This window comes from Phyllobates terribilis, unplaced genomic scaffold (genome assembly GCF_046119375.1).
Source record: "Phyllobates terribilis strain yellow unplaced genomic scaffold, ASM4611937v1 Scaffold_3__8_contigs__length_932513732, whole genome shotgun sequence".
Lineage (NCBI taxonomy): Eukaryota > Metazoa > Chordata > Amphibia > Anura > Dendrobatidae > Phyllobates > Phyllobates terribilis.
This window is the reverse complement of record NW_027362763.1, coordinates 315,118,880-315,263,058: the sequence shown is the minus strand read 5'-3', so window position 1 is coordinate 315,263,058 and position 144,179 is coordinate 315,118,880. Positions and strand designations below refer to the sequence as shown.

Sequence of the window (144,179 nt, the reverse complement as noted above, 5' to 3'; positions counted from 1 at the left end):
GAGAAAAAAAAATGGAGATCTTCATTATTCCTGCAGAGATCCATCCCCTGCCCCTCCCCCCACCCCGCTGTACACTCAAACTGCGTATTAACATTAATTTTCATCATTACTGAGAAAAAATCCAGTTATGATTTTGGTGCACGAACAGTTATCGAACATAACCTCGAACAGCCGAATTTTTATCAAATCGTTCGTGTTCGCCGAACGGCTCGAACACCGCCCAAAACAGCTCGAATTTGAGATTGGCGAACAGTTCGAGTAGAACAACGCTCATCTCTACTCCTTATTAGCTATAACTGCCACCTTGTCCACTCTCAATAGCTATAACCGCAACACTGTATGCCCTTATTAGTTATAACTACCACTGTCTGCCCTTATTAGCTATAGCCATCACATTGTCTGCCCTTATTAGCTATAGCTTCCATGCTGTCCACCCTTATTATCTATAACCACCACTGTCCACCCTAACTGCCACAATGTCTGCCTTTATTAGCTATAACTGCCACACAATCCGACCCTTATTAGCTATAACTGTCACACTGTCTGCCCTTATTAGCTATAACCGCCACAATATCTGCCTCTATTAGCTATCACTGCCACCAGTGGCGTAACTAGAGTCCAACGGACCCCGATGCAAGATTTGGACCGCCCACCCCTTCCTGATATATATGTCTTCCATCCTGGTATATATGTCCCTGATCCTGGCCTAATCCTGCTATTTATATATGCCCTCCATCCTGGTATATATGTTCCTTTTCCTGGCCCCATCCTGTATATATATTCCCTGTCCTGGTACATATGTCCCTTATCCTGGGTACAATCCTGGTATATATATCCCCCATCCTGTTATATATGTCCGTTATCCTGGGTCCTATCCTGGTCTATATATTCCCTATCATGGTATATATGTCCCTTATCCTGGGCCCCATTGTGGTATATATGTCCCTTATCCTGGGCCCCATCCTTGTATATATACTGGCATATGTCCCCCATTCTGCTTCTATTCTTTAATGCATTGAAATAAAGAAACAATTATACTCACCTCCCATCTGCTCCCCCGCCGTGCAGCATCCTCTTCTGAAGCTGGCAGCTGACTTCAGCATGCAAGCGGCCGGAGCGCATGATGTAACTGCCATGCGCCCTCAGTCATGTGCACGCCGACATCAGCTGCTGGCCTTTGATTGGCCGGCAGCGTGTATTGCCGCACACGGACGGGTCTCTGCGCCGTAGTGCACTTCAGCTGAATGTGCATCTGAGGACGCACGTCCAATTGAGGTTTGTGATGGTGTCGGCAAGCTCCTCACCTGCATGTGCCCGATTGCGATCGTGACCTCTGCGACCGCAGTCGTTATGCCCCTAATTGCCACACTGTCTGACCTTATTAGTTTATAATCACCACACTCTCCCTATCTTCTGAGTCCCTCTTATGCTGCCCCTTTCCATACTGGGCCCCATCTTTCTACTCTCCTTTCCATACTTCACAATCTCTATGTTGTGCTTCCTCCTTAATTTTCCCCCTTCTGCATACTTTCCTAGATGCTGTGCCCTGACACTTACTGCAGGTTGCTCTCTCTTTATACTGCCTTCCATGGGGTCACTTCACAGGGTGTCCCTCCTGCCCAGGCTCTACACAGTGCCTCCACCTCACATTTTACTCCCATACTATCCCCTCACACTATTTCCCCCAATAAAACTCCCCTGTATCTTCAAGTCCATTGGAGCATTTATCTTTCCCCCATTTTCTCCTCCTGCTGAAGCCGTGACTTCAGCATCATGATCTAGTGACTTCATCACACTGGTGCACATTGCTTTGACACAAAGAGATTCCATCAAATACTTGAGAAATGTCTTGAATAGGATAATTTATTCTTCTTACTTAAATGCATGTAATTGGGGCTAAAAATCATTTTTGCAATTCGGTGCCATTAAAAATTTTGCAGTTTGTCTTCTATGGCTGCTGTATTACACTGTCTATTGATAGCTCTACAATGATAGTAACGGGGCTGGCCACATTATCTTTATATTATCAGATTTGTTGGGGACATGATTTTATGGCACTTATTATTATACTAGATGGTGGCCCGATTCAAACGCATCGGGTATTCTAGAATATGTATGCGGTACACCGGGCGCAATCAGCAGAGCGGTGTTTAAATTTGGCGTCAATATCGCTGATTGGTCGTGGCCGGCGGCCGCGAGCAATCAGCACAGCGGTTTTTACATTTGGCGCCAATATCGCTGATTGGTCGTGGCCGGCGGGCGCGAGCAATCAGCACAGCGGTTTTTAAATTTGGCACCAATATCACTGATTGGCCGCCGCCGGCGGGCATGACCAATCAGCACAGCGGTTTTTAAATTTGGCGCCAATATCGCTGATTGGTCGTGGCGCCGCAGGTCGGGGTACTTAGGTCGGGGTACTTATGCTGCTAGCAGCCGGGAGATGAGCGGCTAGCGCCGCTCATCTCCCGGCTGCATCACCGCTGACCTCTGTGAGGAGCGGTGTTTAAACTTGGCGCCAATCCCGCTGCGACCAATCAGCAGAGCGGTGTTTAAATTTGCCGCCGGCCGCGACCAATCAGTGAATCGTATTTCTGAGGACCGGGCAGCGGCATCGCCTGTGCGGGTACTTCCGCTGCGAAGAGCCGGGAGATGGTCGGCTGCTCGCAGCTGAAGATTCCCAACCGGCGGCGCCGCTCACCGGTCCTCCCTTCACACTTGCAGTCGGGAGATCAGCGGGCCAAGCCGCTGATCTCCCGACAGTAGCCGCATGGAGGTCAGCGGCGCCGCCCGTCAGGGTACTTGTGCTGCCAGCAGCTGGGAGATGAGCGGCTAGCGCCGCTCATCTCCCGGCTGCATCGCTGCTGACCTCCGTCCGGCAGAAGAGCCGCTAACGGCCGCCATCTTTTTCTGAAATCCCACGTCGCTGATTGGCCGCAGCCGGACCAATCAGCGACGCGGGATTTCCTGGACAGACGGACAGACAGACAGACAGACAGACATACGGGATAGGACGATTATATATATTAGATAGTTATGAAGGGTTCTCCTCCTGCTTTTGTTAGTGCAGCTCTCCCCACAGACTGCACAGCTCTCCAGTCTATAAAATGGCTCCTGGTGGAGACGCATGTAACCAGACCTGTCCAGGTTTTATATTTTTATTTCCCCCAAAATGATCCCCCGTCAAAATGATTTCAATTTGTTTCTCAATTGATTTCTACAGATTATAGGTGAATTATAGATTGAAATAATTTTTCTTGGCATGATTTTTTTTACATGACAAAATCCTGGCATTTTAATAGGGGTGTGTTGACTGTTTACTTCCACTATATATGAATTTATGTATGACTTCCATAATCCTATTGTAGTGCATGCTTGTTTTGACTGAGCCTTCATATTATTTTAATGGAGGAAAGAATTTTTGTTGATTTCTATATATTGTGCACATCTGTATCACTTAAAAGGAATCTGCCAGCAGGTTTTTGCTACCTCATCTGAGAGAAGCTGAATCCAATGATGTATCACTTAGATTACTGGGTGCAGCCATTCTCACACAATCAGAGTTCTTAGATTTAGCAATGAAGCACCAGGCTCTTCATGTACAAAGTCCATAGACAGTGGGGTGCCTATCTCAGGAGGGGGTGTGTTGGACAAAGGCTGACACAACAAGCTAGTCACAGCAATGATAAGCTACTGGTGCTAAAACAATCATTGTAAGCAAACAAAACCTCAGAGCTTGATAAGAGAGGCATTGCTAAAATCTGTATTTTAACCCCTAACTCATGCTGTCTTCAGATTACATAGCAAAAGCCTGCTGACATATTCTCCTTAATTCCAGGAAGAATAAAAGAGAATTAGGTATAAATATCCAATATGGCTCATACTGCAAAGTATCTAATATATGAGTTATACAGTGGGGAAAATAAGTATTTGAAGTATTTGATTCACTGCCGATTATGTAAGTTTTCCCACCTACAAAGAATGAGAGTTCTGTAATTTTTATTGTAGGGGCACTTCAACTGTGAGAGACAGAGTCTAAAAATAAAAAACAGAAAATACATTGCTTGATTATTAAATAACTAATTTGCATTTTATTGCATTTAATGAGTATTTGATCAATCTACCAACCAGAAAGAATTCTGGCTCTCTATTAGTTTTTCTTTAAGAAGCCCTCCTACTCTGCACTCATTAACTATATTAATTGCACCTGTTTGAACTCGTTACCTGTATAAAAGACATCTGTCCACACACTCAATCAATCAAACTCCAACCTCTCCACCATGGCCAAGACCAAAGAGCTGTCTAAGGACACCAGGGACAAAATTGTAGCCATGCACAAGGATGGGCAACAGGACAATAGGCAAGCAGCTTGCTGAGAAGGCAACAACTGTTGGCACAATTATTAAAAAAGGAAGAAACACAAGATGACTGTCAATTTTCCTTGGTCTGGGGCTCCATGCAAGAGATTGCCTCTTAGGCTACGACCACACTAGTAGTACTTGGTCAGTGTTCGGTCAATATTTTTCCTCAGGAGTGGGAGCCAAAACCAGGAGTGGGTGATAAATGCAGGATTGGTGACTTGTTTCTATTATACCTTTTCTCTGATTGTTCCTCACCTGATTTTGGCTCCCACTCCTGTGAAAAAATACTGACCGAATACTGACCAAATACTGATAGTGGGGCTGTTGCCTTAAGGTAAGGATGATTATGAGAAAGATCAGGAATCAGACCAGAACTACACAGGAGGACCTGGTCAATGACCTGAAGAGAGCTGAGATCACAGTCTCAAACATTACCGTTAGTAATGAGCAAATGAGAGATGAGCGAATATTTCAATATTCGGTTCAGATTACGATCGTCAAATTTGCAATATTTATTTATTTGTCGAATATTCGCTGAATATTGCTAAACGCCATAGGATTCAATGGGGGGCAAAAACAAACGCATACACAACACCTTCAAACGGGCCCAAAATCTGCCAAAACACATCAAATTAAGGGCAAACACCAGGAAAGTGCCATCAATTGACCCAGAGTACAAGTACTATAATTATTATTATAATGACATTTATTCAGTGGGGCTTTACATGTGAAAAGGGGTCACCGACTGGTACAAGAGGAGAGAGGACCCTGCATGCGAGGGTGCACAAACAATCTACAAGGAATGGGTGAGGATACAGTAGGTCAGGGTACAGCTGGTCTTGCAGCGGTATGCTGGAGCGAGGGTTACCGCAGATTGTACGCTTGTCAGAAGAAGTGGGTCTTCAGCTTCCTTTTCAAGGTTTCCACGATAGGCGAGAAACTGGTGTGTTGGGGTACGGAGTTACACAGTAGGGGAGGTGCACGGGACAAATCTGCTGAGAGCCTAAATGAAGTTAAGCTTCCAGGAGCTCACAACTGAGCAGATTAACCCCTGCACCGATTAATATGAAGGCAAAAGGCTTCTAATGAGTGCAGGAGTGGGAGGAATGAGACGCTGGGGTCTTCTGGCTACTCTCTGTCACGGTAAACCCGTGACACCTTGCAAGCTTCAACACAATGTTCACAAGGTAGACAGCAGCAGTGGTTGGTCTCCTAGACAACGAGCTAGCTCCTTTATGATGATAGAGGCCACCATCTCCTTAGCTTGCTGGTGTTACTTTTCTGTGGCAATGAGCTAGTCTCCAACCAGCCAGGAATATTTCCAGTGAATTATGGCACACCATGGTATTAGCAGTGCACCCAGTACCAGAAGCAAAGTAGTAGACTGAGTGGGCCCTGGCTTCTCCTTCCGGAGAGTTCATAGCGCAAACCTTGAAGCTGCTTTGGGGCTCTTGAGCAGGGGAGAAAGGTGGGTCCTTAGAATCAAATCCCCTGTTGGGCCCAATGTTCTTCAGTCTGACACTGCTTCTCGGTGACAGTTGTATTTCACCTTAGCCATATTCTTTAGGTCAGTGAAAGGACTGGCATAGAGTGAAACCGTATTTACTCTGGCTGTCATTTCTCTCAGGAAGTCCTCTACTGCAGCTTGTTCCATAAGCAATGGCAGTCCATCCAACATTAGCTCACACTTCTCGGTAGTGCTTTGACACACAAAGATCATTATGCTTTGAATTTCATGACTACAGAGTTGGGCAATGGCCTGATCTGCAATGCGTTTTGAGAATTAACGTGCAAAAGTAAAGCCACGGTTTAGGCTACTTAAGGTCATCATTAAGTGAAATTCATATAGCTTTCCCACAGACTGAAAGAGGGGTATCAAGACTTTCAAGACAGCAAAGAATTCCCTGTCCTCACCAAGAGGACCACTGTCCATGTTCTCCTCCTCCTCCTGTGTAGCCCTGTATAGTTCCTTGCTCCGCCTGCAATGCCTCCACTTTAACTGTGAGCAGCGAGCGTTTCAGTAGACAGAGAAGGGGGATGGTGACGATAATTATGGCGTCATCGCCACTCACCATCTTAGTGGAGACCTCAAAGTTTTGGAGGATGGCACAGATGTCAGACATCCTTGACCACTCATCAGCTGTTATGTGCGGAGGCTGACCTGAATTCCAACGGGCGTGTTGAAGCTGGTACTCAACAACTGTCCTCTGCTGCTCACAAATCCTTCCCAACATCTGCAACGTTCATTTCCAATGTGTGGTCACATCACACAAAGTCTGTGAGCTGAAAGCTGCAAATGCTGTTGAAGCACTTCCAGGGTGGCAGAAGCTGTAGCTGGCTTTCGGAAATGGGCACACACGCAGCATACTTTCACAAGCAGCTCTGTCAGATCTGGGTAGGTTCTGAGAAACCTAGCTCATCACTAATGTGTACCCCTGTGTGGAGAGCAATATCTGCTGCAAAGAATTTTAAGCGGAGATGTAGTCTGCTTTATATACCAATTTTGACTTTATCATGTCTGTGTAGCCCTGTATGGAGAACAATATTTGCCCCAAAGAATTTGAAGCTGAGATGTAGTCTGCTTTATATACACATTTTGAGTTTATCATGTCTGTGTACCCCTGTGTGGAGAACAATATCTGCACCAAAAAATTAAGTTCACTAGAGTATAACAATTGTAAAGGAGACCAAAACCTCTTCCACTACATCCAACCCAGTAGATGGAGAGCCAATCAGGGCTCTCCACATTTCCAAAAATTAGTGGCAAACATCAGCAAAGTGGCATCAGTTTCACTACAGTAGAAATAGTATAATTAGGAATGACACCTCTTCCACTACAGCCAACCCAGTAGATGGAGACACAATCAGGAGTGTTCACATTTAAAAAAATTAGGGCCTAAAACCACCAAAGTGACATCAATTTCACTAGAGTATAAGTGGAATAATGGGGACCGACACCTCTTCCACTACAGCCAACCCAACAGATGGAGACACGGTCAGGAGTGTTCACATTTTAAAGAATTAGGGCCTAAAACCTGCAGCAGCAAGAGCAGGCACAGAAGCCATATCATAGACTGAAATTCCGCGAGATCAATGCAGCACACTAAAAACTACAATATCGCCTAGTCTGTACAGTCTGTGATTGGGGGTGCAAAAGTCCTTGGAGATCCATGACTTATTCATGTTGATGAAAATAAGGCAGTCTACACTTTCAGGGGACAGTCGGCTGCTACACCACCAGCAGCGCTGAAAACACGTTCTGAGAGAACGTTGGCTGCTGGGCATGACAAAACTTCCAAGGCGTGACAGGTGAGCTGTTGTAAAAAATGTGCGAAAGGACTCACAGAAATTGCTTCTGCCACTTACGCTGCTGCTAATATTTTGGCGTTGACGAACTGACGAGTTGAAAAACTACAGCTACGATGCACACTGTGTGCCTCACTGCTATCTTGGGGAAAACCTCTCTTAAGGTTGCTTAAAAACTTGTTTCGATACTCCAGCAATAGCGGGTCCCTTTCCAGGGCGGGAAGCATCTGGCAAAATTTACTCTTATAATGTAGCTCTAACAGAGTGGCAACCCAGTAGTCAGCATTATTTCGAATCATAACTATATGGGGATCATGTTGCAGATAGTGCATCAAGAAGGCACTCAAATGTTGGGCTCTTCCAAGAGGTCCAAAGACAGGCTGTATTGATGGCTGTGTAACACTGATGCTTGTTTCCTCCGTCCCCTCCTGCCAACCACGATCAACAGAGAGGGGATGATAATCCTCTTCATTTTCTGTTTTTTTAATTGTAGCTCGCCCATCACCTCTTCCTCCTTCATTTGTTCCTCGGCTCTTGTACCTTCGCTAACAGTTTTTCTGGTATCACCAACCTCCCTCGATCGCAGTAATTCACCGTCACTTGGCATCCGCCTGTGTGACGACAGTTTGGAACTTTGAGACACTCTTATCCCTTCCGCATTCTCCTCTTCTCCTGGGACCACCACCTCCTGCCGCAGGCTATTCAAAGTCTGCTCCAGCATGTAGATGACCGGAATAGTGATTCTGATGATGGCATCGTCAGCATTAACCATTTTAGTAGCTATTTCAAAACTGTGCAGAAGGGTGCATAGGTCTTTAATCTGTGCCCACTCCATAAACGTGATATGCCCCACTTCCGTACTGCATTGGCCCAGGCTATACAACATGACATACTGCATGGGGCTGGTTGCTGCTGCCATAGTCAATGCAACATGTGCACAGTGGAATTCCACCGTGTCGCCACATCGCATATCAACCTGTTAACTGGCATGGACAAAGACCTCTGTATCGATGCAAGTAGATGACATGAGGGGGGCGAACGGCAGAATGAGCACACAGCTTCCATGGCGGAGAATTCGCTGTACCACCAGGTTGAGGACGTGAGCCATGCAAGGCAAGTGTGTGAGCTCGCCTCGGCGTAGGGCCACCATCAAGTTCGCACCTTTATCGCACAAGGTCTTCCCTGACTCCAGGTTCAGCAGAGACAGCCGTTGCTCAAACTGAGCCTGGAGAGCTGTCCACAACTCTTCAGCTGTATGACTGCGATCTCCAAGGCATATTAATTTTAAAACTGCCTGATTGTGGTGAGCCCTGGCTGAGCAGTACGGAGGTGGTGTGGATTCTCCCTGCACCATTGGAACACGCGTCTCGTTAAGGCAGAGGTTGAGTGCGCAGGTGGAGGCCCTAGAGGAGGTGGAGGAGGCAGAAGCAGTGGAGGAATTGTGAAATGCAGAGGTTTGTTCTGCAAGCCTTGGGGATTCCAAGATGTATGGAGCAGCCCCATCCCCGCCTGCCCCCACAGCCACCACAGTCACCCAGTGCCCAGTCAGCAAGATGTAACATCCTTGGCCATGCTTACTCATCCAGGTGCCTGTGGTGAAATGCACCCTACCAGACATAGATTTAGTCAAGGAACGGGTGATGTTGTCTCCGACATACTGGTGTAGCGCAGGCACAGATTTCTTAGAGAAGTAATGGCGTCTGGGCAACTGGTACAGGGGGACTGAGATGACCATCAGCTTTCCATGGCCAACAGATTGGAGATGTTGGAGCTCAACCTCTTAGTTTTCTCATGTGTAGGATGAAACAATCTTTTACGTGACCACAACTATGAGACCGAGGGCTAGCTGCAGTGCTGAGAGAGGGCTGAGTACAGTGAACTGGACAAACTGCTGAACCATGAGTGAGGTGCAGGCGCAGATGTTACGGTGGATTGAGAAACATGTGGTATGCTCGGTGGAACAAACATAGCAGGCATGTCCCCTTCCGTTATAGCTGACGGGTTCTCACTCAGCCTGACTGGAGCAGGTAGAGAACCAGAGGTTCTGCGGTGGGAGACCAGCGTGACAATACTTGGCATGGTAATAGAAGAGGAGGAAGAAGCAGCGGATGCGGTTGATGGGGCAGCTGATGGTTGTCGAGGTCCTCTGGTCCGCATTTCAGTGCAGTAAGATTGCCAGCGTAAGGTATGTTGATTGCGCATGTGAAGTCAAATTATTGAACTTCTTCCCTCTACTGAGTTTTTTCTGGCAAAGTTTGCAGATAACATGAGTTGGCTCATCCTTTGCGGTGACAAAAAAGGCCTAGGCTAGGCAACCCTTGCCGTCCCTGCGAGCTGCAGACCCGCGAGCGCTGCTGGCCACAGCCACAGTTGTGGCTAAGGATGCAGTGCTCCTCGTGCTTGCATCACTCTGTGTCTGCTCTGTAGGGCGAAATGTAACCTCCTCATGTTCCTCCTCCATCTCCTCAGATGAGCTACTCGGCTGCATGACTCTGGGTTCACGCCAAGTAGGATCTTCAACCTCGTCATCATCCAATGTGTTATCCCATTTCTCACCCTCAGAGTGACCCGTCTCCTCTTGTTGCCCTGGCAGCACAGTATAGTCCACATGAGCCTCAGGTATCTGAGTCTCATCAGAATCACCTCCCTCCCCAGTGGTTAACGTCTGGTGACGAGGGTCAGGAACCTGCTCGGACCCTACTTTGTCCTTCCTCAAATCCATACTATAAAAAGTTTGGGCATCAGTGCAGATTAGTGATGAGCGAACGTGTTCTGTTAACTCTTTCGGCGAGCATGCTCGGGTGCTTGCCGAGTATCTTCAGCGTGCTCGAGTGTTATGTTTTAGACGCTCCGTGTGCATGATTTGCAACTGTTTGACAGCTTTAATACATGTGAGAAATGCCTAAGCAGGCATTCATCACATGTATTAAAGCCATCAAACAGTCGCAAATCATGCACACGAAGCGAATCAAACATAACACCCGATCACGCCGAAGATACTCGAAAAACACCCGAGCATGATCGTAAATCTCGAGTAACGAGCATGCTCGCTCATCACTAGTGCAGATGCTTTCCTCCTTTTGACTCTGTGAATGTTTGGAGTACACTTCTGATGCCCATCCTATAGAATGGGTGAACAGTTCTACAGACTCGCCCATCTGTGGTTCACTACAGTCACTTGGGCAGTTGGACAGTTGTGACACGGAGGGAAGCAAGGGTAATTGGGGTGCCACCTCTATGGACTATACTGTGTGTGATGTTGAGGTGGAGGAAGAAGAGGAGAGGCCACTTGAAGCGGCGGTTGCCATCCACTGGAGCACCTGCTCTTTCCGGCCCTTATCAACAAGGTGTATCACTGTGCGGCTGCCAAAGAAAGAGAGTGGAGTAGCCCGTCCAGTAACAGAAGTTGTCAGTTGTCTTCGGATAGGACATGACGGTGCTGGTTCACTAGTGCTTTCACTAACATTACCACCTACCCCAAGTATACATTGAACACTAAGCCTATTCCCCCTTCCACCACGACCTCTTTTTCCCACTCATGTTGCTCAGATACTGTGGTAGGAGCACGCTATTAGCAAAACAAAATTAGATTTTTTCCTCTGCAACTGCTCTGTACACACCGGAATTTCAGCAGCACTAAATGACAAGGTAAGAGATAGCTTGCTGTATAACGTTACTAACAGAAGAAAGTATTTTTTTAGTGTGGATGAGGCCTGAATAACTTAGTTGCTATGGCATGAACTATTTCAAACTGAGGTGTCCCTGCTGTATAACGTTAGGAACAGAAGAAAGTATTTTTTTAGCATGGATACGGCCTGTATTACACAGGAGATATGCTACGAACAATTTCAAACTGAGATGTCCCCTGCTGTATAACTTTAGGGACAGATGAAAGTATTTTTTTAGCGTGGATGAGGCCTGTATAACATACGAGATATTCTCCAAACTATTTCAAACTGAGATGTCCCCTTCTGTATAACGTTAGGAACAGAAGAAAGTATTTTTTTTACTGTGGATGAGGCCTGTATAACATAGAATATATGTTCCAAGATATTTCAAACTGAGATCTAGCCTGCTGTATCATGTTAGTCACAGTAAAAACTAGATTTTTTTACTCTGCATACAGCTGAATTTCACTACCACAAAAGTATTAGGTGGCTTATAGCATTATAGCAGACTCTATCACGTTTGTCACAGAAAAAAATATTTTTTGGACTCTTAAAGTTACAGGCAAAAAAAAAAAATTACAAGTGCGCCGCTCCTCTGAGCTCTCCCCAGCCCCCCACTCATCAAACACATCCCCCCGCTCACCAGACACAAGCAGTATGCTAGCCAAGCTGTGAAAAACACTGTAGTTGCACCGCAATAATTTTTCCGCAATTTAAGTAAAAATGCTCGCGTTTCCAATCACGAATCCGAATGTGCCATATTCATGTTGAATTTAACTTTTGAGATTGGATTTTGAACATATTCGCTCATAACTAGTTAGTAACACATTATGCTGCAGGATGCATTACAATCCTGCAGGGCACACAAGAGCCCCCTGCTCATCCCAGCACATGTCCAGGCCCATTTGAAGTTTGCCAATGACCATCTGGATGATCCAGCGGAGGCATGGGAGAAAGTTATGTGGTCAGATGAGACCAAAATAGAACTTTTTGGTATCAACTCCACTTGACATGTTTTTGGGAAGAAGAAAGTTGAGTACAACCCCAAGAACACCATCCCAACCGTGAAGCATGGTGGGGGGAAACATCATACTTTGGAATGCTTTTCTATAAAGGTGACAGGACAACTGCACCGTATTAAAGAGAGGATGGATGGGATCATGTATCGTGAGATTTTTACCAACAACCTCCTTCCCTCAGTTAGAGCATTAAAGATAGGTCGTGTCTGGGTCTTCCAGCATGACAATGACCCGAAACACACAGCCAGGGCAACTAAAGAGTGTCTCCATAAGAAGCATTTCAAGGTCCTGGAATGGCCTAGCCAATCTCCAGACCTGACCCCAATATAAAATCTTTAGAGGGAGCTGAAACTCAATATTGCCCACCAACAGCCCCAAAACCTTGAAAGATCTGGAGAAGATCTGTATGGAGGAGTAGGCCAAAATCCCTGCTTCAGTGTGTGCAAACTTGATAAAGAACTATAGGAAATGTCTGACCTCTGTAACTGCAGTCAAAGGTTTCTGTACCAAATATTAAGTGCTGTTTTTATATTGTATCAAATACTTATTTCATGCATTCAAATACAAATTAATTATGTAAAAATCATACAATGTGATTTTCTCTTTTTTATTTTTAGATTCTGTCTCTCACAGTGTACCTATGATAAAAATGTACAGACCTCTCCATTGCAAAATCGTCAGTGTATCAAATGCTTATTTTCCCCACTGTATGTATATATATATATATATATATATATATATGTATATATATATATATATATACACTACCGTTAAAAAGTTTGGGGTCATTTAGAAATTTCATTATTTTTGAAAGAAAAGCACATTTTTTTTCAATGAAGCTAACATTGAATGAATTAGAAATACACCCTATGTAACGGGTCTGGGAGGCGGAACCTCTGAGCTACTATACAAGGGGGCGGTCCTTGTAAGGGAGCGGGTGGCGACCAGGGAAGACGGGCAGGCAGTCACAGCAGGTGACCGGGACAGTCTCTGGATGAACGGGCAGGAGGTCACGGCAAGTGACCGGGGCAGTCTCTGGGTAAAGGGTTGGTATGACCTGTGACGGCTGAGCCTCTAGGCTAGCAGGCAGATGGTAGACGTGAGCTCCCAGGTGAGCAGGCGAGAGTCTCTGGATAAGCGGGTGGTCACAACATGTGACGGCGGAGCCTCCAGGTAGACCAACAGACAGGCAGCAGATGAGCGCTCCCAGGTGAGCGGGCAGGAGTCTCTGGACAGGCGGGTGGTCACAGCACGTGACGGCGGAGCCTCCAGGTAGGCTAGCAGACAGGCAGCAGATGAGCGCTCCCAGGTGAGCGGGCAAGCTGGTCCATAGACAGACTGACAGGAGTTGGAGGGCAGACCGTCGGACCTCAGGCTAGCAGGCAGGTAGCAGAAGTGCGCTCCCAGGTGAGCGGGCAAGCTGGTCCTTAGACAGACTGACAGGAGTCGGTAGGCAGACCGTCGGACCTCAGGCTAGCAGGCAGGTAAGCGGAATATCAGGCAGGAATCAGACAGCAAACTGGCAGGAATCTGGCAGGTAACTGGCAACGGGACCTGAGGGCTGAAGCAGAGTAGTGAACAGTGCAACAACATTGCTCGGGCACCTCCATTTTGGAGGAGGTGCCTTATATATGGTGAAGTCCTCCGGCCATTGGCCGGGGACTCCTTAGGACGGCGCGCGTGGCCCCTTTAAGAGGGAGGGAGCGCTCGCCCTAAGCACAGTGGCCGGGAAGGAGCGCGCGCTGCCAGCAGAGCGGGAGGAGGACGCCGAGCTCGGAGCAGAGGGGTGAGGGGAACAGCGTCCCTGCCTAGCAGAGGGCAGGGACGCCGGCGCTACAGTACCCCCCCCTTTAGGCCCCCCCTTTTTTAGGCCAGAGAGAAATTTAGCTAGGATGAGAGGGGCATGAATGTTCTCCCGGGGCTCCCACGTTCTCTCTTCAGGACCAAACCCCTTCCAATCTACAAGAAAAAAGGTCTTCCCTCTTACCCTTTTGGTGGCCAGAATGTTCTCTACCTCAAATTCGTTTTCAGCGGAAACCGGAGCAGGAGGCGTACCTGTAGACTTGGAAAAAGAGTTACGTACCACAGGTTTGAGGAGAGATACATGGAAGGAGTTAGGGATCCGCAAGTTGGCCGGGAGTTTCAATTTATAGGCCACCGGGTTGATCTGACTGATGACCTCCAGAGGACCGATGAACCGAGGCCCTAACTTATAGGAAGGAATCTTGAGCCGGACATACTTGGACGAGAGCCAGACCTTATCCCCTGGACGGAATTGAGGAGGATCCAGACGTTTTTTGTCAGCATGTCTTTTCATACGCTCGCATGACAGAAGGAGTGCGGACCGGGTACTCTCCCATATGGAGGAAAATTTGTTAACAAGAGATTCCGCAGCCGGATTGTCCACCGAGGTGGAGACGGGAAATGGGATCCGAGGATGCTGACCGAAGACAACAAAAAACGGGGATTTGGAGGAAGATTCGCTCTCGTGATTGTTGTAAGAAAATTCGGCCCATGGCAGGAAATCCACCCAGTCTGAATGGTGGGCATTAGCGAACTGCCGGAGGTAACTGGTCAGGTTCTGATTGATCCGCTCCACTTGACCATTAGACTGTGGGTGGTAAGCGGAGGAGAAGTCCAAGGTGACGTCTAGCAGTTTACAAGTGGCTCTCCAGAAGCGTGAGGTGAACTGTACCCCACGATCCGACACTATGTGGAGGGGCAGTCCATGAAGACGGAAGATGTGGCGGATAAAGTCTTTAGCCAGCTCGGGTGCAGACGGGAGGCCTGGCAGGGGAACGAAATGAGCCATCTTGGAAAAGCGGTCAGCGACCACCCAAATGACCGTACAACCGGCAGAGACGGGGAGATCAGTTATAAAGTCCATTGCTATATGCTGCCAGGGGGCAGCAGGTACTGGGAGCGGAAGGAGGCGACCGGCTGGCAGATGTCTCGGAACCTTGTTGCGGGCACAGGACACACAGGCAGAAACAAAGTCTATTATGTCCTTGTGCAGGGTAGGCCACCAGTAGTGCTGGGTAATAAGCTGGAGGGTCTTTTTCTGACCGGCGTGGCCAGCTAGTTTAGACGAGTGACCCCAGTGTAGGATCTTCTCCCGATCAGGTACTGATACGAACGTCTTACCGGGAGGGAGACGATTTAGACTCACGGGAACCACCTGCATTACTCTGGCGGGATCGATGATGTGTTTCGGTTCTTCCTCGAGATCAGACACCAGAAAGGATCGGGACAAGGCGTCCGCCTTGATGTTTTTGTCAGCCGGGCGAAAATGAAGAATAAAATCAAAGCGAGCAAAAAACAAGGACCACCGAGCTTGGCGCGGGTTAAGTCTCTGGGCATGCTGGAGGTAAGCCAAGTTCTTGTGGTCAGTGTAAATTATTACCGGGTGAAGAGCCCCTTCGAGCAGGTAACGCCACTCCTCCAATGCCAGCTTGATGGCCAATAACTCTCGATCTCCTATGGAATAGTTGCGCTCAGAAGAGGAGAAGAGTTTGGAGAAGAAGCCACAAGTTACCATTCTCCCGGAAGATGATTTTTGGGTAAGTACCGCTCCGGCTCCAGAGGAGGAGGCGTCAACCTCCAGGAAGAACTGCTTGTTGCCATCTGGGCGATGCAGCACCGGGGCGGAAGAGAAGGCCTGTTTTAAGGAAAGAAAGGCCTCCTCTGCTTCGGGCGGCCAAACTCTGGGATTAGTGCCCTTACGGGTGAGCGCGGAAATTGGGGCAGTCCGGGAAGAGAAGTGCGGTATGAAGAGGCGGTAGTAGTTGGCGAAGCCCAGGAACCGCTGAATGGCCTTCAACCCCTCCGGTCGGGGCCATTTCTCGATGGCAGACAGTTTCTCTGGATCCATTCGTAGGCCGGTCTGAGAAATAATGTAGCCCAAAAACGGAAGCGAGGTCTGCTCAAAGAGGCACTTCTCATATTTAGCGAAGAGGTGATTCTGCCTGAGCCTGAGCAGGACCTGACGAACGTCTCTCCGGTGAGTCTGGAGATCCGGAGAGAAGACCAAGATGTTGTCCAGGTACACCACTACGCAGGAGTAGAGAAGGTCCCGGAAGATGTCATTGACCAACTCTTGAAAGACGGCAGGAGCGTTACAGAGACCAAAGGGCATTACCAGATATTCATAGTGGCCGTCCCGGGTGTTGAATGCAGTCTTCCATTCATCCCCTTGACGGATACGGACCAGGTTGTACGCCCCACGGAGGTCCAGTTTGGTGAAGATTCTAGCCCCCCTCAGACGATCAAATAATTCTGGAATGAGCGGAAGGGGGTACTTATTCTTGACCGTGATCTGGTTAAGGCCTCTATAGTCTATACAGGGACGGAGAGAGCCGTCCTTCTTTTTTACGAAAAAGAAGCCTGCTCCCGCCGGGGAGGTAGATTTCCGGATGAATCCCTGGCCAAATTCTCTTCAATATATTCGGACATCGACCGGGTCTCAGCAGCGGACAATGGGTAAATACGCCCACGGGGAGGCGTAGTACCGGGTAACAGGTCGATAGGACAGTCGTATGGTGTATGAGGGGGTAATGTCTCTGCCTCCTTTTTATTAAAGACATAAGCAAATGACCAATAGGGAATCGGAAGTCCAGGTAGATTGGTTGGGGTAGGAGAAGGACGGGCGGGATGAACAGGAACCAAACAAGTCTTATGACAGTCCTGTCCCCAGCGAAGGACTTCTCCGGTCTGCCAGTCAAGCACGGGTGCATGTCTCTGGAGCCAAGGTAGACCTAGTAAGAGGGCGTGAGAGAGTCCAGGCAGAACGTGAAAAGAGATGCTCTCAGAATGCAGCATTCCCACCTGCAGAGTTATGGATTCGGTGATGAGTTGGATGGGACGTGGTAAGAGGCCCCCATCCACAGCAGCGACAGATAATGGTATAGCCAGAGGTTTGGTGGGAATGCGGTATTTTTCTACCAGGGCCTGTGAAATAAGATTCCCGGCCGCTCCAGAGTCAAGTTGGGCTAGTTCGAAATAACGATTCTCCCCGCAGATAATTGAGACTGACAGCAGCAGAGATGGAGAGGATTTATTCTTGTCTAGGTCGACCTCTCTGAGCGAACCTAGACACAGGCGTTTCCCGACCTCTCCGGGCAGGTACGGATCCGGTGCTCCTTACTGCCACAGTAGAAGCAGCTCCCCTCGGCACGGCGTAAGTCCTGACGGGTTTTGACCATCTTGGTCTGGTCGACCTGCATAGGCTCAGGAGAGTGTACCTGGGGAGAAACGGAGGGAGTGACGGGTTTCTGAAAAGTAGGAGCTAGACGTGGAAACCTCCTCTCACGGGTGACTTCTTTGGCACGCTCCTGGAACCGTAAGTCAATCCGGGTGGCAAGAGTTATTAGGTCATCGAGAGTGGTAGGAATGTCTCGACCGGCGAGTTCATCTTTAATACGGCCGGACAGACCCTCCCAGAAGACAGATACCAAAGCGTCGTTATCCCAGGCCAGCTCCGAGGCAAGGGTATGGAACCGTATGGCATATTGGCCCACGGTGAGACTTCCCTGACGGAGGCGTAGCAGAGATGATGCGGATGAGGTCTTCCGTCCGGGTTCGTCGAAGACTTTCCGGAAAGCCGTGAGAAAGGCAGGCAAGTCGGACACCAGGGGGTCTCCTCTCTCTCATAGAGGATTTAGCCAGGCCAGGGCCTCCCCGGTGAGATGGGACATGATGAAGGCAATTTTGGCCCGGTCGGAGTTAAACTGGTGGGACAGGAGTTCAAAGTGCAGGGTGCACTGATTTATAAAGCCCCGAGCCTGAGCGGAGTCGCCTCCGAAGCGAGGAGGTGCAGAAAGCCGGGGTCCGGGGTAGGATACCATAGTATTGGTGGGCAGCGGAGCTGCCGGATTGCGAGTCATGGCACTGGCGGTGGTTGCTGGTGGAGCAGTCAGAGTGTCCAGGCGAGAATTGACATTCCGCAGGTGACCCAGGATGGACTCCTGTTGGGACCTCTGACGGGACAGTTCATGACACAGGTCCGAGAGTGAGGGAGCTTGGGTGCCACCGGGTTCCATGGCCCGAGCAAACTGTAACGGGTATGGGAGGCGGAACCTCTGAGCTACTATACAAGGGGGCGGTCCTTGTAAGGGAGCGGGTGGCGACCAGGGAAGACGGGCAGGCAGTCACAGCAGGTGACCGGGACAGTCTCTGGATGAACGGGCAGGAGGTCACGGCAAGTGACCGGGGCAGTCTCTGGGTAAAGGGTTGGTACGACCTGTGACGGCTGAGCCTCCAGGTAGGCTAGCAGGCAGATGGTAGAGGTGAGCTCCCAGGTGAGCAGGCGAGAGTCTCTGGATAAGCGGGTGGTCACAGCATGTGACGGCAGAGCCTCCAGGTAGACCAACAGACAGGCAGCAGATGAGCGCTCCCAGGTGAGCGGGCAGGAGTCTCTGGACAGGCGGGTGGTCACAGCACGTGACGGCGGAGCCTCCAGGTAGGCTAGCAGACAGGCAGCAGATGAGCGCTCCCAGGTGAGCGGGCAAGCTGGTCCATAGACAGACTGACAGGAGTTGGAGGGCAGACCGTCGGACCTCAGGCTAGCAGGCAGGTAGCAGAAGTGCGCTCCCAGGTGAGCGGGCAAGCTGGTCCTTAGACAGACTGACAGGAGTCGGTAGGCAGACCGTCGGACCTCAGGCTAGCAGGCAGGTAAGCGGAATATCAGGCAGGAATCAGACAGCAAACTGGCAGGAATCTGGCAGGTAACTGGCAACGGGACCTGAGGGCTGAAGCAGAGTAGTGAACAGTGCAACAACATTGCTCGGGCACCTCCATTTTGGAGGAGGTGCCTTATATATGGTGAAGTCCTCTGGCCATTGGCCGGGGACTCCTTAGGACGGCGCGTGTGGCCACTTTAAGAGGGAGGGAGCGCGCGCGCGCCCTAAGCACAGTGGCCGGGAAGGAGCGCGCGCTGCCAGCAGAGAAGGGAGGAGGACGCCGAGCTCGGAGCAGAGGGGTGAGGGGAACAGCGTCCCTGCCTAGCAGAGGGCAGGGACGCCGGCGCTACACCCTATACATTGTTAATGTGATAAATGACTATTCTAGCTGCAATCGTCTTGTTTTTATTGCAATATCTACATAGGTGTATAGAGGCCCATTTCCAACAACCACCACTCCAGTGTTTTAATGGTACATTGTGTTTGCTAACTGTGTAAGAAGGCTAATGGATGTTTAGTAAACCCTTGCACAAGTATGTTAGCCCAGCTGAAAATGGTTTGGCTGATTTGAGAGGCTATAAAATTGACCTTCCTTTGAGCTAGTTGAGAATCTGGAGCATTACATTTGTTTGTTCTATGAAACTCTCAAAATGGCCAGAAAAAGAGAACTTTCATGTGAAACTCGACAGTCTATTCTTGTTCTTAGAAATGAAGGTTATTCCATGCGAGAAATTGATAAGAAACTGAAGATTTCCTACAATGCTGTGTACTACTCCTTCAGAGGAGAGCACAAACAGGCTCTAACCAGAGTAGAAAGAGAAGTGGGAGGCACCGCTGCACAACTGAGCAGCAAGACAAGTACATTAGAGTCTCTAGTTTGAGAAATCGACGCCTCACAGCTCCTCAACTGGTAGCTTCATTAAATAGTACACGCAAAACGCCAGTGTTAACGTCTACAGTGAAGAGGCGACTCTGGGATGTTGTCCTTCAGGGTAAAGTGGCAAAGAAAAAGCCATATCTGAGACTGGCTAATAAAAGGAAAAGATTAATATGGGCAAAAGAACACAGACATTGGACAGAGGAAGATTGGAAAAAAGTTTTATGGACAGACAAATCAAAGTTTGAGGTGTTTGGATCACACAGAAGAACATTTGTGAGATGCAGAACAACTGAAAAGAAGCTGGAAAAGTGCATGATGCCATCTGTCAAGCATGGTGGAAGTAATGTGATGGTCTGGGGTTGCTTTGGTGCTGGTAAAGTGGGAGATTTGTACAAGGTAAATGGGATTTTGAATAAGGAAGGCTATCACTCCATTTTCCAATGCCATGCCATACCCTGTGGACAGCGCTTTATTGGAGCCAATTTCATCTTACAACAGGACAATGACTCAAAGCACACCTTCAAATTATGCATGAACTATTTAGGGAAGAAGCAGGCAGCTGGTATTCTATCTGTAATGGAGTGGCCAGCGCAGTCACCAGATCTCAACCCTATTGAGCTGTTGTGGGAGCAGCTTGACTGTATGGTACGCAAAAACTGCCCATCAAGCCAATCCAACTTGTGGGATCAGCTTCAGGAAGCATGGAGTGAAATTTCTCAAGATTACCTCAGCAAATTAACAGCTAGAATGCCAAAGGTCAGCAATGCTCTAATTGCTGCAAAGGGAGCATTCTTTGACGAAAGCAAAGTTTGAAGGAGAAAATTATTCTTTCTAATAAAAATCATTATTTCTAACCGTGTCAATGTCTGGACTATATTTTCTAATCATTTTGCAACTCATTTGATAAATAAAAGTATGAGTCTTCATGGAAAACACAAAATTGTCTGGATGACCCCAAACTTTTGAACGGTAGTGTATATACTGTATATACACAGTACAGACCAAAAGTTTGGACACACCTTCTCATTTAAAGATTTTTCTGTATTTTCATGACTATGAAAATTGTACATTCACACTGAAGGCATCAAAACTATGAATTAACACATGTTGAATTATATACTTAACAAAAAAGTGTGAAACAACTGAAAATATGTCTTATATTCTAGGTTCTTCAAAGTAGCCACCTTTTGCTTTGATGATTGCTTTGTACACTCTTGGGGCTGGGTTACAGGTAGCTTGAGAGATAGGCGGGTCTTGCTACCCACATACCTCACTCTGGGTGTGGTTAAGGTATAAAATGGAGGCCGTTGTTTGGCACATGGTCTGTGTGTTTGGAGGGAGAAGGTCTCCTGTGTGTTGTGGTCTCCTGACTGAGCCAGTGGACTGGATGCTACCCAGCCTGTGTGCCCACAGGACTGGTTAACCAGAGACTTTGCCTTAAGGACTCTTTACCTTGCTTTTGCCTGAACCAAAGGCTGTTTGTATTCCTTTTGCTTTTGCCTGGTTTATGACGTAATAAAACGAAATGGACATTTAAAGGAACATGCTTCCTGTTTGCCTACCAACGCACCTGAGTGGGTAGAATCCCCACAATTGGTGTTAGCAGAGCGGGCAGTGTTCCCAGCAGATACGTGTGACTGCTACAGGAAGGACTGCATGTCCTTGGTGAAGTCTGCTACAAGCCAGCAAGTGAAACCAGACAAAATGGAGGACCTGCAGAAACATTTGGTGCAGGAGCAGCAGGCACAACACCAGCAGCACCAGCAATTATAGCAGCAGCAAAAAATGGCACAACAAGAGACCACTAAGCTGCTGATGTAGCAGATACAGCTCCAGAAGCAGCAGCAACAGGATCAGCATCGTCAACTGCAGCAGTAGATTGAGTTGCAAGCAGAGGCGGTCCATGGCACGTCGACAGCTCCGACAAAGTCAGCTGACGAGTTTTCCATCCGAAAGGCGGTAAGGAGAGCCCTGCAGAAAATGACCCCGAGGAATGACATAGAGGCCTTCCTGACTGTGTTTGAAAGGGTCGCCGAGAGGGAGAAACTTCCGCCAGAGCAGTGGGCAGAGGTGCTGGCACCATACTCGATGGGGAAGCCCCAGAAAGCTTACTATGATTTAGCTTTGCAGGACGCCAAAGAGTATGGCAAGCTAAAAACTGAAATTCTGGCGCTCTTGGGGTGACAATGTCTGTCGGGGCACACAGTATCCACCGTTGGGCGAATCATCGGATCAAACCCCCTCGTTCCCAAATGTTTGACCTTTTGCAACAGGTCCAGAAGTGGCTGCAGCCAGAGTCCTCTATGCCTGCGCAGATGGTAGAGCGAGAGGTGATGGACCAGTTTGTGCATTCTCTGCCAAGGCCAATACAGACTTGGTGTTACAGGTCCGGGTGGTGGAACCTCTGTGCTGCGGTGCAAGGAGGGACCAGAGGGGCGCGACTAAGTACCTACTCGGCCTGACCAAGGTCGCACGGCGGCACAGTCGACTCCGTGAACCAGGGAGGGACCGAGCAGGGGGACCAGGTGCCACTCTGGGACCGACCTTGTATGACAGCAGGTGACTCCCACGGGTCAGATGGCAGGAACAGACCGGTACAGCAGATAAGCAGGATGATTCGGCAAATAGCCAGACGGGAGCTCCGGGTAGGTAGGCTGGCAGGCACAACAGGTAGGCAGGCGGGCACGGCAGGTAACCGGCAGGTGCTTCCAGGTAAGCAGGCAGGCGGGCACGGCAGGTAACTGGCCGGTGCTTCCAGGTAAGCAAGCTGACGGATACAGCAGGTAACAGACAGGTGCTTCCACGTAAGCAGGCAGGCGGGCACGGCAGGTAACTGGCAGGTGCTTCCAGGTAAGCAGGCTGGCGGAAACGGCTGGTAACTGGCAGGTGCTTCCAGGTAAGCAGGTGGGCAGAGCCCATAGACAGACTGGCGGACTGGACTGTAGACAGACTGTCGGGCTGGATTGTAGTCAGACTGGCGGGCTGGACTGAAGAACAGACTGGCGGACAGGACTGACTTACAGAGGGACCTGAGGGCGGAAGCAAAAGTAAGAACACAGAGCAACAACCTTGCACGGGCACCTCCATATTGGAGGAGGTGCTTTAAATAGGGAAAGTCCTCCGGCCATTGGCCGGGGGCTTTTAGGATGGCGCGCGCGGCCCCTCTAAGAGGGAGGGAGCGCGCGCCCTAAGCACAGTGCCAGGGAAGCTGCGTGCACCAGCAGCAGCAGGGAGGCTGGAAAACGCCAGACCAGGACCGCGGCGGTAAGGGGGGTAGCGTCTCTGCCTGGCAGGGGGCAGAGACGTCGATGCTACATTACCCCCCCCCCTTTATGCCCCCTCTTTTTTAGGCTTGCAAGAAATTCTTTAAGAAGAAGAGGGGAATGGATGTTCTCCCTGGGTTCCCAAGACCTCTCCTCTGGGCCAAACCCCTTCCAATCAACCAGAAAAAAGGTTTTTCCTCTTACCCTTTTGGTGGCCAAAATGTTCTCTACCTCATAGACGTCCTCAGCGGAGACCGGAGCTGGGGTGTTACCTGGATCGTCAGAAAAAGAATTAAGAACAACTGGTTTGAGGAGAGATACGTGGAAGGAGTTGGGAATCCGTAAGGTGGCCGGGAGTTTTAGCGTGTAAGCCACGGGATTGATTTGGTTCAGAACCTTGAACGGCCGATGAACCGCGGACCCAACTTATACGATGGTATTTTGAGACGAACATATTTGGAGGAGAGCCAGACCTTGTCTCCCGGACGGAATAGAGGCGGATCCAGACATCTCTTATCAGCATGTTTCTTCATCCACTCGGAGGACTGAAGAAGTGCGGATCTAGTGTCTTCCCAAATAGCAAAAAATTCGCTGACCAAAGACTCCGCGGCAGGATTGCTGAAGAAGAGACGGGAAACGGAATCCGGGGGTGTTGACCGAAGACCACAAAGAACGGGGATTTGGAAAAAGACTCGCTCTCATGGTTGTTATAGGAGAACTCGGCCCAGGGCAGGAGCTCAACCCAATCGTTATGGTGAGCGTTGACGAAGTGCCGAAGGAAGCTCGTAAGGACCTGTTTGATACGTTCCACTTGACCATTGGACTGAGGATGATAAGCAGAGGAGAAATCGAAGGAGACATCCAGCAGCTTGCACGTAGCTCTCCAGAAGTGCGAAGTGAACTGGACCCCGCGATCAGACACAATGTGGAGGGGTAGGCCGTGGAGACAAAAGATGTGACGGATGAAGTCCTTAGCCAGCACATATGCAGACAGGAGACTAGGCAGCGGGATGAAGTGGGCCATTTTAGAAAAGCGGTCAGCGACCACCCAGATGACAGTACAACCGGCAGAAACAGGGAGATCCGTAATAAAGTCCATAGCAATGTGTTGCCACGGAGCGGAAGGTACGGGAAGAGGAAGGAGACGGCCGACTGGAAGATGCCTGGGCACCTTGTTACGGGCACAGGAGGAACAAGCCGTGACGAAACCTGCAACATCCTTGCGTAGGGAAGGCCACCAGTAATGCCGGGCGATGAGCAGGAAGGTCCTCTGGCCAGCGAGGCCGACTAGTTTGGAAGAATGGCCACAGAGAAGAACTTTCTTACGATCCGGAACCGCTACAAAGGTCTTACTGGGTGGAAGATGAGACAGGTCAAGCGGAGCCACAGTCATTACTTTGGAGGGGTCGATGATATGCAGAGGCTCCTCCTCTTGGTCGGAAGACAGGAATGAGCGGGATAGAGCGTCGGCTTTAAAGTTCTTGTCCGCAGGGCGGTAGTGTAGAATAAAGCAGAATCGGGCAAAGAACAGAGACCACCGGGCCTGACGCGGATTGAATCTTTGGGCGTTTTGTAAATAGGCCAGGTTTTTGTGGTCAGTGTAGATGACCACCGGGTGTAGAGCCCCCTCCAGAAGGTAGTGCCACTCCTCCAGCGCCAATTTGATGGCTAGCAGCTCACGATCTCCTATAGAGTAGTTGTGCTTGGACGAGGAGAAGAGCTTGGAAAAGAAGCCGCAGGTTACCATTCTCCTGGACGGAGATTTCTGGGTGAGCACCGCTCTGACTCCGGAGGAGGAAGCATCAACCTCCAGGAAGAACTGCTTGTTGCAATCCGGACGGTGCAGCACAGGGGCAGAGGAGAAAGCTTGTTTAAGGGAGACTAAGGCCTCCTCTGCTTCGGAAGTCCATTCCCTGGGATTTGCTCCCTTACGGTGAGCGCGGAGATGGGAGCGGTCCGGGAGGAGAAATGAGGGATTAAGAGGCGGTAATAATTTGCGAAGCCCAGGAATCGCTGAATCGCCTTCAACCCCTCCGGTGGGGGCCACTTTAAGACGGCAGCAACCTTCTCGGGATCCATCCGTAGACCAGTCTCGGAGACAATATATCCCAGGAACGGAAGGTAAGTCTGCTCGAAGAGGCATTTCTCAAATTTTGCATATAGGCGATTCTGCCGGAGCCTTAGCAGAACCTGACGAACATCCCTCCGATGTGTGGGCAGGTCTGGAGAGAAGACCAAGATATCGTCCAGGTACACCACCACGCAAGAATACAGGAGATCACGGAAGATGTCGTTAACCAGCTCCTGGAAGACGGCTGGGGCATTACAGAGACCAAAGGGCATCACGCGATATTCATAGTGAACATAGGGTGTTGAATGCCGTCTTCCACTCATCTCCCTGGCGGATCCGGACCAAATTGTACGCCCCACGAAGATCGAGCTTGGTGAAGATCTTCGCGCCTTTTAGGCGATCGAACAGCTCCGAGATGAGAGGCAGGGGGTACTTATCCTTGATGGTAATCTGGTTAAGACCCCTGTAATCGATACAGGGACGTAGTGAGCCGTCTTTCTTCTTAACAAAGAAGAATCCTGCTCCAGCTGGGGAAGTAGATTTCTGGATGAATCCCCTAGCAAGATTCTCTTCTATGTACTCAGACATGGCCTGGGTCTCAGCCTGTGACAAGGGGTAGATACACCCGCGGGGAGGAGAAGCACCGGGTACCAGGTCGATTGGGCAATCATACGGCCTATGAGGTGGTAGTGTATCAGCCTCCATCTTGTCGAAGACGTCCGCATAGGACCAGAAGGGTGCCGGCAGGCCAGGTAGATTAGCCGGAGTAGACTGGGGTGGAGCTGGACGAACCGGAACCAGACAGGACTCATGGCAACCCTGCCCCCAACGGAGCACCTCACCAGATTGCCAATTCAGGACGGGTTCATGTCTCTGTAACCAGGGTAGACCAAGCAAGAGGAAGTGAGAGAGACCGGCCAGCACATGAAAGGAGATCCTCATCCGAGTGCAGCACTCCAATCTGAAGGGTTAAAGGCTCAGTGACGAGCAAGATGGTCTCCGGAAGAAGTCTCCCATCCACGGAAGCGACTGCCAATGGTTCAGCCAGACGTATGGTAAGAATCTGATACCGATCCACTACAGCCTGTGAAATGAGATTCCCAGCTGCTCCGGAATCCAGGTGGGCAGTCTCGAAGAAACGGGTATCACCACTGGAAATGGAAACAGATAGGGTCAAGGATGGAGAGTATTTACTCTTGCCTAGGACGACCTCTCCAAGCGGTCCTAGACATTGGAGTTTCCCGGCCTCACCGGGCAGGATTGGATCAGATGCTCTTTACTGCCACAGTAGAAGCAACTCCCCTCAGCTCGGCGCGCCTCCTGGCGAGACTCGACCATCTTGGTTTGATCAATTTGCATGGGCTCAGGCGAACATGCCCGGGTAATTGCTGGTTGAGAGGCAGGCATTTGGAATACAGGAGCGAGATGCGGAAATCTTCTCTCCCAGGTAGTCTCCTTGGCACGTTCCTGAAAACGGATGTCAATCCAAGTAGCTAATGACACCAGGTCGTCCAGGGTGGTAGGTATGTCACGACCGGCTAGCTCATCCTAGCCCTCCCAGAAGGTGGACACCAGGGCCTTGTTGTTCCAGGCAAGCTCAGATGTGAGGGTTCGAAAATGTATGGCGTACTGGCCCACGATGAGACTCCCTTGGCGGAGACGGAGAAGTGACGAGGCAGTAGAAGATTTTCGTCCGGGCTCATCGAAGACCTTCCGGAAGGCAGTGAGGAAAGCCGGAAGATCGAACACCAGGGGATCCCCTCTCTCCCACAGAGGGTTTAGCCATGCCAATGCCTCTCTGGTGAGGTGAGACATGATGAACGGTCGGAAGGAACTGATGTGCCAGGAGCTCAAAGTGCAGTGTGCACTGATTTAGGAAGCCCCGACATAAGATGGGGTCACCACCAAAACGTGGAGGCGCAGAGAGCCAGGGTCCAGAGCCGGGTGCCATAGCGCCAGTAGGTTGAGGTGCCGCCGGAGCGGGTGCCGCTCGGCTAGAGACGGACACAGACGGGGTGGACAGCGTGTCCGGGCGGGAATTGACATTCCGCAGATAGGTCAGGATAGTCTTCTGTTGGGATCTCTGACGTGAGACCACCTGGCACAGGTCAGAGAACGAAGGAGCCTGGGGGCCACCGAGTTCCATGGCCCGTGCAAACTGCTACGGGTCCGGGTGGTGGAACCTCTGTGCTGCGGTGCAAGGAGGGACCAGAGGGGCGTGACTAAGTACCTACTCAGCCTGACCAAGGTCGCATGGTGGCTCAGTCGACTCCGTGAACCAGGGAGGGACCGAGCAGGGGGACTAGGTGCCACTCTGGGACCGACCTTGTATGAGAGCTGGTAACTCCCATGGGTCAGATGGCAGGAACAGACCGGTACAGCGGATAAGCAGGCTGATTCGCAAATAGCCAATCAGGTGCTCCGGGTAGGCAGGCTGGCGAGCACAACAGGTAACTGACAGGTGCTACCAGGTAAGCAGGCTGGCGGGCACGGCAGGTAACAGACAGGTGCTTACAGGTAAGCAGGTAGGCGGGCACGGCAGTTAACCGGCAGGTGCTTCCAGGTAAGCAGGTAGGCGGGCACGGCAGTTAACCGGCAGGTGCTTCCAGGTAAGCAGGCGGGCACGGCAGGTAACTGGCAGGTGCTTCCAGGTAAGCAGACGGGCAGAGCCCATAGACAGACTGGCGGACTGGACTGTAGACAGACTGTCGGGCTGGATTATTATTATTATCATTTATTATTATAGCGCCATTTATTCCATGGCACTTTACATGTGAAAAAGGGGTATACATACAAGAATAATTACAATAATCTTGAACACAATGTGACAGCGACTGGTACAGGAGGAGCGAGGACCCTGCCCGCGAGGGCTCACAATCTACAAGGTCGTGCAGAGGTGGTTACTGCAGGTTGTAGGCTTGTCGGAAGAGGTGGGTTTTCAGGCTCCTTTTGAAGGTTTCCACGGTCGATGAGAGTCTGATGTGTTGGGGTAGAGAGTTCCAGAGTAGGGGGGAAGCACGGGAGGAATCTTGTATGCGATTGTGGGAGGAGGAGATAAGAGGGGAGTAGAGAAGGAGATCTTGTGAGGATCGGAGGTTGCGTGTGGGTATGTAATGGGAGACTAGGTCAGAGATATATTGAGGAGACAGATTGTGAATGGCTTTGTATGCCATGGTTAGGGTTTTGAACTGGAGTCTCTGAACAATGGGGAGCCAGTGAAGAGATTGACAGAGAGGAGAGGCCGGGGAATAGCGGGGGGACAGGTGGATTAGTCGGGCAGCAGAGTTTAGGATGGATTGGAGGGGTGCGAGAGTGTTGGAAGGGAGGCCACAGAGCAGGAAGTTGCAGTAGTCAAGGCGGGAGATGATGAGGGCGTGCACTAGTGTTTTTTCAGATTCATAGTTGAGGAATGTGCGGATCTGGGAGATATTTTTGAGTTGGAGTCGGAAGGAAGTGGAAAGGGCTTGGATATGTGGTTTGAAGGAGAGTTCAGAGTCCAGGGTTACTCAAAGGCAGCAAGCTTGAGGGACTGGGGAGAGAGGACAGCCATTGACGTTGATAGATAGATCAGTTGGGGGGTGGTGAATGAGATGGCGGAAAGATGATGAATTCAGTTTTGTCCATGTTAAGTTTTAGAAATCTAGCAGAGAAAGAAGGATGAAATAGCAGACAGACATTGTGGGATTTTGGTTAATAAGGAGGTGATATCAGGTCCAGAGAGGTAGATCTGTGTGTTATCAGCATAGAGGTGATAATGAAAGCCATGAGACTCTATAAGCTGTTCCAGGGCTAAGGTGTAGATGGAGAAGAGCAGGGGTCCTAGAAGTGAGCCTTGGGGGACACCGACAGATAGGGGGTGAGATGAGGAGGTGGTGTGTGAGTGGGAGACACTGAATGTCCTGTCTGTTAGGTATGAGGAGATCCAGGATAGGGCCAAGTCTGTGATGCCGAGAGATGAGAGAGTTTGTAGTAAGAGGGAATGGTCCACTGTGTTGAAGGCAGATGACAGGTCTAAGAGGAGGAGGACAGAGTAGTGTCGCTTAGATTTGGTGGTTAGTAGGTCATTGGTGACTTTGGTCAGTGCAGTTTCAGTAGAATGGTGCGGTCGGAAACCAGATTGTAGTCAAACTGGCGGGCTGGACTGAAGAACAGACTGGCGGACAGGACTGACTTACAGAGGGACCTGAGGGCTGAAGCAACAGTAAGAACACAGAGCAACAACCTTGCACGGGCACCTCCATATTGGAGGAGGTGCTTTAAATGGGGAAAGTCTTCTGGCCGTTGGCCGGGGACTTTTAGGACGGTGCGTGCAGCCCCTTTAGGAGGGAGCGAGCGCGCGCGCGCCCTAAGCACAGTGCCAGGGAAGCTGTGTGCACCAGCAGAAGCAGTGAGGCCGGAAGACGCCGGACCAGGACCGCGGCGGTGAGGGGGACAGCGTCTCTGCCTGGCAGGGGGCAGAGACGCCGATGCTACACTTGGGTTGCCCAGGGTGATCCCCAGAATGCTGATGAACTGATTGGATACCAGGGGATTGAAAGTTCCTTGAGAAGGCAGCCCACTCCATACTGTGGGTCCCAACAGGGTACGGAGGCGCAAAAGGAGGTGGAGCGTCCAAGGTCCAAGGGAAGGTAATGCCCAAGGTCCCTACGGGTGATGTTATTTGCTGGACGTGCCACGGCCCAGGCCATATAGCCACCCGCTGTCCCCTGACCCCCAAGCTGATGGACTGCATCATAGGACGCCGCTGTTCATACTATGCCTATCCGGCCTGCAGTGTGAACTGTCCACCCAATGAGGGGCCACAAGCAGGTCCTGTGAAGGTGAAAAGTTCGCAGGTAATGGGATTGCTAGACTCCGGGAGTCTGGTGACCCTTGTGAGGGCCACACTTTCTCTCCAACTGATCCCAGGAAAAAAGGTTGGCGACACAAGATTTCCCTATTTTATGTTGAGTGGGGAGTTGTTATACCATGTTACGAAAGTGAGAGAGAAGCTTTTGGAACAGTTATTGGCGCCGGGGCCCTATAGACAGAGGGTGTTGGACATGGCCCATTCATATGTCTTGGGGTTGGAAAAAGCACAGGAACGGATCGTGCAGAGGTTCTATTAGCCCAGATGTCACCGGGAAATATTAAAGTATTGCAGGTCCTGCCCTACGTGTCAGTTAACGCCCTCACTTCTCACTTTCAAAGTCCCCTTGTGCCATTGCCCATCATTGAAGTGCCATTCGAGAGATTTGCTATGGACCTGGTCGGTCCCCTGGTTAAATCTGCTCGTGGGCATCAATATTTGGGCACGTAAGCACTAAGAGGGCTTGGTGCACCTGGGACCATGTTGCGAGTAGTTTGAGAGATGGATGGGTCTTGCTACCCACATACCAAACCTTTGGGTGTGGTTAAGGTATAAATGGAGGTCGTTGTTTGGCACATTGTCTGTGTATTTGGATGGAGAAGGCCTACTGTGTGTTGTGGTCTCCCGACTAAGCCAGTGGACTGAATGCTCCCCAGCCGGTGTGCCCACAGGACTGGCTGGCCAGAGACTTTGTCTTAAGGACTCTTTACTTTGCTTTTGCCTGAAGCAAAGGCTGTTTGTATTCCTTTTGCTTTTGCCTAGTTTATGACGAAGTAAACCGACATGGACATTTAAAGGAACATGCTTCCTGTTTGCCTCCTAACGCACCAGAATGAGTAGAACCCTCAATATATATATATATATATATATATATATATATATATATATATACAGCTCTGTCAAAAATTAAGAGACCACTGAACAGTTTTCTATTGGAAAGCATGGAAAGACTGGTGGAAAGCATGCCAAGACAAATGAAAGCTGTGATTAAAAATCATGGTTAGTCTACCAAATATTGATTTCACAGTTAAAATATGAGTAATTTGAGGTCTGAAAGCACTGTTTCTTTTTTAGTATTTTGATGCTTTATCATTTGCTGCAAATAAATACCAAATTTTTAGCTTTGAGTTTCGGATACATGTTGTCAGTAGTTTATAGACAAAAACAACAATGTACATTTTACTCAAAAATATACCTATAAAGAGAAAAATCAGAGAAACTGAAAATTTTATATATATATATATATATATATATATATATATACACACAGTACAGACCAAAAGTTTGGACACACCTTGTCATTTAAAGATTTTTCTGTTTTTTCCTGACTGTGAAAATTGTACATTCACACTGAAGGCATCAAAACTATGAATTAACACATGTGGAATTATATACTTAACAAAAAAGTGTGAAACAACTGAAAATATTTATAAGGCAAGAAATCCCACTTAAACCTGACTAGGCACACCTGTGAAGTAAAAACCATTTCCGGTGACTACCTCTTGAAGCTCATCAAGAGAATGCTAAGAGTGTGCAAAGCAGTCATCAAAGCAAAAGGTGGCTACTTTGAAGAACCTAGAATATAAGACATATTTTCAGTTGTTTCACACTTTTTTGTTAAGTATATAATTCCACATGTGTAAGGCTATGTGCCCACGATGCAGAAATGCTGCATATTTTTTCTGCTTCTCCCTGGCAGGAGAAACTCATGCGGTTTTTAGATGCATTTTTCCCGCCAGGTAGAAGCGTTTGTCAAGCGTTTATGCATGCATTTCTGCATGCGGGTTATCAAGCACTTTTCCAAGAGATTTTAACATCACTTGGAAAAGTGCTTGACAACTTGTTCACACTATATAAATCCATGCAACCGGCATGGATTTATAGTAGTGTGACCAAGTTAGTTAAAAAAAAAAAAAGATTATACTCACCTTCCAATGTCCTACCGGTGTTTTCTCTACTGCGCCCGGTGTGTTGGGTGGCTCGCGGTGGTGTGAAGGACCTGCAGGGACGTCATTGAGTCATGTGACAGGTCACATGACTCAATGACGTCATGGCAGGTCCTTCACAACAACGCGACCCATATAGCAGACCAGACAGAGGGGAGAAAACACCGGGAGGTCATCGGAAGGTAAGTATAATCTTTATTTTTTATTTTAAATTATTTTTTTTACAGTTTCTATGGTACCCAGGTCTGTGATGCGGATGTCACGCGGTCAATGCAGGCGATTACGCTGCGTGTCCGCAAAATTAATGGACATGCTGCATATTTTTCCGCAATGATAATCCACAGCGGAGATTTCCGCAGCATGTGCACAACACATGCGGATTATCATTGGGGACCATGGGGCACGTATTACCAAGCGTTTAAGCGTTTTTGCTGCGGAAATTCCACGGCAAAAACGCTTGAAGAACGTATAGTGGGCGGGCAGCCTTAATTCATAGTTTTGATACCTTCAGTGTGAATGTACAATTTTCATAGTCATGAAAATACAAAAAAATATTTAAATGAGAAGGTGTGTCCAAACTTTTGGTCTGTTCTGTATATATATATATATATATATATATATATATATTTCCTTTATTTTATTTTTTTTCTTTAGGTTGGGGGTACAATTAGAACTTGTGCTATGGGGCCCCATGAATTTTATGTACGCCCCTGATTATTGTACTTATCTAACTGAATACAGTCCGAAGCTCGTCATGCTGACTGACTGCAGAATTGAGAATGGGTATAGTAGGAATAATATTGTACTTCAGCTTTTTTTCCTGTGTGTAATGTAAAAGACATTTAGCAGCTAATTGTGCAAGTAAAAAAAGCAATTTAGTGGGTAATACAGATAGTATTAATAGGAGATTACATTTAACAATTATATAGGTGCATTCCCATCCCAACCTATTTTATATCATATTTCCTGTCCAGTTTCTCTCTGCATCATGACACATCACACTATTACATCTATATATTCTATTTTAGGGAATCTGTCAAAAACACCTTCCCACAAAACCATTAATATAATTTTGTCAAAACCATTAATATAATTTTGTAGCCCTTTAAAAGACAAGTCTGTTTAACCCTTTATGCTCCAACGCAAGGAATCATCTTTTGAAGTTATGTCTGGAAGTGCATTGGGATGAGATGATGCACTTACTAACTTCTCAGCCTCACGCTGTATTTCCTACCTAGCAGCAACCCCCTGGTTGATTGACAAGTCAGTGGTTTATCTTCGCAAGGGTTACACAATCATATTATTGGTTTGGGGGGATAAAAAATTGACAGGTTCCCTTTAAATAGTTGAAATATTTTTTTCAGAAAACAATTAACTGAATAGCATCTTTAAAGGGAATCTGTCAACACATTTAACCTATCTAAACTATTAATATGGTCATATAGGTTATAGGCTGCTGAAAAAAAGTCATTCCTGTATGCCTCATATCAGATGTCTTGCTGTTGATAAATCATCTTTTATCACTTTATGCAAATTACCTCTTCCAGGCTATGGGGAGGATGTTACCTGGAAAATAACTCCCCCTTCATGTAAAATAATCTCTGGAGGCAGAGTTACCAGTGTGATGTGTGATGGCCGCTCTCTGCTCTCCCGATATCACTGCAGAGCTGTGTGTGATTATACCTCACACATCTGCAGGTTCTTCTTAGCTTTACCTTGCATCTCACAGGCAGACAGGGCTGCAATATTGTTGTATTACAGCATAACTCAGAGAGAAGCAAAAAAATGTGTTTGCAATAAAGAAAATAATAATTTCTACTGTTCTGTTAGTTACTTGTCTCACACTGGTAACTCCCCGTTTAATTTAAAATCAACTCTGGATGCAGAGTTATCTTCCAGGCAACACCCTCTACATAACCACAATAATCACAGGTATAAATAAGCTTAGGATACTTCAGAGTATATTAAACCACAAATTAATCTTTATTAAATATTTCAATAAAAACAGTAACAAAAGAGATCAGAGTGCTGCTGATAAAGTGCAGGGATATACAGCATACCAATACCAACCAAAACCAAACTATTACAAGTAGTATTAAATCAAAGAAGATATAGAGTGTGACTCTGTTCTATACAGCCAACCTATTCTTACCTACTCCAGAATATTTGTAATATAATGCTGCAGTGCATGTTGTACATATTGTTGTATGAAAATAACTGTGCAGGAAAGTTGTATCAATTAGATATTGATCATATCAGGCACTTACATGTAGACACTGGTAAGATGACTTCCCCGCCCCCCCCCCCACCAAATTTAATTTCTCCTGTTCTGTGTTAGTTACTTGTCTCACACAAACACTGCAGGGAGGTGGCTTGTATGATTCGTAATAGTAAGATCACAGACGTCCATGCAAGCACCATGCGACGCACGTTACACAAGTCTGGAATGGTGGCCCTAAAGAAGGTGAAGAAGCCTCGACTTCAATATTGTCATAAGAGTTTGGAAAAAAGTACGAAAAGTGGACAGTAGATCATTGGAAACGGGTGATTTGGAGCGTTGAGACAAAAGTCAATAGACTAGGCTCTGATGGGTGTAAATGGGTCTGGAAGAAACAATGGAAAAAGGGGCTTACGGATTGAGAAATTGAAGCAATTGTCAAGTTTGGTGAAGGAAATCTGGATACTTGACCAGGATCGATAGTGGTCTCAATGCTGAGCTATATGTGAGTATCCTACAAGACAAGTTACTTCGTTCACTCTAGTACTATGGGTATGAAAAGGACGACATAGCAGGACAACGACCAGAAGCATACGTCGAGATTGGCAAAGAAATGGTTCAATGACAATGAAGTATAAGTGCAAGATTGGCCCCCACAGTCCCAAGACCTCAATCCAATCGAACACTTGTGGATAGAGTTGAAGAAAAAGCTGAATACATACCCAATCGAGTCAACCAGTATGCACCAACTTTGGGAACGTGTAGAAGAGACCTGGGAACAGATTTTGTTCAAGTCAAGTTTCAATCTGACGACAGCATGCCAAGGAGGATTCAGGCAGTGTTAAAAGCCAAAGGCGGATTTACAAAATACTAACAAAATAATAAAAATTAAAATTGAGATTTTTTAGGAGCAAAATAGTAACAATGCACTGACATGACAAGAATTTGCATAAATAATCGTATGCTAAATAGTTGCAAGTCAAATTTTTGTATGAGATAGCCAAGATGATTTTCTAAAAAATAATGGTAGTCTCATGTTCAAAGAAGTAGTGGATGGTGAGATATAGTTCAAAACATTGTTACCCTTTTATTCGGCAGTGTAGATGGCTTAGGAGGGTTAATCCTACTGACAGATTCCCCTTAAAACCACAGTATTCATAATAAATTATATATAATGTGTTGCACACCTTTCCCTGGTTTGGGCTCTGCTCCTTTCACCCCGATCCGCTAAACTTTCTTGTGCTCCACATCAAGCTTTGCAAGTAGCCCGCCATGCTCCCATGTGATTATCTACCTATATAAGGCCTACCAAGCCAAACATCTGTGTCTTGGTATTAAATCTCTTAGTTTGTTGATGCAATATGACCTGTTTACGGTTACAAGTACCTCTGCTGCCTGTCTGAGATCTCCAGGAAGTTACTTTTCTGCAGTCTCCCGGATGTTTCTAGTCTGCCTGCAGCTTCCAGTATCTCTTCAACTTTCTGCGGTCTTCTGGACATCTCCGCTCTGCCTGCAGCTTTCAGTTCCTTTGCTGCTTGTTTACGGTTTCCGCTACCTCTGCTGCCTGTCTGTCATCTCCAGGATGTCTTCTGTCTGCCTACATTTTCCAGCATGACTGCTATCTGTGTGTGGTCTCCAGGACATCTTCTGTCTGCCTGTAGCTTCTAGTACCTCTGTTACCTGTCTGCGGCCTCCTGGATGTCTCCAGTCTTCCTGCAGCTTCCAGTACCTCTGCAAACTGTGCAAACTGTAGTTTCCAGTAGACCTCTAGGACATCTCCGGTCTGTCTGCGTCTTCCAGTGCCTCTGCTACCTGTTTATGGTTTCCAGTACCTCTGCTGCTGTCTGCAGTCTCCAGGATATCTCCTGTCTGCCTGTGGCTTCTAGTACCTCTGATACCTGTCTTCGGACTGCAAGACATCTCCTGTGTACTGTTGGCTTTCAGTACCTCTGTTACCTGTCATGCGGTATTCCGGACATCTCTTGTCTGCCTGCAGCTACCAGTGCCTCTGCTGTTTGTGGTTTCCAGTACCTCTGCTGCCTTTTTGCTATCTGCAAGACATCTCATGTCTGCTTGTGGTTTCCAGTACCTCTACTACCTGTCTGCGGTCTCCCGGATATCTCCAATCTACCTGCGGCTTTCAGTGCATCTGCTGCCTGTTTGCAGTTTCTAAGCAACTAAACAAAAGGAAATCAAAAGGCACTCCACAATAATATATAAATCCTACAATAAATACTGGAGCAACAAGCCATAATATAGAAAGAATTTTTATTTCAACAAATGGACATACACATATACATATATTAAAAACTGAATAAAAGGTGAATATGTAAGTAACATTCGTGCACTAACAGATCAGTTGGGGGAGGTAAATTATATATCAGCTGAGTAGCTACCTCGTCTCTCCCATAGGAGTCCATAGAAATTACTCAAAAAATATTTACAAAGTCTTCCCCCTGAAAATCAAAGTCTAACATAAAGTGAATGACATCCTGTTCACACAGTGGACATAATCAATCAGAATAAAGCATGCAATAAGGGTTCAAACATGGATCAAAAAATACACCAGATGCTTAGGGTTAGTGATGAGCGAGCATGCTCGCTACTGCTTGGTGCTCGCCCGAGCATCTCACTGCTCGAGAGGCTCAGCGCTCGCTGAGTATTTCCAGGGTTACTCGGCGGGAGCTCGAGTCCCCTCCCTGCATGTTTGGCACTCTTTAAGCATGCAGGGATTGCCTGCCACACACTGTAATGCCGCAGCCATGTTGGTTGTGGCGTTACAGTGATTGGCTGGCCGCACAGCATCATCAGGTCTGTATCATTCTCGTCACAGTCAACTCCGGAATCAGGCAGTGTAGGGAGAGGTGCTGCCGAACTAGGGAGAGATTTGCTTGTTTCTTAGTTAGTGTAGGTATACCAGCATATATTATTCACATATCCATCTCAACTGACAGTCCTTCTGAGGACTAATCCAGCTTCATAGATATCAGTGCTAGGCAGGCAGTCAATGTATGTGGCAGACTGCTGTGCACATAGCAAGAGGGTCCATTCCAGTTCTGTCTGTTGCTGGTGCTTTTACACATATTTCTAGAAATAGCCCCAGGTATCAGGAATAATTTTTTTTTTGGATCTTAATCCATATTATTTGCTTAAAAAGCAATCCAGAGAACACCGTTTTTCTGCTCCATTTGCTTGTTGGCACTGCAGATTACAGCCAGATCCTTTCCATATTACAGCTCTAAAAATCCATCTATTTAAAACTGTGGTTTGTCCGTCACATGGATCACATAAAGGTGCGCTGAAAATTGTGCCATTTCTGGCCTCCATTGAAATTTTGTTGCAGTGTGTTAGTGAAGTTATTGACACCAGTTCGCTGTTAAAAATAGTTACCTACAGGCCAGCTATTTAAAACTGTGGTTTGTCCATCACACGGATCACGTATAAGTGCACTGAAAATTCTGCCATTTCTGGCCTCCATTGAAATTTTGTTGCAGTGTGTTAGCGAAGTTATTGATACGAGGTCGCTGTTAAAAATAGTTACCTACAGGCCAGCTATTAAAAACTGTGGTTTGTCCATCACACACATCACATATAAGTGCACTTAAAATTCTACCATTTCTGGCCTCCATTGAAATTTTGTTGCAGTGTGTCAGTGAAGTTATTGACACGAGGTTCCTGTTAAAAATAGTTACCTATAGGCCAGCTATTTAAAACTGTGGTTTTCCGTCACACGTATTACATATCACTGCGGTTCAAATCCAGCCATTTGTAGTGAACGTGGAAAATATTGTCCTCCATTTAAAATGGGCAAGGCACAAGGGAAGGGGCGGGGAACTGGACCTGATGGTGATGATGGTGCATGCAGAGGACAAGGCCGAGGCCATGGGCTAGCTGAAATTGTGGCACAACAAAAAACCCACATCTACTCGCTCGACCTTCCTGTCCCAATTAATAGGGGACCGCAGAACACCACTATTGAACACAGAGCAGTGTGAAATGGTTATTGGTTGGATAGCAGATAATGCTTCACTTAACCACCACCACCACCGTCTTCCACACGGTCAAGTCTCAGTAGCCGTGAGCCTGGACTGCATATTCCTCACCCTCATCCTCCTTCCTCCCACCATGCCGAGTGCCCGGAGGCAACTGATCCCACACTTGGACACTCCGAAGAGTTGTTCACTTTTCCATTTATAGATTCGGGCCTCTCGCCCGGTCCACTTGAAGCAGGGCAAGAGGAGATCCCAAATATTTGAGCAGCCATGGTCACATGAAGGCAATGGTGGGAAAGTGTCACAAGAGGTGGATGATGATGAGACACAATTACCAGAAAGTCAGGAGGAGGACCAGGGTGCGGAAGTGGAAGACAAGGTGGTGGATGATATAGTAATTGACCCAACCTGGCACGGGGACAAAGAGAGTGAGGACAGCAGCACACAGGGGGAGGGAGGCAGAGCACCACAACAGGCAGGAAGAAGCAGTGTGCTGGCCGCAGACAGAAGGCGGGCAACCATTCCCCGTAACATCAACACGACGGAAGTTGCCAATACAACTGTTAGGTCTTCCCGAGTCTGGTTGTTTTGTGAAGACTCGTCCGATAACCCCAAAAAGGCCATTTGCACCACCAGCCAGGCCAGCATCAGCAGGGGTAGCAAAACGACCAGCCTGACCACCACCAGCATGATCAGGTACATGGCAGCAAAGCACCCGACTAAGTGGGCCAAACCCCAGGGTCCAGGAACAGTGTCTGCGGGTGGCACCACTGCTTCTTCCGCTGTTGTGCGTTCAAGCCAATCCTATGTCCATGGCGCATGCGAAGATGCCACTTGCCCTGCACCTGTCGTTGCACACTATCAAGTAGCACCATCAGCAAGCACGTCCTTGTCCCAGCGCAGCGTTCAGTTGTCCCTACCCCAGTCCTTGGAATGCAAGCACAAATACGCAGCCAACGCCCCACAGGCCACACTACTAAGTTCACACATTTCGCGACTGCTTGCGCTCGAAATGTTGCCTTTTAGGCTCATGGAGATGGAAGCTTTCCGCAACCTGATGGCGGTGACCGTCCCTCAGTACTCGGTCCCCAGCCGCCACTATTTCTCCTGGTGTGCTGTCCCTGTATTACACGAGCATGTGTCCCACAACATTAGACGTGCCCTCAACAATGCAGTTACTGGGAAAATCCACCTAACCACGAACACATGGACAAGTGCTTGTGGGCAGGGACAGTGCCTTTCGCTGATAGTACACTGGGTTAGCATAATGGAAGCCGGGACCCAGTCGGACTTTGGGATGGAACGTCGAGGATTGCGAGCCCTGTGTCAATCAGGGTTGCCCCCACATTCTACAGCTCCTGCATCTCCTCCTCCTCCTCTTCAGCATCCATCTCCAAAATGACCACATCAGTTGCAAGCTGAAAGCACTGCAGCACTGCCTCGGCCAAGCGGCAACAGGCTGTGCTAAAGCTAATATGCTTAGGTGACAAACCATACATTGTTGAAGAGTTGTGGACAGCTCTGAAAGACACTGTTGAACCTACAGCCAGGCATGGTTGTGTGTGACAATGGCCGGAACCTGGTGGTGGCTCTGAGGCGAGCTCACACGCGTACCTTGCCTGGCCCATGTGTTTAACCTCGTGGTTCAGCTGTTTCTCAAAACCTACCTGGATCTGCCGGATCTGCTTGTCAAAGTACACTGCCTGTGTGACCATTTTAGAAAGTCAGCTACAGCCCTTGCCGTGTTTCACCAGCGTTTTCAGCTTCCGGCTCACCGATTGGTGTGTGATGTCCCCACACAATGGAACTCTACATTGCAGATGTTGGGAAGGATTTGTGAGCAGAAGAGGGCAGTTGTTGAGTACCAGCAACAACAAGGTCGTCGGTATTCAGTCCAGACTCCACAGATAAGACCTCAGGAGTGGACATGGATGTCAGACATATGTACCATCCTCCAAAACTTTGAGGACTCCACCAAGATGGTGAGCGGCGATGATGCCATAATTAGCATCACCATCCCGCTTCTCTGTCTTCTGAAATACTCTCTGCTCACAATCAAAGAGGATGAATAGCAGGCGAAGCACGATGAGATGGAGCAAGGAACCATACAGGGTGATTACACACAGCCCAGCCTCATCTCAACGTGGATTGGGTGACAATGAGGAAGAGGAGGAGGAGGAGCTAGTTTCATGCTCTATAGATGGTACTATCTGCACAACTGTCATACCGTCTGTTCAGCATGGATGACCTGAGGACAGAGAGAAGGAGGAGGAGAGCATGGTCAGTCGTCCTCTTGGTGAGGACACGGAAGTCTTGCCTGTTAGCAGTCTGGCTCGCATGGCTGGGTTTCTGTTACGCTGCCTTTCCCGTGACCCTCGCATTCTCCAAATTTTGGGTAAAAGTCATTACTGGTTGGTGACACTTCTAGACCCACGCTACAAGGAGAGCTTTCTATCTCTTATTCCCGAGGCAGACAGGTCTACTAAAATGGGGCAACAGTACCAGAAGGTCCTTGTTGTGGAATTATTAAAAAAATTCCCATCTGAAAACGCTGGCGACAGAGGTGACAGTTCGTTGGACAAACAGGGAGTACAGGCGAGAGAGACACAACTCCAATCCAGCAGAGGCAGGGGAGTACTGTCAAAGGTCTGGGACAGTTTTCTCAGACCCTCCCATCTTACAGGCCCTGAGGAGCGGGGTACTCTCACAAGGAGTGCAAAGTTTGGGAAGATGGTGAGGGAGTACCTTGCCGACTGTACCAACGTCCTCCGTGATTCCTCTGTGCTTTATAATTACTGGTTATCCAAGCTGGACACGTGGAATGAACTGGCTCTCTACGCCTTGGAGGTCCTGGCCTGCCCTGCCGCTAGCGTTTTATCAGAGCGGGTTTTTAGTGCCGTTGGTGAAATTATAACCGATAGGCGCATCCAACTGTCAACTGAAAATGCTGACAGGCTGACTCTTATAAAAATGAACAAGAGCTGGATTGGGCCAGACTTCTAAACACCACCGAATGATAGCAGCGTAACCTAAACTCAAAAACAGTGTCTTTTTTAGGGAGGTCTAATTCTATTCCCATGCACCTCTGTCTTCACACCCAGACATGGGTATACGCTTCCTGATTTTGTCTATTTGCTCTTGTACTCCTCCTTTTCCTCATCCTCCATCACCATATCATTCACCACCATATCTACCATATCACCTCCTCTACATGTCTTGCAAGGGGCATTGGAGTTCCTTCAAATTTTTGGCAGCTTTTGCATTCACTGCGTAGGCAAACACTATGGGAGACCCACTTCCTAATAATGGGAACATTGTTTTTAGGAGGCTCTCCGACCTCTACATCTCTTCCAAGGGGCATTGGAGTGCCTCCACATTTTTGGCAGCTTTTGCATTCACTGCATAGGCAAACACTATGGGAGATCCACTTCCTTATAATGGGAACATTGTTTTTAGGAGGTTCTCTGACCTCTACGTCTCTTCCAAGGGGCATTGGAGTGCCTCCAAATTTTTGGCAGCCCTTGCAGACACTGCATACGCAATAACAGTATAGGAGACCCACTCATTAATAATGGGAAAAACAAAGCATAGCCGGCTGATGGCTCTCTAGCAATAGCGAGGGCCGACTGCTGGCCCTTTAAGAATAGTAAGGGTCGCCTGATGGCCCTATAAAAATAGGCTTTGTGACTTTCAGAGTCCCTCCATCATAAATGAAACAGGATGTGTCTGATGATGTGTCACACACCACATGGCCAGATAAGGTTGTAAAATGTTAAAATTACATTTACCAGTGAATGCACTTGTCTTGGTTGAAAGCATTGCAAAAGTATAAAAACGCATCAAAAATGCTACGTATGAACATAGTCCAAGGTGTGGAGGAGCATTTTTGGTTTTGGTTATTTATTTTGCCTTATATACAAGTCATTACCCGGGAAAGGATGTTCCTTAACATATTTCCCAGGAAAATCCATTTTGGTTTAGTTTTCGGCTATGTGCCCATGATGCAGAAATGTTCCGGATTTTTTCCTGAGCGTTTCTGCATCTCTCTGGCAGAAAAAACGCATGTGGATTGTACATGCATTTTTCCTGCCAGGGACATGCGGATGTGAAGCGTTCTTCACATGCATTTCCGCATGTGGGTTGTCAAGCGCTTTTAGCATCACTTGGAAAGTGCTTGACAACTTGGTCACACTATATACTTCCATGCAACCGGCATGGATTTATATAGTATGACCTTAAAGAATGGTTAAAAATAAAAAAATAAATCTATACTTACCTTCCGATGGCCCCTGGAGTCTTGCTTCGCTCTGTCCTGGCTTGCCGGCAGCTCGTTGTACACTACACCGAAGGACCTGCCGTCACATGGCTATGACCTCAGCGCAGGTCCTTCAGTCCACTGTGAGCTGCCGGCAAGGGAGGACAAGCGCAGCGGGGGCCATCAGAAGGTAAATATGATATTTATTTTTTATTTTATTCATTTTTTCACAGGTTCTATGGTACCTGGGTCCGGAGGAGAGTCTCCTGTCCTCCACACCCGGGTACCATTCACAAATTGAAACGCATGGATTCCGCATCTACAGATGCAGTGATGCGGATTCCATGCGTTCCAATGCAAGTCAATGGTGGCGAAAACGCAGCGCTTACGCAAAATAATAGGGCTGCGTTTTTTTCTGCAATCCGCAAATTTCCGCTGCATGTGCAGAGCAGGGTAAAGGGAAAAGTGGAATACACAGGCAGGGTATTAGACTAATTCCACTAGAGAGAGGTATCAAGTATTCAACAAAATGTTTCATGTCCCAGTAATATACAGGTGCATCTCACTAAATTAGAATATCATCAAAAAGTTAATTTATTTCAGGTCTTCAATACAGAAAGTGAAACTCATATATTATATAGAGTCATTACAAACAGAGTGATCTATTTCAAGTGTTGATGATTATGGCTTACAACCAATGAAAACACAAAAGTCATTATCTCAGTAATTTAGAAAACTTTATAACAACAGCTTGAAAAATGTTTTTAAGGCTGAGTTCACACGATGCGTTTTTCATGCGTTTCCGCGGCGTTTTTGCAGTTGCGTAAACGCCGCGGAAACGCATGAAAAACGCATGGTAGAAGGGCAGCAATGTTCCCCAATTGAAATCCGCATGTGCTGTGCCCATGATGCGGATTTTTCCGCAGCGTAAACGCTGCGGTCAAAAATCCGCAGCATGTCAATTAATTTTGCGGAAACGCTGCTCTTTTGCCGCCATTGACTTGCATTAGACCGCATGGAATCCGCATCACTGTATATGTTGATGCGCTTTTCATGCGGTCTAATGTGCGGATGGTACCCGGGTGTGGATGAGAGGACTCGCTTCCAGACCCAGGTACCATTAAAAAAAAAAGAATAAAATAAAAAATATATATATTCTCACCTTCTGACGGCCCGCGCTGCATCCTGCCGGCTTCCCGCGCACTTCGCGGTTGAATGAAGGACCTTCGCTGACGTCAGAGTCATGTGACGGGTCACGTGACGCTGACGTCGGAAGGTCCTACAGTCTTCACTGCCGGCAGCCGGGACCGATGAAGCAGGACACCGGGGGCCATCAGAGGGTAAAGTATATATTTATTTTTTATTTTTTGACATCACACACTATATAAATCCATGCCGGCTGCATGGATTTATATAGTGTGAAGTTGACAAGCACTTTCCAAGTGATGCTAAAATCGCTTGGGAAGCGCTTGTCAACCCGCATGCGGAAATGAAAGTGAAGAACGCTTCACATCCGCATGTCCCTGGCAGGAAAACGCATGTACAATCCGCATGCGTTTTTCCTGCCAGAGAGATGCAGAAACGCTCAGGAAAAAATCCTGAGCATTTCTGCATCGTGTGCACATACCCTAAAATCTGAAATGTTGGTCTACTGAAATGTATGTTCAGTAACTGCACTCAATACTTGGTCGGGGCGCCTTTTGCATTAATTACTGTGTAATGCAGGTGTCAGTGTAATGCAGGTGCCGGAATGCAACGCACAGAGACACAAGGCGAGAACAGTCAGAAATGTTTGTAAACAGTTTTATACAACAGGTATACTGAAACAAGGGATTAGCAACAAGGGTAATGAACAGTGGTTTGAAATATCAGAAAAATACGAAATTTCTCAAAATAAGGCGCAGTCTCTTAAAATAAGGCGCAGTCTCTTAAAGTAAAGCGCAGTCTCTTAAAGTAAGGCGCAGTCTCTTAAAATAAGGCGCAGTCTCTTAAAGTAAGGTGATGCCCTCAAGCATGAGAAGCACCACACAAGTTCTTTAACCGTGAATTTGGCCCTAGCGGGGGTCACCGGTTATTCCCGCTAGGCCGTGAGTCTCTTTCCGGATGAATTCAATTAAATCACGTTGTGCTACTTTAGCCCCAACCGTCCCCCTCCCAACCTGAGTACTTAAACCCAATTGTCCCCGGTACCGTGGATGAGCAGTGGAAGTGACGGCCCTGCTCACGTATGCAGCTCCTCTCTGCTTGGCTGTTGGGGGCAGTCTCTCGAGCCTTGGATAGGGGGGTCCAGGCCTCGTCTGTCGGCGGCCGACGTCGGGTTCCGCGAACTCACTCAGCACAGCGATCAGGTTCCTAGTATCCTCAGCAGGCACAGCACTCGAGTCACAACTGTGAGGGATCCGGAGCTCTTTTACCGGTGCCCGGCTGGAGCACCTCTCAGGCCTCTGGATTTGGCCTGTCACATGGGGTTTCTCAGGACGCAGGGAGCACGTCTGCTCCTCTCTGCTGCTTGGCGCCAAAGACCCCTCAGGTTTGGCGCGCTGGCCTCTTATCTCTCTGAACTCCTTCCTGGAAGTCACCTGATCGGGTCCAGCCTCTGAATCTCCCCTGCCTGGAACTTCCTTTGTGTATTTTGGTTCCGCTTGACTGTCTCTGGCCAGTAGATGGCAGTCTCGCTCCATCCTTGAAACGTCATGTTGAAGTTCTGTTACAAGCTTTTTAGCTCGTTCTACATTCCTCCCTCCTTTTTGCTCGCCAGTCCTCGGGCGAGTGGACTCCTCGCAGAATTGATGTCTCCTTCCAGGCAGTGCAAGCTCAGACAGGAGTTGGGCACACTCCTGCATTTTCTGTTGGATTCGAGACCAGATAAACTCTTCCTGAGCATACCGGTTAGGAGGAATTCCGGCATTAGCCCGCTCAGTTCTGCGGGGCACTTCTTGCGGAGGAGACTCCGGGAGATCCGAGGAATCAATTACTGGGGATTGCAAATCATTTCCTGACTCATTCTGACTTCCACTCGGGAGTGGCACCAACGGTTCTGACGGGCCCAACTGCATTGTGGCCCACCCTTCTTCATCCCCCAAGGTTCCTGTATGTGGCACTTCAGCCAACACGTCTGAGGGCCCAGCCCTGTTACAGACTTCTGCTTCAGAGGAGCAAGGTCGCAACATATTACGGTGCAACACCCTGGATGTCGCGGTGTCATCCCCTTCGGGCCTAACCTCGTAGACGGGGTTGTCTGGGTGAACCTTCTTCACCACCCGATATGGTATTGCCTCCCAACGATGGTCCAGCTTACTCCCAAATCGTTTAGCCCTCACCAGCACTCGGTCTCCTGGCTGAAGCGATCCACCTGTGGTCGGGGGCCGAACTGCATGCTCTACTTCCTGAAACTTCTGAGCAACCAGTCTTCTCACAGTATGGAGTCGACGCTGGTGTTCTCGAATCCAGGTACTTGGGCTACTGCCCGGACCGGGGTCTTCTGAGTCTAGCTCCAGTTCGGTGATTTCTCGGCCACTTCTTCCAAACAGCAACATGTAGGGGGTGTAGCCGGTGGTTGCATGAACTCGATTATTATACACCCACACCAGCTCGGACACGAATTCGGGCCACTTCATCTTTTTGTCCGCTTCCAGTGTTCGCAACATTTGCAACAGGGTTCGGTTAAAGCGCTCGCAAGCCCCGTTCCCTTGCGGGTGGTAGGGCGTTGTCCGGGAACGGTCGATCCCATAGATGCGGTATAGCTCATCCATCACTCGTCCTTGGAAGCAGGCCCCCTGGTCAGAATGTATTCGCTTCGGGCACCCATAAATCCGGATGAAATCTTGACAGATGGCCTTGGCTGCGGCTTCTGCCGTCTGATCTTTAGTGGGCGTCACTACTGCAAACTTGGTGAAGTGATCAGTCATGACTAAACAGTGTCCATAACCGTTGTATGAAGTTCCTACCATCAAGTAGTCAATCATCAAGACTTCCAAGGGGGCAGAAGTTCGGATGGTCTGAATGGGAGCTCTTTGCTCCGGGGGCTTGCTCAACTCACACTGGCGACATGTTCGGCAGACCCCCTCGACTTCTTGTCGCAGTTGAGGCCAATACACCAGCCGTTGCAACCACCGGAAGGTCTTTTCTACTCCGAAGTGAGCACCTCTTCTATGAGCTTCTTGGGCTAGCTGTGTTACTAGTGCTCCTGGAACTACCACTTGCCAGGTAACATCAAACTCTCGAAGCAGCTGGATTCTTCGGCATAGCAAGCCATCCTTCAGGAGGAGCCTCTCCCACTGGCCTAGGATTTGTAGGGTAGTTGGAAGTGAAGCGGCTCTGGTTTCCTGGTCGGGTCTCTGATTAAGGGCGACCCATTCTCTCAACTTTGCTAGCTCCGAGTCGGATTGCTGCAGATGTATCCATTCGTCTCTTGAACGTCCCAGAATCTGAGTGGGCCTCGGCTCCCCTCTGGTCTCTTGGGCGTCGACCACAGCAGCGGCGAACTGGCTGAAATCCGGGATCTCGTCGCCTTCGAGCTCCTCATCTCTGTCCTTCTTCGGCCCCGCCTGAGTGACCCGGGACAGGGCATCTGCATGTGTGTTCAGGGCCTTGGACCGATAGGCGATTTTATACTGGAATTTGGACATCCTTGCGACCCACCGCTGTTCTAACGCGCCCAGTTTGGCGTTCTCCAAGTGGGCCAAAGGGTTGTTATCTGTCCGCACTTGCACTTCTGACCCTGACAGGTACTCAGCAAACTTCTCGGTCATGGCCCACACCAGTGCTAGTAGCTCCAGCTTAAACGAACTGTAGTTGTCCGGATTCTTCTCCGTATCTCGGAGTGACCTGCTGGCATACGCGATCACTCGCTCTTTCCCTCCTTGTACTTGAGCCAGCACTGCTCCCAGCCCATGCAAGCTTCCATCAGTGTACAACATGAACGGCTGCGAAAAGTCAGCGTAGGCCAGAATCGGGGCATCTGTTAGCGCCATTTTCAATGCTCGGAATGCCTCTTCTTGTCGTGGGCCCCACTGAATGGGCTGCCGCTTGGCTCCCCCGGCTGTTCCTCTCAGCAATTCATTGAGCGGGTTCGCAATCTTAGCGAAGTCTTTAATGAATCTGCGGTAGTATCCAGCGAGCCCCAGGAATGCCCTTAGTTCCCTTAGATTGGCGGGCGTGGGCCACTTCTGCACGGCAGCTACTTTCTCCGCAGTGGGGTGCACCCCTGCACTGGACACAGTGTGCCCCAGATATTCAATTTCTCGTTTGAAGAGACGACACTTACGAGGCTTAATTTTCAGGCCGTGCCTTTGTAGCCGTTCTAACACTTGTTCCAATCGGCGGAGATGATCCTCAAACGTTGCGGAATAGATAATTATATCGTCCAGATATATTAAAGTGGCTTCAAAGTTGAGGTCCCCCAAGCATCTCTCCATCAGCCGTTGGAAGGTTCCTGGCGCATTTGTTAGTCCGAACGGCATTCGATTGAACTCAAACAGGCCCATAGGGAGAACAAAAGCTGTCTTCGGACGATCCTTCTCAGCTACTGGGACCTGCCAATAGCCACTGGCCAGGTCGAGGGAGGAGAAGAATTTGGCGCTCCCTAGTGCAGATAGAGACTCTTCGATTCGGGGGAGTGGATAGGAGTCCCGTACTGTACAGGCATTCAGCTTCCGATAGTCTACGCAGAATCTCAGGGTACCGTCCTTCTTTCGGACCAGCACGATCGGAGCCGCCCAGGGGCTCTGGCTTTCACGGATCACACCGTTCCGCAACATGTGGGCCAATAGCTCTTTCACCTCCTGGTACATTTGAGGCGGGATCTGCCGATATCTCTCTCGGATGGGAGCAGTATTTCCGGTGGGTATTTCGTGCTGAATGTCCCGAGTGCACCCGAAATCATCTTCATGCTGTGCAAACACTCCCTGATATCGCTGTAGAAGTTGTTCGATCTGCCTCACTTGTCCAGCGGAAAACTCAGTCAGGTTAGCTTCCATTTCTTCCAGGAGGTGGCGTCCAGCCAACGGTTCTCTTCCATGTTCCTGGCTATTGAGGGACACCTCTAGGGTCCATGGTTTTCCTTCCACAGGTGCCAGCCCTATAGCGTCAGCTCTAGTAAGGGCCTCCGGCATTACGCACACTCGCGCCACCTCTTGTCGGGGCAACAACTGTAAACTGGTGCCACTTAAATTGATGCAGCGCACGGGTACTCGACCATGCCGCACGGTGGCCAGAGTTCGAGCAATCAGGAGTCCAGAGGGCGCTTCTTCTCCCTCCATTGGTTCAACTTGAATGTCCACGCCCTCTAAGGACACATGTGCCAGCACCGGCAAAGTGAGTACAGTCTGTCCCACCGGCAGTGTTATTGTGGCTTCGGGCGGTATCGATACCTTACCAAGGTACTGGGAGGTAGTGGGCAACTTTTGAATCTGACTGACCCGCACGAGGTGCTGGAACACTCTCTTGTTAGCTGGGTCTCGAGTGGCGCGGGTCCAGTTGTTTTTGCTACAGCCTTCAGCCAGGAACTGTCCGACTTCTTTCAGCACATTCATGCCCAGGGTTACAATGGGCCCATCGCCTCCGGGCCCGGTGGTCAGTACAATCCCTTTTCGACCGAGGTCCTTTCCACATGCCCGCACAGACATCCATACTACTCCCGCTACTGGGATAGGTAGTTGATTAGCCGCCACCAGTTTGACAGTGGGTTCCCGGCAGGAACGAGCGACTTCAGGAAAGTGACTTTGGAAGTACGTCTCAGGCATAGTGGTCACTTGAGACCCGGTGTCCATCAAACAACGGATCCGCTGCCCATTGAATTCAGCCCAGATAATGGGCCTCTCGGAGACAATGTCTTCAGAGCTCCCTCTTCTACTCTCTGAAGCTCGAGACCCCACGGTATGCTCCACAACCGTGGGGCATTTTAGTTTAACGGCTGTCCCCTCCTCCTCCTTTCTCGGTTGGGACAGTCTTTGGAGATATGCCCCCTACCTCCGCAGGTCCAGCACTCCGGTCCTCGTTCTGCCGATAGGTCGGGTACATGTCGTGCTGGGGCTGGATAGGAACGTCTTTCTCGTTCTGGTCTCCGTCCGCATTGAGCAGTACGGTCCGTCGGCAAGGGGGCAGTAGGAGTCTTCCTAATAGAATTCAGCTCCCCGGAATGTCTCGAATTTCCTGACGTATTTCCCGTACCCAATCAGGCTCTTGGTTGGTGAATCCAGGAGCAATTGCCTCATGACTTCTAACTGTGGCTTTGAGAACAGGAACTTCTCTCTCCAGGACTCTAGCTTCAGCCCCTACCTCCAGGAAGCCCATATTAGGGCTCAGTCGCAGCCGCTCCTTCAGGATCTGCCTCAGGGAAGGGTCTTTCAAGCCAGCAATCAGTTGGTCACGCAACACCTCATCCAATGGTCCCAGTCCTCGGTTCCCATCTCGAGTTTTCTTAGTGATATGGGCCGTCACTTCCTGTAATGCATTAACATACTGATTTACTGTCTCATTTTCCCCTTGGACCCGCTGAAACAACCGTAAGCGCAAGTGTCCCAAATCTGTAGTGTCACCGTGCATGTCCTCTAGAATTTTTATCACTTTATCCACGGTGTCACGGTCCCCAGGTGGGCGGTACATCACAGTCTGTCGGGCCTCTCCATCAAGGGTTAGGAGGGCCAACTCCGCCTGGGCTAGAGGGTCAAGGGGATACATACGTAGCATACTTCTCAGTCTTTCTGCCCAGTCCCAAAGTGACATGCCATCCCCTGTAAACTTGGGAAGATGGCTGAGCATAGCCCCCAGGGGTATATGGCTCCGGCCGGACCCAGCCATAGACTGATCCGCCATCTCTGCGTCTGAATGTTGCATCCTGCCGACTACGCCAAATGTAATGCAGGTGCCGGAATGCAACGCACAGAGACACAAGGCGAGAACAGTCAGAAATGTTTGTAAACAGTTTTATACAACAGGTATACTGAAACAAGGGATTAGCAACAAGGGTAATGAACAGTGGTTTGAAATATCAGAAAAATACGAAATTTCTCAAAATAAGGCGCAGTCTCTTAAAATAAGGCGCAGTCTCTTAAAGTAAGGCGCAGTCTCTTAAAATAAGGCGCAGTCTCTTAAAGTAAGGTGATGCCCTCAAGCATGAGAAGCACCACACAAGTTCTTTAACCGTGAATTTGGCCCTAGCGGGGGTCACCGGTTATTCCCGCTAGGCCGTGAGTTTCTTTCCGGATGAATTCAATTAAATCACGTTGTGCTACTTTAGCCCCAACCGTCCCCCTCCCAACCTGAGTACTTAAACCCAATTGTCCCCGGTACCGTGGGTGAGCAGTGGAAGTGATGGCCCTGCTCACGTATGCAGCTCCTCTCTGCTTGGCTGTTGGGGGCAATCTCTCGAGCCTTGGATAGGGGGGTCCAGGCCTCGTCTGTCGGCGGCCGACGTCGGGTTCCGCGAACTCACTCAGCACAGCGATCAGGTTCCTAGTATCCTCAGCAGGCACAGCACTCGAGTCACAACTGTGAGGGATCCGGAGCTCTTTTACCGGTGCCCGGCTGGAGCACCTCTCAGGCCTCTGGATTTGGCCTGTCACACGGGGTTTCTCAGGACGCAGGGAGCACGTCTGCTCCTCTCTGCTGCTTGGCGCCAAAGACCCCTCAGGTTTGGCGCGCTGGCCTCTTATCTCTCTGAACTCCTTCCTGGAAGTCACCTGATCGGGTCCAGCCTCTGAATCTCCCCTGCCTGGAACTTCCTTTGTGTATTTTGGTTCCGCTTGACTGTCTCTGGCCAGTAGATGGCAGTCTCGCTCCATCCTTGAAACGTCATGTTGAAGTTCTGTTACAAGCTTTTTAGCTCGTTCTACATCAGAATGCAACGCGCAGAGTCACAAAATGAGGGCAGTCAAATAGCTATAAATAACTATTTATATATGTATATTTATTAAACAGAGCTGACATTTATTTGTATCAAGAGGACCTGATAGAAAACCAGCCATAATAGAAAATTGATTAGACACCTAGACAAAATATCAAAAAAGGGGCCAAGTAGACAAAGACAACCATATGGTAAAAACCACCTAAAAGATAGATAGCTTTTAATGGTAAATTCTAAAAAGGACTGTAGGCAATCCATAGACAAACAACAAAAATACTCATAATATTAGGACATCAAAGGCACACCAGATAGGGTGGGAATACAGATTAATTCTGTCCCTATTCTGTCCCAAATTTCTTTCCCTTCCTGGCTGCGGAGGTTGGTACCCTAATTTGTAGTTCGTGGCTCCCCCGCTCAACGTCGGTGTCCCTGAATGTTCCTATAAGAACCCTTACTTAAATAAACCAAAACTACAATGGTGAAAAAGGGTAAGAAAAGAAGTGAACGTATAGATAAAGAAGCCGTTTCCCAGTTATAGAACGTCAAATACATATAGTAGGATATATATCACTGCTCATGAATTCAGGAGCACAATCTATTCCCTGCCACAGCCAGATCCATCAATTTATAGCCAGGGCAGTTAATCAGTTAGTAGGCACATACTTAACATACTTGTACTTAGCATTGGCTGTCTAGCTAAATATAGTACCACATGTACAAGACCTCACATCTATAACATAATGTCAAAACTAAATTTTCTGACCAAGACATGGCAGTCAAAAATATATATTCATTAGTAGATATTCATTAGTAAGTAAAAAATGACACTCATAATCGATAATCCATGGTCCCTTACAGACCGTTAGAGATAACAATCACAAATAAATATTCATTCATAAATAGAAAGTAACACTTATCGTTAGTAGTCCCTAGTCCCAACGCGTTTCCCCCTAGTTTCCACCAGGGTTCATCAGGGGACCTGGGGAGGACATCAATCCCTCTCCCCAGATTGACAGGCAATGTTGCAATGAGCGGGGGAGCCACGAAGTACAAATTAGGGTGCCAACCTCCGCAGCCAGGAAGGGAAAGAAATTAGGGACAGAATAGGGACAGAATTAATCTGTATTCCCACCCTATCTGGTGTACCTTTGATGTCCTAATATTATGAGTATTTTTGTTGTTTGTCTATGGATTGCCTACAGTCCTTTTTAGAATTTACCATTAAAAGCTATCTTTTAGGGTTTTTTTACCATATGGTTGTCCTTGTCTACTTGGCCCCTTTTTTGATATTTTGTCTAGGTGCCTTACGGGTCTCTCACCCCGGTCTCTCTCACTGGTTCCTTCAGCGCGTCCGACCTGCATCAAGTCTCTTCCTGTGTCTGGCGCCGAAATCACCTCAGGCATTGCGCGCTCGACCGTTAAATTTTGAAATTCTGTGCTGGAGGTCACCTGACCGGGTCCAGCGTCCAAACTTGAAATGCTCACCAGCGCTCTTTCTCCTTATTACATACATCTCGCACTGATTCTTTGAAAGACTTTTCTCCTTCTATTACAACTGCATCAATGCGGCGTGGCATGGAGGTGATCAGCCTGTGGCACTGCTGAGGTGTTATAGAAGCCCAGGTAGCTTTGATAGCAGCCTTCAGCTCGTCTGCATTGTTGGGTCTGGTGTCTCTCATCTTCCTCTTGACAATACCCTATAAATTCTCTAAGAGGTTAAGATCAGGCGAGTTTGCTGCCAATCAAGCACAGTGATACTGTTGTTTTTAAACCAGGTATTGGTACTTTTGGCAGTGTGGACAGGTGCCAAATCCTGCTGGAGAATGAAATTTCCATCTCCAAGAAGCTTGTTGTCAGAGGGAAGCATGAAGTGCTCTAAAATTTCCTGGTAGACGGCTGGACTGACTTTGGTCTTGATAAAACACAGTGGACCTACACCAGCAAATGACATGGCTCCCCGAACCATCACTGATTGTAGAAACTTCACATTAGACCTCAAGCAGCTTGGATTGTGGCCTCTCCACTCTTCCTCCAGACTCTGGGACCTTGATTTCCAAATGAAATGCAAAATTTACTTTGCATTTACTTAGTGTGTCAATGACTGCCTTCTGGACATCAGTCAAGTCAGCAGTCTTCCCCATGATTGTGTAGCCTACTGAAACAGATTAAGGGACCTTTTTAAATGCTTAGGAAGCCTTTGCAGGTGTTTTTGCTAATTATTCAAATTCACCGAGATAATGACTTTTGTGTTTTCATTGGCTGTAAGCCATAATCATCAACATTAACAGAAATAAGCTCATCAACATTAACAGAAATAAACACTTGAAATAGATCACTCTGTTTGTAACGACTCTATATAATATATGAGTTTCACTTTTTGTATTGAAGAACTGAAATAAATTAACTCTTTGATGATATTCTAATTTTGTGAGATGCACCTGCATATATCATGTTTGACACACAGGGGAAAGTGGAATACACAGGCAGGTTCAGCATGACAAACAGATGGAGAGTGACAGGGAGAGCATACCGATCCGGAGGTGCACTTAAGACCACCCCTTATGTATGTGTATGTCCATTTGTTGAAATAAAAATTCTTTCTATATTATGGCATATTGCTCCAGAATTTCTTGTAGGATTTATATATTGTTTGCAGTTTCTAGTAGCTCTGCTGCCTGTCTGCAGTTTCCAAGACGTCTATAGTTTTAATGCGACTTTCAATACCTTTGCTACCTGTTTGCAGTCTCCCAGACGTCTCTGGTCTGCCTGCGGGTCCATTGCCTCTGCTACCTGTTTGCAGTTTCTAGTACTCTTCCTGTCTGTCTGCAGTCTCCAGGACATCTCCTGTCTGCCTGCGGCTTCCGGTATCTTTGCTACCTGCCTGCAGTCTCCCGGACATCTCAGGTCTGCCTGCAGCTTCTAGTGACTTTACCACCTGTTTGCTGTTTCCAGTACCTCTGCTGCCAGTCTGCAGTCTCCAGGACATCTTCTGTCTGCCTGTGGCTTCCAGTACCTTTGCTATCTGTCTGCTGTCTCCCGGACATCTCCGATCTGCCTGCAGCTTCCAGTGCTTCTGCTACCTATTTGCGGTTTACAGTACCTCTGCTGCCTGTCTGCGGTCTCTAGGACGTCTCCTGTCTGCCTGCGGCTTCCAGTATCTTTGCCACCTGTCTGCGGTCTCCTGGATGTCTCCAGTCTGCCTGTGACTTCCAGTGCTTATGTCATCTTTATGTGGTGTCCAGTGCCTCTGCTGCTTTTCTGCGGTCTCCGGAATGTCTTTTCTCTGAATGTGGCTTTCAGTACCTCTGCTACCTGTCTGCGGTGTCCCATATGTCTCCTGTCTGCCTGCTACTTCCAGTGCCTCTGCTTCCTGTCTGTGGTTTCCAATATGTCTGCTGCCTGTCTGCAGTCTCCAGAATGTCTTTTCTCTGCCTGCGGTTTCCAGTACCTCTACTACGTATCTGCGGTCTCCTGGATGTCTTTGGTCTGCTTTCTGTTCCTCAGCTACCTGTCTGCTGTTTCCAGTATCTCTGCTGCCTGTCTGCGGTATCTAGGATGTCTCCTGTCTGCCTGCTACTTCCAGTACCTCTGCTACCTGTCTGCTTTCTCCCGGATGTCTACTGTCTGCTTTGTGTTCCTCTGCTACCTGTTTGCAGTTTACCGCACGTCCGCTACCAGTCTGCAGTCTCCAGGATGTCTCCTATCTGCCTGCGGCTTCTAGTACCTTTGCTACCTGTCTGCGTTTTCCCAGACATCTCTGGTCTGCCTGCAGTTTCCAGTGCCTCTGCTACCTGTTTGTGGTTTCCAGCACCTTTGCTGCCTGTCTGCAGTTACAGGACGTCTCCTGTCTGTCTGCTGCTTCCAGTACCTGTACTTTCTGCTACCTGTCTGTGGTCTTTTGAGCATCTCCAGTCTGCCTGCGGCTTCCAGTGCCTCTGCCATCTGGTTTCCAGTACCTCTGCTGCTTTTCTACAGCCTCCAGGACGTCTTTTCACTGCTTGCAGCTTCTACTACCTCTGCAGCTTGTCTGCAGTTTCCAGTATCTCTGCTGCCTGTCAGCAGTCTCCAGGATGTCTCTGGTCTGCCCCTGACTTCCTGTGTCTCTGCTACCTGTTTGCAGTTTTCAGTACCTCTGCTGTCTGTCTGAGGTCTCAAGTATGTCTTTTCTCTGGCTGTGGCTTCCAGTACCTCTGCTACCTTTCTGCGGTCTCCCAGATGTCTTCGGTCTGCCTGTGTCTTCCAGTGCCTCTCTATTTGACTGCGGTTTGCAGTACCTCTGCTGTCTGTATGCAGTCTTCAGGATGTCTCCTGTCTGTCAGCAGCTTCCAGTACCTCTGCTACCTGTTTGCGGTCTCCCAAATGTTTCTGATCTGCCTGCGGTATCCTGTGCCTTTACTACCTGTTTGTGGTTTCCAGTACCTCTACTGCCTGTCTGCAGGGTCCAGGATGTCTTCTGTCTGCCTGTGACTTCCATTACCTTTGCTACCTGTCTGCGATCTCCCTAGTGTCTACGCTTTGTCTGCTGCTTACAGTACCTTTGTTACCTGTTAACGGTTTTCAGTACCTCTGCTGCCTGTCTGAAGTGCAGGACGTCTCCTGTCTGCCTGCGGTTGCCAGTACCTCTGCTACCTGTCTGCATTCTACTGGACATCTCTGGTCTGCCTGCAACTTCCTGTTCCTCTGCTACCTGTTTGTAGTTTACAGTACCTCCTCTGCCTGTCTGAAGTCTCCAGGACCTCTCCTGTCTGCCTGCGGCTTCAAGAACCTTAGCTACCTGTCTGGCCTCGCCTGTATATCTCCAGTCTGCCTGCAGCTTCCAGTGCCTTTGCTGTTTGCAGTTTCCAGTACTTATGCTTCCTGTCTGCGGTCTCCATGACATCTTCTGTCTGTGGTCTCCATGACATCTCCTGTCTGCGTGCAGCTGTCAGTACTTTAACTACCTGCCTGCGTTCTTCTGGATGTTTTCGGTTTGCCTGCAGTTTCTAGTATCTCTGCTACCTGTCTGCAGTCTCCAGGAAATCTCCTGTCTGCCTGTGGCTGCGAGTACGACTGCTTCCTGTCTGTGGTTTCTAGAATGTTACCTGCCTGCCTGCAGCTTCCATCACCTCAGCTACCTGTTTCCCGCTTGCTTCATCTACCTGCTGCACCAATGCAAATGGCCTGTGTGCCCACCTGACGTTGGGCTTCGAGGATCCACCTCATCTAGTGAGCCTAACATAATGTTACCACAGCAGTCTGTTTGAGTGCATGTGCTGCTGGATTGGTGGCAACCACCCCATTCCATGTGCAGCTAAATGAACTGTTTTGAAAAGATGAGTTATAGGGGTTTAAAGTGAGTGCACATAATTTGTTCATCCTCCAACACTCATGAGCTGCTGGTGAGCATAGCAGTTGTCAAGACCAAGAAGGTCTGTATTGCAAGAGCCATGGCTGACAATGAATCACTTCTAGAGCTACTCTGTGACAAAATCAATAAAGAAGGTGTCAGGATGGCTAAAGCACTAGACAATGATGTATGTGAGTGTGCTCTCAGCACACAGCTTGCATTCATACGCCAGTAGTGCACCAGCCCTTCTCCTCTTTCATCACGTATAAGATAACAAAAGAGGCAGAAAAAGTGAACTGTGGCCGCAGCTCTCATCACCACTAGTTGAGTGTCTGCAGAAGTGAAGGCTTCCTCTTCCCAATCACAGTTTGACTGGAACTGACATAGATCACACTAAACAGATTAGTGAGAGCAAGCAGTGAGCCAGCACTGTAATGTAACACACAACCTCATAACAGTCCCACCCAAACTCCTTCACCCCCAGCCAAGAAACTGTGCTTTTGTTCGTTTAGTTGGTCAAAAAACATCTTAAACAGCACTAGTGCCACCTCCTGGCCAACCTGCAGTAACACATGGCACTTACTCCCCAACTGTACAAAAGTCAACAAGTGAGAATTCTGAGGACTTTTTTGACATTGATTGATTTAATCAGTATCGCATACCAAGATTAGGAGCACACATACCAAGATGAGGGGCAAGTGTTTGCATGATCAGGGCATACAGCCTCACAAAAAATAAAGAAAGCTTTCACCTAAGTGACAAAGGCATATGTTGAATTGGTTGTGATCCATGTCTTGCTAAAGTAACCAGTTTGGTCACAGTGTCTGCACAAGGTGCTATGAGTACTTCTGGCATGGGTCCAGACACTTGTGTTGTTAGAGTCAGAGATCTTGGGCTCCAGCTCCAAACTACTTGCCCGGTGCCCCGGAGCTTCGGCTACTACATTGAAGTGTGTCAGCATCACCATGACGTCAATATAGTTTGATCAGTTGATGGAGCAAGGAAACACAAGCTCCCTGCCATATCACTTTCTGTCTTAGAGACCGCATGGCGCTAAAGGCCTGCAGCTTACAAGGTGTGAATGTCTCGATGCAGGTGGTGCAATGATGTCATTGCATTGCGCCACCTATGCCAGCCTACTGTTTATGCATATCAGAAGGGGAGATGGAGGCTGCAGTGGAGACGGAATCAGGATTAAGTGACTATAATCTTTATTGATGTTAATATTATGGGGCCCATGATTCGTGGACTGTTGTGGCCATCATTCTGTGTTGGTGCAGTGTGGGCATCATACTCACTGTGGCGTCATCATCTTGTTGAGGGCACTATAGGGACATCATACGTTGCTGGGGGCAATGTCAGGTCATCATATGATGCATATGGGGAATACTGTGTGGGTATCATTTTGTGGATGGGAGGCATTTTTAAGAGCATCATTCTCTGTTAAGGCCATGAAAAGGTTATTGTAGTGAATAAGAACACTAGGGGGCTTCAAAAGGGCCAAAAATACTGTGTAAGTCCCTCTCCCTGCCTTCAAAAGTTAGAAAGTATGCACATGTCTGCATCTACAGTACAGACCAAAAGTTTGGACACACCTTCTCATTTAAAGATTTTTCTGTATTTTCATGACTATGAAAATTGTACATTCACACTGAAGGCATCAAAACTATGAATTACCACATGTGGAATTATATACTTAACAGAAAAGTGTGAAACAACTGAAAATATGTCTTATATTCTAGGTTCTTCAAAGTAACCACCTTTTGCTTTGATGACTGCTTTGCACACTCTTGGCATTCTCTTGATGAGCTTCAAGAGGTAGTCACCGGAAATGGTCTTCCAACAATCTTGAAGGAGTTCCCAGAGATGCTTAGCACTTGTTGACCCCTTTTGCCTTCACTCTGCGGTCCAGCTCACCCAAACCATCTCGATTGGGTTCAGGTCTGGTGACTGTGGAGGCCAGGTCATCTGGTGTAGCACCCCATCACTCTCCTTCTTGGTCAAATAGCCCTTACACAGCCTGGAGGTGTGTTTGGGGTCATTGTCCTGTTGAAAAATAAATGATGGTCCAACTAAACGCAAACCGGATGGAATAGCATGCCGCTGCAAAATGCTGTGGTAGCCATGCTGGTTCAGTATGCCTTCAATTTTGAATAAATCCCCAACAGTGTCACCAGCAAAGCCCCCCCCACACCATCACACCTCCTCCTCCATGCTTCACGGTGGGAACCAGTCATGTAGAGTCCATCCGTTCACCTTTTCTGCGTCGCACAAAGACACGATGGTTGGAACCAAAGATCTCAAATTTGGACTCATCAGACCAAAGCACAGATTTCCACTGGTCTGATGTCCATTCCTTGTGTTCTCTAGTCCAAACAAGTCTCTTCTGCTTGTTGCCTGTCCTTAGCAGTGGTTTCCTAGCAGCTATTTTACCATGAAGGCCTGCTGCACAAAGTCTCCTCTTAACAGTTGTTGTAGAGATGTGTCTGCTGCTAGAACTCTCTGTGGCATTGACCTGGTCTCTAATCTGAGCCGCTGTTAACCTGCGATTTCTGAGGCTGGTGACTGGGATAAACTTATCCTCAGAAGCAGAGGTGACTCTTGGTCTTCCTTTCCTGGGGCGGTCCTCATGTGAGCCAGTTTCTTTGTAGCGCTTGATGGTTTTTGCAACTGCACTTGGGGACACTTTCAAAGTTTGCCCAATTTTTCGGACTGACTGACCTTCATTTCTTAAAGTAATGATGGCCACTCGTTTTTCTTTACTTAGCTGCTTTTTTCCTGCCATTTCTTCTATTCAGTAGGACTATCAGCTGTGTATCCACCTGACTTCTGCACAACACAACTGATGGTCCCAACCCCATTTATAAGGCAAGAAATCCCACTTATTAAACCTGACAGGGCACACCTGTGAAGTGAAAACCATTTCCAGTGACTACCTCTTGAAGCTCATCAAGAGAATGCCAAGAGTGTGCAAAGCAGTCATCAAAGCAAAAGGTGACTACTTTGAAGAACCTAGAATATAAGACATCTTTTCAGTTGTTTCACACTTTTTTGTTAAGTATATAATTCCACATGTGTTAATTCATAGTTTTGATGCCTTCAGTGTGAATGTACAATTTTCAAAGTCATGAAAATACAGAAAAATCTTTAAATGAGAAGATGTGTCCAAACTTTTGGTCTGTACTGTATGTGCCATGACCCCACCTCTTCCGCCATTTTGTTTTTTTGTGCATGGGAGTGGTGCCCAATAAGGACTTTGATATGGGGCCCTATGATTTTTATCCCCTGCTCAGGGGCATTATTACTTCGGAAGGGGGCACTGAGGGGACCTCATTTGTTTTAAGTGGGGACAGTATCAATTTTGATGGATCTATTATTAGTTTTTAAGTGGGTACTCGGGAATTATTACGTTCAAGTGAACACTTTAGGAATTATTACTTTTTATAGAGGCACTTGGGGCATTATTACTTTTTTTGGTGGGGGGGCATTGTTACTTTAAGGCTGTGTGCCCACGTAGCGTTTTTCAAGCGTATATGCTGCGGAATTTCCGCAGCGTAAACGCTTGTAAAACGCATGTATATCCGCACCCCATGGTCCCCAATGGCATTCCGCAATGTCAATGCCCATGCTGCGGATTTTTCCGCAGCATATATGCTGCGGTCAAAAATCCGCAGCATGTTCATTAATTTTGCGGAAGCGCTGCGGGATCAATGTGCGGATGGTACCCAAGTCTGGATGAGAGGAGACTCTCATCCAGACCTGGGTACCAAAGAACCTGTAAAAAAAAGAAAAAATAAAGTTTATACTTATCTTCTGATGTTTTCCCTCCGTCGCGCTGTTGTCTGAAGCACCTGCCACGTCATTGAGTCATGTGACCCACCACATGACTCAATGACGTCACCGCAGGTCCTGCACACAACAGTGAGAGCCGCTCAAGACTCCGGACCGGGCACAGAATGCATCAGAAGGTGAGTATAAAGTTTATTTTTTTATTTTTTACCATTCGGATTCTTTTTTTTTAACTATTACTTGGTCACACTATATAAATCCATGCCGGTTGCCGGTTGCATGGATTTATATAGTGTGAACAAGTTGTCAAGCACTTTTCCAAGTGATGCTTAAATCACTTGGAGAAGTGCTTGATAACCCGCATGCGGAAATGCATGCAAAGACGCTGCAAAGACGCCTCACAAACGCTTCTACCTGGCGGGAAAACCGCATGTAATATCCGCATGCGATTTTCCCGCCAGGGAGAAGCGTAAAAAATATGCTTCAGGTCCGCAACGTGGGCACATAGCCTAAAGGGACACTCAAAGGTCGTTATTATTTGAAGGCGCCACTTGTGGTATTATAACCTTCAAAGGAGCATACAGGGCATTATTACAGACCCTGAACAAAAAGGGGGCCTTATTACATTCTAGTTAGCACAGTTATTACTTATTACTGTCTATGGGACACTATTATTTTTCCCTATCTGACATACAGTGTGTGTAGCGTTTTTTGGAGTCAGGGGACAATTACAATAGTGACACAATTTTTAAAAAATTGGGGTCACTGTTCCATGCCACAGGTGGAGGCAGTATGGGGATTTTGTGTAGGGAAGGTGAGTGCTGGAAACTGGAGATGTCAAATGTATCTTTCTTATAAATTCTACAGACAAATTTTGCTGAGAGCTCTATAGAATGCAGGAGGATCCTCCTCTTCTGCCAGGAATTGATTCAGGAAAGCCTTGTCCAAACTACGTAGACACGCACAAGAGATGAGATTAAGAAAATTTGTTAGATTGACATGATTTTTATTTATTTATAAAAAATATTTCAAATTTGACAAAAAAAAAATTAAATATGTAGTTTTCAAACATTTAACTTTTCTGCCCTTAAAATAGCTAGTTATATCACACAAAATGGTTAAAGGGAAAGTGCCATAAAAAAATTACAACAATTAAAAAAATGTAAAGTATTAATGTTTTGATTTTTTAAAAAATATATTAGCATTTGTTTTTAATGAAGTAAAATATGAAAAATAATTTAAAAAGGTTTGACATTTCCACTTTTAAACACTAAGGGGAGCAGCTGCTGAAATTTGCCATGAAAGCCTAGTGTACAACTAGCTCACATTAGGACTGGGTGTTTGTAAAAAGATAAGAAAGAATGAAGCGTAGGATCACAGTGAGGAGCCATTTTTGTGGTGACTGCCAGTGATACTGACAATTACAGTGTCACTGAGGACGGCCAGCAGAGCTGATTCTGTTAGATGGTGCTGCTAGCTGTATCACAGACTGGGATTATTCACAGCACATGACTCACTACACATATCTAGATACAGGGCTCAGTGTAAAGTATCACATGAAGGGATTGGATACACCGGTCTGGGGAGTATCACACATGATGACGGGATTGGATACACCAGTCTGGGGAGTATCGCAAATGATGATGGGATTAGATACAGCAGTCTGGGGAGTTTCGCACATGATGACAGGATTAGATACACCTGTCTGGGGAGTGTCGCACATGATGACGGGATTAGATACACCAGTCTGGGGAGTATCGCACATGATGATGGGATTAGATACACCAGTCTGGGGATAAATCGCACATGATGACGGGATTAGATACACCAGTCTGGGGAGTATCGCACATGATGACAGGATTAGATACACTGGTCTGGGGAGTATCGCACATGATGACGGGATTAGATACACTGGTCTAAGGCATAATACACCAGTCTGGGGAGTATCGCGCACGATGATGTGATTAGATACACCGGTCTGGGCGGTATTACACATGCAGAGATTAGATACACCAGTCTGGGGAATATTGCACAGGCTGGGATTAGATACACCGGTTTGGGGAGTATCGCACAGGCTGGGATTAGATATACCAGTCTGGGGAGTATGGCACATGATGACGAGATTAGGTACAATATATGTACTTTTTACCTTTTGTGTCTCCCCCACTTCCTCATAGACTGTAAGCTCGCGAGCAGGGCCCTCACTCCTTTAGATATGAGATATGCTTATTCTGTATTGTCTGTATAAGTCCCCCCTAAAATTTGTAAAGTGCTGCGGAATATGTTGGCGCTATAAAAATAAACTATTATTATTATTATTATTATTATTACACCAGTCTGGGGACTATCGCACATGATGATGGGATTAGATACACCGGTTTAAGGCGTAATACACCAGTCTGGGGAGTATCACACACGATGATGTGATTAGATACACCGGTCTAGGCAGTATTACACATGCAGAGATTAGATACACCGGTTTGGGGAGTATTGCACATGCTGGGATTAGATACACCGGTTTGGGGAGTATCACACAGGCTGGGATTAGATACACCAGTCTGGGGAGTATCGCACATGATGACGGGATTAGATATACCAGTCTGGGGAGTATCGCAAATGATGATGGGATTAGATACACCGGTTTAAGGCGTAATACACCAGTCTGGGAGTATTGCGCATGATGATGTGATTAGATACACCGGTCTGTGCAGTATTACACATGCAGAGATTAGATACACCGGTTTGGGGAGTATTGCACAGGCTGGGATTAGATACACCGGTTTGGGGAGTATCGCACAGGCTGGGAGTAGATACACCAGTCTGGGGAGTATCGCACTTAATGACGGGATTAGATACACCAGTCTGGAGAGTATCGAACATGATGACGGGATTAGATACACGGGTTTAAGGCGTAATACAACAGTCTGGGGAGTATCGCACATGATGATGGGATTAGATACACCAGTCTGGGGAGTATCACACATGATGACGGGATTAGATGCACCAGTCTGGGGAGTATCGCACATGATAACAGGAATAGATACACCGGTCTGGGGAGTATCGCACATGATGACGGGATTAGATACACTGGTATAAGGAGTAATACACCAGTCTGGGGAGTATCGTGCAGGATGATGTGATTAGATACATTGGTCTGGGCATTATTATGCATGCAGAGATTATATACACAGGTCTGGGGAGTATTGCACAGGCTGGGATTAGATACATCGGTTTGGGGAGTATCGCACAGGCTGGGATTAGATACACCAGTCTGGGGAGTATTGCACATGCTGGGATTAGATATCTTTTCTCTTTATATCATATTTCTTACTTGAAGCTAAATATTTAGATTTGAGAGTCCTCAGTGGTTGATACCTTTTAATAGCTAACTGAAAAGATGGTAACAAATTGCAAGCTTTCAAGACTATGCAGGTCTCTTCATCAGGCTAGTATAACACAAAATCTGAAGAGTCACATATTTATACACAACAAGACACAGAAATAATGCAATAGATAAGACAGGTGATCGAAAGCAGAGTTATTGTGGAAGAGATAAACAGTTCTGGCTATAAATATTTTAGAAGTTCTGGCTATAACTATATTACTTGAAGCTGTGATCATCTGATCTCTACTACACATAGCAAAATACGCATGCGCTCATACACACAGGAAAATAGAAAAATGTACACACACAGGAAAATGCACACGCACGCTCACACGCACAGAAAAATTCACACACACGCTCTCACAGGAAAATGCACACGCATGCTCACACAGGAAAATGTACACGCATGCTCACACACACAAGAAAATGCACACGCACACTCACACACACAGGAAAATGCACACACACAGAAAAATACACATGTATGCTTGTAGACACAGAAAAATACACACGTGGCGTAATACATGACCCCGCTCTGTCCACTTCTATGGGAGCAGTGGTGTAATGTGTGACCCCGCTCCTTCCACTTTTATAGGTGCAGTGGTGTAATAAGATAGGCTGTAGCAGCAGCCACTTCGGGGCCCGCGGTGCTATGATGATCAGTGACCTCAGTAACTACACTGCTCATCAGAGTCGCTGAGCCCTCTGTATAATGGCCCCACATAGTCCTCCATACAGTATAATGGTCCCATATAGTCCTCCATACAGTATAATGGCCCCATATAGTTCTCCATACAGTGTAATGGTCCCACATAGTCCTTCATACAGTATAATGGCCTCATATAGTGCACTACAGTATAATGGCCCCATATGGTGACCTACAGTATAATGGCCCCATATAGTGACCTACAGTATAATGGCCCCAAATAGTGCACCATACTATAATGTGCCTCACATATTGCTCCACAGTATAATGGCATCATATAGTGCCCCACAGTAGAATGTGCCCCATAAAGTGCATCCTGTTGTATATGGCCCCCATCATCCTCCTCCCTGCGTGTATGGCCCCCATCATCCTCCAATCTCCGTGTATGGCCCCCATCATCCTCCTACCTGCGTGCATGGCCCACATCATCCTCCTCCCTGCCTGTATGGCCTCCATCATCCTCCTCCCTGCATGTATGGCCCCCATCATCTTCCTCCCTGCGTGTATGGCCCCCATCAGCTTCCTCCCTGCGTGTATGGCCTCCATCATCTTCCTCCCTGCGTGTATGGCCCCCATCATCCTCCTCCCTGCGTGTATGGCCCCCATCTTCTTCCTCCCTGCGTGTATGGCCCCCATCTTCTTCCTCCCTGCGTGTATGGCCTCCATCATCTTCCTCCCTGCGTGTATGGCCCCCATCAGCTTCCTCCCTGCGTGTATGGCCTCCATCATCTTCCTCCCTGCGTGTATGGCCCCCATAATCCTCCTCCCTGCGTGTATGGCCCCCATCTTCTTCCTCCCTGCGTGTATGGCCCCCATCTTCTTCCTCCCTGCGTGTATGGCCTCCATCATCTTTCTCCCTGCGTGTATGGCCCCCATCATCCTCCTCCCTGCTTGTATGGCCCCCATCTTCTTCCTTCCTGCGTGTATGGCCCCCATCATCTTCCTCCCTGCATGTATGGCCCCCATCCTCCTCCTCCTGATATATGGCTTCATATATTCAATAAAATAAAAAACACTTGTACTTACCTTCCATTCACTCCCACGCAGAGCTGCGGTCTGTTCAGTGTGTTCAGGGCACAGCAGATGGATGATCTCCCTGCTGTGCCCTGAACAAGTCGGCGGTGATCTGCAGCCTGTACTGTAATACTGACAGGCTGAGATCGCCGCTGCAGCACATACTCACCCCCGGACCGCCGCTTGGGACCTCCACCTCCTCCTCTGCCGCCGCTCCTGTCATTGCACACACTGAGAAGTGAATGCGATGACAGGGGACAATGAAGCCCACACTTACGGTGTGGGCTTCAATAAAAGAGCTGCTATCTTCTCCTCACAGCTGTGACCTGGACTCCCAAGGGGCGTGCCTAGGTCGCAGCTAGAGGCAGGAGGAGCGGCCTTTAATGTTACACATAGGGTCGGTATCCAACTGCACAGTCTTATGCCCAGGGTCTGCCGTAAGTGAGGCTGTAAGTGTCCTGCTCAGACACTTACACCCCCACCACATGAAAATGGCAGTGGCAGAAATAAAAATGTATAAATAAAAAACTATTAAAGTTGTACATTTAATTTTGTATTAAAAATAATTGATTATATAATTATTAATACAAAATTAAAAATCGTGGCACCTTCACTTTAAAGGTTCTTACCTCCATTTATGGTGGCCTTGCTCAGCCATTCAGGAATTTTGGAAGATAGTATCCCAAACTCTAGCAGAACTGCTACACATTGTCTATAAATCTTACTCCTGAACAAATATGTCTAAACTTCCCAATTAAACCCAATAATAAATCCCTATCCAAACTGGCCTCTTTTTTTTAGCAGCTAGTAAACTTTTAATACCACCATTATGGCGCACAACTAACATCCCAAATAAGAAACTATTGCTTCTTAAGATCGACCAGCTATAGCATATTGAAGAATTAGCTGCTCTCTACATAATCTAACCTCCTTCCAACATGTGTGGACACCCTGGTAGAATTATAGAAATACCATCAAATTTCTATCTCTTGTCACATAGTCCCTACTAATAAAAATATAATAACCCTAGGCAATGTTAGGACCCCCCCCCCCTCTACTCCTGAGTCACCTCCTCCTATTCCTTTAACTCCATTGTTTCCCTCCTCATAAGTTAATTATACTGTTGTATTACAATATCTGTTATTTCTGTAATGTCTTATCCTAAAATAATCAGAAACTCTGGAATTGTAATATCTGTTTCCATCTACCTGGATGATTCAATTGTTATGACACATTTATTGAGATTGAACTGTATTTTCCCTTAAATCATTTGTATTCCGATCACTCGATTGATTAGACCTAATTCCTTTGTTCCTCTTTGATTTATTCCAAATACTGTTGTTTGATTCTCTGTTGTTCCTGATTTTCTATAGATAAAACATTGAAAACAAAACAAACCAGATACTGAGCAGAAATTATTGGTTCTAGTGATGTATTCATGAAAGTACCACTTTAAATTTTTTTGCGGCCCTTATAGCAATATGGAACTTTTGACCAAAAAATGTTGTGCTCCCCTGCTCATGAGAGGACGCTTCCCAGCAGCAGTGTGCTATAGCTATACAACACATTGGAAAAGCACAGATGTTTGTGAGCATCAAGTGGCAGCAGAAGAAACTGCATGATAGAAAAATATGATGGGAAAGGCGAGAAGATGTCTGGCAGTGTAGGGCTAGCAATGGCAGCCAATGAGACAGCAGTCCTACTGTATAGATGAACTGATGAACAGAGAGTAGATGCCTGGCTGAATGTGTGTCATCAGCACTGGTGGCATAAAAATTGTACAGAAGACAGTAATAGACAGGCAGATGGTATGGCAGATTCTATCATTGGCATCAGCTGTAGGTGAATGAAAGTCAGCACTAATCCATGCCTGATTCATTTTGACAAACATAAGGTTTTCCACTTGTGGCAGATAAACTGGTTCGCTTGTGACAAAGCCACCAACTGTGCTAAATACCCTCTATTATAGTGCACTTGTTAGGCACCTGTCCCGGATTCCTTGATTCCCTCTCCCAGGTCTGCTGGACTCTGTTGTGCTCCACGTTGGGCTTTGCAGATGGGCCAGCGTGATCCCATATGAGCAGTATCCTGGGCCTATGAGGCCGTGTCATACAGTGTTCAAACTGTGGAGGGATTTAATTACTCAGTGAAGGATATTGTTATTTGGATATATATCAACCTCTGCATGATGAAGACCCAGAGCTACAACACTCTGAATGCAGAAAAACTAGGGATGACCCCATCTAAGTCTTAAAAGAAGTATCCAACCTTGAATATATGTGAATATTAGGCATAACTCCTGCTCCAATGTTACTCAGAAAGTTTCTTGCCAAGTATCCACTTTCTTCTATTAAGGATTCAGCTGGGAGGGGCTGTAAGGGGTGGGGTACTGTTACGCACCTGTCCCGGATCCATTCCTTGTGTAAGAGGGTGACCAGGACCTGGTCATGCACCTTGTCTGTATGTGCACATATAATGCCATATCCTGTTTGCAATATGAAAAGGTTTTATGATTAATTGCCCTACATGTTAGTAGAGGGTAGTGTAGGAAAGGGTTAAGGAGTTTGGGAGCTGCTGAGTGTGGGAGGAGCAGATTCAGTGGATCAGAGAGCAGTTTCCTGGTTGCAGTCAGTTCCTGGGAGAAAGAGAAAGATGTAAGACAAGTACAGTTGGTGGTCCAGGGGGGACCTTTGGCACAAGTTGTCCAGCAGAGAAAAACCTGTACTCAGATAATCTGAATAGACATTTCCGTACGTTCGGGACCTACGGGCCATAGGATTCACAGTGAGTTGCGTCTCCACAAGCCTTCAGAGAAGGGGAAGCCGGACGGGAAACAGTCCGTACAGGGATTCTTACTACTGCAAGGGTCTTATAGACCAGGAGTGTTCACTATGAAAGGGACAACTTGGGACAAATGGACACTGAACATCTCTACGTGCGGTGTGTCGAACGGTGACCCTGGTGGAGTCGGTATACAATGTAATGTGCTGTATGAAGATATTTACCAATGTTCTAGTAAAGTTCTTTTTTATAAAATGGAACAGAACTCCTTAAATGTGTGTGCGGCCGTTCCTGAGATGAGAAGACTGAAGACGGCAGAGATCTATGATCCAGATGTGAGTGTTCTGCACCACACACAACATGGGAAAATTGGGACTTTTATCTTTGTCATGGGACCAGGGTATGGGAACACATCAGCTTCTGGCCATAACTACCACCCTGAGTCCCTTACACCTTGCTTCCCTCTCTACGGTCTGCTGGACACTGCAGTGCTCTACGTCAGGCTTTGCGGATGGCACGCCGTGATTCTATATGAACATCAGCCTGAGCCTACATAAGGCTCACTGAGACATACCTTTGTGTCTTGGTATTGCATTAAGACTTCTGTATTGCTGGACCTTGCCTTGCTACTCAACTTCTCCTGCACTCCACCTGCAGTTTCCTGAAGTCCTCCACCTGCCTGCAGTTTCCTTATGTTCTTCACCTGCCTGCGGTTTCCTGCACTCCATCTGTCTGCCTGCGATTTTTTGACATCCTCCGCCTGCCTGCAGTTTCTTGCACTCCACCTGCCTGCCTGCAGTTTCCTGAAGTCCTCCGCTGGCGGTTTCCTGCACTTCACCTGCCTGCTGTTTTCTGATGTCCACCGCCTGCGCTTTCCTGCACTGCCTACTGACAGTTTCTGACATCCTCCGCCTGCCTGCAGTTTCCTGCATTCTGATTTTTTATCAAGCCGTCCAAAAATTATTCCCTTATTTCTCGAGACAAAAAAAAAATGTAGTCCTATTTTCACAGCTGTTTCTTGAGAGTACAAAAATATGAGAGTTCATTTTCCAGCATCAGTAGTACAGTCAAGCAGTATGAACCACAGCTGGGAGCCAGGAGGTGTGTGACTAGTGTGGCTATGCAGTAGGTGGGAAAACTTGCAAAATCGGCAATGTGTCAAATACTTATTATTCCCACTGTAGCTAGACCATAGGTCAGTACTTCTTTGTTGCTAAATCTTATCTCCCATAAGAGGAAATCTGCCTCAGCTAGTGCACATGTAACTCATCCCATCTTGGGCTAGTCCCAATGTAACGCTAGTGGGCGTGGACCCACTGCATCACGGACCAGGCTTACCTAGGTGGGGTGTAACTAAGTGACTTCTGGATGATTGCTAGAGCCTCTGATGGGGAGGATAGGCTTGGACGCCAGTAGTCACCAGCTACCACTCCAAGGTAGTCTCCGCTTCTGCAGCAATTGACCAAAAGGTCAGAGGCACGGTAAGAGGTACAGAGGGGCAAAACAGGTGTAGTCAGGTGGTCAGAGGTTGGGGTAGGCAGCACAGGATCAGAAAACATAGCAGAGGTCAGGAGCGGAGAGGTCAGGCAGGATGGGAAAACGAGCCAGGTTGGTAATGGAAAGCGGAATACTGAGGCAAGTAGAAATGTGGACTAACAGGGTAGGAATCAGCTTCGGGCAAGGAGTGGACACAGCAGGGTTAAATTATTGCAGAGACCAGCCACACACCCCTATGGCTAGATGAATATCACATGCAGGTGCAACAGTGCTGAGAAGTGCAGCAGGTAAAAAAGTCACTGGAATGGCCAAGGAGAAACAGCACGATGAGTGGGGCGGCACCAAGGAAACACCCAACTATTAACCCTGTCTGTTGCTAGCTAGATGTTGCTGGACAGGAAACGAATACATCAACATTTCAACACATAGCAATGCATTATATAACCGCAGAGTCTTCAAGGCAGATGTGACATCTTCTCCACTTCCTTACCCAATAATTTTCTCCTCTTCTATGGTACCTGTGATAGTCTTCCATGATTGGCTGTGCTAGACCATGTGATGTGATAATTGCAAGGCATTTTGGGAAGCCCATGCGGCTGCGCCTGACATCATGTGAGCATAGTATTTCTTTAGTAATATGTACTTTTTTTTTCCTCGCAAATGGTTCGAATTTGACGAGAACTGCGAATTTCAGGGCATTCAACCCAAAGTCAATTTGCAGCGAATCTATCCATTCATCTCTACCTTCAACCAATCTGTAATTTTTGGGTATTGAGGTCGATATAGAGAGAATGTTAGTTTGCCCCCAGAGTAGCTGGCACATTTATTATCCACCCTTTCTGACAAAAAGGATTAGCTGCATCAACTTCAGTCCTTATTGGATTTTTTACTGTTTGCAAGTTTGTATACATGGCAATGGCAGGTGTAAAAAAATCTAACCATTAGGCTAACAACAGTTTTAAAAGAGGATCTAAAACTGTGGCGGTTATTCTTACAGGATGGTATCTCGTGCATAAGAGAACCCGATCTAGATAATCGTGATCTACAGTTATATGCGGATGTGGTAGGTGCATTGGAATATAGTGCAGTATTTGGTACTATGTGGTTGGCACAACCTTGGCCAGAGAGTTGGGAAACAAAAAAGTTATGTTAGAATCTAATGCTTTGAGAATAGAAATGAGAGGATTGATCCTTGGAGGAATATGTTAGAGTCAAATTTCCTGAAAACAGTTTCACACAAATTAAAAAATTTGAGATTCGATTCGCAGTTCTCCAAAAAAAAAACTTGCCAGTCACAATTTCCTTCACTGCTGAAGCATCAGAGAGCAGGCAAATTTCATTTTGCATTACCATGCAGGCTTCCCATAATGCCCTATAGGTATGACATCTTACGGATTGTCATACCTTGTACCGTGGTGGTCAATATCTGAGTTATCACAGACCAGCGATTCCTGGCGGAGCACAGTTTGTACGGCAGATTCGTTTCTCATCTACAGAGTCACTGGCTAAATCTCTCTCTTCTGTAGAGTGTAAGCTTTTATGGTCAGTGGGATCCTCTCTCTCCTGTACAGTGTAAGCTCTTATAGACAGCGGGTCCTCTCTCTCACCTGTAAAGTGTAAGCTCTTATGATCAGTAGGATCCGCTCTCTCCTGTAGATTGTAAGCTCTTACAGTCAGTGGGGTCCTCTCTCTCCTGTAGAGTGTAAGCTCTTATGGTCAGCAAAGTTCTCTCTCTCTCCTTTCTCCCACATTCATTTTCCAATATTGAAATTTGAGCAAATTTATTCTCCACATATCAAATTTTTGGGGAAAATTTGGTGAAATTTTTTAATTCAAATTTCAAAAGATTTGCTCATTTCTGTTTGAGAGTTATTTCCCATTCTAGTAGTATTAAAACTTTGGTCCAAACACATGCACAGCAAACAGATTATGTTGTGGCCTGATTTGTGTAAATCAGGGGTGCACAGCATTTTTTGGTGCAAGGGCCACATTGCCATTCTGAATTGATCCCAAGGGCCGCAATTTTTTTTTCAAAGGGGTAGTTCCATGAATGCATCACCAGAACCACCGTCAGTTCATTAATACATTACCGGAACAACATTTCGAGTATTTGAGAAGGATTTGGGGAGTTTCTGCTCAGTTTTTGCTAAAAAAAAAATCTGTGTGAACACACGATATCTTAAACTGAGTTTTTTTGGATCAGAAACTTGGCAAATCCTCCTCGTAATCTTAAATCTCTAACATTTTTGACACTTTTTAAGGTTTAACATAGCCATGAAACACATTATGGATTGCTATATGTGTACAAGGTCAGAACCATCATCAGTACATGAGTGCAGCAGCAGAACTACCGTCAGTGCATGAGTGCAGCGACAGAACCCCCGGCAATGCATGAGTGCCGCTTCAGAAACACCATTAGTTCATGAGTGCAGTGCTAGAATCACCATCAGCACATGAATGCAGTGAATGAAACACCATCATTACAAATATTCTGCATCAAGCTTATGTGACATGCAGAAGTAGTGCTGTGGCAGAGTGTGACATGCAGAAGTAGTGCTGTTGCTTTAAAAGCATTCAGCAACTATTAGAAGAAACACAAGCACATGAGACAGGAAGTTTTGTGCTCCAGAAGCATCCAGCAAGTAGAAGGATTAACACAGTCACAGGAGAAGGGGAGTGTTTTAGCAGAGCCCCAGGGGGATTGTGGGGAAGTTGTTTACTGTCTAGCTGGAGCCGAAGAGAAAGGTGGTTGTATGTGTTCTGCATCTGACAAAAGCGCCCCTGCAAGTGAAAAGGATTCAAGTCAGGAGTGAAGCTAAGCACGGGTCAGGTAGAGTTCCTGAACTAGCAGTGCAGAGTATTGTCAAGTAGAAAAATAAGGACTGTAAGAAATGGTGTCACAGGGATCATCTCCCTCAGCAAACCCTCCCCCCTTCCTCAATCTCACTGTGCTGTAAAGAATGCTGTGTTCAATAATGTGCCTTTGCATTAGAACTGTACTGTCCTGTACTACTGGGAAGACTGTGAACTGCTGTGCTGCTAAGGAAACTGTACTATTTGTCATTGGAGCCTGTTGCTCATAAGACTTAACTTGCACTGGCTGTGCGGCTTCTTATTAAATGCTACTATTCTACCGTTTATGAGGACTCTTGTCAAGTGTGTCTGGTCAGCAAGGGAAAAACAACCTATGTGTCTGTGCCTTATGGTCAACACCCCTGTGTGCCTGAGAGAAGCTGCAGCACATGGTCTATGGTCGCCCTGAGTAACGGTTCCCGCTAGATTCCAAAGAATTCATGTAACCTGTCTCGCCCCTATCTGAACCTAGCGGCGTGTGTGTAATACTTAGTACAGAGATCAATTGTAATATCAGCATCATGTAGCGATATGTAGCAATATGTAGCATCATGCTGACCCTATCACGCTGCTGCACGCCGGGGCGGAGTTGACAAGCGTTCCACTGCCCCTGTCCCAGCGCCGCAGTGTTCAAATGTATTCGCATCTGAGAGATGCGAATACATTTGAATACAGGAAGAAGAAGCTCATACATCCCAGACAGCTCCGCGGGCAGCCTGCTGAAGGTTGTTGTGCGGCCCACGTGTCATATGTTGTGCATGCCTGCTGTAGATGCAGCAGCAAATGGCTCTTCATCTTCCTCCCTGCCAGTTTTAGCCTTCGTAAGACACATAGGGCTTGAATCATTATTTCATTTGTTTTTGGGGTTTTGTGCCGTTTTTGTTTACACCAAATTCAGCTTTCCATTTGAGCGTTTTTTAAAGTCAATTTTATTTGCAGCACTACGCAGCTCCTGGGGCATCAATAATCTTAATTGGTTGCAAATTTCACCAGACATTTTTGCCATCTGCAAGCAAATGTGGAGTCCAACAGTTTTAATCATACACGTGGGTGGCAGCAAACTTTGCTCTGTTCATCTGGCACAACTAATAGATAATTTCTCAATATTTTTCAATAATGTTGTATTAGTCTGGTCAGAGGTAATACCTTGGGTGGTATAGAAGGGAGCCAGGAATTCTGCGGCCTCAGAGAGAGCATGGTGCAGACTTAATGCAAGGATCTCATACCATGTCAGGGTCAAAAAGGGTGTGGTAATCAGGCATAAAGAATTTGAAGGGGACAATTGGGAACTGATGTTGCAGGATGTTCACCTAAATGACATAGAGATGGACATCTTCCTTTCCGGATTGCAAGATTGCATAGAAATGGCCTTTTTCCTACTGTTGAGTGGACGTAGGTGCTCAATATAGGGGGTAGAATTACACTTTGTCCTTGTGGCTAATGGGAGGGAGCATTTTACTGTCATTAGTAGAGGCTCCAAGAATTACAAAGACATGCTCACCACAAGTTTCATAGGAACCCGTTATTTTTACTACATACTGCAATAGTATGGAATTGCAGCATATAATACAGGCCATTGGACAGGTTCAAGTCCCCTACGGGGACTGAAAAATAAAGTAAAGGAAAAATGTATTTAAAAATAAAAAATGAAAAATATAAATATTTGAATCACAACCCTTTATCCATTTTATAAATAATGAAATAAAAAAATAAATAAACATATTCTGTCTTTCTGCATCTGTTAAACACCAGTATATCAAAATATAAAATTAATTAAACTCATTAATAAAAAAGAAAAAAAGTGAAATTCCAGAATTGCATTTTTTTCCGTTGCCACAACTCCGCAAGACAATGCAATAATAAAAGATCAAAACGTTGTATCAACCCTAAGGGCTCTTTCACACTTCCGGATATTTCTGGTACTGCAAAAAACAGTACCGGAGATATCCGTGTCCGTATGTATGTGTGGCATACGTGTGGCAACCGCGTGCCGCCCATGTGCCGCATCAGTATCACACGTACCGGCACCTCGGAATCAGCAATGCAGTTAGCGCTGTTCCCAAGCGCCGGGTGCTTAACGCTGCCCTCATCATTGTCCCCTGCCAGCGCTGCGATCAGCTCCAGCAGGGGACAATGTTGAGGGTAGTATTCTGCTCTTGCTGTCTACTAGTGTAAAAAAATCATTATACTCACCTGTCCGAAGAAGAAATGTGTCCCATGCTGTAATCCATCTGAACGCACACGCAGAGGAGCAGAGCAGAATGACTCAATGCAGCAAGCGGACCCCTGACCTGCACTGAGCTCACCGAGTGGTGTCCTGTCAGTCACTGAGCTCAGCACAGTTCAAGGACCTGCTCGCTGCAGCGGGACATTATGCTCTGCTCCTCAATGTATGCAGTCGCCTCAACCCACCGCAGACCCTGATGCAGAATTGCCAGAATCAGATAGATTACGGCGTGGGACAGTATGTTGGACATGTAAGTATTATAGTTTTTTATTTTATTTTCAGGATACAAATTAGGTTTAAAGGTGAGTATAATGCTTTTCATTTTATTCTTATTTTACACTTGCTGACCACAGCGGGGGCAGAATACAACTGTCAACATTGTCCCTTGCTAACGTTGATCACAGCGCCGACAGGGGACAATGATGACAGATGCCTGCAGCACCTGGGGCTTGGGAACAGTGCGAACAGTACCGCTGATTCCCAGGCACCGGTACATGTCACACGGATTAAACATGGATGTCATCCGTGTGTCATCAGTGTGCATATTCATTTGAATGGGTTTACGTGTGTCAGTGTCTTTGGTAAGTGTGGAAATGGACACCACACATACTCGAAACACGGATGTGTGAAAGAGCCCTAAAATGATATCAATAAAAACATAAACTCAAAAACAAGCCCTCACACAGCTCCTTTAACCAAAAAATGAGAACATTACAGGTTTTGGAACATGACACAAACAAAATTATTTGGTAATGAATTTATGAATTTATTTTCACCACTCAAATGAAAAAAAAAACTACAAATTTGGTATCACCATAATTGTAATGACCTGGAGAATCATATTGACAGGACATATTTACAGCACTATGAACGCTGTAAAAAACAAAACCCCAAAAAAATGCAATTGTGCAATTGTAGGGGTTTGTTTTGCACAATTTCACTTTTTTTTTCTCATTTTCCACTACGTTGAATAGTAAATTAAATGGTGTCACTCAAAACTGCAACTCCCATAAAAAAACAAGCCATCAAACAGCTATGTGGATGAAAAAATAAAAAAAGTTATGACTTTGGAATGAAGGGGAGGCGTCAGGACCAGATGAAGACGAAAGAGATGAGAACCACTATAAGTCAAAGAAAGAAGGTGTCATCTATAAAGGTCTTGGATCTAAGGGTGCATTTATCCTGGATAATCACAGCCTTTAAATAACCACAGGCTGGCTTTATGAAGCTGATTGGCAGTTGTTTAACCCTTCCCACAGCTGACTTTTTTAGTTTTTTTGCTTTTTCCTACCCTTATTCCAAGATCCATAACTTTTTACTTTTTTGCCCACATAAACGTACAAGGGCTTGTTTTTTGTGAGACAAGTTGTACTTTTGAATGACACTATTCATTTTACAGCATAGCACACTGGAAAACAGAAAAAAAGTGTAGGGAAATTGCAAAAAAATGCAATTTTGACATTGTTTTTTGGAAATTGTTTTTATGGCATACATTGTGTGGTAAAAATTACCTTTCAATATGATTGTTCTCATCAGTACGATTACGGTGATACCAAACTTGTCAAGTTTTATTATTTTAGTTGTGAAAAAAAATTGGAACAAATAATTTTTTGATTTGTGTCACCATTTTCCAAGAACTGTAATGTTCTAATTTTTCTGTCGATGGAGCTGTGTGAGGACAATGTTTTTATTGATATCATTTTAGGATAGATAAGATGTTCTGATCGTTTGTTGCAGTATTTTTTTAGAATTACAGAAACAAAAAAATGTAATTTTAGCATTCTTGATTTTATTTCATTCATGGTGTTCGCCAATAAGGTTAATTATTTTATATTTTGATAGATCTGACTTTTCTGGATGCGGCGATACTACATGTTTATTTTTTTAATTATCTTTATTTTTGATGGGGGAAAAGGGGTGATTTGAACTTTTATGTTTTTTTTTTTTTCAGATTTCTTTTCACATATTTTTTTTACTTTTCACTGTATTTATTAGTCGTTTTAGGGGACTTGGACCTGCGATTTTCTGCATATAGTAATCTTGACTGAAAAAAAACAGAAATGTAGAAATTTTTGCAAATTTATTAAAAAAGAAAAACTGAAATATCACATGGTCATAAGTATTCAGACCCTTTGCTCAGACACTCATATTTAAGTCACATGCTGTCCATTTCCTTGTGATCCTTCTTGAGATGGTTCTACTCCTTCATTGGAGTCCAGCTGTGTTTAATTAAACTGATAGGATTTTATTTGGAAAGGTGCACACCTGTCTATAAGACCTCACAGCTCACAGTGCATGTCAGACCAAATGAGAATCATGAGCTCAAAGGAACTGCCGAAGGAGCTCAGAGACAGAATTGTGGCAAGGCACAGATCTGGCCAAGGTTACAAAAGAATTTCTGAATTACTCAAGGTTCCTAAGAGCACAGTAGCTTCCATAATCCTTAAATGGAAGAAGTTTGGGACCACCAGAAGTCTTCCTAGACCTGGCTGTCCAGCCAAACTGAGCAATCGTGGGAGAAGTGCCTTGGTGAGAGAGGTAAAGAAGAACCCCAAGATCACTGTGGCTGAGCTCCAGAGATGCAGTAAGGAGATGGGAGAAAGTTCCACAAAGTCATCACTGCAGCCCTCCACCAGTCGGGCCTTTAGGGAAGAGTGGCCCGACGGAAGCTTCTACTCAGTGCAAGACATATGAAAGCCCGCATAGAGTTTGCTCAAAAACACATGAAGTACTCCCCAACTATGAGAAATAAGATTCTCTGGTCTGATGAGACGAAGATAGAACTTTTTGGTGTTAATTCTAAGCGGTACGTGTGGAGAAAACCAGGCACTGCTCATCACCTGCCCAATAAAAATCCCAACAGTGAAACATGGGGTTGGGAGCATCATGCTATGAGGGTGTTTTTCAGCTGCAGGGACAGGACGACTGATTGCAATTGAAGGAAACATGAATGCGGCCAAGTACAGAGATATCCTGGATGAAAACCTCTTCCAGAGTGCTCTGGACCTCAGACTTGGCCAAAGGTTCACCTTCCAACAAGACAATGACCCTAAGCACACAAAGTAACAAAGGAGTGAGTGGATTAAGAACAACTCTGTGACCATTCTTGACTGGCCCAGCCAGAGCCCTGACCTAAACCCAATTGAGCATCTCTGGAGAGACTTGAAAATGGTTGTCCACCAACGTTCACCATCCAACCTGACGGAACTGCAGAGGATCTGCAAGGAAGAATGGCAGAGGATTCCCAAATCCAGGTGTGAAAAACTTGTTGCATCATTCCCAAGAAGACTCATAGCTGTACTAGCTCAAAAGGGTGCTTCTACTCAATATTGAGCAAAGGGTATGAATACTTATGACCATGTGATATTTCAGTTTTTCTTTTTTAATAAATTTGCAAAAAATTCTACATTTCTGTTTTTTTCAGTCAAGATGGGGTACAGAGTGTACTTTAATAAGAAAAAAAAAATAAACTTTTTAGAATTTACCAAATGGCTGCAATGAAATAAAGAGTGAAAAATTTAAAGGGGTCTGAATACTTTCCGTACCCACTGTATCTAAGGCCTCATTCACTAGTCCCATTTCTATCACGAATGAGAAAATCAGACCATTTATTCTGATCAGAGTTTGATCAGCGCATGTTACGAGTGTCGTACGAGTGTCATACAATTTTCTTATAAATAGAGAAATTAATTTTTTTTTTTCCACGATCTCCATTCTGAGAGGCCGCAAAAATCGGACTGCACTCGGATGGCATTTATTCACGGATCCATTGACTAACATTGTCGATTTTGATCTTACCCTGAAAGGCCCGGTCATAGTCACTGTGATGGCAAGTCCAACGTGTGGGCTTGTCGGATCTGGGAGTTCTTTCCCACATTGGCAACACACAAATCTTTGGCAGTCTGCAGACTTTGTAGCAGGAAAATAAGCATAAGACATACAGGACTTTTCAAGAGCACATGAAGAGACATCACCTTCTCATTTGGGAAAAGAAAGCTGGCCAGCAATGTGCATGACTCAAGTTGTCCTCCTACCCTTCTCCTCACGTTCATCTTTCTACTAGCCAGAACGCATGCTCAAGTAGTGCTTGGTCAGTGTCATCATCAGCATCATCGACATCCACATCTACTGACTGCCATACTCCAAGTACTCCTGTTTTTCGTCGCATTACCAGATATCCATACCTGATTGTATGTTGAGGACATAAATGTATGCTATCTGTCATCCATTTGCCAACTCAACTCCCACCTGGTTAAGTTGCCAGTGATGCAGTTGCTGCTGCATCATTTAGTGGAGTCGGTTGCCTTATGAGAAATGATGGTGTGTGCTTAGCCTTGTTGGAAGATACCCTGCTGCAATTATTTCTTACAGAAATGGATGCCAGCCCTGTGCTCTCACATGCAGGTAAAGATGGGTTGCTCATTCGACTTGTCTTTTAATATTCAAAAAAATATACAAACTGTAAAGATAGGTGCGCGAAACGATGCCTCACTGCCAATTCAACAAAAAGGAGGAAGGTACATGATCCAACAAGAAGATATGTGATTATGTACACGGCCTCTGAAAAAAATGAATAAAAAAAATTAAAAGATTCAAATGAAACAATATTGAAGACACAGGCTTACTACATATTCTTATGCTCTAGTGAATGTAATTATGCGTACATTGATGTATGGGTATAACGCTCTGGAATTGATATATAATGATTATTTTGAACAAATTCTAAATTCACAATATATTGGACTTTGCTTTGTATGCAGTATGTACCCAAGAGGTTTCCAACACTTTTCAGCATTTTTCTATTCTTGTCTACCTGCCAAGCAGATTATTCCCCTGCACTTTTGCAATTTGCACTTTCCAGGAATCTACCTCACAATGTTGATCTGTGCACTTTATATTTATTTATCTCATCTATAATGAATGCAATAACTTATATTTTTTATCCACTATGATATACTGTTCAAAATATATTAGTTAGTTATTGTTATTATTATCTTTGTATACCTTGGGTGCAGATGAATTCCATCTTGAGTATTTATATGTAAATGTGCATAACAATAACACCAGATCATATGTCTGGCTCCACTTTAGATACCCTTCCACACACACTGTTTTTTTGTGTTACTGGCTATATTTATTTACCCCCGACACATTTCTGTTCAGTTTTTCATTTTTTGTCTACCATATTGGCATTTCCTTGTTTTATGTGTTTTTGTCAATAAAATGTTTTCATTTAACTTTGATGGTTTTGAAGGACCTTTGTTTCTCTGTAAGTTGTTATATTGCATATGGGCCTCTGTTTTATTGCCTTAGGGCTTCTTAGGTTCACATAAGTAGCTCGCTAGAACTGACAAAGCACTAAAGCTGCTCAGGCACTTCCTTACAGGGGAAGGTGCCTTAAATAATTAGTGCCTCCCAGCTATTGGCTGGGGACACATCAGGAGTGCGTGCTATCCTTTTAAGAACTGGGGAGCGTGCGCGCCCTAAGCATACTGCCAGGAGACCTGTGCGGCCCTGGGACACAGGAGGCGCAACAAGAGCCGGAGCAGAGGACACGGCTGGGAGGCCAAAGAGATGAGTATGTCGGCATCCCTGCCAGGGGGAGGAGAAAGCAGCATGCAGGGACGCCAGTGTTACAACTACTATGCGGCAGTTATTTGTCTCATCCTACACCTACAATTTATCCTCCTCAAATGACATGACCCCATTTCCAACAACAACAGGGCACAACATTGCATCCAACGAACATCCAATTACCCACTGCTTCTCTGCTGTGATATTTTGCAGACACGGTAAGTAGTTATCTGACCCTACCGAAATTGGGGGTTTCGAATTACATTTATCTAATATGTATGGCCAGCTTTACAACTTACCATTTAGGTAAATGTTTTCTTTAGTTTACAATACAAATGAATTGCCTCCAGACTGGATATTTCCTAGAACATTCTGTTAATTAATAACTATTATGTAATCGTTACAAGGGAGAAAAGGTCAGATGTCAGTGTTTACATCTTCAAGTCATGTTTGATATTAGTTAAATAATAAAAAATGTCATCAGAGAAAAATAGGCTGATGAGATAACAAAAACATGCAAATTCAAATATTACTGAAAGTGTAACAATACCAATAGTATAAATTCTGCACTTGCCAAAATTGAATTCTTAACCTTAATTGAAAGTGTCACCTGTATTTTTTTATACTAACTAAAGTTAGATTGTAATGAAGCTCTATTTATGAAAGTCTATCAGCGCTTAAAGCACACCTGTTTTTTGTTTTTTTTTAAATAATTTTAACTTCATCAAAATGGCGCCCGTGCATCCGCAGTAGCATCTATCGCTTGCCAATAGATGCAGCTGCGCATGTGGCATGGCCAATTTGTTGGGGCAAAAAAAAAATTTGGCTCCAGCAAAATGGCCGCGGCGCATGTGCAGTAGCATCTATCGGCAAGTGATGCTCTTATTCTGCGCAAGCCCCGGCAACTGGTAGGCGGTTCATGCGCAGTAGCATCTATCGCTTGCCCGCCGTTTTGCTGGAGCCATTTATTTATTTTTGCTCAGGTGTCAGGCGCATCTCTGGCACTCTCGAGTTCAGGCGCAGTGCGCCTGACAGGCACGGGTTATAAAACCACCTATAATATCTTATTATCTCAATTTCATGACTCTATAAGTAATCAGTGTGTAACATTCCTGGCGGCGTGCTGGCATGGTTTACCACCTCCCACCATGCAAGACCGCCATCTTACCTATCAGTCCAGGCTGCACACTTTGCTCCAGTACCTGCTGTGTGCATGTCTCTTGTCTGATTGCATAGGGCGGTGGCGCGGTTACTGCCTGATTCTTATAGTTACTGTGTGCGCACTCCTAATGCGTCCCCAGCCTATTGTTGTGAGTCACTGGATACTTAACCCCCCTCCACGCAGTAGGAGGAGCCTGAGCAACATTTTCTTTCAGTGCGTTCTGTATAACTGAGTTGCCAGGTCCTATTCTGTATCTTGTCTGTTTCCGCCACCCTGGGGGCTGAGTACCCAGGCCTGTTACCTGTATCTGTGACTTCTAGTCTGTTCCGCCACCCTGGGGGCTGTATACCCAGGCCCTTTGCCTGTATCTGTGACTTCTAGTCTTTTTCCGCCACCCTGGGGGTTGAGTTCCCAGGCTCATTCCTGTATCTTGTTCCTGGTTCAGTTCCTGTCTGAACAGTGTCCTAACCCGTTACTTGTTTGTCTCTATGTTCATATCTTTCCTTTTCCTGCAGTGTCTGAACCTGCACCTAACTCCAACTCGTTGTCTCTGTACTTCTGTTTGTGAGTTTAGTGTCCACTCACTACTTCATTGTAAGTACCTTGTGTGTATCTGCTCTGCTTGTCTACCGCACCTGCGGGTTTTGCTCTGGTCTGCTTGTCTACTGCACCTGCGGGTTTTGCTCTCCTCTGCCTGTCTACCACATGTGCGGGTTTTGCTCTGCTCTGCTTGTCTACCGCACCTGCGGGTTTTGCTCTGCTCTGCTTGTCTACCGCACCTGCGGGTTTTGCTCTGCTCTGCTTGTCTACCACACCTGCGGGTTTTGCTCTGCTTTGCTTGTCTACTGCACCTGCGGTTTTTACTCTGCTCTGCTTGTCTACCGCACCTGCGGGTTTTTCTCTGCTCTGCTCGTCTACCGCACTTGCGGATTTTTCTCTGCTCTGCTCGTCTACCGCACCTGCAGGTTTTGCTCTGTTCTGTTTGTCTGCTGCACTTGCGGCTCTGTTCCTGTATCCCAGTCTGTACTGGTCCCTATCCTGCCTGCGTTCCTACCTGCCAGTACTCACCTGTCTGTATACCAGCCGTGCTTGCTAGTATCCACCTGTCTGCATACCAGCCGTGCCTGCCAGTACCCACCTGTCTGCATACCAGCCGTGCCTGCCAGTACCCACTTATCAGTATGCCAGCCTAACCTGCCTGTTCCTGCATTCCCCGGTGTGGGTCAACAGCTGTGACCGGGGTCTGACCTGGAGTAGCACCTGGTCCCTCTGCTCGGTTCCTCCCTGGTTCACGGAGTCGATAGAGCCGCCGTGCGACCTTGGTCGGACCGAGTTGATACTTAGTCACGCCCCTCCAGGCACTCCTCGGTTCATGGTCTAGTGAGATCACTAACCACGCTCACGCCAGTTAGTCTGGGCGTGTGCGTAACACAGTGACCTTCATAGGGATGTATTAAAAGAGAGTAGACAAAATCAGATGCCAAAAAATCATTAAATAACCATAAACATATTAAAGCAAAAAGTACCAAATTTCTCTACTACCGCCAAATAGCCTCCAGTTTTCAATCATAACATAACTATTACTAAACATTGTGCCTGAGAGACCACCCTCTATTTTCTCATAAAACCCAACTTATTTTTACAAACTTTGCAATATTCATTCATAAAACAAACTAAATAAACAATTATGATGAATTAAAAGAGAAAATAGTAACCTTCAAATGTGAAACAAGTTCAGGCGCAGTGAGCCTGAGAAGCCACAAAGGTCATATCTGCTCTCCAGAAGGTCTGCTGTAACACCTGAGATCAGGTTTCAAACATCATGTAAAGACAGGAAATAACTGGGAGAGGGGAGATTATCTGATAATTTGGAGAGGAGAGAGACAAAAAAATAATTGCGCCGTGCCTGTCAGATCAGCTGTCCCTGACGGAGTGCTAATAGGGCTTCCATGGACAGGCTTTGCACAAGTCACTCCATTTGGCAGTCCCAAGGGGAACCCTGGCCTTCAACCTTTAACCCTGTATACAGGGATTTGGGTTATGTCCACAGAGTATCTACTGGACGGTGGAGTGATCTGGCAGAGTGAAGGGTCGTCAAACCGAGTTTCTGCCGAGATGTCAAAGTCAGGGACATAATAATGAGGCATACGGGTAAACAGAAAAATTGAGCCTAAGTTACAAACTAAATATCAGGAGATACAGAATAAAAAGGACAGATGTAGCAACACAACTGAGTAGTGGCAAATTATAGCTGGCAGCTAGATGTAGCTGCAGGGGGTTTAAATAGGGATTGACCGCAACGAAGCTCACAGAGCTGATAACAACAGATAAGTGTGGCGCCCCTGCGGGTTCAGTCGCCACAGAGGTACTGCATCTCACCCAGAGGTGTGGTATCTCACTCTCAGGTAAGGATAGAGTGCTGCCTGGGACCCTAACACCTGCATCCAACACTACACTACTCCAGACCAGCTGGAGGGGCAAGATGTGTTGCGCTTCCTGCTGAGTCCTGACCCTGGTTGGAGTGGGGGGAACCAAGAGAGGGGAAACCATGTAGTGGGTGTGGGTAGAGGACGTAGATCAGGGGAGCACTTGTTAGAAGTGATATAAAAGAGGGAACCATCTTGGAAAGACAAGACAGTCTGAGAGGAGAAGTAGAGGGAGCAGGAGCTCTGCAGGAGCACTGCTAAGGAGGAGGGCCTAGAGAGAGGGCCAGGGCAGACTGAGAAGGAGAGAGGAGCAGGAGAAAGGCTCCAGGAATGTGAAAGGGATCCCAGGGGTACAGGCAGTGCTGGAGGCCACCCGTACCCCGAATCTGCCAGGCGGTGGAGGGATCAAGCCGCAGAGGGGACCGGCCCCTGACCAATGAGAATTACAAAGTTCAACTGGAAACCGGAGGCTTCTGTACTTTCAGGGTGCAGTTGTCACATCCACACTCAAGTTTCCAAAAAGGTAACCACATAGGATCCAGGGAACTCCAGGTTGCCCAGAAAGATCCCAAGGATACCGGCTTGGGACATTGTTTTTCGAGGCGCAGGGCAAGAAGGGTGAGGGCCAGTGCAGAAAGATGGCTGAGAAGGTCATATAGAACGGGGTCCTGTCAGGCACTCTTGAAACACCTGGGAGTTTGCTGAACCCCTGCCTGGTGAATGCAGCTTGACGTGGGAAGTCATAGTCCGGACAGTATAACCTGAGGAACTTAACAACTGTGAGTAAACCCTGAGGACTGCACCCCACTGTCTCTGTGAAATTATCGCTGCGCCATCGCCCCTTGCACTACACCGCAACATCTTTAACATCTACACTGCCCTGGAGCTAAGCTCTACCTGTGGAGAGCTAAACCAATCCTGCTGCACTAACATCAGCTCCAGAGGACCTGCTCCGCAGCAGCGGCTCCCTTAGCGCATATCACAGGTGGCGTCACAAACTGTATATATAAAAACTATAAATCCCCTGTAAATAATATCCCCTTTTGTTGACCGCCCTGGGTCACGGACCGGGTCGCCACCACTGTGACATCTCCCCTAGCAACGACCGGCCCGGCACTGAGTACCCCACGGCCCAGGGGGCGCATCATAAGCAGCCAAACATTGACTCCCTGTCTGGGCAGAACCACAAATGCCAGCCATACTAATGTAAAACAAGACTGTACCTGTCTCCGAGCCCTGACTGAAGTGCAAGCATGGCAGCGCCTAGCTGCAGAGGTCACAGGAGAGAGGTCAGACACGGACATAACATAGACACTGTCAATCAAAAATCACGCGTTATTTGCCTCCAGTCTTAATTCTCATTGTAATCCTGTATGTAGCAAAGACTACTTAATCGCCATTTTTATAAAATGGGAAGTGTCAGCCTATTTTCAGGATTAATTGACAGTGAAAACAGCAATATTTCAGGATTATTTTTAAACATAGTAACATGAAACAGAGAAACACCACCAATAATTTATAAAAGAATGTTTAACTTAAAAAAATGTATATAATCAATAGGTGATTTACAAATTATACATTCAATTTGAGTCACTGATTCTAATGCCTAAGCAGTTTATTAATATAGATTAATATTTTAATTTACCGTAACTGCTTTGTCTTTATGTAAAAAAATTGCTATATCTTGACTAAAATTACCATGACTGAAATGAAGCCCAGTACTGGCTGTCTATCTATGATTTAACACTGTATGTTAATTTTACATAGAAGTCTAGAATTTCACAACTTTCATATAATTCTAGCAGTGTCAAATCTTGATTTGGCTAATAAAACTTTATAGATTTCAAGATACTGCCTAAACTTTAATGATGATCATGTGGAACCAGGAGATTGTATTATAGCAGTATTCTGACAATAGCAGTGTAAATCCAACATAGCAACACTTCTGTGTAGAACTGAGGAAGGGTAGAGGGTTTATATACCGCTTTGACACCGTTATAGCTCTATGTATAATTGAGCCATAATATTGGCCATGTGTAACATTCGCGGGATGGTAGTCGTGGACGAGGTACTCTTCTCCCACGCCCAGGCACGCTACGTGACCATGACACACCTGGCTGTGTGTGTGGATTTCAGCTATAAGGGCACTATGCCCTTCCACACCGCATGGTGCCAGTGACTTCGGCTGGCCAGGACCGGATGTTGTAGAGTTCAATGAGGGAGACCAGCACTCAAAAATAAACTGTCTTTCACTGAACAATAACTTAGGAAGAAGTATGTACAGTGGATAGCGGGTGCAAAACGTCGTGGACGTTTCTCTCAGAACATATGACATTTTTATACACATTCCGTTCCTTCCTGAAATTGCTCCTATCTCTCTGTCCATTAGCCTCTCTCTCTAGCTTCACCACCGTCCAGCACAACACTTAGGGAGCTTCCCTAGTCTCTAACAGCAGCACCATTAACCTATGAGCAAGAGTCCTATTCTTCAACCCACGTCCTTTTCCCTGGGAGCTACTTGTGTGACTAAGACCGTTACTTAACTTCTCTGGTTGACGACGCCTTGGAACTAGCACACAGGGAACTCTCTCTTCATTCCGCTTTCCTTCTCAGCACTGCTCCATCATTTAAATGTCAGATAACTCCGTACTGTCCCTCTAGGCTTCCTGCTCCAGACCTCGTCTCCGGAGAATCACTCACTCCTTCTAACACTTTTCCTTGTCTCTCCTCTGGATCGTGCTATACGTTGCCTTGGTCTCAGCTCACTTTAGGGACACCAAATTCATGCGGCTCTGCTGACTAATCAGATGAAAGGTCTGCTCTAGCTGCAAGCAAGGCCCTATCTGCCTTCCTGACAGGAAACCCTCACTATTCCTTCACTTTAGCCCATCCACTTTGGGTTAGTCCCAACCATTAACTCTACTTGTCCCTATCAACTATCTGTGGCTGGGCAGAACACAACTCTACTGCTAAAAATGCATATCACTAAACACATTGCACATCCAAATACATTGTAACAATACACGTGCCTTCAAGGGGGAACGTGGGCATTTCCCACTTCTTTAGCGATGGCCGACCAAGGCCATCCACAACCTGCAAAATACAAATTCAGTCATCACGCCATCACACAGCAGGTATTAAACAATGCTGGGTCCTCTTCCTCTCGTAGAGCAACGTTGTCCCGATCCTTCTCGGTATGGACCCAAGAAGAGCAACCAACCTAGTCCTTTTAACCCAATACCAGTCCATCGGGTTGATCTGGTTCTTTCTGGTAAGGGCCCTGGAACAAACACACAGCAAAGTCCATTCCTTTGAAGGTAGCCCATACAATAAGGGCACAGTTCATTATAGCCAACGTCCATCACAAAACATATTGCACATCCAAATACATTGTAACAATACACGTGTCTTCAAGGGGGAACGTGGGCAACACCTCCACCTCCTTGCACATGTACGTGAGACCTTATTTAGGGTCCATCCAAAGGATCTTGTAGACCATAAAATGGTTAAATATGGACAGCTATGGAATTTCAAGTACTCAAAGTGTCTCCACACAGTTCCTCCAAGATGATTCTAGGAGATAATAATAGAATAGCTCTGTAATACATTATGCATTGGTTCATGCAACTATTTTTTAATGAACTCCATCTGAATCTGTGATTATAAACCTATGTAAAGTTGCATCTCACAAAACTAGAATATCATGAAAAAGTTAATTTATTTCAGTTCTTCAATACAAAAAGTGAAACTCATATATTATATAGAGTCATTACAAACAGAGTGATCTATTTCAAGAGTTTATTTCTGTTATTGTTGATGATTATGGCTTACAGCCAGTGAAAACACAAAAGTCATTATCTCAGTAAATTAGAATACTTTATAACAACAGCTTGAAAAACTATTTTAAAATCCGGAATGTTGGCCTCCTGAAATGTATGTTCAGTAAATGCACTCAATACTTGGTCGGGGCTCCTTTTGCATCAATTACTGCATCAATGCGGCGTGGCATGGAGGCGATCAGCCTGTGGCACTGCTGAGGTGTTTTGGAAGCCCAGGTTGCTTTGATAGCAGCCTTCAGCTCGTCTGAATTGTTGGGTCTGGTGCCTCTCATCTTCCTCTTGACAATACATTGGGTTAGGCGAGTTTGTTGGCCAATCAAGCTCAGTGATACTGTTGTTTGTAAACCAGGTATTGGTACTTTTGGCAGTGTAGAAAGGTGCCAAGTCCTCCTGGAGAATGAAATTTCCATATCCAAAAAGCTTATCGGCAGAGGGAAGCATGAAGTGCTCTAAAATTTCCTGGTAGACGGCTGCGCTGACTTTGGTCTTGATAAAACACAGTGGACCTACACCAGCAGATGACATGGCTCCCCAAACCATCACTGATTGTGGAAACTTCACACTAAACCTCAAGCAGCTTGGATTGCGGCCTCTCCACTCTTCCTCCAGACTCTGGGACCTTGATTTCCAAATGAAAATTGGAACTCTGGGACCTTGTGGAGTGTGTCAATGACTGCCTTCTGGACATCTGTCAAGTCAGCAGTCTTCCCCATGATTGTGGAGCCTACTGAAACAGACTAAGGGACCTTTTCAAATGCGTAGGAAGCCTTTGCTTGTGTTTTTTGTTAATTATTTTAATTTACTGACATAATGACTTTTGTGTTTTCATTGGCTGTAAGCCTTAATCATCAACATTAACAGAAATAAACACTTGAAATAGATCACTCTGTTTGTAATGACTCTACATAATATATGAGTTTCACTTTTTGTATTGAAGAACTGAAATAAATTAACTTTCTGATTATATTCTAATTTAGTGAGATGCACTTGTATAAATTGGAGGCATGGTATGACCTATGAGTAGTCTATAGCCGAGATTTTATTGATCCATATATAGGCTATTGTATTAGAAAGAAAACATTTGTTTTATGAATGTTTCATGTTTTCAGAAATTATAGTATACATAATTCCATTGATTTACTGTATTCTCTTATTCAATATCATTATGATATGAATAGTGTTATAAAAGTCATAGTTAGTGGAAGTAAACTCTATATTGTGTCAAGGTCACAAATGATGAAAACATTGATCATTTGCTTAAGGTTTCTTCCTGACATTGCGGTATAGTGTTAGACATTTGCCTAATCATTGACTCTCTTGTTTGCTGACATGTTGAAAGGGGTAAAGGTGATATATCCTTATGGTAACCATGTATATAAGTGAGCAGGGAATATGAATTGTTTGCTGGGTACAGTGACCACCGTGAATATTGTGATACGTGAACGGACCAAGTTTTCATCTTGCTCCTTCTTCTGGGAAGGATGAAGGTCACTACATTACTGCTGATTTCTACCCAGATATTCTTAGCTATTGCTGGACGATCTCGCGGTAATAAAGAACCAGAGGTAACTTCCATTGCTTGCAATGACCCTGCTGCAGAAGCCGCTGCTGATTTGTCTTTACGTCAGCTGAATGCCAATCGAAGAGAAGGGGCTGTGCTCGGACTAAAACGAATTTCCAACGTACAACAACAGTTTGATGTAAGTCTACAATATCAATATTTACTGTACTTTCCAATGTGTCGGCAACGCATTGCCAACCTTATGAGTCATTAATTCTCTATCTGTATAGGAAACTGAATAAGGTGAAATGAAATTTGTATAATGTCATAACTGTAGAAAAAAAGACATGGACCGCACATCTGTAAATCATACATTGATCTATTGCGGCTAAGCAAAATTTTATAAATATGAACATGAGGGTCTTAGTTTAACATTCTGATCAGACTGTATGAAGACCATTACCAAATGGAAGGTGGGTTTTTCAGCTCCTTTCACTTGGTGTTGGTGCTGTGTGGTGGCCATTGCTGCTGTGATGTACCTGTGGGGAGGAGTGGCCTGGAGCCTTGCAGCATGGGTACTGTGGGGCGCTAGGTCACTCTCCCTACTGGTGCGCTTTTGTTTTGGCAGTGGTCAGCGCCGCAACTGTTAGGTCAGGGATCAACAGAGAAATTCACCATGATTTGGTAGTGGGCTTCATACACTCTAATCAGAATGTTAAACGAAAAACCTCATGTTTATTTGTGCATGTTTTTGCTTAGCTGCAATAGATCAATGTATGATTTTTGGATGTGCCGTCCATATCTTTTTTCTACAGAAATTGAAATTTGTCCAAATATAGGTGACATCAATTTCTAAAGAGAAAGAATTGAAGAAATGCTCTACAAAGTCACCCCACTCTCCTGTCAGAGTCAGTTTCATTGTTCAACCTTGTTGTGTTGACCCTTGGAGAACAAATTGAAACATTGACACAGACTTTTTTTAAATTTTTCATCTACTCTAACATGCTTGCCTTCTCACACTACTTTGGATTGTCTATGGCTTGGTTTACACTAGCCTTATGTTAAAATTGCAAACTGCTTGTAAAAACAAGAATCTTTGCAATTTATTACTTACTGTACTAAAATTCTCTTTATTGTCAAGGATGGAGGGATTTTTAATTCTATAGTTTACTGCTCATTTCCTTGGTTACCAGTAGTGTTGAGCCACCCCCGTAGTGTTCGAGTTCGGTTCGGTTCGTCGAACACCCGTGTGTTCGCCGAACTGTTCGTCGAACTGTTCGTCGAACACCTTCGAACACCGTTAAAACCAATGGCAGGCAAACAAAAACACATAGAAACACATAGAAAACACCTTCAAAGGTGTCCAAAAGCTGACAAACTGCTCAGAAGACATAACTAACACATGGAAAAGTGACAAGTACATATAGTCATGCGAAAATAAAAGAGGTGGACGAGTAAAAGGAGGGGGAGACACAGATATAGGCATGTCATGCCCTTCTAAAATCCAAAAAGTGAGAAGCCGACACGGCCAGTCCGCTCCTGCCCGTGCCACCTCCGTGTCGCCGGGTTTGTGCCAGAGCCGCGGTGAACCCTGATGGCCAGCCCCCCTCTCCCAATACTGGTGCCTGTCCGCTGGTGGGTCGAGCGAGCCCCCCTGTGGTGGAGGCAGCTCTAAGCTTTTTAATTTAAATTGCCTCTCTAATTTGAATGAATACACTTTAAATCCATTTACAAGGATCTATTGGAGGGCAAGTCTCATGCCAGCAGCCACGTAATTCCAGCTCCAGTAGCGTCCACTAAAGCTGCTGCAGTTAAAAAGCTTTTATAAGGATCGAGCTCGGCTGTCCACCGCAAGGCATCCTACTGCCAGTCCCAGCCCCTATGCCTTGGGGTGCCTTCTGATGCTCTTCACTGAGTATCCCATGGTCCCGAAGCATTTCCTTTGAAAAAATTAAGTGTCTAAACTACAGGTGGTGTAGCTTGCTTAACAGCCGGGATAATCCGCTGACTAGCAGACACTGCTACTAGGCACAAAGTATTTCCTGGGCTAGATGCAGTTAAAAATTTGTAATTAGATACTCTCGTTGGATGCTGAGAAAGCATTCCATAGAGTCTCCTGGCACGCCATATATGATTCTCTTAAAAAGCTTGGGGTAGGGGTCTAGGGGACCCTTTTATAGCCAAAATCACGGCCCTGTATCACAATACGTCACCTAGGCTGAAGATAAATGGAACTGTAGCACCCTGAGGGCTCGGTTGCTACAGAGGTATTGCACCTCACCCAGAGGTGTGATATCTCACTCTCAGGTAAGGATGGAGTGTGGATCAGGACCCGACACCTGCATGCATTACACCACATTGCCGTGGGGCAGGGCGACCAATATGCCTCTGAGATGGGCACGACAGTCCCTGTCCCTGGCTGGAGTGGGGGGAGGGAACACTGAGGAAGGGGAACCCTGTAGTGCAGGAGCAGGGAGGAAGCAGTTCCTGGGTGCATTGAGAAGGGAGTATAAAAGGTGGGCACCATCTTAGTTCAGTGCAGAGAAGTCTGAGCAGAAGTGGCAGGGAGCAGGGGCTCTGCATGAGCTCTGCTCCGGAGGCGGGCCTAGTAACAGAGGCCCAGGCCTGGAAGAGGGAGAAGGAAGGAAGAGGAGCGGAGAAGGCTCCAGGAACGAGGAATGAAGGGATCCCAGGGGTGCGGACGGGCGAGTCGCCACCGCACGCCCGAATCCACCTGCGTGGAGGGGTCAGGCCAAAGGGGGAGACCGGTCCCCGAAACTAGTGGAGGCAGGAAACGACCCTCAGCTAGAAACCGGAGGCTGTGACATTTTATGTGGCGCAGCCCCTCGCTACACCCGCTAGGATGGCACCACATAGGGTCAGGGAAACTGGCGCCAAGTTTACCAAGAGGAGGCCCGAGGCAGCCGGACAGAAGGGTTGGTAAGAAAGGCCAGACAAAGGACACACAAAGGGGGTCCTGTGAAGCGCTCCAAAGTTATCTGGGAGTTGTCTGAGCCCCTCACCTGGTGAGCACAGTACGACGTGGGCAGCCGTTACCTGCAGACGTGGTCTGGATAATAAGAACTGTGAGTAAAGGCCCTGGACTGCATCACTGTCTCCGTGTCGTTACTGCTGCTGCCCTGCACCATCACCCCCATCCTCCGCATACACTGCCCTGAGGCTATACTCCTCCCGTGGGGAGTTATGCTACGCTCTGCTGCACCCACAACACCAGCCTCAGCGGTCTGCCCTGCAGCGGCGGTTCACTCTGACCGCAATCCACGGGTGGCGTAGTCGGACATTTAAACATCAAAACCACATAAATAGTTCCGCCACTGGTTTGACCACCCTGAGCCACGGAACCGGGTCGCCGCCACGAAGACTACAACCACCAGCATCCACCAAAAAGGGTCCGGCTCCGGGTGTCCCAAGGCCCAGGGGGTGCATCAGAGCATTTTCATCACCTTTCACAATCACCAATGGGACAAGGCAGGGATGTCCTCTGTCCCCTCTCTTATACATCCTAGTGACGGAGCACCTGCTCTCATCAATTCGCCATAACCCCAATATTAGGTGGATTGAGGTGGGAGGCACCGAGTACAAGTGCTCTCTATTTGCTGATGATGTCCTAGTATATATCACTCAATCACATATATCCATCCATGCTGTTATGGCTGAAATAGATCACTTTGTTACATGGTCAAATTTTAAAATCAATGCAGCGAAGTCTGAGGCCCTCGATGTCTCCCTCCCCAAATCCATATAGGATTCCATCCAGTCCAACTTTCCCTTTGCCTGGCCCTCACAGGGTATCAAATACTTAGGAATTCCTATTCATAGAGACCTCTCCCATCTATGTTATCTTAATTTTGGGCCCTTTATTGAACAACTCCATACAGACCACGGTTGGCAAGTTAGAACTGTAAGATTCACTACGTGAACCACTGGTGTTTTGTGGAAAAGCACATGTACACTGCGTTCCAAATTATTATGCAAAAAGTGTTTAGGAGTGATAAGGGAAGAATTTGTTTGTTTGTCAGTTAAACTCATTGATGGTGATGTGTGTCAGGGCTCTTTATATCACTGTAAGCAATTGCAGACACCTGTGCTAATTAGTTTGGCAGGTGTGTCCAATGAAAGGCAAGACTACTTAACAAGGCTGTCTCACATTATTAAGCAGCCTACATTTTCTGCCAAAATGGGAAAGAAAAAGGATGTGTCGGCTGCTGAGAAGCAACAAATTGTGGAGTGTTTAGGTCAAGGCATGACTACAATCAACATTGTGCGATGATCAGGATGAAGTGTCTTGGCAATCAAGAAGTATGTAGCTGATTCACAGTACACACGTGTGCGTGCTGATAAGGGCAAATTGAGGACTCTTTCCTACAGGCAATTACGTCAGGTTGAAAGAGCAGCGGCAAAAAAGCCTTGTCATAGCAGCAGACAAGTTTTTGAAGCTGCTTGTGCCTCCAACGTCCCCCGAACAACAAGATGCAGGGTCCTTCAGAGGTTTGCAGCTGTGCATACGCCATCCTGTCGACCTCCTCTATCCACTTCACACAAGCAGAAACGGCTCCAGTGGGCCAAACATTACATGAAGACTGATTTCAAAACTGTTTTGTTCACGGATGAGTGCCGTGCAGCGCTCGATGGTCCAGATGGATGGAGTGGAGGATGGCTGGTTGATGGACACCCCACGCAAACACGGCTACAGCGCCAACAAGGAGGAGGTGGAGTAATGTTTTGGGCTGGAATCATGGGGAGAGAGATTGTCGGCCCCTTTAGGATCCCTGAAGGCGCTAAAGATGAACTCCATAATGTATGTGGATTTTCTCAAACAGCACTTCCTGCCATGGTTCAAGAAGAAGAACCGTGTATTTCACAGCAAGATCATTTTTCTGCATGATAATGCACCATCTCATGCTGCACATAAAACATCTGCATCTCTGGCTGATATGGGCATAAAAGGGGACAAACTTATGGTGTGACCCCCATGCTCCCCTGACCTCTACCCCATTCAGAACCTTTGGAGCATCATTAAAAGGAGTGTCTATGATGGCGGGAGGCAGTTCACATCTAAGCAACAGCTCTGGGAGGGTATTCTGTCCTCATGCAAAACAATTGAAGCAGAAACCATCCAAAACCTGACAAATTCAATGGACGAGAGAGTTCAGAAGCTCCTTTCGAACAAGGGGTCCTATGTGAAAATGTAACATCACCTAGAATAAAGTTTTGAGTTGAAAACTGTTTGATTTCAGTTTCTAACAACCTGCTAATGCTTATAATTTCAAAAATGACCATTTTTTTGGTCTTTATTAAAATGAAAAGGTTGATCGAAAAGTTTGGGGGATCTAAGAGTGTGGCAACCCAGTAGTCATGATTACTTCGAATTCTGACAATATGAGGGTCATGCTGCAGGTAGTGCAGCAAGAAGGCACTTATGTGTCTTGCGCATCTCGGAGCCCCAAAATTATTTTCCGGGCTAGATGCAGCTAAAAATTATTATTAATTTTAAATCTGGTGAAGCTTTAGTATAGATGGCCTAATAGGATCAGTGCTGCACACTGCTACAAAGCCCAAATTATTTTCCAGCCAAGATACAGATAAACATGATTAGTAATTTGAAAGCTTAAAACGGTTGGTAGGGTGATTTTAACCAATCATCAAGCTTTTACTCTCCCCAGGATGACACAGGGGTAGAAAAGTCGTTTCGGATCCATGATTTGTTCATCTTTATGAACGTGAGTCTGTCTACATTATCAGTGGAGAGCCGCGTGCGCTTATCTGTCAGCACACCACCAGCAGCGCTGAACACACGTTCAGACAGAAGGCTGGCTGCGGGGCATGACAAGATCTCCAAGGCGTAAGTGGCTAGCTCCGGCCATTTATCCAGATTGGAAGCCCAAAAAGAGCAAGGGTCCAGTGACACAGTCGTGGCTTCAATGTTTACTTGGAGATACTCCTGTACCATCGTCTCTAGGCGTTGACTATGTGTCAGACTTCTTGTCTCCTGTGGCCTTGCAAAGGATGGGCTAAAAAAGTGGTGAAATGATTCCGCAAAATTGATGTTACCAGCAGATACTGTGGTTCTGTTACGGTTTGAGTGCTGAACACTTGACGGTCCCACGGTTGGCAAGTTGGAACTGTGAGATTCACTACGTGCACCACTGGTATTTTGTGGAAAAGCACATGTAAGATTCTGCAACAGTCTCTGCTGATACTCCTGCATGCGTGCATCCCTTTCTATGGCAGGAATAATTTCTGCAAATTTACTTTTGTACCGGGGATCTAACAGTGTGGCAACCCAGTAGTCAGGATTATTTCTAATTCTCACAATTCGAGGGTCATGTTGCAGGTAGTGCAGCAAGAAGGCACTCATGTGTGTTGCGCATCCAGGAGCACCAAGTCCCTGTTGTGTTGGTGGCGAGGTAACAATCATGCTTCCTTCCTCTGTCCTCTCCCCCCAACCTCGCACAACAGAAATGTGATCAAGGTCTCCCTCATCTGATGAGTCTTCCATCAGTTCGTCCTCCACTTCTTCCTGGGCTCCTGCACCTTCCTCACTAGTTTGGCTGCTACCATGCGCCCTGGTAAAACCATCTCCCCCACCCTCACATGCCTGCCGCCTTGGTGCTGCCGACCGTCTGGACCTTTCAGATGTTAGCCCTTCCGCATACAACTCCTCCTCCTCTACTTCCTCCACCTCCTCTTGTGCCACCACCTGACTCCGAATTCTGTTTAACATGTGCTCCAGCATGTAAATCACCGGAATAGTCATGCTGATAATGGCATCGTCAGCACTAAACATCTTCGTCGCCATTTCAAAACTGTGCAGAAGGGTGCATAGGTCCCTGATCTGAGACCACTCCTCCAGCGTGATTTGCCCCACCTCTGAATCTCGTTGGCCCAGGCTATACGTCAGAACGTATTGCACCAGGGCTTGTCAGTGCTGCCACAGTCGCTGCAACATGTGCAGAGTTGAATTCCACCGGGTAGGCACATCGCATTTTAGCCGGTGAAGTGGCAGGCCCAACGACTTCTGTAGAGATGTAAGTCGCTGAGCTGCGGGATGCGAACGGCGGAAGTGAGCACACAGCGACCGTGCCCTCTGCAGAAGGCCATCTAGTCTGGGATAGTGGGCTAAAAATTGCTGGACAACCAGGTTCAACACGTGAGCCATACAAGGCACGTGTGTGACATTGCCCCGGCGAAGGGCCGCACCCAGGTTTGCAGCATTGTCGCACACGGCCTTCCCTGGTTTCAGGTCCAGTGGAGACAACCATTCATGAAATTGGTTCTCCAGAGCTGACCACAACTCCTCAGCTGTGTGACTCACATTTCCCAGACATTTCAATGTAAAAACCGCCTGATGACGTTGAGCCCTACTGCCAGCATAGTAAGGAGGTGTGCAGGATCCCTTCTGCGCAGTTAGAAAGCTTGTGGCATGACCAGACAGGCTTTGGGTGCAGGTGGAAGACCGAGAGGAGGTTGAGGAGGCAGAAGCAGTGGAGGAACTTTGACATAAAGAGGATTGACGCACAACTCGTGGGGACGGCAAGACTTGGACAGCAGCCCCTTGTCCTGCTGTCACCATAGTTACCCAGTGCCCAGTCAGCGACATGTAACGCCCCTGTCCATGCCTACTCGTCCAAGTGTCTGTGGTGAAATGCACCCTGTCACACACAGAGTTTCTCAAAGAAGCGGTGATGTTGTGTGCGACATGCTGGTGGAGCGCAGGCACACCTTTCTTTGAGAAGTAGTGCCGACTGGGCATCTGGTACTGGGGCACTGCGACGGACATAAGGTCTCGAAAATCCTCTGTGTCCACCAGGCGGAAAGGCAGCATTTCTGTAGCCAAGAGCTTGCAGATGGTGAAATTCAACCTCTTAGCTTTCTCATGGCTAGGAGGAAATGGTCTTTTACTTGTCCACATCTGAGGGACCGAGGGCTGGCTATTGTGCTTAGACGGGGTTGATAAGGGTGTCCCCGGCAAACTGCCGGTCTGTGAGGAAGATGCAGGCGGACATGTTAGGTTGCCTTGATCCAAATGTGGTGCTATCGATGTCGGACAGCGCTCAACACCAGCTGGTGTTACCACCTCCAAAGAAAATGATGACCTGCCAATCACGCTGGCTGTTGCGGGTAAAGAGGTGGCAGGTCTGCGCCCGAAAACAGGTGTGACTGCTGTCCCCCCAGTCACAGAGGATGAAGAGGCCGCGGATGCACAAGATATGGCAGACGGTGGTTGGTCCGGCCGGCTAGGCCGCATTGTAGCACACTGAGCTTCCCACTGCAACTTATGCTTCATGTCCATGTGCCGGTTCATGCATGAAGTACTCAAACTATGTATTTTTTGGCCTCTACTTAGCTTTTGCTGACAAATGTTACAAATAACACGAGTTGGGTCATCTTTATCGATCTGAAAAAATGCCCAGGCTATGCAAGGCTTAGCACCCATGCGACCTGAAGAGCCACCACGACTTGTGGTGAGAGGCAGAGTTGTGTTTGAGGATGCAGTTGTTGACGTGCTTCCAGTACTACGTCTCTGTCCAGGAAGGCGCAACCTGACCTCGTCGTCACTAGCATCTTCCTCCACCTCCTCTGCTGACCTCATCTCTTGGCTGACTGTGGGTTGACAGTAAGTGGGATCTCCAACCTCATCATCATCACCCTGTGTGTTATCACACCCGTCGTCCTCAGAGCCAACCTGTTCCTGCCCTGACAAAAAACTAAAGTTGTCGCTCCAATCAGGTATTTGAGTCTTATCATCGTCTTCCTCATTGTCTCCACCAACAGGAGTTACAGTTTGGGAATGAGGGTCTACATTATGGTCAGAACCTTCTGCGTCTGGTCCTGGATCCGACTCATAAAGATTCTGGGCATCAGTGCAGATCATTTCCTCGTCTGGATTCACAGAAGCGCTGGAGTCGACCTCTGATTCCCAGGCTATAGTATGAGTAAACAGCTCTGCAGACTCAACCATCTGTTCTACCTCATACTCAGTCGGGCAGCTGGAGATTTGGGAGCTGTGAGGAAGCAAGTGCGATTTGGGTGACACCTTTGAGGACTGGAGTATTTGTGATGTTGAAGTTGATGTGGAGGAGAGCCCACTTAAAGGAGCACTTGATATCCGTTGAAGCACCTGCTGTTTTCGTGCCTCATCTGGAATTTGTAGCGATTGGCGTGGCCGTAAGAAAGGGATCTTATCACATTGTCCGCTAAAAGAAGTAGACATTTTAGTTTGGCTGGAAGATGGTCTTTCTTCTGCAGATGTTACTGTTGCTTTAACACCTACCCCACGGACACAACCATTTCTCCCCTTCCCAACACGCCTATTCCCCTTTCCAACAGCAGCAGGCCTTTTTCCACTCATTTTGGTGGTTAACTAATTCACAACTCTGGAGTTGTTTGCACAAAAAAACAATGGATGGTAACCGAGCAGAGCTGAGTGGCCAAACTGTGGTATTAGGCCAAAACTATTGGCTGGGTTAGATGCAGAAAAAAATTATATTCAATTTGCAACCTGATGGAGGTCAGTATAGATGGACTAATAGACCAAGTCCCACACACTGCTAGAAGCCCAATATTTTTTCAGAGGTAGATGCAGAAAAAAATATATTCAGTTTGCAACCTGATGGAGGTCAGTATAGATGGACTAATACAACAAGTCCCACACACAGCTAGAAGCCCAAATGTTTTTTCAGAGGTACTGTAGATGCAGATAAAAATTATTTTTAATTTGCAACCTGATGGAGGTCAGTATAGATGGACTAATAGAGAAAGTCCGACACACTGCTAGAAGGCCAAATATTTTTTCAGAGCTAGATGCAGAAAAAAATTAGATTCAGTTTGCAACCTGATGGAGGTCAGTATAGATGGACTAACAGAGAAAGTTCCACACACTGCTAGAAGGCCAAATATTTTTTCAGAGCTAGATGCATACAAAAAATTATTTTGAATTTGCAACCTGATGGAGGTCAGTATAGGTGGACTAATAGAACAAGTCCCACACACTGCTAGAAGGCCAAATATTTTTTCAGAGCTAGATGCAGAAAAAAATTATATTCAGTTTGCAACCTGATGGAGGTCTGTATAGATGGATTAATAGAACAAGACCCACACACAGCTAGAAGCCCAATATTTTTTCAGAGGTAGATGCAGAAAAAAATATATTCAGTTTGCAACCTGATGGAGGTCAGTATAGATGGACTAATACAACAAGTCCCACACACAGCTAGAAGCCCAATATTTTTTCAGAGGTAGATGCAGAAAAAAATATATTCAGTTTGCAACCTGATGGAGGTCAGTATAGATGGACTAATACAACAAGTCCCACACACAGCTAGAAGCCCAAATATTTTTTCAGAGGTACTGTAGATGCAGATAAAAATTATTTTTAATTTGCAACCTGATGGAGGTCAGTATAGATGGACTAACAGAGAAAGTCCCACACACTACTAGAAGGCCAAATATATTTTTAGAGCTAGATGCAGAAAAAAATTATATTCAGTTTGCAACCTGATGGAGGTCAGTATAGATGGACTAATACAACAAGTCCCACACACAGCTAGAAGCCCAAATATTTTTTCAGAGGTACTGTAGATGCAGATAAAAATTATTTTTAATTTGCAACCTGATGGAGGTCAGTATAGATGGACTAATAGAGAAAGTCTGACACACTGCTAGAAGGCCAAATATTTTTTCAGAGCTAGATGCAGAAAAAAATTAGATTCAGTTTGCAACCTGATGGAGGTCAGTATAGATGGACTAACAGAGAAAGTTCCACACACTGCTAGAAGGCCAAATATTTTTTCAGAGCTAGATGCATACAAAAAATTATTTTGAATTTGCAACCTGATGAAGGTCAGTATAGGTGGACTAATAGAACAAGTCCCACACACTGCTAGAAGGCCAAATATTTTTTCAGAGCTAGATGCAGAAAAAAATTATATTCAGTTTGCAACCTGATGGAGGTCTGTATAGATGGATTAATAGAACAAGACCCACACACAGCTAGAAGCCCAATATTTTTTCAGAGGTAGATGCAGAAAAAAATATATTCAGTTTGCAACCTGATGGAGGTCAGTATAGATGGACTAACAGAGAAAGTCCCACACACTACTAGAAGGCCAAATATTTTTTCAGAGCTAGATGCAGAAAAAAATTATATTCAGTTTGCAACCTGATGGAGGTCTGTATAGATGGATTAATAGAACAAGACCCACACACAGCTAGAAGCCCAATATTTTTTCAGAGGTAGATGCAGTAAAAAATATATTCAGTTTGCAACCTGATGGAGGTCAGTATAGATGGACTAATACAACAAGTCCCACACACAGCTAGAAGCCCAAATATTTTTTCAGAGGTACTGTAGATGCAGATAAAAATTATTTTTAATTTGCAACCTGATGAAGGTCAGTATAGATGGACTAATAGAGAAAGTCCGACACACTGCTAGAAGGCCAAATATTTTTTCAGAGCTAGATGCAGAAAAAAATTAGATTCAGTTTGCAACCTGATGGAGGTCAGTATAGATGGACTAACAGAGAAAGTTCCACACACTGCTAGAAGGCCAAATATTTTTTCAGAGCTAGATGCATACAAAAAATTATTTTGAATTTGCAACCTGATGGAGGTCAGTATAGGTGGACTAATAGAACAAGTCCCACACACTGCTAGAAGGCCAAATATTTTTTCAGAGCTAGATGCAGAAAAAAATTATATTCAGTTTGCAACCTGATGGAGGTCTGTATAGATGGATTAATAGAACAAGACCCACACACAGCTAGAAGCCCAATATTTTTTCAGAGGTAGATGCAGAAAAAAATATATTCAGTTTGCAACCTGATGGAGGTCAGTATAGATGGACTAATACAACAAGTCCCACACACAGCTAGAAGCCCAATATTTTTTCAGAGGTAGATGCAGAAAAAAATATATTCAGTTTGCAACCTGATGGAGGTCAGTATAGATGGACTAATACAACAAGTCCCACACACAGCTAGAAGCCCAAATATTTTTTCAGAGGTACTGTAGATGCAGATAAAAATTATTTTTAATTTGCAACCTGATGGAGGTCAGTATAGCTGGACTAACAGAGAAAGTCCCACACACTACTAGAAGGCCAAATATTTTTTTAGAGCTAGATGCAGAAAAAAATTATATTCAGTTTGCAACCTGATGGAGGTCAGTATAGATGGACTAATACAACAAGTCCCACACACAGCTAGAAGCCCAAATATTTTTTCAGAGGTACTGTAGATGCAGATAAAAATTATTTTTAATTTGCAACCTGATGGAGGTCAGTATAGATGGACTAATAGAGAAAGTCCGACACACTGCTAGAAGGCCAAATATTTTTTCAGAGCTAGATGCAGAAAAAAATTAGATTCAGTTTGCAACCTGATGGAGGTCAGTATAGATGGACTAACAGAGAAAGTTCCACACACTGCTAGAAGGCCAAATATTTTTTCAGAGCTAGATGCATACAAAAAATTATTTTGAATTTGCAACCTGATGAAGGTCAGTATAGGTGGACTAATAGAACAAGTCCCACACACTGCTAGAAGGCCAAATATTTTTTCAGAGCTAGATGCAGAAAAAAATTATATTCAGTTTGCAACCTGATGGAGGTCTGTATAGATGGATTAATAGAACAAGACCTACACACAGCTAGAAGCCCAATATTTTTTCAGAGGTAGATGCAGAAAAAAATATATTCAGTTTGCAACCTGATGGAGGTCAGTATAGATGGACTAACAGAGAAAGTCCCACACACTACTAGAAGGCCAAATATTTTTTCAGAGCTAGATGCAGAAAAAAATTATATTCAGTTTGCAACCTGATGGAGGTCTATATAGATGGATTAATAGAACAAGACCCACACACAGCTAGAAGCCCAATATTTTTTCAGAGGTAGATGCAGTAAAAAATATATTCAGTTTGCAACCTGATGGAGGTCAGTATAGATGGACTAATACAACAAGTCCCACACACAGCTAGAAGCCCAATATTTTTTCAGAGGTAGATGCAGAAAAAAATATATTCAGTTTGCAACCTGATGGAGGTCAGTATAGATGGACTAATAGAACAAGTCCCACACACTGCTAGAAGGCCAAGTATTTTTTCAGAGCTAGATGCAGAAAAAAATTAGATACAGTTTGCAACCTGATGGAGGTCAGTATAGATGGACTAATAGAATGATGCTATGCCCAAAAGATTTTACTTCACTAGGTGCAGTAAAAAAATTGGTATTCTATACACAGGTGGTATATCTTGCAACACAGATAGGCTACTCCACTGACTAACACACTCTGCAATAGGCCAAAAAGGATTAGCTTTGCTAGATTCAGCCAAATGCTGTGAAAAAAACTTGCACAGCACTGGCACAGACCTGCCTGGCAAAAACTGATAGGAACTGATGTAACCTAGTCCTGAAAAGGACTCCAATTACAATTAGTCTTTACTCCCACAACCTATCTATTTAAGAGCACAGACCTGCCTGATAAAAGTCGTAGGAAATGCTGTAACCTAGTCCTTAAAAGGACTGCAATCACAACTATTCCCTACTCCCAAGCTATCTGTAGATTTGTGCGAAAATTGGCTTGAAATTAACAAGGTATAGCGCACACAGCAACAGCGGTGCCGTCTAACACGCAGCTGCAGCAGTGAGAAAATGGTGGCGACGGGGAAAATGGCTTGGTCTTATAGGGCAAGGACATGTGACATACACTGCCAATGACACATGCCCTTGCTTGTGTGAAAAAAAGCACTTCGCTCCGTGTGTGCGCTGCTGATAGGCTGACAGACTGCACCTCCCCACTGTAAATGCGGGAAAGAGAAAAAAAAATGGAGATCTTCATTGTTCCTGCAGAGATCCATCCCCTGCCCCTCCCCCCACCCCGCTGTACACTCAAACTGCGTATTAACATTAATTTACATCATTACTGAGAAAAAATCCAGTTATGATTTTGGTGCACGAACAGTTATCGAACATAACCTCGAACAGCCGAATTTTTCTCAAATTGTTCGTGTTCGCCGAACGGCTCGAACACCGCCCAAAACAGCTCGAATTTGAGATTGGCGAACAGTTCGAGTAGAACAACGCTCATCTCTAGTTACCAGCCTCCGAAGAGTTTGTTATACAGTTTGTAGATGGCTGGATTACTGGATCTGGCCAGCTTCAGTGTCCCAATGCTGCAGAAGCAAAGCTACCTCTACTAGCAGCATCAGAGAACACACATGTTACTGTTCTGAAGTGTCAGTCTTCAACAGTCAATCGCCCCCAGCAAGCAGGAATCAAGGAGACAGAGGAACAGTGAGCTTCTAAAGACAGAACGTGAGCACACCCCTTTCACTCCTTCACCTCCAGACGATTTTCCGTTTATTCGCTTTCATTTTTTCCTTCCCTTCTTTCAAGAGCCATAACTTTATAATTTTACTGTCAATATAGCCGTATGATGGCTTCTTTTTTGAGAGACAAGTTGTACTTTTGACTAACACCATTCATTTTACTACATAGTGTAGTGGAATATTGGAAAAAAATTCCAATTGCAGTGAAATTGTAAAAAAAATGCAATTCCACAATTTTTATTTTTTTTATTTATCATGTACTGTATATTATATGATAAAACTGACCTGGCAGTATGATTCTACAAGTCAGTATGAGTTCATAGATACCAAACATGTATAGTTTGTTTTATTAAGTGGTGAAAAAAAATTCAGAACTTTGTATGAAAATTTTTCTTTTTTTCCGAGACCCATAACGTTTTCATTTTTTGGAATCTGGGCTGAGTGAGGGCTTATTTTTTTTCACCCAAGCTGACATTTTTACTGATACCATTTTGGGGTACATAAGAAGTTTTGATCACCTCTTGCATTTTATTGCAATGTTGCGGCGGCCAAAAAACGTTATCCTGGGGTTTTGATTTTTTATTCGTTATGCCATTTACGGATTGGATTAAATTATTTTAGATTTTGATAGATAGGACATCTCTAAACCGGTATTTAAAACCTTCATTTTTTTCACTTTTAACTGTATTTACTAGTCCCCTTAAGGGACTTGAAGCTGCGATCATCTGATCGATTGTGTTATACATAGCAATACATCAGCCCTGATATGTATAGCATAAATTACGATCTTCTATTGTTCACAGGAGGATAGTAATGACAGTTTTGACAGGCATGGGGATCATCAGCGGACCCTCGGCTATTATGGCAACCCATCGGTGCCCCAAGATCCCATCACAGGCGTGCCAATAGGAATAGGAACGTGGAATGATGCCCAGCTGGTGCTTGTTAAATCCCACCGTCAGAGATTAACAGCGGGATTTAACAGATTAACAGCCATGGGCAGAGCTCTGCTCCACATGTGGCTGTTAAAGGCACATGATGGCTGATTAAATCAGCTGTCATGGGTGCGGAAAGATGCGGGCTCAGCGTGCAAGCCCGCATCAAAGGCGAAGACACAACATATGATATAAATATACGTCATATGTCGTGAAGCGGTTAAAAGCCTGTTTAGACAGGCCGACTGCACTTCCCATGTGCACAGAGCAATCAGTAATAGATCGTTCTGTGTATGTAGACTGTCATTGTTGTTGGCAGCAGGTGTCCTATTTACACAAGAAGATATGCTGCCAAGAATAATGATTTTTAAGTTTCTTAAAAATCATTTCACCTGACAAATGAGGGTTTTGATTGTTTGTCGGGTGATTGTCAGCCTGCTTATTTTGGCCGTATAAGTGTTAGCAGGATGGCTCCTTCAGAATAGTCAGCTAGTATAAATGCACCCTAAATTCTCAGAACATTTAGGTCTTATGTGTCAATTAAACTTGCAGCTTTAAACTTTGTTGCTTTAAGTTTTGATTTAATTAATTCTGTATAATAACTGAGCTGTTTCATTCATCCTTTTTAATCTGGATACTCTTTTTTAAGCTTTTTTGATACAAAGACATTAAAAATGGAAACACATACATGCTTCTATTCTTCTTCCTTTCAATCTCTTTTCAAGTCATGGGCAGATTAATGCAGTTTCATTTCATTTTTTTTCTTTGGGCCAAACTAAAATATGATTTACAATAAAAAAGAGTTTACTTTCATGAATACTTCCTTTAAAATCCACCAATTCATTATTTTAGCTAAAAGAAATAAGAAGCATTTTCCTTATAACTGCATAGTGCAAGTACTGATGATAAGTAAACTCTTGATGTCTGTCTAGACGCACATTGCCTTGAAAAAGTATTCATACTCCATCAACTTTTCCACATGTTTTCATGTTATACCCGCAAACTTAAAATGTATTTTATTTGGATTGTATGTTATACACAAACACAAAGTAGCAAGTATTTGGGAAGTGTAAAGGAAATGATACATGGGTTTCTAAATATTTTAAAAATATATATCTGAAAATTTCACAGTGCATTTGTATTCAGCCCTCCTGAGTCAATGCTTTGTAGGACCACCTTTTGCTGCAATTACTGCGGCAGATCTTTTGGGGTATGTCTCTACCAACTTTGCACATCTAGAGATTGAAAGTTTTGCCCATTCTTCTTTGCATACTAGCTCTATCTCTGAGATTGGATGGAGGCGTCTGTGAACAGCAATTTTCAAGCCTTGCCACAGATTCTCAATGGGATTTAGTTCTGCACTTTGACTGGGCCATTCCCATACATGAATATGCTTTGCTCTAAATCATTCCATTGTAGCTCTGGCAATATGTTTAGGGTGATGCTCCTGCTGGAAAGGTAAATACACGCCCCAATCTCAAGTCTTTTTCAGCTTCTAACAGGTTTTCCTCCAGGATTGCCCTGTATTTAGCACCATCCATCTTCCCATCAACTCTGACCAGCTTCCCTGTCCCTGCTGAATAAAAGCATCCCCACAGCATGATGCTGCCACCATCATGTTTGATTGGGATGCTAGCTGGTTCCCCTACATGGCTTTTTGCAAACTGCAAATGGAACTTCTTATGTCTTGCTTTCAAAAATGGTTTCCTTCTTGTCACTCTTCCATAAAGGCCAGATTTGTGGAGTATATTACTAATAGTTGTCCTGTGGACAGATTTTCCCCCCTGAGCTATGGATCTCCGCAGCTGTTCCAGAGTGACCATGGGCTTTTTGATTGATTCTCAGGTTAGTGCTATCCTTGCTGGGGATATCAGTTTAGGTTGACAGCCATGACAGGGTATGTTTGCAGTTGTGTCATACTTTTTCCATTTTTGGATGATGGATTAAACAGTGCTCCCTGAAATGTTCAGATCTTGGGATTTATTTATAACCTAACTCTGCCTGTTTTTCCACAACTTTATCCCTGACCTGTCTGGTGTGTTCCTTGGTTTTCATGAGGCTGTCTGATCCCTGCTGTAGTTATACCGAGAATAAAGTACACAGAGGTGGACTCAATTTACTAATTATGTGACTTCTGGAGGCAATTGGTCACTCATGATTTTATTTAGTGGTAGGAGACTACATAGGGCTGAATACAAATGCATATACCATTTTTCAGATTTATATTTTTTTAAAAATTAGAAAACCACATATCATTTCCTTTACATTTCAAGAATACTTGCTACTTTGTGTTGATATATCACATAAAATCCAAATAAAATGCATTTAAATTTGTGGGTGTAATGTGAGAAATGTGGAAAAGTTCACTGGGAATGAATACTTTTTTAAGGAGCTGTATGAGGCCCAAGTATGAAAACACCTACAAAGGCCCAGTGTTGACCAGATAATACACTAGAAATTAGTAAAATATATTCTTTATTTGGATAAATAAGTGAATATACACAAAAAAAATGAAAACATATAATGGATGACAAGGAATGTTCATTTTTAAACTGTCTTGTCGTCCATTATATGTTTTCATAAATTTTTTTGTCACCAGTCACTTATTTATCCAAATAAAGAATATACTTTACTCATTTGTAGTGTATTATTTGGTCCACACTGGGCCTTTGTAGGTGTTTTCATGTTTTGGTTAGTGGTCCAGCAGGGACTTTTGACTACACAGTGGGTACGGAAAGTATTCAGACCCCTTTACATTTTTTACTCTTTGTTTCATTGCAACCACTTGGTAAATTGTAAAAAGTTCATTTTTTTCTCATTAAGGCTGTGTGCCCACAATGCGGATCTAATGTGTTTCCGTGGCGGCATTTCCGTCGCGGAAATGCATTAAAATTGCTTGTTAATGGGTCTCCCATGTTTCCCAATGATAATCTGCATGTTCTGTGCACATGCTGCTGAAATTTCCTCTGCGGATTAAAATTGCGGAAAAATCTGCAGCACAACCATTACTTGTGCGGAATCGCGGCAAAATCGCCACCATTGACTTGCATTGGACCCCAAAAGATCCGCATGACACATGTACACATGCGGATATTATGCGATTTAATGCGCGGATGGTACCCAGGTCTGTAGAAGAGGAGACTCTCATCCAGACCCCGGTACCATAGTACCTGTAAGTAAAAAAAAAGCATTAAAATAAAAAATAACCTTTTACTCACCTTCCGATGGCCCCAGCTCTGCTCCCGGCATCGCTGCTGGCTCCCTGGCGGGTACCGGTAATGTAAAAGGACCTTACATGACGTCAGCGGTCATGTGACAGGTCACGCAACCGCAGATGAAATCCTGGATGAAAACCTCTTCCAGAGTGCTCTGGACCTCAGACTTGGCCAAAGTTTCACCTTCCAACAAGACAATGACCCGAAGCACACAGCTAGAATAACAAAGGAGTGTCTTCAGAACAACTCTGTGACCATTCTTTACTGGCCCAGCCAAAGCCCTGACCTAAACCCAATTGAGCATCTCTGGAGAGACTTGAAAATGGCTGTCCACCAACGTTTCACCATCCAACCTGACGGAACTGGAGAGGATCTGCAAGGAAGAATGGCAGAGGATCCCCAAATCCAGGTGTGAAAAACTTGTTGCATCATTCTCAAGAAGACTCATGGCTGTACTAGCTTAAAAGGGTGGTTCTACTCAATACTGAGCAAAGGGTCTGAATAATTATGACTAGCGATGAGCAAATGTGCTCGCTACTGCTCGGTGCTCGCCCGAGCATCTCACTGCTCGAGATGCTCGTCGCTCGCCGAGTATTTCCGGGTTGCTCGGGCGGGAACTTGGGTCCCCTCCCTGCATGTTTGGCGCTCTTTAGAGAGCCAATGAACATGCAGGGATTGCCTGCCATGCACTTTAATGCCGCAGCCATGTTGGTTGTGGGCATTACAGTGATTGGCTGGCCGCACAGCGTCATCAGGTCTATATCAGACCTGGCGCCGCCTTGCTCGTCACAGTCACTCTGGATCAGACAGTGTAGGGAGAGCTGCTGCTGTGTCAGGGAGAGATTTGATCGTGTATTAGGTAGTGTAGGGAGAAAAAACGTACATTACACATATCCATCTTAACAAATAGTCCTTCTGAGGACTAATCCATCTGCAGAGATATCAGGCAGGCAGGGTGTATAGGCAGGTGGTGTATACAGCAGACTGCAGTGCATATAGCACAAGAGGCTCCATTCCAATTCTGCCTTCTGTTGCTGTTAAATATTTCTATACAAAGGCCCAGGTCTCAGGAGCCAGGAATACTTTTCTTTGGATCTTAATCCTCATTATTTGCTTAAAAAGCAATCCAGAGAACACCATTTTTCTGTGCCATTTGCTTGCTTTGGGACAAGTGCTGCTGCGTCAGGGACAGATTTGCTTGTGTATTAGATAGTGTAGGGAGAAAAACCGTACATTACACATATCCATCTTAACAAACAGTCCTTCTGAGGACTAATCCATTTTTTCTGCGCCATTTGCTTGTTGGCACTGCAGAATACAGCCAGGTCCTTTCCATATTAGAGCGCTAGAAATCCAGCTATTTAAGACTGTGTTTTCTCCGTCAAACGGATCACATATACGTTGTCAGAAAATACTGCCATTTCTGGCCTCCATTAAAAATTTCCTTTATTGTGTCATTGAAGCAATTCACCGCAGTTTGCTGTTCAACCTACTTACCTACAGGCCAGGTATTTAAAACTCTGTTTTCTCTATCACACGGATCACATATAAGTTCGATCCAAACTCAGTCATTTGCAGTGAGCGTGGAAGATACTGTCCTCCATTTAAAATGGGCAAGGCACATGGCAAGGGACGGGGAACTGGACGTGATGGTAATGGTGCATGCAGAGGCCGAGGACAAGGCCGTGGACAATCCGAAATTGTGCCACAACAAACACCCACATCTTCTCGCGTGACCTTCCTGTCCCAATTTCTAGGGGACCGCAGGGCGGAACCTGGTGACGGAGAAATGACAGCCGGGGTAGATACGGTTTCCCTCTATGCCAGTCCTTTCACTGAGCTAAAGAATATGGCTGTGGTGAAATACAACTCCCACTGAGAAGCTGTTTCAGATTGAAAAACATTGTGCCCACCAGAGGATTTGATTCTGAGGGCTAACCTTTCTCACCCGCTCAAGAGCCCCATAGCAGCTGCAAAGTTAGCGCTATCATGAACTCTCCTGAGGTAGAAGCCAAGGCACACCAGAGGATTCTCTGGTGGGACCGTCCAACCCTGCCGAGAAGCAGTCCTGGCTAAGAAAAGTGTGTGGGAAGGTTCCCGGACACTCTTTGGCTGCTTTTTTACTGAGGAGTAAACACACGCAAACACGGAGAGAACATACAAAGTCCTTGCAGATGTTGCCCTTGCTGGGATTTCAACCCAGGATCCCAGCGCTGCAAGGCTTCAGTGCTAACCACTGATCCAATGTGCTGCCGCTCACCCTCTAATATCTAACAGGCTGGAGAACCTTGCACCTACTGCCACTCTATCTTCAGCTCCTTTGTGAGAAAATGTATTTGGGCAGCCACTCAGTCTACCAAATAAAATTCCTGAGAAGGAAATTGGGGATGGCTTCACTACTGGTACTGGGGGCAGTGCTAATACCATGGTGTCGTACCATAGTTTGCTGGAAATATTCCAGGCTGGTAGGAGGCAAGCAAATTCCCACAGAAAAGTACCAGCAGTAATGTTCAGGCCACATTTCAAGTGCAAGCAGCTTTAGAGAACTTCCTGGGAAAAATGACACGCAGGGTAGATATGGTTTCCCTCTATGCCAGTCCTTTCACTGAGCTAAATACAACTCTCAGCAAAAAAAGTTGTGGACTGGCTCCGTACCGTCCTTGGCCTCATTCACCTGTCCACATGTTTGTGGTTAGGCGGTCCTTCCCAGTAAGTGCACTGGGGAGGGCATGGGTAATGTTGTGGGACCCGTGCTTGTGGAAGGCGGATTCGATACTGGGAAATACAGTGGCGGCTGGGGACTGAGTATGGACACCCGGCCGCCGCCGGAATGAGGTTGTGAAAAGCTTCCGCCTCCACGAGCCTAAAAGGCCATATTTCAAGGGCAAAGAGCTTCCCAGAAATCTGGCAGCTTAGTGTTGCGGCCTGTGGGTGGGTGGGTGGCTGGCTGCATATTTACACTTGCATTCCAAGTGCCTCACCTCAGCACTATGAACTCTCCTGAAGGAGAAGCCAGGGCCCGCCGGAGGAGTCTCCGGTTCTCTGGTGAGCCCGTCCAACCCTGCCGAAAAGCAGCCCTGGCTAAGAAAATTGTGGGGGAAGGTTCCTGGACACTCTATGGTTGCTTTTTTAATGTGGAACGGCCATGTTTATGCATGTTATTTCTCAAAACGCATTACAGATCAGGCCATTGTCCAACTCTGTATTCAAGAAATTAAATGCTCAAAGAAAGATGTGTGTGTGTCAAAGCACCACCGTCAAGTGTGAGTTGATGTTGGACAGGCTGCCATTGCTTCTGCAACAAGCTCAATTACTGGACTTCCTGGGAGAAATGACACACAGGGTAGATACGGTTTCCCTCTATGCCAGTCCTTTCACCGAGCTACATACAACTCTTAGCAAAAAAAGTTGTGGACTGGCTCCGTGCCGTCCCTGGCCACATTCACCTGTCTACGTGTTTGTGGTTAGGTGGTCCTTCCCAGTAAGTGCACTGGGGAGGGCATGGGTAATTTTGTGGGACCCGTGCTTGTGGAAGGCGGAGGGGATACCAGGAAATATAGTGGCGGCTGGGGACCGAGTATGGACACCCGGCCGCCGCCGGCATGAGGTTGTGAAAAGCTTCCGCCTCCACGAGCTTAAAAGGCCACATTTCAAGTGCAAGAAGCTGTCAAAAATTTGGCAGTATAGTATTGCAGCCTGTAAGTGGGTGGGTGGCTGCCTGCATACTTGCACTTGCATTCCACGGAATGGGGTAGGGACAACTGAACGCTGCACTGGGGCAAGGACGTGCTCGGTGATTGTTGCAAGTCTGCAACGACAGGTGCATGGCGGGAGGCATCTTCGCATGTGCCAAGGATCACTTATGATGGGCACACTTTTAGGCAGTGACCTGGGAGTCAGAGATGCTTCCAGAGGTCTTCCCCATGCTGTTCCCATGTCTTTTCAGCACTGTATGCATGTGTCTGATGATGTATCACACATCGCATGGCCAGATAAGCTTGTAAAATGTTAAAATTACATTTCCTGGTGAAAGCATTTGTCTTGGTTGAAAGCAATTCAAAAGTGCAAAAACGCATCAAAAACACTACGTGTGAACAAAGCCCAAGTAATGGAGGAGTATTTTTGTTTTTGGTTATTTATTTTGCCTTATATACAAGTCATTACCCTGGAAAGGATGTTCCTTAACATATTTCCCAGGAAAATCCATTTTGGTTTCGTTTTTGTATGTTTTATTGTGAGTCCGTAAAAGTGGCGTAATACTCTGACCACGTTGCTGACAGCAGTGATCTGGGAGTCCGAGATGCTTCCAGGGGTCTTCCCCATGCTGTTCCCATGTCATTTAAGCACTGTTCCCATCGATTTGGGCAATTTTTAGGCCCTCTGCAGACCGCCGGGGGGAGCCTCCTGAAAAATGCTCGGATTTCCCATAGACTTACAGTACATTGGGCTCGTTGCTCGGGTCGAGCACCCGAGTATTCCAATTTTTTCGACCCGAGCAACGAGTACCCGAGCATTTTAGTGCTCACTCATCACTAATTATGACCATGTGATATTTCAGTTTTTCTTTTTTAATAAATTTGCAAAAATTTCTAGATTTCTGTTTTTTTTCAGTCAAGATGGAGTGCAGGGTGTACTTTAATGAGAGAAAAAAAATTAACTTTTTAGAATTTACCAAATGGCTGCAATGAAACAAAGAGTGAAAAATTTAAAGGGGTCTGAATACTTTCCGTACCCACTGTCTCATTGAAGGTGCTTAAAATGTCTAATGGTCCACTGGGTTATTTCTATATAGAAATGGAACACTTCCTGAAGTTGTCAGAGAAATTGGTGCATCAATCTTACTCAGACACCAGACATCATTAGATAATTTTCATGTGACTTTGAAATAAACTGAATTAAAGAAAAGCACTACTTTGTCCTATCTCTTATTACTATAATTACGGTATATGTATCCATAATATATTGAAACTTCTCCAAAAGACAACCCCTTATCTAGACTAGTTTGCCTATGAGTTTTTCCAGTTCTTTGACCATATCTCCTGGGCACGGGGGAAGCGAAAGAGACAGACATTTCAGCAGGAGATCACAGCTGATTTTTGATTTGAAGTAAAACATTGTTTAAAAACAGGCAGGGAAATGTTTTGCCTCACAAAAAGAATCATTTGCGATCCTGTGCTGTAATGTCTACACTGTGTGCAGAATTATTAGGCAAGTTGTATTTTAGAGGATTGTTTTTATTATTTATCAACAACTATGTTCTCAATCAACCCAAAAGACTCATAAATATCCAAGCTTAATATTTTTGGAAGTTGGGGTGTTTTTTTTTTAGATTTGGCTATCTTAGGAGGATATCTGTTTGTGCAGGTAACTATTACTGTGCAGAATTATTAGGCAACTTAATAAAAACCAAATATAATCCCATCTCACTTGTTTATTTTCACCAGGTAAACCAATATCAGTGCACAAAATTTAGAAATAAAGATTTCTGACATGCAGAAACAAAAACAAAAAAATTAGTGATCAGTATAGCCACCTTTCTTTATGATGACACTCAACAGCCTTCCATCCATAGATTCTGTCAGTTGCTTGATCTGTTTTCGATCAAAATTGCATGCAGCAGCCACCACAGCCTCCCAGACACTGTTCCCAGAGGTGTACTGTTTTCCCTCCCTGTAGATCTCACATTTTATGATGGACCACATGTTCTCTATGGGGTTCAGATCAGGTGAACAAGGGGGCCATGTCATTATTTTTTCTTCTTTTAGATCTTTACTGGCCAGCCACGCTGTGGAGTAGTTGGATGCACGTGATGGAGCATTGTCCTGCATGAAAATCATGTTTTTCTTGAACGATACCGACTTCTTCCTGTACCACTGCTTGAAGAAGTTGTCTTCCAGGAACTGGCAGTAGGTCTGGAAGTTGAGCTTCACTCCATCTTCAACCCTAAAAGGTCCCACAAGTTCATCTTTGATGATACCAGCCTATACCAGTACCCCACCTCCACCTTGCTGGGGTCTGAGTCGGAGTGGAGCTCTCTGCCCTTTACTGATCCAGCCTCTGGCCCATCAATCTGGCCCATCAAGAGTCACTCTCATTTCATCAGTCCATAAAACCTTTGAAAAATCAGTCTTAAGATATTTCTTGGCCCATTCTTGACATTTTATCTTATGTTTCTTGTTCACAGGTGGTCGTTTTTCAGCCTTACTTGGCCATGTCCCTGAGTATCGCACACCTTGTGCTTTTTGATACTCCAGTAACATTGTAGCTCTGAAATATGGCAAAACTGGTGGCGAATGGCATTTTGGCAGCTTCACGCTTGATTTTCCTCAATTCATAGGCAGTTATTTTGCTCCTTTTTTGGCCAACACGCTTCTTGCGACCCTGTTGTCTATTTGCCATGAAATGCTTGATTGTTCGATGATCACGCTTCAAAAGTTTGGAAATTTCAAGACTGCTGCATCCCTCTGCAAGACATCTCACAATTTTGGACTTTTCAGAGCCAGTCAAATCTCTCTTCTGACCCATTTTGCCAAAGTTGCCTAATAATTAAGCACACCTTATATAGGGTGTTGATGTCATTAGTCAACACTAGTGTTGAGCGAACATGCTCGACACTGCTCGGTACTCGCCCTAGCATCATGCTACTCAGGATGTTCGGCGAGCACCGAGCATTTCCGGGTTACTCGGGAGGGAGCTCGGGTCTCCGCCCTGCATGTTTGGCGCTCTTTACAGAGCCAATGAACATGCAGGGATTGCCAGCCAGTCACTGTAATGCCGCAGACATGTTGGTTGTGGGCATTACAGTGATTGGCTGGCAGCACAGCGTCATCTCGAGTATTTAAAGCCGGGCGCCGCCATCTTGGACACAGTCGCTCCGGATCAGACAGTGTAGGGACAGCGCTGCTGATTTAGGGAGAGATATAAACTGCAAAATAGTTAGTGTAGGGTCTGTAAAGGCTGCCATATCAAACAAACAGTCCTTCTCAGGACTAATATCCATCCCAGATATCAGGCAGGCAGGCTGTATAGGAGACGCAGTGGTTATACCAGCAAACGCTGCATTACAGTCCTGTGTGCTGCTCCAGTTGCTGAAATTGCTGGACTTAGCTCCAGGTCTCAGGGGACAGGAAAAATCCTTTTTTTTTCATCTAAATCCTCTTTTTTTTTCCTCCTTCACACTGTACAAATACCCGTCTTATTAACCTTTTGGTGTCCCCCCCCCAAAAAAAAGCGTGTCTCTGATTTTTCAGACACAAATATATCTGTTGAAAATAGTCAGGTGTAGGCTAGAGAAACAGAAGTGTTGTTTTGCACTTCCACGGTTCAAACCTCTGTATTATCCACTTTTGGGCCATTTGGTATCTAAAAAAACACAGTTTGAGTGTGTCGCTCACTGTTCAGCCGCAATTAGATCTATTTACAAAAGTGTGGTATACCCCAGTAAAAAATAACTGTGGTTTTGCCATCCCACGGTAAAAAATCTCTATTATTCAAGTTTTGGTATATTTTCCGTAAAGAAAAACAGTAGTGTCTCCTGACTGTTGTGACACAAAAATATATCTGTTGAAAATAGTCTGGTGTAGGCTCGACATCCCAGTGTGGTTTTGTAATTCAACAGGTCAAATCTCTGTACTATCCAGTTTTGGGCCTTTGGTATCTAAAAAAACACAGTTTGAGTGTGTCGCTCACTGTTCAGCCGCAATTAGATCTATTTAAAAAAGTGTGGTATACCCCAGTAAACAATAACTGTGGTTTTGCCATCCCACGGTAAAAAATCTCTATTATTCAGGTTTTGATATTTTTTACGTAAAGAAAAACAGTAACAGTTTCTCCCTGATTGTTCAGATTGTTTAAAAGAGTCGGGTGTAGGCCAGAGAAATAGAACTGTGGTTTTCCTCTTCCACGGTTCTAATCTACTCTTTATTACCCTTTTTCCATTGATAGTGCAAGTGTAAGCTATTTTACTTCCTTTACAATGGGCAAGGCGCGTGGCAAGGGACGTGGAACTGGATGTTCTGGTGATGGTTCGTGCAGAGGACGGGGCCGTGGCCAAGGTGAAAATGTGCCACAACCAACAGCCACATCTTCTCGCTCCCACTTCTTGACCGAATTACTATGGAAGCACAGAAGAACACCAGTATTGAGAACTGATCAGGGTGAACAGGTTATTAATTGGATAGCAGATAATGCTTCCAGTTACCTGGGCACCACCACCTCTGGTCTGTCTTCCACATGGTCAACTCTTAGTAGCCGTGAGTCTCGACCGCATACTCCTCTTCACCCTGATGCTCCTTCCTCCCACCATGCCGAGTGTCGTCAGACAGCAGTTGATCCCACACTTGGACACTCTGAAGAGCTGTTCACTGGTCCATTTCCAGATTTGTGCCCCTCGCCTGATACGCTTGAAGTGGTGGAAGAGGAGATCCCATGTAGCGATGCCAAAATATTTGAACAGCCACAGCCACAGGAAGTCGACGCTGGCAATTTGTCACAAGAGGTGGACAATGACGAGACACAATTGCCAGCAAGTGAGGAGGAGCATCGTGGTGCGCAAGTGGAAGAGGAGGAGGTGGTGGATGATCTAGTAACTGACCCAACATGGCAGGAGGACATGCAGAGTGAGGCCAGCAGCACACAGGGGGAGGGAGGCAGAGTATCCCAACAGGCAGGAAGAAGCAGTGTGGTGGCCGCAGACAGAAGGCGGGCAACCGTTCCCCGTAACACCAACACGAGGGACGTTGCCAGTACAAGCGGTAGGTCTTCCAGAGTCTGGAATTTTTTTAAAGACTCTGCTGATAACCCCAAAAAGGCCATATGTTCCACCTGCCATGCCAGCGTCAGCAGGGGTGACAAAACTACCAGCCTGACCACCACCAGCATGATCAGGCACATGGCAGCAAAGCACCCGACTTTGTGGGGCGAAACCCAGGGTCCACGACCAGTGACAGCGGGTGTCACCACTGCTTCTTCCACTGTTGTGCATGCAATAGAACCCCCTGTTGTGTGTGCAAGGCAATCCCCTGTCCATACTGCATGTAAAGATGCCCCCTCCTCTCAGTCTTTCCTTGTTATGGCAGTTTCTCAAGAAACAGCATCAACGTCCACGTCCACGTCCCACCGCAGCGTTCAATTGTCCATATCCCAGACCTTTGAATGAAAGCGGAAATTCGCAGCTAACGCCCCGCGGGCCACAGTCCTAAATTCACACATTTCACGACTGTTTGCGTTGGAAATGCTGCCTTTTAGGCTGGTGGAGATGGAATCCTTCCTCAATCTTATGGCGGTGGACTTCCCTCGGTACTCGGTCCCCAGCCGACACTATTTTGCCCGGTGTGCCATCCCCGCACTACACAAGCACGTGTCCCAAAGCATTTGCCGTGCCCTCAACAACGCAGTTACTGGGAGAGTCCACCTGACAATGGACACGTGGACAAGTGCTTGTGGCCAGGGACGGTACATCTCTCTGACGGCACACTGGGTAAACATAGTGGAAGTCGGGACCCAGTCGGACCTTGGGACGGAACACGTCCTCCCCACACCGAGGATTGCGGGCCCTATGTCAGTCATAGTTGCCCCCACAGTGTATAGCACCTGCATATCATCCTCCTCCTCCTCCTCATGTTCAGCCTCCATCTCAGATTTCACCACATCAGTTACAAGCTGGAAGCACTGCAGTACTGCCTCCGCCAAGCGGCAACAGGCTGTGCTGAAACTCATAAGCTTAGGTGATAAACCTCACACTGCTTGTGAGTTGTGGACAGCTGTGAAAGAGCAGGCAGATCTGTGGCTGAGACCGCTGAACCTACATCCCGGCATGGTCGTGTGTGATAATGGCCGTAACCTGGTGGCGGCTCTGAGGCGAGGTGAGATCACACACGTACCATGCCTGGCTCATGTGCTTAACCTCGTGGTTCAGCGGTTTCTTAAATCGTACCCCGAGTTGCCAGATCTGCTCGTGAAAGTACGCCACCTGTCAGCTCATTTTTGCAAGTTGGCTACAGCTTCCGCCGCCCTTGCTGTGTTGCAGCAGCGTTTGCAGCTTCCGGCACACCGACTGGTGTGTGATGTCCCCACACGTTGGAACTCTACCCTCCACCTCCACATGTTGCAAAGGATTTGTGAGCAGAAGAGAGCAGTTGTGGAGTACCAGATGCAACAAGGCCGTCGATATTCAGGTCAGATTCCACACATAAGACCTCAGGAGTGGACCTGGATGTCTGACATATGTACCATCCTGACAAACTTTGAGGAGGCCACCAAGATGGTGAGTGGTGATGACGCCATCATTAGTGTCAGCATCCCACTTGTCTGTCTTTTGCAGCGCTCTCTGCAGAGAATTAAAGAGGAGGCATTGCAGCCAGAGTATGATGAGATGAATCAAGAAGCCGTAGTGGGCGATTACACACAGCCCAGCCTCATCTCATCCCAATGTGCATTGGGGGACAATGAGGGAGAGGAGGAGGAGGAGGAGGAGGAGGAAGAACAGGAGCTGCTATCATGCGCTGTAGACGGTAGTACCTGTACAAGTGTCATACCGTCGGTTCAGCGTGGGTGGCCTGAGGACAGGGGGGAGGAGGAGGAGGAGGAGGAGGAGGAGGAGAGCATGGTCAGTCATCATCTTGGTGAGGACACGGAAATCTTGCCCGTTACCAGTCTGGCACGCATGGCTGACTTTATGTTACGCTGCCTTAACCGTGACCGTTGTCAAAATGTTGGGTGACAGTCATTACTGGTTGGTGACACTTTTAGACCCCCGCTACAAGGAGAACTTTCACTCTCTTATTCCTGAGGTGGAGAGGTCCACAAAAATGGGGCAGTACCAGAAGGCCCTTGCTGCAGAACTCTTAAAAAAATTCCCATCTGAACACGCTAGCGGCAGAGGTCACAGTTCGTTGCCCAACCAAGGCGTACAGGCGAGAGAGATGCAACTCCAATCCAGCAGAGGCAGGGGAACACTGTCAACGTTCTGGGACAGATTTCTGACACCCGCCCAGCTTACAGGCCCTGAGGCGCGGGGTACTCTCACAAGGAGTGGAAAGTTTCAAAAGATGGTGAGGGAGTACCTTGCCGACCGTACCAGCGTCCTCCGTGATTCCTCTGTGCCTTTTAATTATTGGGTATCCATGCTGGACACTTGGAATGAACTCGCTCTGTACACCTTGGAGGTCCTGGCCTGCCCTGCCGCTAACGTGTTATCGGAGCGTGTTTTTAGTGACGCTGGGGGAATTATAACTGATAAGCGCACTCGACTGTCAACTGACAATGCTGACAAGCTGACCCTTATCAAAATGAACAAGGGCTGGATTGGGCCAGACTTCTCATCACCACCAAATGACAGCAGAGTAACATAAAGTCAAATCCACTGTGTTATTTCAGGAGGTGTATTCACATGCACCGCTTCACATCCACACATGGGTATACGCTTCCTCATTTCGGCTGTTTTATGTTCTTCTCCTTATCCTCAGCCTCCACCACCACTATACCACCAGGATGCCAGCATTGCAAGGTGCTCCGTCCTAATTTTTGGAAGCTTTTGCTTGGAAGGCATAAGCAAATCCTATGGGAGACCCACTCCCCAATAATGGGAATTATGTTTGTAATATGCTGTACTGCATGGTTCTTGTAAGGGGCATTGCAAGTTGCTCCGTCCTAATTTTTGGAAGCTTTTGCTTGGAAGGCATAAGCAAATACTATGGGAGACCCACTCCCCAATAATGGGACTTATGTTTGTAATATGCTGTACTGCATGGCTCTTGTAAGGGGCATTGCAGTTCCTCATAATTTTTGGAAAGCCTTCCATTCACTGCTTAGGCCAACAGTGCACAGGAGACCCAGTTGCTATAAATGGAAAAAAAGGTTTAGTTAAGGCCCTCTGACCTCCATGTCATTTCCAAGGGGCATTTGAGTGCCTCGAAATTTTTGGTAGGCATTGCTCCTTTTGTTACAGAAACATATCCTACAAGACATATCTGGTTGACTGGCCTGATATTGATGTGAATGGTCCCTGTTCCTCCTGCTCTTTCTCCTTTGCCACCACCTCATCCATCATTTATCACCTGAAGCTTTGTTTTAACGGGAGTCATAGAACTTGGATAGCAGCAGGAAAACATCCAGTAATCCTCGGAGGAGGTAGGATATGCGCCAAAACGCTGACCACCTGAGGCCTAGCCGCTACTACATACATGCGCTTGCATTCCAACAAAACAAAGCAGATGCTAACTTCTATCATCCTCATCATGCTCCTCACCTTGGCACTCTCAACTCCCCTGATGGAGAAGCCAGGGCCCACCGGAGGAGTCTGGTTGTCTGGTGGGCTCGGCCAATGCTGCCCTAAAGCAGGCCAGGCTAAGAAAAGTGTGGGAAAGGTTACCGGGACAAATAGGGGTGGCTGGGGACCGAGTATGGACACCCGGCCGCCCCCTGCAGGCTGGGGAGCAAGCGGGGACATCCGGCCACCGGGCGGCTGGGGACTGAGTATGGATACCAGGCCGCCGACGCAGCCATGGCGTGGTGGCCAGATTCCGCCTCCACGTGCCTAAAAGGCCCAATTTAAAGTGCAAACAAGCAAGCAGTATGGTTTTGCAGCCTGGGGGTGGGTGGGTGGCAGGCTGCATACTTGCGCTTGCATTGCAAGGAATGGGAGAGGTACAATTGAACACTGCCCTGGGACAAGGACTTAAACGGGGATAGTTGCAAGTCTGCAACGACAGGTGCAGGGTGGTAGGCATCTTCACATGTACCATGAACAGGGGTTTGACATGCACACACTACAGCGGAATAGGCTCTCCTTCCCACTAAATGCACTGGGGAGGGCACAGGTAATGTTTTGGTATACGCGCTTAATCTTATGTATAAGGCACACCAGGACAAATAGGGGCAGCTGGGGACTGAGTATGGATACCTCGCTGCCGAAGCAGCCATGAGGTAGTGGCCAGCTTCGGCCTCCTCCAAACTAAAAGGCCCCATTTCAAGTGCAAGCTAGCAGTATGGCATTGCAGTCTGGGGGTGGGTGGGTGGCAGGCTGCACACTTACACTTGCATTAAAAGAAAACAAAGCAGATGCTAACTTCTGTCATCATCATCATGCTCCTCACCTTGGCACTCTCAACTCTCCTGATGGAGAAGCCAGGACCCACCGGAGGAGTCTGGTTCTCTGGTGGGCTCGTCCAATGCTGCCCTAAAGCAGGCTGGGCTAAGAAAAGTGTGTGGGGGGATGTTCCAAGGAGAAATAGGGGCGGCTGGGGACAGTTTATGGACACCCGGCTGCCCCCAGTCGGCTGGGAACAGTGTGTGGACACCCGGCCGCGGGGCGGCTGGGGACCGAGCATGGACACCCGACCGCCGGGCGGCTGGGGACTGGGTATGGGTTCCAGGCCGCCAGCGCAGCCATGACGTGGTGGCCAGATTCCGCCACCAGATGCCTAAAAGGCCCAATTTCAAGTGCAAGCAAGCAAGCAGTATGGTTTTGCAGCCTGGGGGTGGGTGGGTGGCAGGCTGCATACTTGCGCTTGCATTGCAAGGAATGGGAGAGGTACAATTGAACACTGCCCTGGGACAAGGACTTGAACAGGGATAGTTGCAAGTCTGCAACGACAGGTGCAGGGTGGGAGGCATCTTCACATGTACCATGAACAGGGGTTTGGCATGCACACACTACAGCGGAATAGGCTCTCCTTCCCACTAAATGCTCTGGGGAGGGCCCAGGTAATGTTTTGGTATACGCGCTTAATCTTATGTATAAGGCACACCAGGACAATTAGGGGCGGCTGGGGACTGAGTATGGATACCTCGCTGCCGAAGCAGCCATGAGGTAGTGGCCAGCTTCAGCCTCCTCCAAACTAAAAGGCCCCATTTCAAGTGCAAGCTAGCAGTATGGCATTGCAGTCTGGGGGTGGGTGGGTGGCAGGCTGCACACTTACACTTGCATTAAAAGAAAACAAAGCAGATGCTAACTTCTGTCATCATCATCATGCTCCTCACCTTGGCACTCTCAACTCCCCTGATGGAGAAGCCAGGGCCCACCGGAGGAGTCTGGTTCTCTGGTGGGCTCGTCCAATGCTGCCCTAAAGCAGGCCGGGCTAAGAAAAGTGTGTGGGGGGATGTTCCAAGGAGAAATAGGGGCGGCTGGGGACCGTTTATGGACACCCGGCTGCCCCCAGGCGGCTGGGAACCGTGTGTGGACACCCGGCCGCCGGGCGGCTGGGGACCGAGCATGGACACCTGGCCATCGGGTGGCTGGGGACTGAGTATGGATTCCAGGCCGCCAACGCAGCCATGACGTGGTGGCCAGATTCCGCCTCCACATGCCTAAAAGGCCCAATTTCAAGTGCAAGCAAGCAGTATAATATTGCAGCCTGGGGGTGGGTGGGTGCCTGCTGCATACTTGTGCTTGTATTGCAAGGAATGGGGGAGGTACAATTGAACACTGCCCTGGGACTACAACTTGCACGGGGATAGTTGCAAGTCTGCATCTTGTGATGCGGCAAGGATCACTTATGATGGCCACACTTTTAGACAGTGACCTGGGTGTCAGAGATGCTTCCAGGGGTCTTCCCCATGGTGTTCCTATGTCTTTTCAGCACTTTATGCATGTGTCACACAGCACATGGCCAGATAAGGTTGTAAAATGTTAAAATGACATTTCCCGGTGAATGCATTTGTCACAGTTGAAAGCAATACAAAAGTGCAAAAACGCATAAAAAATGCTACTTGTGAACATAGCCCAAGGTGTGGAGGAGTACTTTTGTTTTTGGTTATTTATTTTACCTTATACACAAGTCTTTACCCTGGAAAAGAAATTCCTTAACATATTTCACAGGAAAAAAGTTTCAGTTTCGTTTTTGAACGTTTTATTGTGAGCCCGTAAAAGTGGCTTAATACCTCTGGCCACGTTGTCGACAGCAGTGACCTGGGGGTCAGAAATGCTTCCTGGGGTGATCCCCATGCTGTCCCCATGTCATTTGAGCACTGTCACTATCGTTTTGGGCACTTGTTAGGCTTTCTACAGACTGCCGGGGGTGCCGCCGCAAAAATGCTCGGGTCTCCCATAGACTAACATTGGGCTCGTTGCTCGGGTCGAGCACCCGAGTATCATGGTGAGCTCGGCCCGAGCTTCGAGCACCCGAGCATTTTAGTGCTCGATCAACACTAGTCAACACCCCTCCTCATTACAGAGATGCACATCACCAGATTTACTTAATTGGTGGTTGGTTCTCAAGCCTATGCAGCTTGGAGTAGGACAAGATGTATAAAAAGTATCGAAGTGATCAAAATACTCATTTGCCTAATAATTCTGCATGCGGTGTCTATACTCTTTTGCTGCCTCCCCTGCCCAGAAGCTGTGGTATGACCAGACCGTGTTCTGTACACGGTCAGACACAGCCATTACACAGGGTAACATTTATAAGATTATATCAGCACAGGAACATTTTATTTAAACACATCCAATTCTGGAAGTTATTATTATTACAAGATCTGTTGATTAAAATCAACTTTCGTTTGTGGGATAACCCCTGTAAGAAGGGCCGTGCCACCTAGAAGGCCACTTTTCAATGCAACTTTTGCAGGTTATCTCAAGGATGTTTCACTGTAAAGCTTATGAATATAACATAGAAAGTAATCTGATAGGGGTAAAATGTGACCCCACCATCCCCGCTTAATAATTCTGACTTCCTAGGCTATGTAAGCATCATCTAATGCCAGGTTGAAGGCTGCGACGCTTGGTGTGTATGGAAGTGTTAGTTTGGGTTGATAATGAAATATATATTTGGTGAAATTTAGTATATTCCAACCATTTGTTGTTGAGATGTGAAAGTGACACATGAACATTTTTTGATTTACAGGAGGAGAATGGATTTGTATTTTACCTGACAATAGATGTTTTGGAAACTCAATGTCATGTACTGAGCCGACGACTGTGGAAAGATTGTGATGCCAAGCCTCATCATGAAGCAGTAAGTACATCAGAACAATCATTGTTTCAGTCTTTATTTAACCATCAAGAGTACTAAAGATGCTTGTCCTGAAGGGCCTGAATAATTTTGACACTGCAGTAGTCATTAGCAGTGGTATTTTATGTAGAATTTAGAGAAACCGTTTGTTATATCAGTTATGTAGAGTTGTGTCTCCCCCATTTCCTCATAGACTGTAAGCTTGCGAGCAGGGCCCTCACTCCTTTCGATATGAGATATGCTTATTCTGTATTGTCTGTATATGTCCCCCCTAAAATTTGTAAAGTGCTGCGGAATATGTTGGCGCTATAAAAATAAAAACTATTATTATATTATTAGTTCTTTACATTTTTCATGTTTGATGAGTTTATTGCAAACAGCAGACAGTTTTAAATTTTGCTACTTTACTTAAAGAGGACATTTCACCAAAATATTCATGCGGAACTGGACACAAACTGTAAGGCTAAGTGCCCACGATGCGGAAATGCTCCGGATTTTTCCTGAGTGTTTCTGCTCCCAGGCAGAAAAAACACATGTGGATTTTACATGCGTTTTTCCTGCCAGGGACAAGTGTAAGTGAAGCATTTTGCACATGCGATTTAGCATGCGAGTTGTCAAGCGCTTTCCAAGCAATTTTAGCATCACTTGGAAAGTGCTTGACAACTTGATCACACTATATAAATCCATGCATGGATTTTATATAGTGTGACCAAGTTAGTTAAAAAAAAGAATAAAAATGGTAAATAAAAAAAACACATTATACTCACCTTCCTATGGCCCCCGGTCTCCTTATCCGATGCGTCCAGTCTCCCCGGGGTCTCACGGTGGTGTAAAAGGACCTTCCATGACGTCATTTAGTCATGTGACAGGTCACGCAACCACCGACGTCAGCAGTCGCGTAACCTGTCACGTGACTGAATGACATGTCATGAAAGGTCACTTTACTCCATCGGGAGCCAAGACGTACCGGATAGAAGATCGTGGGCCATCAGAAGGTGAGTATAATGTGTTTTTTTATTTTAAATTATTTTTTTTAACAGGTACTATGGTACCCGGGTCTGGAGGAGAGTCTCCTCTTCTCCAGGCCCGGGTACCATCCGCTCATTAAATTGCATAATATCCGCATGTGCACATGTAGTCATGCGGATATTAAGCGATTCAATGCAAGTCAATGGCGGCAAAAACGCTGTGATTCTGCAAAATAATTGGTAGTGCTGCGGATTTTTCCGCAATGATAATCCGCAGCGGAAATTTCCGCAGAATGTGCACAGCACATGCGGATTATCATTGGGGAACATAGCAGACCTACTGACAAACGTTTTTTAAGCGTTTTTGTGGAATTGCTGCTGCGGAAACGCTTAAGAAAACGCATAGTGAGCACACAGCCTAAGAATAACTGCAAAGCAAAATAAAACTTTATTTAATTTTTTATGCTCTCTCCCTATTTTGTCTCTTTTTTGTGGAGCTATTAGCAATCAAAGTAGTTTTTGCACCTAATGAATTAACTTTTTTAAAATTCAAGTGGATGTTATCAGCATTTTCTCTACAGGAGGATACTTCTTCGTGTATGCTACTGAGCTGACCAATCATAAGCAGAAAGCAACATTCAAAGGAAAGAACGTCTGTCCACCACAGCTTAGAGCAGATTTCTCTACATGTGAGATGTAATGATACAGCTCTGTTCTCCTGGTCTAACCTCCTGCATCAGACAGTGTTGATGGAGGGGCAGTGCTGCTCAGTTTAGCTATGTCACACTAAAAACTCTTCTAACAGCTGCCAGGAGGTTGTAACCAGCCCCAGCACTGACAGCCGGCTCAGCAGTGCATCAGTGCTGAGCCGGCTGTCGGTCTGTGCTGCCGCCGCTCACTATGTGCTGAGCAGTTACTAAAGCCGCGCAGGCCACGCCTCCATTACTGAAAGCCAGCGGCTGTTGGGAGGAATAAAGTTCATTTCCTACCATTAGCTGGGGCTTCAATGCGGCAGCTGCACAGCTTTAGAATGCTATTAACCTGCAGATTAACCCCCTATCTACAGGTTAACAACGATTGGAGACATTACACGCTCTCTTTCATTTGTAAAAGTGGTTGAATAAATTTGATTGCAACTGGAGCTATTATCATCTTCCCATAGCCTTTAAAGGGCGTGTTTATTTTAATTTTTTTTTAATTCCATTGGGTTCTTTTATGTAAATATAACAAAGTCAGCAGTATATAAGCCATGTTGCTCCAGTGCCAACTCTCTGCTGCAGCCCCAAATCTTTCTGGATATGAAAAGACAAATTACCCCTTTACCTTGTGCTTCTAAAACCTCATCCCATTGAACCTTTAAGCCCCCGTCTCACATAGCGAGATTGCTAGCGAGATCGCTGCTGAGTCACGGTTTTGGTGACGCAACAGCGACCTCACCAGCGATGTCGCTATGTGTGACACTTTGCAACGATCAGGCCCCTGCTGTGAGGTCGCTGATCGCTGCAAAGTGTCCTGGACCATTTTTTGGTCGTTGCTCTCCCGCTGGTCAGCACACATCGCTGAGTGTGACCAGCGGGAGCAGCGATCAGGCTGGTAACCATGATAAACATCGGGTTACTAGGGGCACACGCGCACCTAGTAACCCGCTGTTTATCATGGTTAAAAGCCTGCTAAAGTGAGCGGTAATCTCCCGCTCACCGTAGCAGAGTGGTAACCATGATAAACAGCGGGTTAATAGGTGCGCGTGTGCCCCTAGTAACCCGATGTTTACCATGGTTACCAGCCTGCTCCTGCTTCAGCAGGCTGGTAACAAGGAGCAGGACATTGTGGAAAGATTCTTTCCACGATGTCGCTGCTCCCCTGATCGTTGGTGAGCCTGCCTGTTTGACAGCTTACCAGCGACCACATAGCGACGCAGCAACGATCCCTGACAGGTCGTATTGTTGTCGGGATCGCTGCAGCGTTGCTAAGTGTGACGGGGCCTTTACTCTGGCCAATGCCTTCTCTGGGACAATGAGATTAAAAGATTGCCATTCCTGTAATATAGCTGGAACATAAACAGCTATGGCTTTTGACTTGTCCTTAAACATGTACACTCGAATCTGGGAAGTGTGTTGGTTTGCTTAAAGGGATTGTCCAGTTTTGGCAGGAAGGTCTGTAATCATGTAGAGTTGTGAATTCTCACAGCGCACCCGACGGGCTATATCAGAATTCTCCAATGCCGGTGGTGAGACCGGACGGTCATGTGATCACAAGTATGGGATATGCAAACTACTGGCCACATTCATAGAGTGACTGCAGACTTTTGTGCCAAACTTGGACAACCCTTTTAATTAGGAAGAGAGAGATTGGTGAGTGCTAGACACTTCCGGCTGTGCTTTTCTCCCAATTGGAGGGAGACACAACCTGCTCAATCCTCCTTTCCACTCCAGGCAGAAGTCAGGGTTCACTTGAACTTCCCCCACACATTGGGGCATATTTGTTAATCTAAATAGAATTCTGTTGTATAAGCAAAAAAAAAAAAACAACAACTTTTTTTATATCCACAATATTTATGACATGTTTTAGACACTCTGTATACTCTAAATAGTAAGAAGGGCCTTGCTGGAAATGCCATGACTTTCGGAAAAGGGGCTCAGCTGTATGACACAGTGTGCCAAAGTAAGCCAACTAATAAGTGGTGAAAAATTAGACTATACAGTCTTAAAATTAGATTTACCAAACAGTATGAACCACTTTGATAGATTTGGCGCATTTTAAGATTGTCTAGTCCAAGTTTACATTGTCTAAGAATTAGCCAGTATTTATAAACATGCCCCAATGTGCATTGTCAACTGTTGTACAAATAGGCAACTTTGCCCAATATTGATGTGTAGAGTTCAGTTTCACTGATAACTTTTAAAATCTTGTGGCCTCTAAAAATAAGTATTTTCAAGGATAGTTACATCCATATAATTTTATTAAAACATGACTAAAGTGTAGTTCCAGGGATACTGTATTGCCTGGTCTGATTAAATGTAGGGAGGCACAACTGCAACGCATGTTAGGCAGCACAATCCCAGAGACAACCAAACAACACTCAGTGAGTAATATGCACAGGTCTTAGTGTTTAAAACAGAATCCATGCACCATACTTTCTGGCTCTGCAAACTTGATGTAATTGGGTAGAAGATTATCCTTGGAAGTAGGTATTAATAGAGTTATATATTGCCATAAGTCTCATTAAATCTTTGAAATTATTTTACCTCTCTATTCAACTGTCCATTCCATGGAAATATACATTATACCTGATGGTAAAAATACTGTGTGTTTGTGGCAATCTTGCTTTTTATTCTTCTTTATGATAATTCTTAAATCTGCATTATTGCTGCAGGTCTTTGGACAATGCAAAGTGATATTTAATTTGAATAAGCCAAAAAGGATTGCTCATCTCTACAACTATGATTGCACATTGAGTCCAGGTACGACTTTTGGCTAAAACAGCAAAAAAAAGATACAGTAACTCAAGGGTAGGAGCCATGAAACTGGTAGAAGGTTGTGTGATGTTAAATATGTCCTGGTAGAGGTATTAGAGATGGAATGATGTTGTAACAAGACAAAACACAAAAGGAATGCAGTATTAGGTTTATTGGATAATGTTTGGAGTGAAATTGAAACAAGCAGAAGCCGGTCATACTCATTTTGATGGCTGTCAGCCGAACTATGCTTTAGCAGATCATTTGGCCACCAGCTATCTCAGTTGACTCTCCTGTTCTCTATGAGAAAGCCCCTGTTGACACATTGGCCAGCAGCTTATCTTGTGGAGAACAATGCCACTGGCAGTCAGAAATCAGATATGCACCATCGACACCTTCCTCAACCATCAGTCAGCCGGCACCCACATACACTTTAGACTGTCAGCCAATCTTGTCCATATTGGTGGGTTTGTCTCACATTAGTCTAATTTATATGGGGGGGTTAAGAGTTAATGGATATGTTCAGTGGATATAAAAATGTACGCATCCCTGTTAAAATATCAGGCTTAGCATTTAAAAAATCATACCAAGAAGAATTATTTCAGAACTTTTATGTCTTCTATATCTGTTCAATTCAATTGAAAAATAAAGAAATCTTTTCTGGTGGAATAAGAAAAATAAAAAACTAAAATAATGTAGTTGCATTAGTATGCACATCCTTCATCTAATACTTTTAAGTACCCTTTAAATTCCTGACAGCAGTCAGTCTTTTTGGGTAGGAGTCTAGCAGCATGGCACATCTGGAATTGGCAATCTTTGCCCACTCATCCTTGCAGTATCTCCAAATCTGTCAGATTGTGGGTCTGGCCTTTGACAGGGCCATTCTAAAACTCTGATCTATCTCTGACAAAGCAATTATTTTGTTGATTTGGAGATAGGCTTAAGGTTGTTGTCATGCTGAAAGGTGAAATCCCTCTTCACCTTCAGCTTTTTACTAGAGGCCTGAAGATTTTAGGAACTGTTCATAATTCCCTCCACCCTGATTAAAGTGCCAGTTCTAGCTGCTGAAATAAAACAGACACAAAGCATAATATGGTGAGCTTTTGTTGATGCACAGTGTTGACTTTGTGCCAAACATACCTTTTGGAATTATGGTCAAAAACTTCAACCCTGGTCTCATCAGATCTTAACACATTTCCCACATACTTTTGGCCGACTGGGCGAGGTTTTGGCAGAACATATTGAAGAAAAAGATATTCTGAACTAACAATAATAATTATTAAAGAAGAAGAGGACTCCAAACATTATATGCAACCTGGAAAAATAAGAAGTCACAGCCTGCAAATAATCATTTAAATGTAAATGTTATCAATAATATATTAAAAAACATGATTACACCAAAAGGTGTGATAAATGTCAGAGCATATATTTAGGAAAATATAAAGCGATGTTCCCAATGAGGGCTCAAAGAGAGGAAATACACAAGTCGCATGGGTGTATAGAAAAATAAGTAATACGCTAGTATAACATAGTAGCTAAGCAAGGGATAAACTAGACAATATCATAAAAGCCTTGTCAATATGCAAATGTTTATAATCCCTGCAAAGCAATACACATCCATTGCAAGTATGGTCTATATGTACCCCACAGGTGTGGCATAAAAACTCTATGTAAGTGGAGCATAGAAAGAGCAATGTCAAAAAGAAAGGAACACCTTACCCATGTTCATAGGACACTCATGCCAAACCCCTATGCGCATTTCATGTGGGCTTCTTTGGGAAGTTGAGCTCCCACACGTTTCACTTGGGCTTCTTCGGGGTGTTGAGATCTCATGCGTTTCACATGGGCTCCTTTGGGGGGTTGAGCTTAATCTCCCAAAGAATCCCACGCATAATGCACATTGTGGTTTGGCAGGTATGCACTATGAATTTTTGAGGGACGTCAAGTCCTAGGTGCTGTCACTGTTGTGCCAAATTTAAGACCCTTCTTGATGACCATCTTCACAGTGTTCCATTACACTGTACATCTAATTGCTTAGAATTTTTTATACACTTCTCCTGACTGATATCTTTTAACAATGAGATCCCTTTGCTATGTTGTACGCTGTTTAAGGATCATGGCATTTTGAATTAAAACGCAACTAAGAAAATGTTAGAAAAATCCAATTAGAATAGCTAAACTTTGCATGGATTTAGTCAGAGTCAATTTAAATTATTAGAATTATTATTATTAATTTTATATGTTCTATATTTCAACAGCTACAGATGGGTTTGGTTGCCCTGGTTGCCATTTTTCTATACCACTGAATAATAGTAAAATTCAAGAGGTTGCAGAGAAGAGTTTGGAGAAGTTTAACAAGGAGAGTGACTACATCAAATACTTTATTCTTGGAAACATCACAAAAGGAGCTCGACAGGTAAAGATAAAACAAAAGCAGCTAATTATCCATAATTATCCATAATTTATTGCAAGTGCAAATATGTCATTTTTAAAACACACAAGAATTGTAAAGTATTGAGCATTATGTTGTCATCTACATTTGTGAATGGAGTTAGTGGTCAATTAGTAAACATACAGACACTATAAAACAACCCTATGAATGCTGGAATGTTTCAAATGTCTGTTCAATCAGAGCTGTCCAATTTCCTCCAACATATACTGTAAATCCCATGCTTATGCCATTTGCCTTTTTTAGTCATTAAAAGAGAACTTGTTACTACTTTTCTCTCCTAGAAATAAGCAAATCATGGCCATGATTTAGAATGGGGAAGTTGTTTGAAACACATAGGATCTGCACCCCATTTTATGATGTTACTCTGTTATAATCTGTTTTTACCCAATAGTCAAGAAAGAAGATGTTATGCTCTATCCTTGTAGCAGGACTAAAGATGTATTTTTGGAGTATCAATAAAGCCACAACTTTTCATGCATTAAAATGAGGTTTTGCAATGATTTTTTGCGTGTTGCGTAGTGCCATTTTAGACTGCACCCAGCATAAAGTCTAGACATTGTGCTAGATACAGTTACAATTCACTGGAGTTGGTCACCTTTAACTAACGATATATACTCATTTTCCTAGGTGGTTGCAGGAACAGCTTACCATGTGGAATTTACAATTCATGAGTCTACTTGTAACAAATCAGCTGAAGATTTCTCCCTGTGTGTTCCCCTGGAATGTGAATTTGCTGTAAGTAGATCAAGAGAGTAATGGTATTCATTTCAGTTTTTTCTCTTTATCACGTGTGAGGCCTTCTTCTCCTACTTTAACTAACTTAGTCTAAATCAACTGCATAAAAGAATATAAGAAACTTTGTAATATATCTTATCAGGGAAATATGCTTCTTTCTCCACTTAAAGGGAATTTGTCAAAAGGATTTCACAACGCAAAATGTGCATATAACTTTTTTCAAAAACAAGTCCCAAATATTTTTACATGGCCGTTCCTAAGAAATTAGCATTTTAATTAATATGCAAATGAGGCTTAAGAACTATTTGTACATCTGAAGCCTCTGCAAGTCCAGCTCTATCTCCATACCCTGCCATGCTTCCTCCTGCATGACCAATGGCTCCTTTGCCTGAAATCACACACAGCAGACAGGTTGCCAGTCAAACAAGAGGAGGTGGTTTAGGAGTTGGGGAATAGAGCTGGAGTGACAGAGGCTTCAGATCTACAAATAGTTCTTCAGTCTCATTTGAAAATCCAATGAAACGATGATTTTTCAGTAATAGAGGAACAGATTGGCCATGTAAAGGTATTGCTGGACTTGTCTTTGAAAGAGCTATATAAATAGTTTGGGGTGTGAAATCCTGCTGACACATTCCCAGAGCCAATTCTACCCTCTCCCTTTCTTCTGAACTCACCATACACTCTTTTTTCCAAGTGTTTTTGTCAAAGCAAGACAGACTGCCAGGAAATTAAGTTTCATGTTACACAGCATATTGAAGTCTATGAAGAAAGGAGGGGGAGGAGGAAGTGAGGAGCACTGAGCACAGTGAGACCAGCAAGGCACAGGCAGATCATGCTGCAGCTTATAAGCACATTTATTGTACTTATGTGCTGGATTCACCGCCACACAGCTCAGTACTGCTGTATAATGTCCAAGTTACCACTGCTTATGTATGAATGCTACAGAGGAGGAATCCCTTTCTCTGTGTGTACTGTGTATGGGATACATCATAGCGGCTAATCACCAGCCATTAGATCAGATAGGTCAGAGACAATTGAAAATTAGAGCTAGAGAGGGGAAAACTGGTAAAATGAAAGTTACTCAATGTCCAGAAGTGGTGTTATTCCTAATTTATACACACATACACGACAGCTTACACTGAACAGTCACCTAAAATGACATGTTTGAGGGAGGGGGTTACAAAGAATAAAAAAAAAAAACACTGTTTAAAGGGAATATGTCACCAGGTTCTTCCCACCTAATCTGAAGTGGCAGAGGAGACCTTGATTCCAGTGATGTATCACTTATTGGGTTTGTAAGTGTAGTTTGAATACAATCAATGTTTTATTATCATTAGAGGACTTGTAAACCGGCTGACAGACAGACAAGTATATTAGTGAGCTCTGTAGAACTCCACCTCCACCACTGATTGGCAGCTTTCTGTGTACATTGCACAATGGTGGAAAGCTGCCCATCGGTGGTGTTGGTAGAGTTATACAAAGGTCAACATTCAGAGAATTGTTAAACCTTTAGCAAATAAAATGGTGATTTTATCAAAATAACAACAAGCTGCTCAGTAAGTAACACATCATTGGAATCAGGATCTCTGCCCCTAAATTATGCTGCTGTCAGATGGGGTAGCAAAAACTTGGTGACCGATTCCTTTTAAAAATACCAAAAAGAGCTTTATTAACCGACCACTGCTCCAGCTCCAGCTCATGGTCGCTGCCTTCAGTCTTTGTTGACAGCCTGCAGAGGTAACGTCATAACTAAAGCACATGTGATGACTGCAGCCAGTCACTCCGGTCAGCACTCGAGCTGGTACGGACTGCCCTGCATCATTAGGGTCACAAGCGCTATTTTCTCACATCCAATATCATTGAATAAAATGCATTTGTTTAGCCTATACATAATAAAGTTAAAGATAGATTGTGATAGTACATTGGTTGTTTTCTCCGGAAAACGCCTTTTTATTTGTTATATTAGGGAAAGGAGGGCATATTTAAATATACCCCAAATCTGAAGGAACACATGGGAACTGAAGCTGCTAACTTCTTCTTTTGATTTCAATTGATTCCATATAATGATTTTAGTTCTACTGGAAAATTGAGTAAATGCTGTAGCTGATAACAGATTATTGGCAATATTTGTATGTTAGATGCTAAATTTAATTGTAATGTATTGTATTTCTATTTTCACCAGCATACTGGCTACTGTAAGGGTATGGCTGTAGCACATTGGAACACACCAGGCCAAAATAATGTGAAGAATGTCAAGTGTGACATATTTGAACCAGAGGTATGATGTTAATAATATTATAATATCAGTAATATCATGACTATATATTACCCATAATATGATTGTTAGATTGTCAGGGCATACTGCCCATTAAATAGTAGAAAAAGATCTACTTTTGTTTTTTCTAACATGGAGAGTCATGGCGATATGATGCAACTGTTGCTTAATCCTCATCTATATGATTGCCTCTATTAATTTAACACAATATATTGTAGACAGCACAGATTATTAAACTAGCAGTTTGAGATTATTTTTATACTAGTTTTGTTATCATCAGTAGTATTAGTGACGCGCCCCTGGGCCTGTGTCGCGCTGCGTTGCGCACGCGGGAGCTTACCCGGAGCCGGATCTCTTGAGGGTTGTAGTCTCGTGGCGGCGACCCGGTCCGCGCCCAGGGAGTCAAACTGAGCGGCGATGTACTAGCAGTAGATGGTTGGTGACTACGCCACCCGTTGAATGCAGCTATGGAGCTGCCGCTGCAGGGCAGACCGCTGAGGCCGGTGGAAGGATGGTGCAGCGTGGATGGTATAACCCCCAACGGGAGGGGTATGGCCTCAGGGCAGCCGACGTGGATGATGGGGGTAGCAGGAACCACTCAGAGACGGTGCGGTGTAGTTCAGGGTCTTTACTGGTGACAAAGATAGACCCTCCCGGAGTACTTGCTAGTGATAGGGGCCTGGTCAGTCCTTGAGCAGATGGGATCTCCCCTGGCCAGGCGGAGTTGTAGGCCTCCCAAACTAACTGTACTCTTCTGGCTACCTTGCTAGAGGCGGGAATAAGTAGCCCACGTCCCTGAGTGTACCGTGTGGTGCTCACCCGTATGGCCGGTGACTCGGGGCCTTCTAATGGCTTCCGCTCCACGATGGCGGTGATGGTCCCACGCGTGTGACCGTGCCTTCGGGCTTCTGGGCCAGAGGACCTGAAATCCTCTGCCGGACGGTTTCTGCTGCTGGGTAGGAGTTAGTCCCCACAGCCTCGGACTCCGGGTCCGGTAAGAATCTTCTCAGTCAGGGCGAGCTCTGTAGCTGCCAGCCCCTGACTCGTTGTAACACTGCTCCCCACAGAGCTCCTGATGTTTCTTGCTATGCTGTTTCTCTTCTCTACTCTTGTTCTGTCTTCTTTCTCACTCACTCTGCCTCAGCCCCGGGTTTATATAGGGTAAGTCCTTCCCCTCCCAAGACTGGGCAGGAGGTGTGGCATGCACAGGATCCCTGACCAAAGGACCTCCCACCTGCTCTCAGACGTAATATCTCTATCACTGTGGCAACCAGACCCCTGGGGTGTCACATTCCCCCCTAGTGAAATTTAGTACTCCGGGACTAAACATATTTTTTTTTTTTTTTTTTTTAGAAAAACATAACAAGGTATAACAATAACAATACAATAAGAAAAACACATAAGATGGTTACGGCGTGTCCGCAACCGGGTGCAGTTTTGAAAAGCAAGGTGTCCATTTCACCAAAATAGGGAGACGTAACCAGGTAGGGGCCTGTCCTGCCCCGAGTCCTTAACAGTCTTTAGTCCATCCTGGGTTACGCTCCAACTATGTACAAGGATTCCCGGTAAATCCACCAGGGACTCCTAAAAAGAACTAGAAACACAAAATTATACACAAGCAACTATAAACAAGTAAACATTATAAGATAGCTTAAACATTTAGATCCTCCAACGTGCGGGTAGCTGGCCTCTAGTGGCCCTAGTGGACCTACGGAGCTGACTGTCTGGCCCTGAACTACAGGGTGTAGGAGCTGTCAAGGGTAAACTGGGCAGCTGTCTATGGGCCCTCTGGCTCACTAGGGGTATGGCAGGCTCACTATAAGCAGAGGGTTGATTTTCCGGGTCTGCTTGTGTAGAGTCTTCTGCCTCCTGGACCGGCTGTTCTTCCAGCTCTACCGGTTGCTCCGTAGGTTCTTGGGATGATGGTTGGAGGAAGGTGAGTACGGGTACCACAACTGCACCATTGACTTGAGTCCAAGACCGAGGGAAGTCCCCGAGCACGGTACTAACCATATCTTCCCTTTCCTCTACGGGTCGATGGTCTTCTTGTTCCTCTTCAGGGTTCCTCAGTTGTTCGGGACACTTCTTCAGGTGGTCCCGGGATACAATGGCTGTGGTTTCCCCTCCGTCTTTACTGATGGTACAGACCTTCGGGTTTTCGTGGCTTGAGGGCAGTACGGTGTACGGGTCCTTCTCCCACTGGTCGTCCAACTTGTGGAGCCGTCTCTTCCTCTTCAAGACCTGCTCTCCGGGTACCAGGGGAACAGCGGGAGCATACTGGTTGTAAGTTTTCTCTTGTCTTTCCCTAGCCTGACAGAGACTTCGCTCCACGCTCTCCTGTACTCTCCGGTACTGCTGCTGCCTCTCTGTGTCCCAGTCTGTTTCTGGTGAAGTGTCCTCGGGTGTCAGGACTCCCATTTCCAGGTCAACAGGTAACTTACCAGGTCTTGCCCTCATTAGGTAAGCCGGGGTACAGTTGGTGGAACCTACTGGGATGTGGTTGTATAGGTCCACCAGATCGGGCAACTTTTCAGGCCACAGACTGCATTCTTCCAGGGGCAACGTTTTTAGAAGATCCATTACCACCTGGTTCATTTTTTCACAAAGTCCATTAGTCTGCGGATGGTAGGGTGTCGTCCTTATCTTCCGGCAGCCATACAGATTGCAGAATTCCTGGAAGACCTCCGCTTCAAAGGCAGGTCCCTGGTCCGTCAGCACTTGGTCCGGGTACCCGTGTGGACGGCAAAAGTGCTGCTGGAAGGCTCTAGCTGCTGTTTGAGCCGTTAAGTCCTTGACGGGGACGACAACCAGAAACCGGGAGTAATGATCCACGATGGTTAACGCGTAGACGTAGCCACTTCTGCTTGGGGTCAGTTTTACATGATCCAAGGCTACCAGTTCCAACGGTTGCCGGGTGACGATGGACTGCAGGGGAGTCTTCTGGCTGGCGCGGTCCTTCCTTCTCAGGTTGCACGGGCCACAGTCTCTGCACCACTTCTCAATGGTTCCCCTCATGCCTACCCAGTGGAATCGCTCGCGCAGCAGGAACTCCAGCTTCTTCCACCCGAAGTGTCCAGCTCCGTCGTGGTATGCCTCCATCACCATGGCTGCGTCTCTGCGTGGCACCACTACTTGCCAGAGTAATTCATGCGTCCGGGAGTTAACCATTCTGCGGCACAACTTCCCTTTGTAAAGGAACAGTCGACTCTTCTCTGCCCATAGTTGTTTGGCTTCCTCCGGAGCGTCTGGTTCAAGGCGAGCCTCCGGCCGAGTCAGCATCTCCTTCACCAGTCGGACGGCAGGGTCGCTGTCTTGCGTTTCCGCCCAGTTGTAGTGAGGTAAGGGGTTCAACGTAGCAGCCTGCTTACTCCTTACCCGGTGGGAATACTGGATAGTCCCATGACGGTGGAACGCAGGGAGTTCAATCTCTTCCAGTCCCTCCGGATCTTCTCCTTCGTCCGGCAGGTTGGGCATCCTGGACAGGGCGTCCGCGTTAGTATTGGAGCGCCCTGCCCGGTATTTGATTATGAACTCGTAGTTGGACAGACGGGCCATCCACCTCTGCTCCAGGGCACCGAGTCTTGCCGTGTCCAGGTGTGTCAACGGGTTGTTATCCGTGTACACAGTGAACCGGGAAGAAGCAAGGTAATGCTTAAAGCGCTCAGTGACTGCCCATACCACGGCCAGGAACTCTAGCTTAAATGAGCTATAATTCTCGGGGTTCCTTTCGGTGGGTCGCAGTTTTCGGCTGGCGTAGGCGATTACTCGTTCTTTCCCCTGCTGGATCTGGGACAGTACGGCTCCTAGCCCGATGTTACTGGCGTCGGTGTAGAGGATGAAGGGCTGGCTATAATCCGGGTACGCCAAGATTTCATCCCCCGTGAGGGCCATCTTCAGCTGGCGGAAGAACTCTTCTTCTAGCTCTTCCCATTTGAAGGGCGGCTTCTGGTTCTTGGCCTTCCGGGACTGGCCTATCAGGAGGTCCTGCATAGGCGCTGCCTTTTTGGTGAAACCGGGAATAAACCTTCGGTAGTAGCCTACCAACCCGAGGAACTGCCGCACTTCTTTTATGCTGGAGGGGCTTGGCCATCCCTTAATTGCGGTGATCTTATCGGGGTCGGGAGCCACTCCGTCAGCGCTCACCACGTGTCCCAGGTACTGCACCTTTGGTTTCAGGAGGTGACACTTGGAGGGTTTCACCTTTAGGCCGTAACTCGCCAGAGCTTCGAACACCTCCGCCAGGTGTTTCAGGTGGTCCTCATAAGTTTTGGAGTATACGATGACATCGTCCAGGTACAACAGGACCGTCTCGAAGTTTCTGTGGCCCAGACAGCACTCCATTAATCGTTGGAAGGTTCCTGGGACGTTGCAGAGTCCGAACGGCATGCAGGTGAACTCACTAAGTCCCATCGGGGTGGTGAATGCGGTCTTCTCCCGGTCCGCCTCTGCTACAGGAACCTGCCAGTACCCGCTAGTGAGATCCAAGGTAGAGAAGAAGTTAGCAGATCTTAAAGCAGCCAATGACTCCTCTATCCTTGGTAAGGGGTACGCATCCTTGTGTGTGATACGGTTGATTTTCCGGTAATCTACACACATCCTCATGGTGTTGTCTTTCTTTTTGACTAAAACTAGCGGGGCTGCCCAGGGGCTACAGCTATCCCGGATTACCCCAGCCTCCTTCATGTCTCTAAGCATCCCCTTGGCGTGTTGGTAATGTGCAGGGGGTACGGGTCGATACCTCTCTTTTATGGGAGGATGATCTCCCGTGGGGATGCGGTGTTCTACCCCCTTGACTCGCCCGAAGTCTAACGGGTGTTTACTAAACACTCTCTCATACTCTTGAACCACCCGGTAGACTCCCTGTCTCTGGTGGGAGGGAGTGGAGTCAGTTCCCAAGTGTAGTTGCTGACACCAATCCTCCATTACTTTCTTAGAGCCGTTACCTTCCTCCGGGTGAGATGGAGGCAAGGGTTCCACAGACTGTATAGAGTTTTGGTTGATGGTATATAATTTTGCTAGCGTGGCATACCGGGGCAGGTACACTTCCCTCTCCCCGATATTGATTATGCGAACGGGCACCCTCCCATGGCGTACATTGACCACCCCCCGTGCTGTCAAAATGGTGGGCCTACTGTCTGAGTAAACTGGTTCTACCATTGCCTGGTAATCTCTACCTCTCAGACCAATAGCTGCCCGGCACCAAATCATCATTTCGCTTTTTGGGGGCATGGCAATAGGGAAAGGGTCACACATTCTTACGCTACCAATCTCACCGCCGGAGAGTTCCACCTGTTGCCGTCGCATCAGTGCCCGGATCTCTTTCTGGAGCACTCGCTGCTCGCCGGAGCTGGCGTTCTTGGCAACCTGCTGTAGAAGGAAAATCACCTCTGCAAGACAATTCTCAATTACATTAGTTCCTAGAGTTATTTTTGGGTGGCTCTCATGTTTGTCAATGTCTACAATGATCAGTCCCTGTGCTGCCAGTTCGACTCTACCGATTTTGATGGTCACCTCTTTAAATCCGATCTGTGGCACGGGCTGGCCATTGCTGGCGATGATACTCAAGTCGTCGTCAGGGTAGCGGGTAATATCCGAGTCATTCCAGTACTGCTTAAAGAGCACGTACGGGATAGTGGTGACCTGTGACCCGGTGTCCAGTAGGGCACTCATGGGAATGCCATCCAGTACCACAGGCAAGACTGGACGTCCTCCCACATATCTGTCGCGCCAGTTCGATGGGCCTGGTGATCTTTTTCCTGGGGGTTGGCCCTCTACCCCAGGTTGTGCCCGTTTAAAGAACAGTACCTTTCCATATGTCCGGGTTGATTGCAGCGGCGGCAGATGGGTCGTCCGTCCTCGCTGTATCGGTCACTGGGTCTTCCTCTGGCCGGTGGGGTCCTCCTTGGTCGACGCCACGGGATGTCCTCCGGTCCGGATGCCAGCTGGATCTTCCCTGGGGTGGAAACCTGTAAAGACTGCACAGTTCGGGTTAGCGCAGCAACGCTCTTAGCTAGCTCTTGGACCTGATGGCGTAGGTCTGGAGCCGGGTCATTGTCCAAAGCCTGCGCATCAGCTCCCACAGGCCCTGCCGACAAGGGCGCCGCCTCCTGGTGGTAAGTGATAGCTGGGCGCCTGTGGGTCACAACGCCACCCGGTGCCGGTTCTCGGAGCACCCGGATGGCTCTGTCCTTGAACTGTGCAAAGTCCAGATGGGGATCTTGTAAGGCCATTGCCCGCAACTGGGTTCGGTGGGCATTGCAATATAAACCCTCTATAAATTGTTCAGTCAACAGCCTGTCCTCGTTTCCCACCCCATCAGGGTCGGTCTGCTTTATGGCCCTCAGGGCCTCTTGTAGGTTTAGTGCATAGTCCCTTATACTCTCATGCGCTCGCTGCTTGCACCCGTAGAATCTAAGCTTAATCTCGGCAGAGGTGCGGGTATCAAAGGTGTCCTTCAGCCGGGTTAGTATCCCTGCGACAGTCTTCCTCCCAGGTGGCCAGGATTTTACTTCCCTTTTGGCTGCCCCGGTTAGTTGGGCCACCAGGATGCTCACTTTTTGCTCTTCTGTGAGGGGGTACACCTGGAAGAGGCTATCCAGCTTTTCTCTAAAGTCATGCAGGGTATGTGACTCCCCTGAGTACTGGGGTAGCCAAGCTGCTCCCGGGATATAGGGCATGGTGAAGGGCATAACTGCAGCAGCGGTAGCGCTGGCGGGGGTTGAGGCAGTGAAGCTCTCCTCCGTATCCGACATCTTCCTCCCCCCTAGTGGACCGTGGCCTACCTTGCGATGATCCTCTTCCGTAGGCCGCGGCTCCGCAGTGGATCGTCAGGGTTGAGGACCTTCCGTCGCGCTCCTGTGACGTCGGCGTCTGCTGGGCTCCTTCCAGGACCTTACGCAACGTCCGGACGTGAGGCGGGGCTTCAGTTCTCGCGCGCTTTCGGAGTCCACGCCCCTCTTCTTCCCGCGCGGCGTCCTCAAGATGGCGTCCAATGGCGGGAAAACTCCACGGATGGCGGGAAGAATGTAGAAGATGGCGCCGGATGGCAGGAAACCTCCACGGATAGCGGGAATCTTCACCACTGGTAAGTTTGAACAGTCTTTGCTTTTCAGGCACGCAGTACCCGGTGGTTGCGGGCACGAGATCCTGCCGACTACGCCAAAGTTGACGCGCCCCTGGGCCTGTGTCGCGCTGCGTTGCGCACGCGGGAGCTTACCCGGAGCCGGATCTCTTGAGGGTTGTAGTCTCGTGGCGGCGACCCGGTCCGCGCCCAGGGAGTCAAACTGAGCGGCGATGTACTAGCAGTAGATGGTTGGTGACTACGCCACCCGTTGAATGCAGCTATGGAGCTGCCGCTGCAGGGCAGACCGCTGAGGCCGGTGGAAGGATGGTGCAGCGTGGATGGTATAACCCCCAACGGGAGGGGTATGGCCTCAGGGCAGCCGACGTGGATGATGGGGGTAGCAGGAACCACTCAGAGACGGTGCGGTGTAGTTCAGGGTCTTTACTGGTGACAAAGATAGACCCTCCCGGAGTACTTGCTAGTGATAGGGGCCTGGTCAGTCCTTGAGCAGATGGGATCTCCCCTGGCCAGGCGGAGTTGTAGGCCTCCCAAACTAACTGTACTCTTCTGGCTACCTTGCTAGAGGCGGGAATAAGTAGCCCACGTCCCTGAGTGTACCGTGTGGTGCTCACCCGTATGGCCGGTGACTCGGGGCCTTCTAATGGCTTCCGCTCCACGATGGCGGTGATGGTCCCACGCGTGTGACCGTGCCTTCGGGCTTCTGGGCCAGAGGACCTGAAATCCTCTGCCGGACGGTTTCTGCTGCTGGGTAGGAGTTAGTCCCCACAGCCTCGGACTCCGGGTCCGGTAAGAATCTTCTCAGTCAGGGCGAGCTCTGTAGCTGCCAGCCCCTGACTCGTTGTAACACTGCTCCCCACAGAGCTCCTGATGTTTCTTGCTATGCTGTTTCTCTTCTCTACTCTTGTTCTGTCTTCTTTCTCACTCACTCTGCCTCAGCCCCGGGTTTATATAGGGGAAGTCCTTCCCCTCCCAAGACTGGGCAGGAGGTGTGGCATGCACAGGATCCCTGACCAAAGGACCTCCCACCTGCTCTTAGACGTAATATCTCTATCACTGTGGCAACCAGACCCCTGGGGTGTCACATTAGTATCACATCCCGCGTGCTATCTTGATTAGAAATATATTGAGATGTCGGTTTTCTAGACCAAAATATATTACAAAAAAGACCAAGCGTCCATATATCAAAGTGGTTACGCCAGTTTTCTGCACAACATGACATTTTTTCACCAGTCCAAGCCAGCTCCACCAAAATGGGAGGTGCTGGGGCTGAAATGGGACGTGGCAATGCTCAACTAACCAATTTATTACCCCGGAGAGAGAGTAAGATTTGTGGCAAGGCACACAGAGGCACACATCACTTGTAAGATGTGTCTGATTCATTAAGTGGTGTGCACCTCTTATTGAATCAGACTCCTATTACTCCACCATACCCCTTCATTAAGAATGGTGTGTGCAACGCCAGTCTTAATGAATCAGAGCCTAGGTGCCTGTAAACTGTTCACTATTGTGGCTATTAAACAAGTTCACAATTCATTTTTAATATTTAAAGTTGCACTGTAGTTCTGTGAAATTTTATTCAGTACAGTTTTATTGCAACAATTGATATCACATCATCTTAAACTAATTTTACTTAAAGATAATAATGTCTTTATTTTTAGGCGGCTGTTGTGGAAGAACAGAAACATAATGAAGGCCATCCTACTGATCAACCAAGTAATGACAAAAAAGATCATGGAAAGCATGGTGACAGAGGAAGAGGACAAAAGCATGGTCACAAACGAGGGCATGGGCATGCTAAGCATGGTAATAAACATGGACATAAACATGACCACAAACATGATCACAAACATGATCATCACAATGACAGTGGAAGTCATGAGCATGATCATGAACATCTACACAATTATGAACATCATCATAGCCAACCACAGAGGCCTCATGGTCCTCCATCCCGTCCACCCAAAACAGTGGGCACCATTTCATATCTTTCTGGAAATGAAACACCAACTACAGGTTCTCCTGTAGAACAAGAAAAGAAGGGTAAAGGACCAAAACCTGACAGAAAATGGGAAGGAAAACCATCAAAATCATTTATTCGTCCTTTTCCTGAGAAGACCTCAATATCAGATCAATGCCCTGGTCCAGCTAAGAATTTTCCGGTTACTGAAAATGTTCCCAGTATAGGAGGAACACAAGAACCAACACGACTTCCAAAATAGACATAATCTAAAATGTGTGATATAACAATCTTGTACTCCTATTTTGTGAAGAACACCAGTCAGAAAAGAAAATAAATATGGAAAACAAAGTTTAAAATGGTGTGTGTCCTGTTTAAAATGAAACACAACATTTCGATTGTATTAATTTCAAAGGGAAAGCATACCACCATAATCAGCCCCAGTCTCTAACACTGAGGCATCGACAGACTGCATCTGTCTAGAAGTGATGAGGTCATCATGACCACTAGTGATCTGACTGCTAAGGTCACTAATTGGCTGTATGGTCAGGTGACCAGAGGATGGGACATCATCACTATCGTTCCAGCACCCCAGCGGAAAAGCAGAGTTAGAACAGGGGGTGGATTCTGGCATTTTTTTTTTCTTTCGCTAGGATGGTTTTCCTCTATTAACTCTAAAGAAAAAGAAGACTACCCGTTTAATTGCAGATTGAATATACATGTGTAGGAGATGCTACAAGATGGAGGGTTCATCTATAAATAAAAAAATGATCACAAACCGAAAACTGTTAGAGAACTTTTCTTTTTTTTGACAACTGATGCACAAATTCTCCATAGTTGCAAAAATGTTAAGTGGCAGTTGTCACTTTGATAAGGCACAATATATATATGACGGTTACAGTTCATTGTGATTAGTAGTGCATTTCACAGTAAAAGGCCCTGTATACCCAGTGGTAGCAATATGCTCTTTTAGGTAATTCAGTTATGCTTGTGTGTTGTACGCTGGCTAGGTTCAGACAAATGTATAAAAAAAATTGTTCATTTTGCATACAGAAAAAAAAGCCAACTTTTCATCTGCATTGTCTTCCATATGTCTTCCGTATACAATCTGTATGGCATCCATTTTTTTATACATTTGTTATGAAAATTTACAAGCCCAAATACAGTTTCCTAATAATAATTGCAATGTATATGTATCTAAGGGGTAACATTTCTCCTTGCGGAGAGTGACACGTTAAGCATGTCAAGGTGAGGAGACTTTTTAAGCCTCAATGCTCCTCTGGGAAATATGCAAATTGTCTCTTCAGAGAGAAAGAGAACTAGAACTCTACTGCCACCTATAGGAATTAGCAATCCTAAAAGTCAATATTGACC

The 144,179-nt window shown here is 46.2% G+C and overlaps 1 protein-coding gene across 1 annotated transcript; it reads left to right on the top strand.

The window, feature by feature from the left end:
- Positions 1–89,241: 89,241 nt before the first annotated feature.
- LOC141258083 (fetuin-B-like) lies at positions 89,242–143,164 on the top strand. Its single transcript, XM_073673089.1, has 7 exons — positions 89,242–89,626; positions 123,772–123,882; positions 128,221–128,308; positions 130,561–130,718; positions 131,382–131,489; positions 133,672–133,767; positions 142,507–143,164. Exons 1-7 carry the CDS (start codon positions 89,408–89,410, stop codon positions 143,065–143,067), a joined length of 1,341 nt encoding a protein of 446 aa, XP_073529190.1. The 5' UTR covers positions 89,242–89,407; the 3' UTR covers positions 143,068–143,164.
- The last annotated feature ends 1,015 nt before the right edge of the window (positions 143,165–144,179 follow it).

Bases quoted from the DNA above. Each gene is read 5' to 3' on its own strand.
- LOC141258083 (XM_073673089.1), top strand. From the start codon at position 89,408: ATGAAGGTCACTACATTACTGCTGATTTCTACCCAGATATTCTTAGCT. The intron at 89,627-123,771 runs GTAAGTCTACAA...TTTGATTTACAG, and splicing joins ACGTACAACAACAGTTTGAT to GAGGAGAATGGATTTGTATT. The intron at 123,883-128,220 runs GTAAGTACATCA...TTATTGCTGCAG, and splicing joins CCAAGCCTCATCATGAAGCA to GTCTTTGGACAATGCAAAGT.